The sequence below is a fragment of the Mauremys reevesii genome, linkage group 14, assembly GCF_016161935.1.
Source record: "Mauremys reevesii isolate NIE-2019 linkage group 14, ASM1616193v1, whole genome shotgun sequence".
Classification (NCBI taxonomy): domain Eukaryota; kingdom Metazoa; phylum Chordata; order Testudines; family Geoemydidae; genus Mauremys; species Mauremys reevesii.
The window spans coordinates 20,809,094-20,951,611 of NC_052636.1; the positions used below are offsets into that span (position 1 = coordinate 20,809,094).

Here is a 142,518-nt window from a genome sequence, read left to right on the forward strand (position 1 = left end):
GCTGGGGTTATTTCCTGTTCCACAAAGAGGGGAAGTTCCATTCCCAACTTCTGTGCCTTGAAATTAGGCCCTGACACTACACCCCACATTCAGCATAGTGGTATGATTATGAAATGATTAGGACATAATTATGATGCATTTTGTGCAAGACGCATCATATGTTCAGTGTCTTTGGAAAAGTTAGTATTTGCTGAATATGATTATCCTATTTGTGTGCATGTATCATATTCGTATCTGAAGTTATGGATATTGACTCTGTATCTGTATTTCAAATGTGCTTACTCTGGGTAACACCCACAACGAGCCTTTCAGGTACAACAAAGAAGCCAGAAAGTGTTCATGGCTCATCAACAAAGACAATGGACCGTGGAAGAGCTTAGCCTTCCTGGGAATGTTTCAGCCAGCCTATGAGTCATGGCTACTATGACTCAGCAGACCATGGTAGGGCCTGTGACCAGACCACATGACACTAAACTCCATTTTGGTACCTCTATTTTTCCACAAACTGGACTGGGAACTGAGTTTAGAACAAAGGGTTCCTGCCATATGGAAAAGCTACATAAGGTGGGTGTGACGTCATCTCTTGGCCTCATTCCGCACACAAGAGAACTCCTGGAAACACCTGAGGAACAAAGACTGAACTCGGGGATGTGGTGGTCTCAGGGTAAAGGGATTTCTAGCTTGTATATGGAAACTTGGTGGACTGCTTCTATCGGCAGTCAGGGTGAGAAATTGCTAATTCAAATTCTATCCAGACAGTATGTTAGGCTTGGTTTGAGTTTTTGGTTATTTAAGTAATCTGCTTTGATCTGTTTGCTATCACTTATCGCTGGGAAATTGGCTTTTGTCTTCTATCTCTCCTTGAGTGTCTTAGGTAAAACACTCAGGTAGGTTAGTTGGATGCATAGCGCCACCTGCTGTCGTGTTGTGTGATAACAGGGCCTGGAGAGGCTGGCTGAATCTCCAGCAAAGCCGTGTGAGATGGGCCAGCCCAGCTTCAGGGTTAGAGGGCACAGCGGTTCCCAGAAGCTCCCCAGACTGCACCCCGGGGTGACAACCCATCACATCCTAGAGTACACAAGTCTCAGCACGTTTGTCACATCCTGTCCCCTCCCATTCCATACCCTAGATAGTTCCTGCCTCCCACCCTCCTATACATTTACTGCTTCTCTCCCTCCAAGCAGAACCCACCACCAGCTCCCTGAGAATCCCTTACCTGAGCCAGCTCCATTGCAGCCATTTACTTCTCGCTGGGAGGAGGGGATGATCTGGGGTGAAACGTGGACGTTATTCTGTAACCTGCCAGGGCGAGAAGGGCAATGTGAGAGAATTCAGACAGGGTTTCTGTCCTTTCCACATGTCGATTCCCCAGCATTGTTCCTGCTAATGGACACTCTAGGTTCTGCCACACTGTGAAGCACAGAGTGACCATATCCCAGTACAGGCCTAGCCCCCTCCCACCAGGGTGTGACCCTCTGACACATGGTGAACCCCTCCCAGCAGCAGAGTCTCTCTGTTACACTTACCAAGTTTGTGGGCGATAAGCTGGGAGGGGTTGCAAGTGCTTTGGAGGATAGAATTAAAATTAAAAATTATCTGGACAAACTGGAGAAATGGTCTGAAGTAAATAGGATGAAATTCAATAAGGACAAATCCAAAGTATTCCACTTAGGAAGGAACAATCAGTTGCACACATACAAGACAGGAAATCACGGCCTAGGAAGGAGCACTGCAGAAACGGATCTGGGAGTCACAGTGGATCACAAGCTAAATGAGAGTCAACAATGCTACGCTGTTGCAAAAAAAGCAAGTATAATTCTGAGATGTATTAGCAGGAGTATTGTAAGCTAGACACAAGAAGTAATTCTTCCGCTCCACTCCGCACTGATTAGGCCTCAACTGGAGTAGTGTGTCCAGTTCAAGGTGCCACATTTCAGGAAAGATGTAGACAAATTGGAGAAAGTCCAGAGAAGAGCAACAAAAATGATTAACGGTCTAGAGAACATGACCTATGAGGGAAGACTGAAAAAACTGTTTTTGTTTAGTCTGGAGAAGATATGATCAGCTTTCTAGTACATAAAAGTTCATTTCGAGGAGGAAGGAGAAACATTGTTCTTCTTAACCTCTGAGGACAGGACAAAAAGCAATGGGCTTAAATTGCAGCAAGGAAGGTTTAGGCTGGACGTTAGGAAAAACTCCCTAACTGTCAGAGTGGTTAAGCAGTGGAATAAATTGCCTAGGGAGGTTGTGGAATCTCCATCGTTGGGGATTTTTAAGAGCAGGCTGGACAAACACCTCTCAGGGATGGTCTAGATCAGGGGTGGCCAACATGTGGCTCTTTAGAATTTCATATGCGGCTCCTTGTATAGGCACCAACTCCGGGGTTGGAGCTACAGGCACCAACTTTCCAGTGTGCTGGCTGTGCTCACTACTCAGCTACAGGCCCTGCCTCCACTCCACCCCTTCCCTGAGCCTGCAGAGCCCTTGCTCCATTCCCCACCCCCAAGTGTCTTGCATAGTGTGAACAGCTGATCAGGAGGTGCAAGGAGAGGTGCTGATTATTGTGGCTTCCCATGGGTGGGAGGTGCTGGGAGCAGGGGGTGGGAGCTGACGGGGGGCTGCTGACGTATTACTGTGATTCTTTGGCAATCTACATTGGTAAACTCTGGCTCCTTCTCAGGCTCAGGTTGGCCACTCCTGGTCTAGATAATACTTCGTCCTGCCTTGAGGGCAGGGGACTGGACTAGCTACCTCTCGAGGTCCCTTCCAGTTCTGTGATTCCATGAACCAAAGGCCAGAGACGAGCAGAATCAAAGGAGTCACTCTGGGGATTCGCCCTGTCACTGTCCCCAAGGCAGCTCTCTCAGGTTTACAAAATTGTTGGATGCTCCAGCCTTTATACAGTCTCTCCTGGGAGTGCCCCTTTCATGGGCTGGGACTAGTTTTAGCCTTTGGGAAGCGTGACCCCGGGGGTTCTGAGACTTGGCCTTCTTGCCTCAGCACATCTTGTTCCTTTCTGTGGCTCCCCAGCGAGTCCCAATGAGTAGATACTCCTCAGACAGACAGTGAACATAAGAATGTGTTTAGTGTTTACACTTCATTGAATGCTTGTGAGCTGCTGCTTGGGTTAACATCTGACTAGTTGCATTGTGAGCCTCTGTAAATCACCAGACAGGAGAGAGACTTTACCTGTGCGAAGTGCTGATTGGCAACAGAATGCATTACACCCTGCCTGGCAGGAAAGGTCCATCAACATCAGAGAGACTATTATGGGATGTTAACGAAGACACAAAAAACTGTTGTTGTGCTCTTGACTTCCCATTAGCTGAGTTTCCAGGACAGAGCACATGGTAGGAAGGGGATGAAAAACCCCATGCTAAAGGAACGGATGATCTGTATGTTGCTTGGACTCTGGGGGGCAAAGTTTCTAGGCATAAGCAAGAGATCCCCAGCTGCCTAGCCGGGGTTAGTCCTAACGAATATGCAGAGCTTGCTTATTATAGAAGCTTCTATTACCTTTGAAATCTAAGACTGCAACTCGTCTGCATCTATAGGATTACCTGCTTTAACTTTGTCAACAACTCTTGTTTCCTTTTAAAAAAGTCTTAATACAGGTTATGACAGGACTGGCTACAAGTGTTGTCTTTGTTGGAAGATCTAAGATTCAATTGACCTAAGGAAGTGACTGGTCCTTTGGGCCTGGCAGTAACCTGAACATCGCTGTGACTCGTGGGGTAAGGGAGGGGTTCTCAACCAGGGGTCAGAAAGATATATGGGATCACCCAAGAGGACTGTCTGTGGTTCCATGTTAATGCTGTTACAGAGCCTGAAGTGTTTACACTGGATACTTGGTTGGTGAAATCTCCATACAGACCTCACACCCAATTTGGGGTTTGTTCCTGCTTCTTACCAGTCTGCCCGAGGCTGGTGCTCGTGCTCTCGAGTCACTGAAGACAGCGTTACAGAGAGAGGCTGTGACTTCCCCACGGTCACTAAACAGGTCTGTGACAGAGCCAGGAACAGACCCTGTTAGCTCCAGAGCCCCGTCACCCGCAGCTTGGAAAGGTCCCCACTGTATTAGGCTGCAGGAAGAGGTGTGCAGGGACTGCAGCTGAGCTGCCCTGCCAAGACGGCCTGTGCATCCGTGGACAAACCACCTCGCAGGGGGGTGTCCCCTGGGTCAGGAGAAGTCAGTGTCCAGCCCTGTGGGGCTGCGCTCCTGGCTCATACCTCCAGCACTCACTGCTGCCCCTCCCTTACCAGCTGCACTGTTCAGCCAGCCCCAGGCCTCTGTGAGGTCACCTTCCCCCCGCCCCCTCAAACCTTCAAACTGGGACATGGTGCACCAGTACCAATCAGAGTGCACTAGTGTAAATTTTGTCTACACTAAGGGTTTGCACCAGTGCCTAAAACACCAGGGTGGCAGAGACCTTCAGAAACAGCAGTACGGTGGCACTAGAACCTATTTCTAGCTCGGTCACAGACAGCCTGGGTGACCCTGGACACGTCAATGTTTCTCCTCCCAACTTTAGTCTCTTTACCCAGCTGCCACTCACTGGGGTCTCCTCTCTCTCCAGAGCTGCTCACCACTACAGTCTGTGTGGATGTCCCCAGAGCTAAGGCAGGTCAGCTCTGGAATAGTCGTACAAGGGGGGCTGGGGAGTCTCTTTCCCTGGAAGTTTTTAAGAACAAGTAGGACAAAGCTCTGCCAGAGATAATCTACATATACTTGTCCTGCCTCGGCAGAGAGAGCTGGACTTGATGACATCTTGAGGTCCTATCTAGCCCTACATTTCTAGGATGCGATGCAATATATACATATAAAAACACAACATACAGCTGGAGAAAGCTTCCCCCCGGCCGGGCCCCGGGCTCCCCTCCATCCCAGAGATACACCAGTCTGGGAATGTCTAGGGATACAGATGGTGTATCTCTAACCTGGTCTTAAAGACCTCCAATGAAGGAAATTCCACAGCCTCCCTTGGAAGCCAATGCAAGGCAAACACTGACCAAAACAACACTGTACACACACTCGCTGGGCTTGGGGTTAAGGGGAGAGGCAAGAATTCAAACAATCTGGGTTCAGTTCCCAGTTTTGCCCCAAATTCTCCATGCAAACTTGTTAGACACCGGCGGCTGGCCCGTGCCCGCTGACTTGGGCTCACACGGCTCAGGCTGTGGGGCTGTTTAATTGTGGTGTCCATGTTCCGGCTGGGGCTGCAGCCCAAGGTCTGGCACCCTCCCACCTCGCAGGGTCCTACAGCCTGGCCCCAGCCCGAGCCCAGACACCTACACTGCAATTAAACAGCCCCTTTATCTGAGCCCTGTGAGCCTGAGTCACCTGGCATGGGCCAGCTCGGGGCTTTTAGTGGCAGGGCAGAGATACCCTTGGTGTCTGTTCCGCACCTGTCACAATGGGGACCCTGATCTCGGTGTCTGTGCACAGCCCTGCGCAACAGGGGCCTGACCTCAGTCAGGGACTCTGCAACTCCCAGCATTACAGGATCCCGGATTTTGTTTAGGGCCCCTGCAGCAACTGGCAAAATGTGGGGCCAGGATCTCTGTCAGGGTCTGTGCAGTGCCCAGTACAGTGGTGGGGTGTGATCTTTGTTAGAGTCAATGCAATGCCAGACCCAACGGGGACACAGATCTCAGTTGAGGTCTCTGAAGCGCCCAGCACAATAAAGGCAGTGGTTTGGGTCGCAGTCGTCCGCTGCCTGGCACAAGGGGGGCCGTGATCTCGGTCCAGGTCTCAGTTTTACCGGGCACAACAGTGGGTTCTGATCTCACCTGGGGTCTCTTCAGTGCCTGGCAGAAAAGGGCCCAGATCTCAGTTGGGGTCTCTGCAGCAGGTGGCAGAACAGGGCCACGCTCAATACGATAGGAGCCCTGATCTCAGTCACACACCTGGAGAGAAAAGTGGGAAGATTTTTGAGAATTTGATATTAGTATTTCAGAACTGAGGAGAAAATGGGGCACAAACTAAATATTTGCCAATATAAGGGACAAGCATCAACATGTGGGGAGAGTTTATGTCACCATTCAAGAGAAAAGATGGGAAATGTGAGGGGATTATACAGGAATATTGAATCAACAACAGAATGGGACAGATTCTTCTTGCCTCACACTCACAGGGGACAGGAGTGCGACTGGAGTAAGAAAGTCCCTGGCTGTGGGGAGGGGCTGGCAGTGGGGTCTGGGAATGTGACTAGCAGGTGATGTGGGGGGAGTAGCTGGGACTGGGAAACCTGGGGCTGGGCCGGCTCCATGGGGGACACTTGCTCCTCCCTCCCCTTCCTGGCCCTTCCCAGGCCCCGTTGCCAGCAGAGAGTGGCCCCCCCAGCCCAGCCCAGAGGTGTCCCTGTCTCAGGGCCCCCGCAGCCTCTGCCCATTCACCCTCTGCCCAGCTCAGGAATCCCTCGGGGGGACCATTTCCCACCCGCACAAGGACAAATCCCTGCAGGTGGAAATGGGGGAAACCCCCAAACCTGAGACCTGAACTGGCCATTGGCGAAGGGGAGAGAAAATGGGGCACAATCGGGGGGGGGGGACAGGGAACTTCTCAGGGGTTGGGGGAGGGGGGGTCACCCTGGGCGCTGCTCGTGGCTCTCGGGGGAGAAAGGGGGCAGGACGGGGGAGGAGGGGGGTCCCCACGGGAGGGGGCAGCGGTAAATCCGAGGGGATCTCAGCCCCCCCCTTTCTCTCCCCGCTCCTCGGGGGGGTCACCTGCTCGCCCCCCCGGCCAGGTCTGGGCTGCACCGACATTTCCCGCCCGCCCGCCCCCAGCCCGGTCTCCCCCCCCAGCCCCACGCAGGGACCCCAGGGTTAATGAAGGGCTCTCCCGCCGCGATCTGCGCATGCCCAGAGCTCCAACGGCACCAACCCTTCTCCGGTCCGGGAGAGGCTCCAACGGCCCCGCGCGAGCCAGGCAGAGCCAACGCTCGTTCGCAGCCCGGCTCCGGCTCCGGCTCCGGCTCCCCCGCCGACGTCACTTCCGTTCCAGGGAGAGTCAGGAACTACATCTCCCAGCCTGCCCCGGGGCCGCTTCCGCTCTCTCCGCAGCCCAGGGAAGGGAGGGTTCCAGCAGCTGTTACTGCGCATGCGCCGTGCGAGCCCCGCTGGGGGTGAGAGAACAAAGCTGCCGCTGCCGCCTCCGCCTGAGCCGAGCCGCTGCTGCTCCTCGGGGGGGGGGAGTCTGTGCGGGGCCCAGCCGGGGGGGGGTGTCTCCAGCTGGGCCCCGCCCCCCGGCCAGCCCCGGGCTCTGCCCGCCCCAGCCCCGCCCGGAGCCCCCGGGGAGTGAGAGACCCGGGGGGGGGCGGGCACGTGACTCTGCCCCGGGGAACCCGGGAGAAGCCTCGGAGCCGCCTTGGCCCCAGCGGAGCCGCAGCAGGATCCGCCCCCCCCCCCTCCGCTGGGATGGGGGGGCTCGGCGGGGGGGGCGGAGCTTTCTCCAGCCGGGCCCCGCCCGGGCTCTGCTGAGGCTCCCGGTGACGGAGCCCGGGGGGCGGGGCAGGTCCCGGGCTCTGCGCGGTGCCCCCCCCCCCCATAGCTGCCCCCAGGGGCCCGGAGCTGCTGCCGCGCTGAGGCCGGGAGGATCCTTCCCGCAGCGGGTCTGAGCCGCCCCCCCCCCGGCTCTGCTGTGCCCGGTAACGGGGGGGGGGGGGGGGGAAGCGGGTCCCCCCCCCGGGTGCCCCCATCCCCGCACGGGCGGAGCGGGGCAGCCGCGGGGAGAGACCCCCGGGAACGGGGCGGTGACCCCGGCTCCCAGCCCGGGGCAGGGCGCTAGGGAGAGGGGGGGGGAAGGAGACATTGGAGGGGGGGGGCAGGTTCCCAGATCTCTGCGCCCCCCCCCCGGCACACTCACTGCAGCCTCCCTGCCCAGGGTCACTTCCCTGTGACCGAGGTGAGGGGCAGAGAGAGGAAGAACCAGCCCCGGACTCTCCCTGTTCCCCCTGCGGCAGGAGTGCGCTGCCCTGGGGGCAGGGGCAGGGGGACCCCCCCCCAAGGGGGCTCCTTTGGGTCTGGTCTGGTCCAGGGTTTGGTTCACACCCTGTTGCTGGGAGGGCTTCAAAATGTCTTGGTTGGTTCCTGCTGCTGGGGGAGCACAAGGGGGAAAGGAGGGGCCAGGGGCCGGGTCTGTGCTGCACTGTGGGGACTGAGCATGTTCCCAGCCTGGCAGAATCTACAATCTCTGTCCCCAGGGAAAGGGCCTGGGGGAATCGTGATGTGAAATGAACTGAAGCCTGTTCTGAATCCTCCACAACTGCCCTTCTCACCCTGCCAGGCTGCAGAATGACGCCCACCTCTTGCTCCAGCTCGTCCCAGCCTCCCATGGGACAGGGAAGAGAAATGGCTGTAGTGGAGCCAGCTCAGGTAGGGGTTATTGGGGGGTTGCTGGTGGGTTCCTGCTGGAGGGAGAGGGGCAGGAAATACTGAAGAGGTGGCAACTTCTGGGGAGTTAGGTCTGGAGGGGGGCAGGGAATACCCTGGGTGAGGATAGGATTGGGGACAGAGTGTGACAAACCTGCTGGGACTTGTTAACATGGGCCTAGATCCTCAGAACAAACACTTGGGTGTTGGGGGAGAAAATTCCCTAATTTGTGAAACAGGAAACAGACAAAGCAACTCCCTGGGCAGGGCTGGGAAAACTGACCAGACTTCCAGTGCTGAACCCTCAGCCTGCTAGCCAGGGGCTGGTGTGACATGGAAAGGTGGCACCCAGCAGGGAGGTGTAGGGAAGATGTCCCGGCCCCTCACATCCAGCTGCTGGCACTGGGGAGGGTGTTGGGTTCTCTACCATGGGGCTGTGCCTGGACCCTTCTGGGGGCTCCATCTCCTGTATCAGCCTCTGGCTAGTAGGTCTGTGGTGGATCTGCTGGGAGAGACAAGGGGCTCTCACTTCGTCCCCTCACCCAGATGTCTCCTGGCTGCTCTCAGCAGTGTGGGGATAGGACTCTGCTGATTCTCTCAGAGCTTCCATTTGATTGGCTCCTTTCCTCCCTGAATAGTGGGCTGTGAGTGGGGCAGCAGGTACTGAGTGTTGGATTCTTGCTCTTTCAGGAGTCGGTGACCTTCGAGGAGGTGGCTGTGTATTTCACCAGGGAAGAGGGGGCTCTGCTGGACCCCACTCAGAGAGCCCTCTACAGGGAAGTCATGCAGGAGAACTGTGAGAATGTGACCTCGCTGGGTAAGGGTTCCTGTCCCCTCGGTTTTTAGAAAGAGAAATGCAGAGTTAAGGTTCATTCCACTCCCCTAATGCCACCTCTGCTCTGCCCTGTTTCAGCATCACCCCGACATGCCAGAGACACCCACACTAGCCCTCTCCCCTCCCCTGTTACAGAGCGCTCTGGGAACAGAGCAGTACAGCAGAATGTCTAACATGTTCTTCTCTTTGCTAAGATAATATTCGGGTTCAACTCAATCATAGCAAACAGAAGCTTCCTCCCCCTGGCCTGCTCTCCAGTACTGAACCTCCTGCACCCAGGCCATCTGAGACTTGCACAGTGTTACTACCCCCTTGCCCTCAACCTGAGTTTTCCTTTTGAGTCACTGCCTTCACTTACCCCTCACTAAGCCCCACAGATCACTCGAACATATGCCACCAGGGTGCTGACAACCCCCATGGCAAGAACACACCCTTGGGCACCTTTGCTGACCAAGCCTACAACACTCAGAACGGAAATGAGGCAGAATTGCCCCCCAAGTTTCACATGCACCTCTCTGCATAGCACAGGCACAGCTCTGCCCAGCTGCTGCAACCAATCCCTCCATCAGCCAGTCACAGCTACAGCTGGCCCAGTGCACACAGCTACAGCTGGCCCAGTGCACACAGCTACAGCTGGCCCAGTGCACACAGCTACAGCTGGCCCAGTGCACACAGCTACAGCTGGCCCAGTGCACACAGCTACAGCTGGCCCAGTGCACACAGCTACAGCTGGCCCAGTGCACACAGCTACAGCTGGCCCAGTGCACACAGCTACAGCTGGCCCAGTGCACACAGCTACAGCTGGCCCAGTGCACACAGCTACAGCTGGCCCAGTGCACACAGCTGGAGGCATGCGGATAGGTGCTGAGATTCACACCTGTGAGCACAGCACAGACAATGTCTTAGTCTTAGTCTTTCCTCGGGTCGATTATAGGTTCATAGATTTTAAGGCCAGATGTGACTATTAGGTCGTCTACTCTGACGTCCTTTATACCACAGACCATAGAATTCATCCCGTTATTGCTGCATTGAGCTGAATACCTGAGTCCCTTTGGCAGTTGGTTAACCTTTGCACTGCCCACACAGAACCATTCTCACTGGTTCTGGCCAGCTACAGGGTTAAGGGTTGGGGGAAAGTTTACATTAACTTTTCCTGGTCTGCAGAGGTTTAAGTTTACTCACCGTCCATATGGTGCAAGGCAGGAGACAGCACTGGGCAACCTTAACGCGGCATTAATGTAGCTTATGAGCATTTAGTTTCCTGTTTTAAAAAATGGATGCTTTTGCGCTATAGCTGTGTCTGTAATTGAGCTTTGGCCAGCAGAGCCATGTTGGATGGTGTGCGTATGTGCGCATGTGTGTGGGCACTTTTTCACAGCCTTAAACAATAGAGCTGGACTGGCAAAGCTTTTAAGAGCTACCTAAGACCTACCTAACTAGTTCCTCGACAGACACCTGACACGCCACCTTTAGGTGAACGAATATGCGTCTACCTGGTGGGAATCCAAACCCTGCGCCTGGCACCCCCTTGGGTGGGGCACCCGTACGGCCCCCCCTAAAGGCCGGTCCTGGGTGGGGAGCAGAATTGATCCCCTCCACTGTCCCCTGTGGGGAAGAGTTTGGGGGGGGGGTCAGTCCCTGATTTTTATTTTCTGTCTCTCCAGCACTTACTTGGGTTTGTTCTCTGCCTTTCCATCCCCAATTCTGAGATTTCTCCTCTCTTCTAGCAGGTGATGGGGTGGTGAGGGAGAGCGAGGAGCAGAATCCTCACCAGGAAGATGCTGAGCTCGCCGAAGCGCATGGGGAATTACTGCGAAGAGCCAAAGGGAGTGTGTCCAGCCCCCATGAGCAGGGAAAAGCTGGTGAAAATTACCCCAGACCAGAGAGAGAGCAGGGAAACCACTCAGAGGAGAGAGTGGATGAACCCATTAATTGTCAGGGAACTCATAGGGACCTCAAGGAAACTACGTCCCAGGAGAAAATCCTCACGGAAAAGCGAGAGACTACGTGTAGTGAGTGTGGGAAAAACTTCCATTACCGTTCAGCCCTTATTCGACATGAGATAATCCACACGAAAGAGACACCTTACAAATGCTGTGAGTGTGGGAAAAGCTTCAATCGTACCTCAGCCCTTAGTAGGCATCAGCGAATACACAGAGGAGAAAGACCTTATGAATGCTGTGAGTGCGGGAAAAGCTTCACTCAGAGATATACCCTTAACTCTCATCAGAGAATCCACACAGAAGAGCGACCCTACGAATGCTGCAAGTGCGGGAAAAGCTTCACTCAGAGATCAGCCCTTATCTCTCATCAGACAACGCACACGGGAGAGCGACCCTACGAATGCTGTGAGTGCGGGAAAACTTCACCCAAGCTCAAACCTTACTAGGCATCAGAGGGTCCACACAGGAGAGAGACCTTATGAATGCCGTGAGTGCGGGAAAAGTTTCACTCACGTCTCCGCCCTTATCTCTCACAAGAGAGTCCACACTGTAGTGAGACGCCATGAATTTTGTGAGTGTGTTAAATTCTTCTCTCGGAGCTCACACCTTACTTTGCATCAGAGGTTCCACACAGGAGAGAGACCCTATGAATGCAGTGAGTGCGAGAAAGTTTCACTCACCTCTTCTCTCTTATCTCTCACCAGAGAGTCCACACAGGAGAGAAACCCTATGAATGCAGTGAGTGCGGGAAAAGCTTCTCTCGGAGCTCAACCCTTGTCACACATTACACAGTCCACACTGGAGAGAAACCCTATGAATGCAGTGAGTGCGGGAAAAGCTTCACTCATAGCTCAGGCCTGTCTAAACATCAGAGAATCCGTAAAGGAGATAAGCTTCATAAAAACCTTCTCTAGAGCTGTCAGGAGATTTTTTCTTTAATTCTTTTGACAGTTCCCAGGTAGTGAGTGTTAAGGCTGTTTGCATCTTTTGCACATTGTAGTCCCTCAGCTCCCACACATGAGTTGCCCACTTTTGAAGCTCGCCCGTCTTTGGGGTGGATCCTGTGGTCCTTTGTATCAACTCCATTGTCCTGCGAGTCATGGGAGTGGGTGTCTTTTCTACCAGGAATGTCATCACCCCAGGTGGGGGAGATGGGGGGTGTCTTCAACCAGCTACGTTGAGATAAAATCTACCTGGGTCTCATCACTGTGGTTGCCGTGGAGTTAGCTAGCTTGAGTTCACTTTCCTGATGTAAAAAGAGAACTATTCTTGCAGTGAAGACATGGGCTATGGATAGTCGGTGGAGTTATCTTGCACATTTCCTCCTGTCTGAGCTAACCATCACCACATTTCCTTTTCTAAACAAACCTGGAGATTCACATTTGTACTCCTCCTCCCAGTGCAAAGTTATTGTTAGAGACGTCAAGTTCCTCTTTGAGGAGAGATTGTCTCATTCCCAGTTGTTCTCACATTACTCTGGATTGTGCAGAACAGCAGTTATTTTGTTGAATTTTTTTTTTTCCTCATTTAAAATATATTTAAATATGATGAAGAGCTGGAGCAGTGTCAGGGAAATAAGGGTCATTTTAGGCTCTGTGACACTGGAAGGAGATGGGGCGACTCAGACATTCCATCCTTCCCCATCACCCCAGAACTGTTACCTTGTGCCTGAGCCATGCACAGTTCACCCCTTCGTATTCCTTCGCTTCCCAACGTGTCTGGTGGGGTCATGTTCTTGGCTGTCCATGCTTGGGAATGGTGCTTGTACGTCTTTGATCCTAAATCAGAGTCAGTCTGGCAGGAGATGAAAGTGTCAGACTTGGAAGGGGATTTCAAATGGATCCCAAGCACCGTTCAAATCCCTTTTCCTCAGTGGCAAAGCCGCTTCTGGGAAGGTTGGTTGTTTTTTCTCCCGTTATGAAAGTGCTATAACTCCTGTAAATAACACTAATGAGAGAGGTATCAGAGGGGTAGCCGTGTTAGTCTGAATCTGTAAAAGCAGCAAAGAATCCTGTGGCATCTTGTAGACTATCAGACTTTTGGAGCATGAGCTTTCGTGGGTGAATATCCACTTCGTCGGATGCGTGAGAAAGCGCTGGGAGAAGCAGGTTTCAGTGGATCATGGGAGAATCTCTCATCCTGATTCTGAGACATCAGATGTAACCTAGTCTGGAATTTCACTTTAAATTAAAATGAAAGTGTCTTCTACCTCTCTGTGATATAGGTTTTCTATCTTTCATGAAGGCTCCTTGGTCATATAACTGCATGTTAGTTTTGTTTGACAGAATGCAGCTCAGATTTTTTGGGAAATTTCAGACAAATTACCATTTTTTTACTTCAGGTTAGTTTTCCCCCCATCCCTGCATGATGATATGGAGAAAATTCAAATGAAGTTGAGTCAACAGGCGAGAATAGTCCAAGCTGTTGGACATATTATCAAAGAAACAGTCGTATGTTTAAATCTCCACTCTGAAAAGGTGAACAGCAGCAGACCCCAAATGGGTGCAACTGACCGAAGTAAGTGCACATGGTCGCAGGGTAGTTCAGTTGTTTAAGTCAATATTGTCTCAGACGATCCAGGGATAGAATTCCACAGCAAGTGATTCAGAACTAGGAAAACGCCCAGGTATTTGGTTCCCAAGGTATTTGTGACCCAGTCCCTACAGGAGGTTACTCCTGAAGAGATCTCCTAGCTAATCCCCAAATTTGGGAAATGCTGTCTGGGATGAGGTGTATCAACCCTGACCTGGCACTGCTAGGGTTAACCGCACCCTGTGGGCTGAAGAGGCCACACCCCCTCACCCTCTCTGGGCATGCTCCGACTGGAGACGGAGTATAAACGGGAGCAGCTCAGTCTGGGCAGACTGGGAACAAACCTATGTTGTTGGCACGGGATGGGGGGGGGAGCCCAGGGCTGGGGTCGCAGGGGGCTGTGGGTGGGGGGAAGCCCAGGGCTCGATCAGCAGGAGCATGTGCTGAGGGATACCAGGGCTGAGGTGGGGGCAGCCAAAATATTTTTGCTTGGGGCAACAAAATCCTAGAGCGACCGTGCCTCCACCCACTGTGAGGTAGGTAGGAGCGGATCATTATTATCCCTACTCGAAAGAGGGAGAAGCTAAGGCTGAGAAAGGAGAATTGACTTGTCTGAGGTCGCACACCCAGCCAGTGGCAGAGTTGGGAATAGGACCCAAGAGCTCAGATTTTCAAACTAACCATCGGATCTTGAATTTCAGACATTGAATGATCTGAATAAAGTGCTCTCAGATGAGCTCCAGACCAACAACAGTGCACAGTAATTATTCAGCAAGTATTTGAGGAGAACTGCAATGTTAGAGAGAATCATGAACTGCTCAGAGACCATTAATGTAGAGAAGCAGCAAAATTCATCAAACATAGAACTGGTTCTGACTTATTTCCTTGGTCTTAAAAGAGAACAACAAGGATCTGAGTCTTGTGCCTGTCAATAACCCCCTGCTCAGCCAATCAGGGGTAGAGACTGAGGACGGGAGGCTGAGGGTTCTCACCAGAGAGCCCAAAGGATGGCCTAGGTTACTGGTGGGAATCACTGCCCGAGCGCTATTTCAGCCCCACATTTTTGGGTGGACCTCCCGCAGTGGGAGCTGCAGAGCACTCCCCCGCAACACACACACACACCCCTGGTGTTGGGAGGGGAACAGGTAAAAGGACAAAGGAAGCAAGAGAAAAAGAGGAGGGAGGAAGAGGGGAAGCAAAAAGAACAAACCCCAATGTCCCCAGTGATTCTAAGGAACAAAATCCCAGGTGCAGAATAAAGTTCTGCCTCCTTAAGCTCGTGTCTTCCATGCCTAGAATTCAACTGTCACCAGATGGATCAGACTGAACAGGTTTCAGACCTCGAGGATGCTCTTACCTTCTAAACAGGGACGGCTGTTTTCTAGTAAAATCACTAAAAGGGAAGGAGAAAACTCGAAAGAGGTTCCTCCTGGCGCTCACGTCCGTGAACCCGAATACTCTCTCAGTCCTCAAAGAGAGACCTGGAGAAGGAGACTTGCTGAAGCAAAGCCACAGGGGTCTCTGAGGTTTCCCTGGCCCCTCGCCCCGTCCTGCCTGGCTGATGGCAGCATCTCTCTGTGAAGTCACCACCTCCCCACCACCTTGGACCAATAGTCTGAGGTCCTGCAAAAGGCCTTTGTGATGTCACTGCCGCACCCCTCCCTTGCTGGGCTAATATCCTGCCCCTGGCCAGGCACTTTGGAGGTTTGAGCTACTCCCTGTGGATCACCCCACTCAAGGAGCGTTCGTTCTAGGCAGCAAGCCGGCTAGACAGGGAAACATCAGACGCTGCTCCCAATGCTACACTCAGTTTTTCAGAAATGAGTCGACTTTACGGCCAGAAGAGACAATTAGAGCATCTAATCTGACCCCCTGCATATCACAGGCCTCCTGTATGGCACAATAGCTACTTTGGGGTCAAATACATTCCAGAAAGGCATCTAGTCTTCATGACATGACATCAGGAGATGGAGAAACCACCACTTTCCTTGGTAGCTTGTTCCTGTGGTGAATCATCCTCGCTGTTGAATATTTGTGCCTTAGTTGTAATATGAATTTGTCTCTTTTCATCTTCCAACCATTGGGTCTTGTTATACCTTTCTCTGCTTGATTCAAGAGCCCTTTAATTCCCAAATCTTTTCTCTCCCTGAAGGCACTTCAACACTTCAATGAAGTCACCTTTCAATCTTCTTTTGATAAGTTAAGCAGGTTGAGCTCTTTTAATAGCTCACTAGAAGGCATTTTTCTCCAGCCCTCAGAACCTTTGGTGGCTCTTTGCTGCCCCAGCTCCAGTTTCACAACATCTTTTTCAAATGAGGACACCAAAACTGAAGGCAGTATTCCAGTATCAGTCTCACTGATGCCGTGTCACCTCTTGTGACATTATTGGCATAATCTGTAACTGTACAGATCACCGTTGCGACCACTGTTCTATATTTGCAGCCAATATTGTAGAAAGGTTGTTGTGTAAGGGGTCTATGGAGAGGTTCTGATTGGCTGATTATAATGATGCTATCTCTAGATGTGTATCATTTTTGTAGTTGAAGTTATGAATATTGGCTCTCTGCCGGCTCACCCGCCCCCTTGCCACTGCCCACCCACTCGCCTCCTCAGCCCCCCTCCCTCACCTGCTATTGTGTCCCTGGGGGTTCCCCTCAATTTATCTGAGCCTCTGCTGCCCAACTTCTGACTCCATCTGGATCACCCAGGAGCCTTTCCAAACAGTCCTTCTTTCCCTGCCCCCTAATTCTGCTTTCACACCCTGGGCCCATCTCCTCTCTTCATTCCGCTCTGCCTCCCGCCTCAGGTGATTAGAGATGGAGGCAACTTCAGCCACTGGAGACAGCCCCAGCGAGCGCTGCAGCCCATCCGGGGGGGTGTTTGCAGACACAGGAAGGGAGCAGCTGGGAGCACGGGGTGCTGGGAAGAAGGAAACAGGAGAACAAATCCCTGGGGGTGGGGCAGCTCCTGGGGGCGGGGCTCTGGTACAGCCCGGGGCAGGGCAGCTCCTGGGGCAGGGCTCTGGCACAGCCCAGGGGTGGGGCAGCTCCTGGGGGCGGGGCTCTGGCACAGGCCGGGAGCAGGGCTGCTCCTGGGGGCGGGGTTCTGGCACAGCCCAGGGGTGGGGCAGCTCCTGGGGGCGGGGCTCTGGCACAGCCCGGGGGCGGGGCAGCTCCTGGGGGCGGGGCTCTGGCACAGCCTGGGGGCAGGGCAGCTCCTGGGGGCGGGGCTCTGGCACATTGTGACGCAGGAGCCCGGGCCCAGCAGCTGCTCCCTGGTGGCCACGTGCTGCCAGCAGTGCTGGAGCCGCCCGGGCCGGAGCGGAGCCACTGTTCTCAGCTGCAGCAGGAGCTGCCCCCGGCCCCGCTGGGCTCCCGGTGGGGACCGCGCCGGGGGCCGGGGGCTCCCGTGGGTGCGGCTGGGGGGGGGGGCGGGGAGAGGCCGGAGCTGCAGCCGGGGAAGGGCGGGGGCAGGCGGGGGGTTGATCGGTCTCTGGGCACCAGGGGAGCCCCGGGGCAGAGTGTGTGTGTGAGTGTCCTGGGCCCAGGTGTGCGCATGGGGGGAGCCCCAGCACCCCAATGCCCTGAGCCCCGGCTGGGGAGGCTGCTCCCCCCCCCTCCCGTGGGGGCTCCGGGGGGCAGGGAGGCTGCGGAGGCTGCAGGCGGGTGCTCAGCCCCCCCGGGAATGACCCGCTGCCGGCAGCTTGTGGTGCCTCCTCCGCTGAGCTTTTCCCTGGGGGCGGTGTGACGAGACATTGTGCAACCCTCCCGTTTTGCAACTAGGTGCAGCTTCTGCCGCACAATGTGACCATCTGGGCCCCTGCTCAGGACTTGCTGCCACCTGGTCCATGGGGTTGCGAATCAGGTGGGACAGGGTTTGTGGTCGAAAACACTCACATTCTGCTTCCTCCTGCCTAATGTGCCACATTGACCTATTGCAGGGGTCTGGGGGGTTCTGCATTTTAATTTAATTTTAAATGAAGCTTCTTAAGCATTTTAAAAACCTTATTTATTTTATATACAACAATAATTTAGTTATATATTATAGACTTATAGAAAGAGACCTAAAAATAATAAAATGTATTACTGGCATGCGAAACCTTAAATCAGAGAGACTCGGCACAGCACTTCTGAAAGGTTGCCAAATCCTGATCTTTTGGAAGATTGAGGCATGCTCTTTCACTTTTCTGTGTATGAATACGTGAAAATGGAGGTAAGGTTTGGGGGTACAGAGCACACCCCTAACCCCAAGGTGATAACCAGAGTGGCCATTTTCATTGGTCCGGGGATGGTTGTGCACCTGTCACTGGTCCAGGGATGGTTGCAAATTGGGAGGGATGGGGTTTGTGGTCAAAAACACTCACGATCTGCTTCCTCCTGGCTAATGTGCCAAATTGACCTATTGGATGATTGAGGCATGCTCTTTCACTTTTTTGTGTGTGAATACGTGAAAAGGGAGGTAAGGTTTAGGGGTACAGAGCACTCCCCTGACCCCAAGGTGATAACCAGAGTGGCCCCATTCATTTTTTCCACTGGCTTCCTCCTTGCTTATTTCCAATGACTTGGCTGCCTATGCACCTGTCACTGGTCAAGGTATGGTTATGCACCTGTCACTGGTCCAGGGATGGTTGCAAATCTGGAGGGATGGGGTTTGTGGTTGAAAACACTCACGATCTGCTTCCTCCTGGCTAATGTGCTGGCCTTCTACCTGTACCGAACCAGGCAGTTCAGGAAGTCCTTGCAACTATTCGTTGTGTCGGCCAAGCGGATTAGGGGGCACCCAGTTTCCATCCAGCGCATTTCCTGCTGGATCACCTTGTGCATACGCACGTGTTACGACTTGGCAGGGGTTACCCCACCGCCTATAGTGAAGGTGCATTCTACGAGAGCGCAAGCCTCGTCAGCCGCCTATGTCACCCACATCCCTATCCAGGATATGTAGGGCTGCCACATGGTCATCTGTCCACATTTTTACCTTGCACTATGCAATCGTCTCCCAAGCACAGGATGACGTCGGGTTTGGTAGAGTGGTACTCCGTCCTGATAACCCTTAAACTCCTACCCACCTCCATCAGATATAGCTTGGAGTCACCTACTGTGGAATACACAGGAGCAGTCACTCGAAGAAGAAAGGACAGTTACCTGTTCCGTAACTGGCGTCCTTCGAGATGTGTTGCTCCTGTCTAGTCCACATCCCAGCCTTCTTCCCCTCTGTCGGAGTTGTCTGGCAAGAAGGAACTGAGGGTGGTGGGAGTGCGCAGCTCCCCTTATAGCGCTATAGAGGCGCCTCTCCAGGGGTTGCAGCGGTGCTCCAAAAATTTCCGGCACCAGTGCATGTGGCAAGCACGCACACCTACTGTGGAATAGACCGGAGCAACACATCTCAAAGAACACCAGTTACGGAACAGGTAACTGTCCTTTTTAAAGGATGTCTAGATTTCATTCCTGTAGTAACAGAACTGGTGATAGGAAAGCAGGAAGAGGGAGAGAGGGGTGTGTGTGTGTGTGTACAGCTTAAATTGGTTAAATAGTCTAACTTTCAGTACTCAGTGTTTCAAAAATGTTAGACTGCCAACCTGTGTCATAGCTACTTTAAGGGAAATTACTGCTTTGTCCAACCCTGAAGAGCTATGAGATCTTTGCTCACCAATTCTCATAAAACTTGTATTTGTTATGCCTTTTTGGTGACTTTAGTATTATGATCTATTATAAATAAAGTGCATTTCATTGATTGATTTTAAAATGAAATTAGTAACTGGAAAAAATGGCCAGTATTTTTTTTAAACCTGTGACAATTATAAGCTACTGTATTCTGTCGAATCAAAAGTATATCTAAGTATAATCTAAAGTTCTCCTGCAAAATGCCGGCTGTGCAAATCCTCCTGTGGCTGGATCATTCTTGGGTTTTTATTTTAAGTACAAAATAAATATGTATATAACAAATTTAAACGTATGTAATTAGTAATTTGATATGTTGGGTGGTGCCTCTTTTTATGTGTTTACTCCCGTGATGTTAGAACCTGGCTATGCCACTGCTGTAGAGGGCTCATCACCTAGCAGCTGGGGGCCACCATGTGGCTCAGCAGGGCTGCTGGCCACAGGGCCAATGGGTGTGGGTGGGCTGGGTGGCATCTCGGGAGTCACGTCTCAGGGATCTGCCCCGCTCCCCAGCACTGCTCCAGCTCTGAGCTGTCTCCACTGCCTGGGACCTGTGGGGCTCACCTGCCTCCCCCGGGGGAAGAGCCACCTGGGACTGGTGCAGAGGCTGGGCCAGTCTCAGCCACTCACAGGGACCAGTGGGGGTGGGGGGAGGCTCAGCTGGGTCCTGAGAGAGCCTGGCCCGGGTAGGCTCTGCTCCTGCTCCAGCCTGGCTGCTTCCACCACTCCCAAGGGGCCGGAGTTCTCCTGCCCCAGGACCAGCTCTGGCTGCGCTGCCAGCTCAGCCTGGCAGACACAGTCACCTCCCATCAGGGCCGGCTACTGTGGCGGGGGGTTAGGGTGTGGGAGAGAAGGTCTCTTGTGGGTCTGGGTAGGTGCTGGGCACGGGGTGAGAGATCTGTGTGTGTTGTGGGGTTGTCAGTGGGGAGATCTGTGTGTGTCAGGGCACTGGGAAGTGTGGGGTCTGTGTGGGGCACTGTGCAGTTGTGGCAGTGGGGGCCACAGGGCAGTGATGGGATCTATGGGGACTCTGGCCTGGTCTACACTACGCGGGGTCGAACTAAGGTGCGCGACTTCAGCTATGCGAATAGCGTAGCTGAAGTCGAACTACCTTAGTTCGAATTTCCTACCTGTCCAGACACCGCGGGATCGAACTCTGCGGCTGCCCGGTCGACTCCGCCACCGCCGTTCGCGGTGGTGGAGTTCCAGAGTTGACGGGAGCGCGTTTGGAGTTCGAACTATCGCATCTAGATTAGACGCGATAGTTCGAACTCTGAGAAGTTGAACTCTCCGCGTCGACCCGGCGGGTAAGTATGGACCTACCCTCTGGGTGGGGAGGTGCAGAGCACTGTGCAGTTGTGGGAGGGCTGTGGGGGTCTGCAGCTAGGGGGGCACTGGGCAGTGAGGGGATCTGGGGGGGGTTCTGAGTGGGTGGGGGAGTGATCTGGGAGGTGTCGAAGAAAAACTCAGTTCTCACTTTTATGTTTAGGTGCAGCAAAAACAAATACTTTATTATAATACTCTAGTGAACACAAGAGGGAGAGAGTGTCAGGAACTGGGTTGCCCCTTGTCCTGGACGGATCTCTCTCAATTAGTAAACAATTCATAACAATCTTTATACCTTTCTAGCAGACAATGATTAGCATACTTGGAGACGTTGAAGATAAACATTTGCATTTGTTTATACATAAGCCTATTCGCTATCTTATTTGTCTGCAATACTAGAACAGAAAACAAGACTGCAATTCACAAGGTCGTAACGACTTTTCACACAATTCACTCTGCACCAGATACAGGATAACATCTTAACCTCTGCTAATTAGCTAACATACATTAAGATCCCTTCAAACCTCTATTAATTAATTCTTGGCCTCCACAGAGGGCACTGGCCAGGGGGATTTGTGGGGTCTCTGGATGGTGCGGCGCTGGGCGTAGGGAGCCGGAGGGGTGCTGGGCAGGGGGTTTGTGGGGGTCTCTGGGTGGTGCGGCACTGGGCGTAGGGAGTCGGAGGGGTGCAGGGCAGGGGGGTTTGTGGTCTCTGGGTGGTGCGGCGCTGGGCGTAGGGAGCTGGAGGGGTGCCGGGCAGGGGGTTTGTGGGGGTCGCTGGGTGGTGCGGCGCTGGGCGTAGGGAGTCGGAGGGGTGTCGGGCAGGGGGTGGGTGGGGGTCGCTGGGTGGTGCGGCGCTGGGTGCAGGGAGTCGGAGGGGTGCTGGGCAGGGGGTTTGTGGGGTCGCTGGGTGGTGCGGCGCTGGGTGTAGGGAGTCGGAGGGTGCTGGGCAGGGGGTTTGCGGGGGTCTCTGGGTGGTGCGGCGCTAGACGTAGGGAGTTGGAGGGGTGCCAGGCAGGGGGGTTTGTGGGGGTCTCTGGGTGGTGCGGCGCTGGGCGTAGGGGGTAGCATGGTGCAGCATGGGCCCGCCCCCCAGGGGAAGAAGCACGATGGCAGTGCAGGGCTGGGCTAGACAGGGTGGGTCTGGCAGCTCCCGGTGTGTAAACAGGGCCCTTGTACTGGGCTGGGTGGAGTGGGGCTGTCTCTGCCGTGCCATGACCCATCTCCCATTGCCCCCAGCCAGCCCCTCGCGCTGAGGACTCTGCCCCCCTGCCCCATGTCCACATTTCCCCCATGGGGAGCCACAAATATATTTAGCACCAGGCTCACAAAAGGTTAATCCGGCCCTGTTCTGGGGTGCAGGCTCTGGGAGGGAGTTGGGGGGCGGGAGGGTTGCAGGCTATGGGGAGGTTGAGTGAGGGGTGCAAGCTCTGAGCTGGGGCAGGGGATGGAGGTGCCGGGGGGGTGCGGACACGTGGGCTCGGGAGGGAGTTGGGGGGCGGGAGGGGTGCAGGCTATGGGGAGGTTGAGTGAGGGGGGCAGGCTCTGAGCTGGGGCAGGGGATTGGGGTGCAGGGGCGTAGGGGATACGCGGCCTCGGGGAGGGAGTTGGGGCGGGAGGGTTGCAGGCTATGGGGAGGTTGAGTGAGGGGGCAGGCTCTGAGCTGGGGCAGGAGATTGGGGTGCAGGGGTGCAGACACGCAGGCTCTGGGAGGAGTTGGGGGCGGGAGGGTGGCAGGCTATGGGGAAGTTGAGTGAGGGGTGCAGGCTCTGAGCTGGGGCAGGGGATGGGGAGAGGGGGTGCGGACACGGGCTTGGGGAGGGAGGAGTTGGGGTGCAGGGGTGCAGACACACGGGCTTGGGGAGGAGTTGGGGGCAGGAGGGTTGCAGGCTATGGGGGTTGAGTGAGGGGGCAGGCTCTGAGCTGGGGCAGGGATGGGAGTGCAGGGGGTGCAGACACACGGGCTTGGGGAGGGAGTTGGGGCGGGAGGTTGCAGGCTATGGGGGTTGAGTGAGGCGCAGGCTCTGAGCTGGGGCAGGAGATGGGGTGCAGGGGTGCAGACACGCGGGCTCTGGGAGGAGTTGGGGCGGGGGTTGCAGGCTATGGGGAGGTTGAGTGAGGGTGCAGGCTCTGAGCTGGGGCAGGGATGGGGTACAGGGGGTGCGGACACACGGGCTCAGGGGAGTTGGGGCGGGAGGGTTGCAGGCTATGGGGAGGTTGAGTGAGGGGTGCAGGCTCTGAGCTGGGGCAGGGGATGGAGGTGCAGGGGGTGCGGACACGCGGGCTCGGGAGGGAGTTGGGGCGGGAGGGGTGCACACTATGGGGAGGTTGAGTGAGGAGGGCAGGCTCTGAGCTGGGGCAGGGATGGGGTGCAGGGGTGCAGACACGCGGCTCTGGGACGGAATTGGGGGCGGGAGGGTTGCAGGCTATGGGGAGGTTCAGTGAGGGGCAGGCTCTGACCTGGGGCAGGGGATGGGGTGCAGGGGGTGCGGACACGCGGGCTCTGGGGGAGTTGGGGCGGGAGGGTTGCAGGCTATGGGGAGGTTGAGTGAGGGGTGCAGGCTCTGAGCTGGGGCAGGGGATGGGGTGCAGGGGGTGCGGACACGCGGGCTCTGGGAGGAATTGGGGGCGGGAGGGTTGCAGGCTATGGGGAGGTTGAGGGAGGGGGCAGGCTCTGAGCTGGGGCAGGGATTGGGGTGCAGGGGGTGCAGACACGCGGGCTTGGGGAGCTGGGGGCGGGAGGGTTGCAGGCTATGGGGAGGTTGAGTGAGGGGTGCAGGCTCTGAGCTGGGGCAGGGATGGGGTACAGGGGTGCGCACACACGGGCTCGGGGAGGAGTTCAGGGGCGGAGCGTTGCAGGCTATGGGGAGGTTGAGTGAGGGGGCAGGCTCTGAGCTGGGGCAGGGATGGGGTGCAGGGGTGCGGACACGCGGGCTCGGGAGGAGTTGGGGGTGGGAGGGTTGCAGGCTATGGGGAGGTTGAGTGAGGGGGCAGGCTCTGAGCTGGGGCAGGGATGGGGGTGCAGAGGGGTGTGGACACGCGGGCTCGGGGTTGGGGACAGGAGGGTTGCAGGCTATGGGAAGGTTGAGTGAGGGGGCAGGCTCTGAGCTGGGGCAGGCGATCGGGGTGCAGCGGGGTGCGAACACGCGGGCTCTCGGGAGGAGTTGGGGCGGGAGGTTGCAGGCTATGGGGAGGTTGAGTGAGGGGGCAGGCTCTGAGCTGGGGCAGGGGATGGGGTGCAGGGGTGCGGACACGCGGGCTCGGGAGGGAGTTGGGGCGGGAGGTTGCAGGCTATGGGGAGGTTGAGTGAGGGGGCAGGCTGTGAGCTGGGGCAGGGGATGGGGTGCAGGGGTGCGGACACACGGGCTCGGGAGGAGTTGGGGGCAGGAGGGTTGCAGGCTATGGGGAGGTTGAGTGCGGGGGCAGGCTCTGAGCTGGGGCAGGGATGGGGTGTAGGGGGTGCGGACACACGGGCTTGGGGAGGAGTTGGGGCGGGGTGGCAGGCTATGGGGAGGTTGAGTGAGGGGGCAGGCTCTGAGCTGGGGCAGGGATGGGGTGCAGGGGTGCGGACACGGGCTCTGGGAGGAGGTGGGGGTGGGGGTTGCAGGCTATGGGGAGGTTGAGTGAGAGGTGAAGGCTCTGAGCTGGGGCAGGGGATGGGGTGCAGGGGTGCGGACACGCGGGCTCGGGAGGAGTTGGGGCGGGAGGGTTGCAGGCTATGGGGAGGTTGAGTGAGGGGGCAGGCTCTGAGCTGGGGCAGGGATGGGGTGCAGGGGGTGCGGACATGCGGGCTCGGGAGGGAGTTGGGGCGGGAGGTTGCAGGCTATGGGGAGGTTGAGTGAGGGGTGCAGGCTGTGAGCTGGGGTAGGGGATGGCGGTGCAGGGGGTGCGGACACACGGGCTCGGGAGGAGTTGGGGGCAGGAGGGTTGCAGGCTATGGGGAGGTTGAGTGAGGGGGCAGGCTCTGAGCTGGGGCAGGGGATGGGGTGTAGGGGTGCGGACACGGGCTTGGGGAGGGAGTTGGGGCGGGGTTGCAGGCTATGGGGAGGTTGAGTGAGGGGGCAGGCTCTGAGCTGGGGCAGGGGATGGGGTGCAGGGGGTGCGGACACGCGGGCTCTGGGAGGGAGGTGGGGGTGGGGGTTGCAGGCTATGGGGAGGTTGAGTGAGGGGTGAAGGCTCTGAGCTGGGGCAGGGGATGGGGGTGCAGGGGTGCGGACACGCGGGCTCGGGAGGAGTTGGGGGCGGAGGGTTGCAGGCTGGGGAGGTTGAGTGAGGGGGCAGGCTCTGAGCTGGGGCAGGGATGGAGGGCAGGGGGTGCGGTCACGCGGGCTCTAGGAGGAGTTGGGGGTGGAGGGTTGCAGGCTATGGGGAGGTTGAGTGAGGGTGCAGGCTCTGACCTGGGGCAGGGATGGGGGTGCAGGGGTGCGGACACGGGCTCGGGAGGAGTTGGGGCGGGAGGGTTGCAGGCTATGGGGAGGTTGAGTGAGGTGCAGGCTGTGAGCTGGGGCAGGGGATGGGGTGCAGGGGGTGCGGACACACGGGCTCGGGGAGGGAGTTGGGGGGCAGGAGGGTTGCAGGCTATGGGGAGGTTGAGTGAGGGGGGAAGGCTCTGAGCTGGGGCAGGGGATGGGGGTGTAGGGGTGCGGACACACGGGCTTGGGAGGGAGTTGGGGCGGGGGTGGCAGGCTATGGGGAGGTTGAGTGAGGGGCAGGCTCTGAGCTGGGGCAGGGATGGGGTGCAGGGGGTGCGGACACGCGGGCTCTGGGAGGAGGTGGGGGTGGGGTTGCAGGCTATGGGGAGGTTGAGTGAGGGGTGAAGGCTCTGAGCTGGGGCAGGGATGGGGTGCAGGGGGTGCGGACACGCGGGCTCTGGGAGGAGGTGGGGGTGGGGTTGCAGGCTATGGGGAGGTTGAGTGAGGGGTGAAGGCTCTGAGCTGGGGCAGGGATGGGGTGCAGGGGTGCGGACATGCGGGCTCGGGAGGGAGTTGGGGTGGGAGGGTTGCAGGCTATGGGGAGGTTGAGTGAGGGGCAGGCTGTGAGCTGGGGCAGGGATGGCGGTGCAGGGGGTGCGGACACGGGCTCGGGAGGGAGTTGGGGGCAGGAGGGTTGCAGGCTATGGGGAGGTTGAGTGAGGGGCAGGCTCTGAGCTGGGGCAGGGATGGGGGTGTAGGGGTGCGGACACACGGGCTTGGGGAGGGAGTTGGGGCGGGGTTGCAGGCTATGGGGAGGTTGAGTGAGGGGCAGGCTCTGAGCTGGGGCAGGGATGGGGTGCAGGGGTGCGGACACGCGGGCTCTGGGAGGAGGTGGGAGGTGGGGGTTGCAGGCTATGGGGAGGTTGAGTGAGGGGTGAAGGCTCTGAGCTGGGGCAGGGATGGGGTGCAGGGGTGCGGACACGCGGGCTCGGGAGGGAGTTGGGGGCGGGGGGTTGCAGGCTATGGGGAGGTTGAGTGAGGGGTGCAGGCTCTGACCTGGGGCAGGGGATTGGGGTACAGGAGGGTATGCGGACACGCGGGCTGTGGGAGGGAGTTGGTGGGCGGGAGGGTTGCAGGCTATGGGGAGGTTGAGTGAGGGGGCAGGCTCTGAGCTGGGGCAGGGATGGGGTGCAGGGGTGCAGACACGCGGGCTGGGAGTTGGGGCGGGAGGGTTGCAGGCTATGGGGAGGTTGAGTGAGGGGCAGGCTCTGAGCTGGGGCAGGGGATGGGGTGCAGGGGGTGCAGACACGCGGGCTTGGGGGAAGCTGGAGGGGTGGGAGGGTTGCAGGCTTTGGGGAGGTTGTGTGAGGGGTGCTGGCTCTGAGCTGGGGCCGGGGTTGGGGTGCAGGGGTGCGCACACACGGGCTCGGGAGGAGTTCAGGGGCGGGAGGGTGCAGGCTATGGGGGTTGAGTGAGGGGGCAGGCTCTGAGCTGGGGCAGGGGATGGGGTGCAGGTGGTGTGGACACGCGGGCTCGGGAGGGAGTTGGGGGTGGGAGGGTTGCAGGCTATGGGGAGATTGAGTGAGGGGGCAGGCTCTGAGCTGGGGCAGGGATCGGGGTGCAGGCGGGTGCGGACACGCAGGCTCGGGGGAGTTGGGGCGGGAGGGTTGCAGGCTATGGGGAGGTTGAGTGAGGGGGCAGGCTCTGAGCTGGGGCAGGGATGGGGTTCAGGGGTGCGGACACGCGGGCTCGGGAGGGAGTTGGGGGTGGAGGGTTGCAGGCTATGGGGAGATTGAGTGAGGGGGCAGGCTCTGAGCTGGGGCAGGGGATGGGGTGCAGAGGGGTGCGGACACGCGGGCTCGGGGGCAGTTGGGGGCAGGAGGGTTGCAGGCTATGGGGAGGTTGAGTGAGGGGGCAGGCTCTGAGCTGGGGCAGGGTATGGGGTGCAGGGGGTGCGGACACGGGCTCGGGAGGGAGTTGGGGCGGGAGGGTTGCAGGCTATGGGGAGGGTGAGTGAGGGGGCAGGCTCTGAGCTGGGGCAGGGGATGGGGGTGCAGGGGGTGCGGACACGCGGCTCGGGAGGGAGTTGGGGCGGGAGGGTTGCAGGCTATGGGGAGGTTGAGTGAGGGGTGCAGGCTGTGAGCTGGGGCAGGGATGGGGTGTAGGGGTGCGGACACACGGGCTTGGGGAGGGAGTTCGGGCGGGGGTTGCAGGCTATGGGGAGGTTGAGTGAGGGGCAGGCTCTGAGGTGGGGCAGGGATGGGGTGCAGGGGTGCGGACACGCGGGCTCTGGGAGGGAGGTGGGGTTGCAGGCTATGGGGAGGTTGAGGGAGGGGGGTAGGCTCGGTCCTGGGGCAGGGGATTGGGGTACAGGAGGGGATGCGGCCCCGCGGGCTGTGGGAGGGCGGTGGGGGGCGGGAGGGTTGCAGGCGATGGGGAGGTTGAGTGAGGGGCAGGCTCTGAGGTGGGGCAGGGGATGGGGTGCAGGGGTGCAGACACGCGGGCTGGGGAGTTGGGGCGGGAGGGTTGCAGGCTATGGGGAGGTTGAGTGAGGGGGCAGGCTCTGAGCTGGGGCAGGGGATGGGGTGCAGGGGTGCAGACACGCGGGCTGGGGAGTTGGGGCGGGAGGGTTGCAGGCTATGGGGAGGTTGAGTGAGGGGGCAGGCTCTGAGCTGGGGCAGGGGATGAGGGTGCAGGAGGTGCGCACACCCGGCTCAGGGAGGAGTTGGGGCGGGAGGGTTGCAGGCTATGGGGAGGTTGAGTGAGGGGTGCAGGCTGTGAGCTGGGGCAGGAGATGGGGTGCAGGGGTGCGGACACACGGGCTCGGGAGGAGTTGGGGCGGGGGGGTGCAGGCTATGGGGAGCGTGAGGGAGGGGGGCAGGCTCTGAGCTGGGGCAGGGGATGGGGGTGCAGGGGGGGGCGGACACGCGGGCTGGGGGGGAGTTGGGGGGCAGGGGGGTTGCAGGCTATGGGGAGGTTGAGTGAGGGGGCAGGCGCTGAGCAGGGGCAGGGGATGGGGTGCAGGGGGTGCAGACACGCGGGCTTGGGAGCTGGGGGCGGGAGGGGTGCAGGCTATGGGGAGGTGAGTGAGGGGGCAGGCTCTGAGCTGGGGCAGGGATGGGGTGCAGGGGTGCGGACACGCGGGCTGGGGGAGTTGGGGGCAGGAGGGTGCAGGCTATGGGGAGGGTGAGTGAGGGGGCAGGCTCTGAGCTGGGGCAGGGGATGGGGTGCAGGGGCGGACACGCGGGCTGGGAGTTGGGGTGGGAGGAGTTGCAGGCTATGGGGAGGGTGAGTGAGGGGGCAGGCTCTGAGCTGGGGCAGGGATGGGGTGCAGGGGGCGGACACGCGGGCTGGGAGTTGGCAGCTCGGCGCTGTAGCAGGGAAGGGGCTGCGGGGGTTTCACACGGACACAGACACTTTCCCACAGTCCCAGGGCGGGGGGCAGAGCCGGGGGGGCGGGGGGGTCTGGCCGGTGTGTCCCGCACTCGGGCTCCCGGCCGGAGCAGGGGCCGCCCCGCAGCGCTGGCACAGACCGAGCGGCGCTGCGGGGTCGGGGCTCGGACAGGCGGGGCGGGGCCTGGAGCCCCGGGAACCCGCCCCCCCCCGGGCTGAGACGCGGCAGAACCGAGACAGCCGGTGCCCCCCCGCCCGGCCCCCCCGGATCTGCGCGCGCAGCGGGGGGCTCGGCCCGAGGGGCCCCTGTTCCCCCCCCAAACGGGGGTTTGTCCCGCACCGGGTATGGCAGCGGCTCCCCATTTCCCCCGGCCCTCCCCGCCGCCCCTGCAGCAGCTCCACCCCCTCCCGGCCAGTGAATTTCTGCCCCCCTCAGCCCCTGGCAGCCCCTCCCCCCCGCTGCGATTTGCCCCCCGGGGCTTTTCACCCCCCCGCGGAGCGGGCAGCGAAGCGCCGGGAGCGGTGAGGGCAGAGAGCGGGCAGCGGCCACAGCGGCGGTTACTGCGCAGGCTCCGTTCGGCTGCGCATGCTCAGTGCCGCCCAAGTAGCGAATCCGGAGCGGGGGCTGTTTCTGTCGTTACACCTGCCCCGTCACGTGATTCCTCCCCCCCTCCCCCGCGGGGTGCGTCACTTCCGGCCGCTGCGGGGGGAGGCTCCGGGCGCGCGGCAGAATCGGTAAGAGCCGAGCGGGGCGCGGGGAACAAACACCTGGGCCTGAGACCCCCCCCCCCGCCCTGGGCCGGGGCGGGGCGGGGCGGGGAACCCCCGTGGGGGCTGTGAGTGTGTGTCCGTGTCTCGCACCTGCCCCTCCCCCACTGCCGCCCCTCCCCGGCTCCCCGCGGCCCGTGTGAGGGGGAACCGTCACTGCCCGCGTGCGCGGAGCGTCCCGTAAAATCCCCCGGCACCTCACCACGCCCTGCCCCGCGCTGGGGTTTGTCTCCCCGCTGCCGGGGCGGAGTCTGTGACCCGTTTTCCCCCAACGCTCAGACCCGGATATAAAACATCCCAACCCCGCCCCGTTCTCCCGCCTTCGCTGCTGCTGCCGGACCGGGCCGCGCGCGGGCCCCGACCGGATCGACCCTGTGCCCGGGTCCCCCCCGCGGGACGGGGCCTTGGGGGCCAACGGCGCCGCTTTTCCCCCCGCTCCTCGGTCAGACCCTGGTGGGAACCGCTCAGATCTTATCCCTGATCAACACCTGCCCCGGACGGGGGGGGTTGGTTTTTTCCCTGAATTGCCTGACGTGACGTTCTGTTGTGGTGGGTTTTATTCTGTGTGATTTGAGGAAATCAGTAACTTTTTATTCATGCAAATGACACTCAGCAATAAGAGAACTTTTCTTCTGAAGTATTGTGAGCATCACACACCAGTAACACTCAGAGAGAGGTCAGGAATCAAAGCACCGTAGCCCTGTAGGAAAAAGAATTCTGGAACAGGCACCTTTTATAAGCAAGATACTTTACTTACAATTGGGCTTTAATTTGTGTGGAAAGAAATACTTTACGCAGCACAAAGGAGAGTTACAAAAATGTATTACTCTTCATTGGCTCGACACAATATCCTCCCCAAAATTCACCTCAGGAGTGTTGATTGGAACTCGTGTAGATGAATTAATTTTCTTGTTATCAGTTGCTTACCTTGTGACATGTATTCTCTGCAAATCTCAAAGATTCATATAAAATACCCTAGAAATTTGCCCCACTTTCTCTCAACTTGTCTATTTCTAAGTGACTATGCCCTGAGTTTTTCCTTGTCTCTATTTATAAATTACTAAAAAAAATAAATCTCAGATTTACACCTTTTCTCAGATTCTTGACTATGGATACAAAATGTGTCCTTATGTTGTCCATTTCCTCTTTATTCGTTTATCAAATATTGATGTGAAATGCACTCAGATTTTACCTCATATCAACAACTGATATAAAATCCCTCTGATGTTCCACTTTCCTTTCACTAATTTACAAAAATGGATCCAAAAATCCCTCTGATTTCCACCCTTTCTTTTTCATTTCTGAACACTGATCTCAAATCTCAGGTTTTCCCTCTTTCTATGTCATCATCAAATGTCAATTAAAAATCCTCTCCGGTTTGGGGCTGTTCCCCATGTCTCTAAATCCCAGCAACTTCTTCATTGGAGGGAACCTGTTGCCCTGAGTCATTCTCCATCCTGGTTGTTGCAGGGGGTTAAATTGCCCAGAGATCATCTTTCCCGTCTCCTTTGAGAATCATTTCTTCCTCCTTTATCTCTGTTAAAATGTTTGCCGAAGAAAGAGACCAGACACACGTTTAATACCCATCAAATTCAGAGGCCACCCCATGTTTGGGGATCAGTGGTTCCCAGCTGATAACAGGAGAGTTGGCTGAATCCTTTTCCCCAGCTGGCACGGGATGAGGAGGTCTCTCTGAGTGCAGTGTGGGTCCAGAAGTTTCCCAAATCCCATGACAAATGCTCTTCAGGAGGGGTTGCTTCCTGCAGTGCTAAGATGTAGCCACCTTGGGGTTGGATCCATGGTGGCCATTATTTGCTAGTGACAGGCCATGGAAGTTTCTTACCTTTCTTGCCCTCCAGGCCTTCCATTCTCCTGTTAAAGAAGCATCCCCCAGGGCTCCCTCTGTCTGTGCGACTGGCCAGCAGGAGGCGGTGATAACTTTCTATCCACTTATCAGACACTGTGAGGTAACCCTGTTGCTCTGGGGGCAAGGGGTGTCTGTATGAGGAGATTGCAGCTGGATATGAAGATGCATTGTGGTGGGGGGAGGTGTTTGGGTGGCTGGGCAGGGGGTACCCTAGTCAGGTTGGTGGGTTCTGGAGGTTTGGGGTTTTGAGGGGTTGTTGTGATGTGCCCAGCTCTGAGGCTATGGGTCATGAAGGTGGGTATCGCTGGGGGCCTGTTGGCTTCAGAACAGGGGGAGGGGGGTGTCTCTGGGGAGGCGGGACAGGAAGTTAGAGGGAGCCTGGTGCTGTGCCAGGGGCTCTGTCTGGGCTTCCCCCACAGACTCCTGGGATCGCTGCCGTGCCCAGTGCACAGAGTGTGTGTGGGAGAATCCCCGGCGCTAGGCCAAGGGGTGCCCCTGTAAAGCATCAGGGGATCCCGCAGGGGGGCGGAGGGGGTGCCAGGCAAAGAGCAGGGCAGATCCTGCTGGAGGGCGGGGGTGGGGGGATCCTAGGCAGGCAGTCCCTGGCTGCTGGGGGCTCTTGGTGGGGAGAACCCTTTGGGATTCCCAACCTGACAGTCATGGTCTGGTGGGGCTTCCCTGGCCGGTGGGGCTTTGAGGGGTAGCTGAGGTCCCTGGCTGGTGACTCTGGGGGCTGCGTCCCAGGGAATATCTGCTGGGCCCCTGGCTGTGGGAACTTCTACTAACCATGATCCTTCTCTCTGATCAACTTGGGCCAGAGTCCTGGCTCCAAGCACTGCCGGGCATTCCCCAGTCACAGGCCCTGTCACTGTGATAACTTTCTGTCCACTTATCAGTCACTGTTCGTGTGAAATCACAGATTTTGCTTTTCTCCTCTTTTGAAAACTGCAGGAACTTTTAGTTCCGTTTGGAAAATTTGTGCCCCCCAGTCCTTGTCCTAGATCTGGGGGATGAGGGTGGAGGGAAGGGGGTCAGCACTGCCGCACAATGGTCTCTTCCACAGCGTTCTGGACTCATTCTTTCTGAACTCTGGTTTCATTGAGACCAATGTTAATCCAGAGTCACTGTATGGAAAGACAAGGAGTGACTCCGGATCGACAGTGGGGCAAATGAGATCAGCAATTCTCCCTGTGAGGAGGGGCTCTCATTAGCTGCTCTCCCCAGAGACCTAAAGGAGGGAAGCTGCTCAAACGCTCTGTCCCTCTCTGCTCAGGATACTGGGGTTCAGCTTCCTGGGTCAGACGCTGCAGCCTCCATTGTGATCGGGGAGACCAGGCTTAGCAGCTGCTGTTCCCCCAGCGGGGTTCTGTGCTGGGAAGTGACCTGGATTAAAGCTTCTTCTCTGCCTGGCCCAGGGGATGACTTTCTCCAGCTGGTCCTAGCCCCCTAGGGCAGCCCTGGGCCCTGTTAATACTAAATTCTGAACCAGACATTCCAAGTAACTGAAAGAAACAAAGGGAAAATGCTGGGGTCTGGCCTTAAAATGACTCTACACAAACAGACCCCCCCTCATTTCTCGTCCAATTAACAATTGCAGGAGCAAATCCAGCCATGGGGGAGCAAACTACCCAGGAATGGGACTTTCCTACCAGACGGGCAGGGAGAGGGGAAAAGGAGATAGAAGGAGAAAGAAAGACTGAAAGGGGCTGTGTGAGAGAAGAGTTTGGAGAGAGATTTCCAGATCTCTAATCTGCCCAGACAGATGTATTGCTGCACCCTGGGTAGAGTCACTTTCCTGTGGAAAAGATGAGAATCAGACAGAGGAAAATCCAGTTCCTGAGTCCATATCCCTCCTGCTGGGGTGTGGCTGCCGTGGGGTGAGTGTCTGAGGGGATCCCCCACAGTGACTCCTTTGGTTCTGCTTTTTTCTAGCCTTGTGTTCAGAGACTTTGTTACGGGGTGAGGAGGGAGAAGGGAGGTTAAAAATGTCACTGTGGGCTTAGCCTGGCAGGAGAGGCCAGGTCTACACTGTACAAAGAGATCAAGCCTTTCTCAGCATGGCAGACTCTAGGGTGTCTGTCTGCAGGGAAAGGGCCTGGGGGAATCATGCTGTGAAATGAGTTAAAGCCTGTTCTGAAACCTTCACAACTGCCCTTCTCGCCCTGCCAGGCTGCGGAATAACGTCCATGTTTCGCTCCAGTTCATCCCGTCCTCTCGTTGGACAGGGGAGAGAAATGGCTGCAGAGGAGCCAGTTCAGGTAGGTATTATCAGGGGGTTGCTGGTGGGTTCCTCCAGGGGGGGGAGAGGGACAGCAAATACGTGGGAGATGGGAAGGTTTGCACAGGCTGGTTTGGAGGTTGCAGTCTGGTTTGCAGGAAATGCACAGGGTGGAGACAGGGAGGAGGACAGGGTGTGCTAAACCTGCTGGGGGTTATTTAATAAGTGCCCTAGATTCTAGGAACAGACCTATGAGGTTCGGCAATGGAAATGCTCTAGTTTGTGGAGCAGAAAATAACCCAGCTGCATGGGGCTGGGAAAACTGACCAGACTCCTAGTGCTGGAGCCCGACCTGACTAACCAGCAGCTGCTGTGAGATATGAAGGGGGCACCCACCAGTGAGGCTTAGGGGAGCTTCCCCTCCCTTCACATCCAGCTCTTCAGAATGGGGAGGTTGTTGGGCTTCCTACCAGGGAGGTGTCCCTGGACCCAGCTAGGGGCTCCATCTCCTGAATCAGTCTGTGGCTAGTAGGTGTGTGATGGATCTGCTGGGAGAGAGGAGGGGCTCTCGCTTCATCCCCTCCCCCTGGTGTTTCCTGGATGCTCTGAGCAGGGTGGGGGTGAGACTCTGACTGCAATCCACCCAGAGTTTCTGATTGGCTCCTGTTCCCCATGTATAGGGGGGCTGTGAGTGGGGCAGCAGGTACTGAGTGTTGGACTCTCGCTCTTTCAGGGGCCGGTGACCTTTGAGGAGGTGGCTGTGTATTTCACCAGGGAACAGTGGGCTCTGCTGGACCCCGCTCAGAGAGCCCTCTACAGGGATGTCATGCAGGAGAACTATGAGAATGTGACCTCGCTGGGTAAGGGTTCCTGTCCCCTCTGTTCTTGGGAGGGGAAAAGAAGAGATATGATTCACGCCAGCCCCACAATGCCACCTCTACTCTGTCCTGTTTTAGCATCACCCCAATATGCCAGTGACACACAAGCTACCAGAGACCCTCCCCTGCTGTAGAACACTTTGGGAACAGAGCACAGGAGCCGTATCGCACAGTGTCAAATATCTCCTGTTTGCTCAAGTAAAATTGAGGGTTCGGTGCAGCAGAATCAGCAGAAGCTTCCTACCCCTGAACTCTCAAACCCTGAGCCTTCTCCACCCAGACCACAATAATGCTTAGGGTGTAACAAGCAGGCCCCTGGAGTCAGAGCTGCTGGTCCATGGTCACTTATCACACAGACACTCCGTGCGTCCTAGAATGCTGGCTGGGGGTACCCAGAGAAGGAAGCTCAGTGGCGGATTTAGCGTTAGTGGGGCCCTGTGCTCAACTCCATTTTAGGGGTCCCTCCTTGGGACATGAGAGAATGTTCTTTTTGTTGCTTATTTCCTTCCCACCCCCATTTTTCATTCTTTTTTCCTTCCTCCTCCTCCTCCTATAAGTAATAGGAAATAAATGAAAATAAAGTGAGGTACCTTGATTGTTTTTGTCATCTAACCGATTTTTCCACAGACCACTTGAAAATCGCTGAGAGTCTTGGTGCACCACTTAATGATCTTTCCATATATTGTTTGTGCCGTTAGCTAACTATTTTAAAGTGCTTTGGATAAGAGCCCTTTATTAAAAATTAAAAATGTTGGAGTGCAGGGTCTGGCCAGGAGTTAGGGTGTGGGAGGGCTGAGGTTGGGGTGTGGAGCAGCTCCTGTTTCATGCGAGCAATGCAGGTGGGGATGTGGGGGGGGGCAGGAGTCAGGGTGGGCAGGAGGCTGTGTGGGAGGGGTGCAGGAGTCAGGGCTGGGGGTGCAGGGTCTGGGAGGGAGTTAGGGTGCAGGAGCAGCTGGAGATCGGGGTGCAGGTTCTGGCCAGATTTTAGGATGCAGGAGGGGGCTCAGGGTTGGGGCAGGAGGTTGGGGTGTGAAGTGCTTACCTGGGGCAGCTCACATTTGGTGTGAGGGGTGCAGATGGCAATTAAGAGGGGGGTGTGCAGGAGCTCCCATTTGGTGCTCAGGGTGCGGTTGAGGATGTGGGGGTGCAGGAGTCAGAGCATGGGGTGTGAGGGGTCGGGGTGTGGGAGGGGATGCAGGAGTCAAGTCTCGGGGCTGGGAGGGTGGGCTGGGGTACTGGGGGTGCTCCCAGCCCCCTACCCTGAGTCGCTCAAGCAGGGGCTGCGGGGTATGTGATAGGGGAGTGCTTTGTAAAGCAGTGAGCAAGTGACCAGGGAGCTTTTCAAACAGGGCTGCTAACGGGGAGTTTCGTGAGGGAGTTTGGAAGGGGAGTGGGAAGGGGGCGAGGTACTCTTGCCATTCTTCAAACATTTAAGCTATAATACAAACTTCTTGATTGAAACAAAAACCCTGTTAACCTAGGTAGCTGTAAGAGAGAATGCAGGCAGAAGCCCAGCAGCAGAGTTGGGGCTATCCTGTTTATTGCTCTCAATGTACAGTCAACTTGTGGAACTCCTTACCTGAGGAGGTTGTGAAGGCTAGGACTATAACAATGTTTAAAAGGGGACTGGATAAATTCATGGTGGCTAAGTCCATAAATGGCTATTAGCTAGTATGGGTAAGAATGGTGTCCCTAGCCTCTGTTTGTCAGAGGATGGAGATAGATGGCAGGAGAGAGATCACTTGATCGTTGCCTGTTAGATTCACTCCCTCTGGGGCACCTGGCATTGGCCACTGTCGGTAGACAGATACTGGGCTAGATGGACCTTTGGTCTGACCCGGTACGGCCGTTCTTATGTTCTTATTAATGTAGCATGTATGATTACCTGCCCTGTGGGCGGGTGGCTTACGTGTGCATTCGGTGCAAGGATCTCCTGGCCCGCAGAGACCGCGTGGAGGCTTTGGAAGCCAGGGTGGTGGAACTGGAGACGCTAAGGGAGGCAGAGAAGTATGTTGATGAGGCTTTCCGGGACACTTGTAGATTTCTCCCACCTCTGGTCAGACAGCCACTGCGCTGTTGAGGAGGATGAAAGGCCCAGGGAAGGAGAGCTGTCAATGGGAGCAGAGGGAAACCTTCCCATAGTTGGGACCCTCCTCCCAGATGGTGTTGGGGTAACCTCTTGCACTGCGGTTACCTCTCCGGGGAAGGAACCCCAGGCATTAAGAAAAGGCAGCTGTTAGTAATGGGAGATTTGATCATTAGAAACAAGGATAGCTGGGTTTGTGATGACCGGGAGAACCGTATGGTGACTTGTCTGCCTGGTGCAAAGGTTGCTGATTTCTCGAGGCATCTAGATAGATTTATGTGTAGTGCTGGGGAGGAGCTGGTGGTTGTGGTACGTGTAGGCACCAATGACATAAGGAAGAGTAGGTGAGACATCCTGGAGGCCAAATTGAGTCTGCGAGGAAAGAGACTGAAATCTGGGACCTCTATGGTGGCATTCTCAGAAATGCTTCCAGTTCCATGCACAGGGCCAGGTAGGCAGGCAGAGCTTCAGAGTCTCAATGGGTGGATGAGATGATGGTGTAGAGAGGAGGCCTTTAGATTGATTAGGAACTGGGGAAACTTTGGGGATGGGGGAGCCTATACAGGAAGGATGGGCTCTACCTAAACCAAAGTGGAACCAGACTGCTGGCACTTAACATTAAAAAGGTTACAGAGCAGTTTTTAAACTAAGAGATGGGGGAAAGCCAATGTCTGCAGAGGAGCTCGTGGATCGGACAGAGACTTGTCTTAGGGGAGAGTCTAGTGATAGAGATTTTCTAGTTCTAGTCAGGAAGAGAGGCTGAAAGAGGATAAAGTAGGGGCCAGATCATTCACGCACACAAGAATCTGACACATCAGAAAAGGGCAGACAAATAAACAGTGACAAGTTTTTCAAGTGCTTGTACACAAATGCTAGAAGTCTAAATAATAGGATGGGTGAATTAGAGTGCCTCGTGTTAAAGGAGGATATTGACATAATAGGCATCACAGAAACCTGGTGGAGTGAGGACAATCAATGGGACACAATCATTCCAGGGTACAAAATATATCGGAAGGACAGAGCAGGTCATAAGAACGTCCGTACCGGGTCAGACCAAAGGTCCATCTAGCCCAGTATCTGTCTGCCGATAATGGCCAATGCCAGGTGCCCCAGAGGGAGTGAACCTAACAGGCAATGATCAAGTGATCTTCCTCCTGCCATCCATCTCCATCCTCTGACGAACAGAGGCTAGGGACACCATTCTTACCCATACTAGCTAATAGCCATTTATGGACTTAGCCACCATGACTTTATCCAGTTCCCTTTTAAACATTGTTATAGTCCTAGCCTTCACAACCTCCTCAGGTAAGGAGTTCCACAAGTTGACTGTGCGCTGCGTGAAGAAGAACTTCCTTTTATTTGTTTTAAACCTGCTGCCTGTTAATTTCATATAGTGACCCCTAGTTCTTGTATTATGGGAACAAGTAAATAACTTTTCCTTATCCACTTTCTCAACATCACTCATGATTTTATAGACCTCTATCATATCCCTCCTTAGTCTCCTCTTTTCCAAGCTGAAGAGTCCTAGCTTCTTTAATCTTTCCTCGTATGGGACCCTCTCCAACCCCCTAATCATTTTAGTTGCCCTTTTCTGAACCTTTTCTAGTGCTAGAATATCTTTTTTGAGGTGAGGAGACCACATCTGTACACAGTATTTGAGATGTGGGTGTACCATGGATTTATATAAGGGCAATAATATATTCTCAGTCTTATTCTCTATCTCCTTTTTAATGATTCCTAACATCCTGTTTGCTTTTTTGACCGCCTCTGCACGCTGCGTGGACATCTTCAGAGAACTATCACGATGACTCCAAGATCTTTTTCCTGACTCGTTGTAGCTAACTTAGCCCCCATCATATTGTATGTATAGTTGGGGTTATTTTTTCCAATGTGCATTACTTTACATTTATCCACATTAAATTTCATTTGCCATTTTGTTGCCCAATTGCTTAGTTTTGTGAGATCTTTTTGAAGTTCTTCACAATCTGCTTTGGTCTTAACTATCCTGAGCAGTTTAGAGTCATCTGCAAACTTTGCCACCTCACTGTTTACCCCTTTCTCCAGATCATTTATGAATAAATTGAATAGGATTGGTCCTAGGACTGACCCTTGGGGAACACCCCTCTCCATTCTGGGTATTTACCATTAATTCCTACCCTTTGTTCCCTGTCTTTTAACCAGTTCTCAATCCATGAAAGGACCTTCCCTTTTATCCCATGACAGCTTAATTTACGTAAGAGCCTTGTCAAAGGCTTTCTGGAAATCTAAGTACACTATGTCCACTGGATTCCCCCCATACTCGGGGGGTGGGGAGGGGAGTGGCACTGTATGTTAAAGAAAATGTGAATTCAAATGAAGTAAAAATCTTAAATGAAACCACATGTTCCATAGAATCTCTATGGATAGTAATTCCATGCTCTAATAAGAATATAACAATAGGGCTCTGTTATCGACCACCTGTCAAAGACAGTGATAGTGAGGATGAAATGCGAAGGAGATTAGAGAGGGTATCAAAATAAAGAACTCCATAATAGTGGGAGATTTCAATTATTCCCATATTGACTGGGTACATATCACCTCAGGACAAAATGCAGAGACAAAATTTCTGGATACTTTAAATGACTGTTTCTTGGAGCAGCTGGTACAAGAACCCGCAATGGGAGAAGCAACACTCAATTTAGTCCTGAGTGGAGCGCAGGATCTAGTCCAAGGGCTAACTATAACAGGACCGCTTGGAAATAGTGACCATAATATAACAACATTTAACATTCCTGTGGTGGGAAGAACAGCTCAACACTGGCATTTAATTTCAGGAAGGGGAATTATGCAAAAATGAGGGGGTTAGTTAAACAGAAATTAAAAGGTACAATGACTAGAGTGAAATCCCTGCAAGCTGCATGGACACTTTTCAAAAACACAATATTAGAGGCCCAACTTAAATATATACCCCAAATTAAAACACACAGCAAAAGAACTAAAAAAGAGTCACCGTGGCTTAATGACCATGTAAAAGAAGCAGTGAGAGATAAAAAGTCATCTTTTAAAAAGTGGAAGTCAAATCCTTGTGAGGTACATAGAAAGGAGCATAAACACTACCAAATTAAGTGTAAAAATGTAATAAGAAAAGCCAAAGAGGAGTTTGAAGAAGGGGCTAGCCAAAAACTCAAAGGTAATAACAAAAGCAGGAAGCTGCTAAACAACCAGTGGGGCCACTGGAGGATTGAGATACAAAAGGAGCCCTTAAAGACGATAAAGTCGTTGCGGAGAAACTAAATAGATTCTTTGCTTCAGTCTTCATGGCTGAGGATGTTGGTGAGATTCCCAAACCTTTTGTGGGTGACAAATCTGAGGAACTGCCACAGATTGGACTGTCACTAGAGGAGGTTTTGGAACTACTTGATAAACTTTACTGTAACAAGTCACTGGAACCAGATGGTATTTTCCAAGAGTTCTGGAGGAACTAAAATGTGAAATTGGGGAACTATTAGCTATGGTTTGTAACCTGTCCTTTAAATCGGCTTCTGTACCCAATGACTGGAAGATTGCTAATGTAACGCCAATATTTAAAAAGGGCTCTAGAGGTGATCCTGGCAGTTGCAGACTGGTAAGTCTAACGTCTGTACCAGGAAAATTAGTTGAAACAATAGTAAAGGAATAAAATTGTCAGGCACATAGAAGAACAAAAATTGTTGAGCAAAAGTCAATATGGTTTCTGTAAAGGGAAATCATGTCTTACTAATCTATTAGAGTTCTCTGAAGGTGTCAACAAACATGTGGACAAGGGGGATCCGGTGGACATAGTATTCTTAGATTTCCAGAAAGCCTTTGACAAGGTCCCTCACCAAAGGCTCTTACATAAATTATGTTATCATGGGATAAGAGGGAAGATCTTTTCATGGATTGAGAACTGGTTAAAAGACAGGGAACAAAGGGTAGGAATAAATGGTAAATTTTCAGAATGGAGAGGAGTAACTAGTGGTGTTCCCCAAGGGTCAGTCCTAGGACCAATCCTATTCAACATATTCATAAATGATCTGGAGAAAGGGGTAAACAGTGAGGTGGCAATGTTTGCAGATGATACTTGTGATGATGCGGTTCTGGTGGGACCCAACTGAGAGTGACAAACCGCTTAAAACAGGGCAGTTACAGCCCAAGGCTGGGTTTTTCCACCTCTAAGGCAAACCAAACCAGACAGACAAAAAGGACTTTGGTCTCACCCCACTGGCTAACCACAAGTCACACAAGCAATTTCCTTAGACACTGCAGTCTCCCAGTATCACCACCAGTCCCACTCGTCCTGGGGACGAATGGTTATGAAAACCAACACCCCAATAAAAGAAAAAGGTTCTCTCGATCCCAAAGAATCAAGCCCCAGACCCAGGTCAATATACACATCAGATCTTACCCACAAATCATGCTGTTGCCAATCCTTTAGAATCTAAAGGTTTATTCATAAAAGGAAAAAGATAGAGCTGAGAGCTAGAATTGCTTAAATGGAATCAATGACATGCAGTAATGGCAAAGTTCTTAGTTCAGGCTTGTAGCAGTGATGGAGTAAACTGCAGGTTCAAATCAAGTCTCTGGAGTACATCCTCCTCTGGGATGGGTCAGTCAGTCCTTTGTTCAGAGCTTCAGTTTGTAGCAAAGTTCCTCCAGAGGTAAGAAGCAGGATTGAAAACAAGATGGAGATGAGGCATCAGCCTTTTATAGGCTTTTCCAGGTGTAAGAACACTTCTTTGTTCTTACTCTGGAAAATTACAGCAAAATGGAGTCTGGAGTCACATGGGCAAGTCCCTGCATACTTTGCTGAGTTACAAGGCGTATCTGCCTTCTCTCAATGGGTCAGTTGAATAGCTGATGGTCCTTAATGGGCCATCAAGCAGGCTAGGCAGAGCTAACACCAACTTGTCTGGGATGTCTCCCAGAAGCACAGCATAAGTTGGAAATACAGACAGGATAGAGCCAATACTCATAACTTCAACTACAAAATGATACATACATATAGACACCATAATTATAACCAGCAACCCATAACCTGGTCTTGGACACCTTATATGACCCCCTTTACATAAGATTTGTTGCCACTACAGGACCTTGGTTGCAACCATGTTCTATATGGTCCCAGATTATATCAATAACGTCACAATACTAAACTGCTGAAGATAGTTAGGACCAAAGCAAACTGTGAAGAACTTCAAAAAGATCTCACAAAACTAAGTGACTGGGCAACAAAATGGCAAATGTGTATAAATGTCAAGTAATGCAGATTGGAAAAAATAACCCCAACTATACATACAATATGATGGGGGCAAAATTAGGCTAATCAGGAAAAAGATCTTTTTGTCATTGTGGATAGTTCTCTGAAGACATCCAGCAGTGTGCAGCGGAAGTCAAAAAAGTGAACAGGATGTTAGGAATTATTTAAAAAGGGATAGACGGTAATACAGAGAATATCTTATTGCCCTTGTATAAATCAATGGAAATAACTAATTTAGACCCCATCATTTTCTATGTATATTTGGGATTATGTTTGCCAATGGGCTGCACTATGTGTTATCCTGACATCTAGTACTGCTGAGATCCTGCATTCAGTGATATCCCTGCCCTTCCTGTTCCCGTTCTCCACTGAGCCCCACGCTTATGTTTCCAGCTTCCCCAGGACTCTGTCTCTGGACCCATCTGTCAGCAAGAAGATTTGAGAGAAAGGGAGACTTTGATTTCTGGGACGTGGATTTACTTTCTGTGTGTTTTAGGAGACTCTTTGAAATTGAGTGTCTGTGACATTAAGCACAGTACAATCTGGACTGTTAACAGCTGTGCCCCCTCAGTTCCCCAGGCTGGGTTGCCTTTTACACTGCTCTACTGTGAGAGCAGCCACTCCTGGGCAGTTCACACGCAGTCTCCAGCATGTAACTCGCTCCCAGCTACACAGTATTGAGTGCTGCTAGTCAGTGACTCACAAATTACAGTACCTCACAGGAGAACCCCAGAAAATTCTCTGCTCCCAGACTTCCCCCAGAAATGTGCATCTTGCACTGTCCAGCACTCCTGAACAATGGGAGCTCATATGAAATCTGTTGTTTCATCAGTGGAAAATGACATGCACCAGCCTTCCAAATGGAGTTTCCAACACACTTTAATCCAAACACACTGGTTAGATAAAAAAAGGAAACAAAATTATTAACTACTGAAAAAAAAGATTTGAAGTGACTACAAGTAATGAGGCATAAAAGCCAGAATTGTTTATGAAAGAAATGCAAAGATAAAACACCAACTAATGTTTAACCTAACAAGCTAAAAGGGATTTAAAACAAATGTTTCTCTCACCATGTGCTGAGACAGGCTGGTTTTCCTTTCAGCCAGGACTCCCCCTAACCTGCCCCTGCCGCCCACATTCAGTTCTTCAGGAGTTGTCATGAGCAGAGGGAAAAGGGGGAGAGAGAGAGTCTCATGCATTTTCCTCACCTCTTTTTATAATTCAGTCCTTTGTACTAGAAACCACTTCAGTTCCCAGCTGAGTCGTGTTGACAGGCTGTCATAGGTACGAGCTTCAAGTGTCCCTGTGATGGAACGTAAATGTCATCTTCACACCTTCCCCCTGGTGCAGAATGGCTATTTGACCAGCTGTTTGCCTTGCTGTCTCTGAGGAACTTAGGGTTAGGGTTGCAGCATTTTCAGTAATATCATACCGTAAAATCTCATCACTTTCCATACAATGTTGCTACACAGTTTAACAGGAGGATATTCAGTAGATTATATCTTTTCAAATGGTACCTCACAAGCCCTACAGTGATAAATGAAGGGGAGGGGAGGGATCTCCCTTTTATAAACACCCAGCCAGCCAGTTGGCTGTAAAATCCCTGTTGGTGCGAGTTCTCTGCTTGCTCTACCTCTAAAGGGTTAACAAGCCAACAGGGTTTAAAAAAAAAAAAAGCATTGGGCACCTGACCAAAAGAGCCAATGGAAAGGCTAGAACTTTGTTAAATGGGAAAGTAACTTTCCCTTTGTCTGTTGTTCTCCGGAGAAGGCGACACGGAGTAGCAATGCTGTGTATGGCTTGAAGCGGGTATGAAAATTCATCTTCCATACCTAGAAGAAATGATTTGGATAGGGAATGTTTAGACAGACACAATCAGGTTTATTTTTTATTTTGGCTTTTGGATCTCCTCTATGGTATCCCAGATGCTTTTGTTTGCTTGTAAGCTTTAAGCTGAACCCCCAAGAAAGCTATTTTGGGTGCTTACAAAAATTTTCTTTTAAGATCTAGCAAAAGCCTAAGTTCCAGATGTATTGTTTTCCTTTTCAATTTTACTAAAATTTACCTCTTTTAAGAACAGGATTGGATTTTTGGTGTCCTAAGAGGTTTGTGTGTGTTGTTTGATTAGCTGGTAGCCACAGCTAATTTCCTTTGTTTTCTTTCTCAGCTCTTTCTGGGAGGAGGTGAAAGGGCTTGAGGGTGCCCCAGAGGGAAGAATTCTCAAGTGCTCCTTCCTGGGTCCAAGGGTTTGGGGTTTTTTTGCATTTGGGTGGTGGCAGCATTTACCAAGCCAAGGTCAGAGAAAAGCTGTAACTTTGGGGCTTTAATACAAGTCTAGAGTGGCACAAATTAATTTGTAGAATCCTGTCGGGCCCCCACTTTCTGCGCTTGGAGTGACAGAGTGGGGATTCAGCCCTGACACATACTATGAACAAAATTGATCATAATTTTCTAAAAGAGTGAACATAGGGGAACAGACTAGCACAGTGTCTGTGTGTTCCCAACATATATGTGGGTATTCTAGTCCCTCACAAGCAAGGTGTTCGGCATCTTCAAACACCTGAGGAACCCGTCCTGGGAATTGACTGGTTTATTAAGTGACACTGTATGGAATTGAGAGACACTTTATATTATTATTATTATTTTATTATAAATACTGTGGCAAATTGCCGGTACAGTTATGCTGGGTCTCGCGCTTTCTCTTCTTTGGGGAAGGTTCAGGGTGCCATTGCTTGCCTCTGAATCGATATTTTAATTACCCCACTAGTGTCCTTGAGGAGGGGAGTGGAGAGGGAGGGACCTGGGCCTGCCCTCTAATCCAGGTCCCAGCCCAGGGGCCCTGAGGATAGTGGTGAACCACTTGAACTGATGGTTCCTTCCCCTGGGCTACTTCCCGCTCCTACCCTTCAGCTTGTGGGGGCTTCCTGCCCTCCCTCTGTACAAGCCAGGTGCCCCTTACCTAGGGTCTTGGACGTCTTAGCCCACTGCAGCACTTCTCCAAACTTTCCTCTGCTTCCCTTCAAACTGTTCTCTGCTCCAACACCAATCCCCTCTGCTCCAACTCCTTCCCTGTCTGATTGGAGCAAGGGTCTTTATCAGGTGACTGACTGCAGGTGCTCTAATTGGCTTCAGGTGCTCTAGTTAATCTATAGCAAACTTTCTTCCCTCTACAGGGAATAAGGCTCCCTTCTAACCCTCTCCTGCTGCCCTCTGGCCATGCTGTATCACACTGTGTACTGAGAACTCCAAGGCTTTTCCATGCCATGTGCTGTGAAGCTTGTGTTTGGGACACAGGAATTAGAAGCCACTTGGCAAAAGGAATATAAAGGGCAGCTGCATCATCTCCATTTTGTCTTCAATTCCTCTTCCTACCTCTGGAACAACTTCTCTACAAACTGAAGGCTTGAACAAAGGACTGAATAATGTGGATGTGTACCAGAGAGCCTTTCAAGCCAGAAACTCACCAATACTGCTAAGAACCAGATGTATAGATTTCTGAATGTGTCTGACTGCTTTCCCAGTTAACAACTCCCTTTTTCTTTCTTTCCTTCTTTTATAATAAACCTTTAGTTTAGATGCTTTCTTGCTTATACACCTTTAGTTTAGATGCCAATGATTGGCTAGAATCGTAGTATTTTGAGTAAGATCCAAACCTATACTGACCTGGTAATGTGGCTGACTCTGGGATCAGAAGAACACTTTGTTTATGTGAGCAGAGTTTTTAAATAACCTCTCACTGTGCTGGACCTAGGTGCCGATTAGGAGTCAGAGAACTGGGATGCAATAAAGGGGCCGTGTGATTTCTTTTTTCAGTTTCTCGATAACCAGTGTTGGGGATCAGAAGCACAGTTGGTGACTGGTTGGTGAGTTTAACTTCTGTGATAACCACCAGTTTGGGGAGCCTCTGCTCTCCCTTTTTCAGCCTGCCCTGGTCTTGGCATTTTCAGTGAGGACTAGCCCAGGGACACCGGGTCACACGAAGTATTAAAGTTAAATTAATAGAACGTTTTTTATGAGAAAGTTTTATGAAATCAACGGAACTCCTTTGTTTTCTTTCATCTGAGCAGGGTTTCCATTTTCCAAACCTGATGTGATCTCCCAGCTGGAACAAGGGGAAGAGCCATGGGTCTCAGACCTGCAGGGTTCAGAGGGAAAACAGACCCTGAGATCTCCCTGCAGAGGTGAGGAAACATTAAACCAACTCTGAGTGTGAAAGTGCCTGAAGGAAACATCTGGGATGCCCTACCAAGCCCTTGAGAGGTGTCTCAGTTCATTATTGTTGCCAGCAGGGGTCATATCCTCAGGGTAACTATAGCTCATGGCTTCCCGTAGACCCTAGCAGACACCAGCAGTAGCTTCCTCCCTTCCCCCTGCGTATTTGGATGGGATTTGAAAGCCAAATTGATCCCCTCCTCTCTCCTGTTTTGGGGAAGAGTACGGGGGAGTTCAGTTTGTGATTTTTATTTGACCTCCCTCCAGCACTTAGTTTGTTTTGGCTTTTCACTTTTCATCCCTGTTTGATGTTTCTGTCTTTTTCACAGCAGGTGATGCAATGGCATGTGAGAAAGAGGAGCAGAATTCTCAGCAGAAAAATGTTCAGCAAGTGGATAAGCACAGAGCATTATTGCAAAGATCAAAAAGCCATGTGTCCAGGAGTCATGAGGAGGAAAAATCCTGTGAGATTCAGAACAGACCAGAGAGAGAACAAGGAAACCAGCCGGGGGTGAAAATGGGTAAACGTATTTCCTCTCAGGGAACTCAGAAGGACCTCAAGGAAACCACAACAAAGCAGGAAATCATCATTGGAAAGAGAAAAAATACATGCACAGAGTGTGGAAAAAACTTACGTGACTACTCAGCCCTTCTTAATCATCAGAGAATCCACACAAGGGACAGGCCCTACGAATGCCGTGAGTGTGGGAAAAGCTTCACTCAAAGATCAGTCCTTTCTAGACATCAGAGAATCCACACAGGGGACAGGCCCTATGAATGCTGTGAGTGTGGGAAAAGCTTCACTCACAGATCAGCCCTTTCTGTTCATCAGAGAATCCACACAGGGGAGAGGCCCTACGAATGCCGTGAGTGTGGGAAAACCTTCAATTGCAGATCAGACCTTTCTAAACATCAGATAATCCACACAGGGGACAGGCCCTACGAATGCCGTGAGTGTGGGAAAACCTTCAATCGCAGATCAGACCTTTCTAAACATCAGAGAATCCACACAGGGGACAGGCCCTATGAATGCTGTGAGTGTGGGAAAAACTTCACTAGCAGCTCAGACCTTTCTAAACATCAGAGAATCCACACAGGGGGAAGGCCCTATGAATGTCGTGAGTGTGGGAAAAGCTTCACTCACAGATCAGCCCTTTCTAGACATCGGAGAATCCACACAGGGGACAGGCCCTACAAATGCCGTGAGTGTGGGAAAACCTTCACTCAAAGATCAACCCTTTCTGTTCATCAGAGAATTCACACAGGGGAGAGGCCCTATGAATGCCGTGAGTGTGGGAAAACCTTCACTCGCAGATCAGCCCTTTTTACCCATCAGAGAATCCACACAGGGGAGAGGCTCTATGAATGCCGTGAGTGTGGGAAAAGCTTCACTCACAGATCAAACCTTTCTAGACATCAGAGGAGCCACACAGGGGACAGGCCCTATGAATGCCATGAGTGTGGGAAAAACTTCACTAACAGCTCACACCTTTCTAGACATCAGAGAATCCACACAGGGGAACAGGCCCTACGAATGCCGTGAGTGTGGGAAAACCTTCTCTTGGCACTCAGCCCATATTAGCCATCAGAGAATCTGCAAGGGCAGTGAACACCATAAAAACCTCTACGGCTATCAATTTTTTTTCTTTAATATTTTTTCCTGATTCCCACATAGTAACTTTTTAAATCTGTTTGAACTGTTTGCAGCACTGTTATCCATCAGCTTGGCCAGATGAGTGGCCCATTTATGCCTTTTGTAGTTTGCCTTCTTTTGAGGTGGGCCCATTTGTCCTTTCTATCAACTCAATTATCCCACAAGTAACTGGAGTGTGCCCTTCCTATGAGGAACCAGGGAGCATCACATTTATACCATTGCTCCTATTGCAAAGTGATTGTTAGAGTCGCCAATGATACAGATTGTATCCTTGCCAGTTGTTCTCACGTTGCTCTGGGTTGTGCTGAAGAGCAGTTACATTGGGAATTTTTCATGTTATAGTTAAATAAAGAGGAGCAGGGGAAAAAAGTGTCATTTCAGCCTCTGTGACACTGGAAGGAGATGGGGTGGTTCAGAGATTCCCTCCTTCCCCATCACTCCAGAACTGTTATATTTTGGCTTCTCTGTGCAGAGTTTAATTTCATCACATTCTATCCCTCCACGTCTCAAAATGTCATGTGAGGAAGAGTTCTCAGCTGTCTGCTTGGAGATGATGCTTTGATTTCTTTCCTCCTATATCAGAGTCGCTATGACTGGAGATGAACATGTCAAAGACCTGGAAGGGGAATTTAAATGGATCCCAAACATAGTGTGATTATTTGGCGTTTAAATTCCAGGTTTCATCTATTGGTAAAGCCACTTCTGGCAAGAGGACTATTTTGTCCCCCATTATGGGATGCTGGGATACTTACAATTTTGTAAATAACATAACTGACTATTGGGAGAGTGCTGAGTGAAGCTGCTTTGAATGGATCAGAGGAGAATGTGATGGGAGAATCTCTTGTCCTGATTCTAACTAATCAGATGTAACCTGCTCTGGAATTTCTCTTGATACTTTCATTGCCATGTATTCTGTCTCTCTGTGATGTGGGTTTCTCTCTTTCCTGAAGGCTGTTTGCTCACCCAATTGGATATTAGTTCAGTTCGATGGGGCGTAGCTCAGATTTCTTGGAGAATTGAAGACAAATGACCGATTTCCTAAAGTCCTCATTTGTCACTTCAGCTTTGCTTTTTCCCCACCCCTCCATGATGACACGGAGAAAGTTCAAGTGCAGTTCTGTCAACAGTGGAGAACTTTCCAATTTACTGCACATGCTAACAAAGAAACAGCAGTGATTTAAAATCTCTATTCGGAAATGGTGAACAACAGCAGAAGCCCAACTAACTGAGGGAAGTGCATATGATCACAGTGGAGTTCAATTATTTAAGTCAGTATTTTCTCAGATGATTTGGGGAGAGAATTCCACATTAAGTGATTTTTAACTTGGCAAAATGCCCATGTATTTGGTTCCCGAAGCATTTTTGTAACCCATGCCCCACAGAAGATCTTTCCTATTCGGAATGCTCCCCTTCATGATGCAGATGTTGAGGAAAGAGAAGTGGTATTTTTGTTCAATTTATCCTTAATAGATGCTCAAAATGTGTATAAAATGAAATCAATGTTGGAAATCTAATAGCAGCAGAAAAATATCTCTTTTTAAATAGGAATTCTTGCTCTGGTAACGAAGATTCTGATCCAGGCCTGTATCCAGTCCCTTGCCTGGACCTGTGTCACCAAATTAAAGAAAAGCTGGGCACATTTCCGGAAACCATTGCTTATGACACTGCTGAGATTTTGAGTGGTTTTGTAAAGGATTCTACTTCTGAGAAGTGTCAATTTACCCTAAAAAGGGCAAGGAAACAAAGGGCATCAGGAATGTATGTTTTTTCGGATGAGGCAAGAAAAGGGAGCAGCATTGTCCCCCTTGGGTAGCCCCTGTTCAATTCCAGGTCAGAAAGCAAAACTCTTCTGCAAGAATATCCAAAAAATATTGTGTTTCACTTCACTTCATAAGTACAGTTGTGTGGCAATTAAATGATGACCCTAAAATTTCATAAAAGCAAAGAACGCTGAACAAAAAAGTGTGGGAAGTACGGATGTATCTGAGAAAATGGCTTGGAATGAAGGAAGACAAAACTTGATCGGTCGAGAGAAAAGGCCCTGTTTCCCCCTAGTTTGGAACGTCTCTCACAACTACTGGAATAGAAAAGCTAAACAAATGGTGCTCTATTGTTGCAAAGGAGATTGAAGTGAGGCCATTTTCTCCAGATAAAAGAAAATGGTCATGTCAGAAGTGGGATTTGAAACCACGTCTCTATGCAGAAACCAGAACACCCAAGAGATAGGAAAAAAGAGCCTTAAAACTGGCACTTTGGACCAGTCCACAATCCTAACGCTACAAAGAATGTGACTTATCAACCCTAGTTTTCATTAATATTTGATGACACTCTTTAGGGAGGCCAAGATGGCACATCTCTTTCAACTCCTAGAGACCTTCTCCAGCACAGCTGATTTTTAGGCACACTCACCCGGACCTAAAGTTACACGTTTCCTGGAGTTCCATGAGTTCTGCAGTGTTGGAATCTCCCTGCTCGCATTTTAAGCGAACAAAAGATGGGTGCTGGCATTCTGAGACCCTCAAAATCCTGCCCTGGGGGCCAGACAGTTAAGCAACCAGCATCCACAACCTCTACCATGATAGCATCCTGTCTGGCAACAACTCACTTATCAATAGCTGAGGTCTGAAATCCTCATTTCTTTGTTGTTCTATCACTGTAGTCTCCACTTTCCTATTGCTTGTCTGTATAATCTCTGTCTGGTTCTGTGATTTTCTGTCTGCTGGATAATTAATTTGTTGGGTGTAAAGCAATTAAGGTGGTGGGGTATAACTGGTTAGATAATCATGTTACAATATGTTAGGATTGGTTAGTTACATTTCATTAAAATGATTGGTTAAGGTATAGCTAAGCAGAACTCCAGTTTTACTATATAGTCTGCAGTCAATCAGGAAGTAAGGGGGGGAATGGGATTGGGGGTAGGGGTAGGGGAATTGGAGTTATGTTTTGCTAAGGTGGGGAATAGGAAGAGGGAATGGGAACAGGGACACAGACAAGCCTCTGTGGTGTCAGAGCTGGGAAGGGCGATACCAAGGAAGGAAATTGGAATCATTGCTTGCTGGAAGTTTACCCCAACAAACATTGAATTGTTTGCACCTCTTGAACTGCAGGTATTGCTGCTCTCAGGTCATGCGAGAAGGACCAGGGAATGGGGGCGTGATGGGATAAACCCTCTAAGAAGTACGTCTTTCAGGGTGTGAAAAACCCTGGAATCAGTATAATTAAGCTGATCTAAGCCGTGGTTAAATAGTGCTAAATGAAAGGAAAGATTGTTCTGTCAATGTAGCTATTACAGGGATGGAAAACCCCTCCACTCACTGTAGCAACTGTCTACTCCACAGTGCTGTAGCACTGTCACAGCAGCATTTTAAGTGTAGACAGCCTCAGAGTGAGACCAGGTCTGGCTCTGTGGATGCTCAGGCACTACAACAAGAGCAGTGACAATACATTGATGCTTCCGTAGTTGGCAGGATTCAAACTTGCCTGGGGAGACCCCAATGGATTTTGAGTCCATCGCCTTAACCACTCGGCCACAACTACTTGGTGTATAGGTGCTTCACTACACAATGATTCTGTTCTCACTGAATTGTCACTTCACATTGCTCAGACCAGCTCCCCCAGCACACTCCTGGCTGTGCATTAGTGTAAGTGTGTCCATGGCTGAACAACAAGGGTTTCTGCCCATTTCCCTCCCAGCTGGAACATGATTAGAGTGTGTTTGTGGATAACGACATTGCTATAGATTGTTGTTCATTCCCCACACTGACAATTCAGACCGTCCCGTTCCTATTCGAATCTCCACCAGATCATAGAATCATAGAATTCAAGATCAGAAGGGACCATTATGATCATCTAGTCTGACCTCCTGCAAGATGCAGGCCACATAAGCCGATCCACCCACTCCTTAGCAAGTGACCCCTGCCCCATGCTTCGGAGGAAGGCGAAAAACCTCCAGGGCCATTGCCAATCTTCCCTGGAGGAAAATTCCTTCCCGACCCCAAATATGGCGGTCAGCTGAACCCCGAGCATGCGGGCAAGACTCTCCAGCCAAACCCTCTGGAAAAGGTTATATCATACCAGGCACTTAATTGACCTATTGACTAAGCCCGTTATCCTATCATACCATCCCCTCCCATAAACTTATCTTGCCAATAGCCGGAGTCAGGATTCCTCTAGGGCACTGAAATGTTTCAGGGGGTTGGTGCATGAACTCAGCCTTGCATCCATCCCTGATGTTTCATGGACTAACAACAGCAGCGTAAAGAAAGAGCTGATCCAATATCTCACTGTCAGAGGTGAAGGTGGCCTCATCCTGTCTGCATGGCCATTGCAGGAGAGAAGGTGTCAATGGAATCGAATGCCCTGGCTCAGACAAGAGACACAGGGAGGTTTTGCTGTTCATGGATCTGTGCAAGGGAAATTGTGTCTCTGTGTGAAATTGAGGAGGGAAATGAAACGTCCACATGGTGGCCCAATGCCCTAAGGAATGTGGGCGATGGACTCTGGCTGGGAAATGATTTCACAGGATCAGTGTATTGCCCTGATTAAAAGCTATGGCTAAAAGGCAGCCACTGTTGTTAGTACCTGAACTTGGGTAGGGACGCCCGAGTGCGTATCAAGTCCATTGCCGTAACCAGGGTAGTCGATTATTTTATCAAGATTCAAATTTCTTGGTCAAAGTATAGTCAATGTATAGACGCCAGAGAAAATAATACACTGATAAGAAGAAGAATATAGAAATATTTTGCAGTCACTATGGGTATAACTATGATAATTGTTTTGTGTTTCACTCTTTATTATGGCACCACCTTCCTTGCCTTTAGTCTTCTAGTTTACCAAGGGTAAAACTAAACATCTCTTCAGGTACCAGGGAGTGTTTGTGTTCATTCCTGCTAGCTACACAGGTATTTGATGTAGCTGCTTTCAATCCTCCGGCTCTGCCGGGATAAGTAACATTTCAGGCTGTCACTGAACTGAAGGAGGGAGATCATTTTTTGACAGGTTACGCCTCCTCTTAAAGGTGTTTGTCTGGCAGCCTTGGTTCCCAGGTCTCTCCTGAGGGAAGAAAGTTTCTGTGCAAAATACCAAACCTTTTAACAGAGCGGAGGGAAAGGGAACGGCCACATGATGAGGCCAATATGTACCACAACATGATTCTTTTATGTGGGATGACTCTGAACACTGACTGATCTGCACTCTCTTGTGTTTGAAGAGATGTTTAGTTTTGCACTTGGGAACCTATAAGGCTGAAGCAATGTTATGGATAGTGACACTGCGATTTAAGGGTGATTTAAGGTTGTAAAATTGTTAAAAACACTGAGCTTAAACTTGAACTGCCTGTTATTAAAGGCTGGTTTCCCCACGTCGGTTCCATAAGCTCTGCTAGAAAGGCCCTGGGTTCTCTCCTGCCTCGGTGGGAACTCGAGGGAATCGTCCCCTGCTGCCCTTAGCTCCAGGCTGATTTTTCTGTGGAGGGGGCGTGGAATTGAGTTGTTTGCTGTTGAGAAGGGAGCCAGGCCAGTTCTCAGGGAACAAGAACTCCCAGAATCTGCCCAGCCCAGCCCAGGCTGCTGCCCTGTCCCAGCCTCTGTTCCCCTGGGGGCCCTGCGTGTTTGACTCTAGAGCAGGCCGGGAGCAGCAGCTGAGGCAGAGGACACCTGGGCTGGGCAGATAGGAGGGAGTTTAGCAAGTGGAACTGGTAAAACCGCAGTGAAGTATTACCTTGGACTCGGCATTTCTCCATTGGTCTGTCTGCTTTGGGGCAGGGACAATGACATGTCCTGCTGCATTCGTCATTTCAAAGGGTGGTTTAGGATTTTCATTCTCAGACACGGTGCACAAAGCAGGACTCAACCCAGGGTGCAAACGAAATGAGCCACTCAGGTTCTGGCAGCCACAATGAGCCTTTGGTGCGAGAGCTCAGACCTGCCCCTGTCCCAGAGGGTGGGGGGGTGTCTACAAGGGGCTTGGACCACTGATCTGTCAGTGCCTAACTCCCAAACTTTCAGTAACTCTATCATCAGTGCCTGTGAGTGTAATTTAAACCATGAGAAAAACCACACTAGGCTAGACCGAAGGCCCATCTAGCTCTGAATCTTGTCCTCTGACAGTAGCCAATAGCAGGTGCCCCCAAAGCCACCACTGGGAGTGGAACCCAGGCTCACCTGTTTACAAGGCAGGTGCTTTAGCCAGCTAAACCATGGGGCCTGGCTGGGTGTAAGATTTAGTGTCTGCCCACACCTGACTCCCTGCCATCTCCACCAGGCCCTGACAAGCTTTCCTGATGTTTTCCTTGCAAGCTGTGTGTGTGATTGAATCTTTGGCCAGGTCTGCACTACAAAGTTGTTTCAGCAGAAATATATTGCTCAGGTGTGTGAAGAACACACAACGCTCCCTCGGTCGGCAGCTTGGTGTGGCTGGTGTACACACTGCAATGCCACGTCTGGCGACAAAACTGCCCTGTTTTGGTGACAAAATAAAACCACTTTGATGAGAGGCCTAGAGCTTTTTGCAGCAAACTTACAGTGACAGAGTGCCAGTGTAAATGCTGCTGGTCATTAAATCACCATAACTGGCCTCCGCCAGTATCCCACAATACCCGCCGTGAACTCACCTGCCCTGCATTCCTGCTATAGAGGCTGGGCCCCTCCCCTTTCCTAGCTCCAGGAAGTTCTGACAGCTGAGCCTGCTGCTCTGCTCCGGCAGCCAGGAGCAAATCACGGCCGTGCAATGCTGCTCTCCGGCCCTGCGAACACAGAGCAGGGGGTGGGAACTTCCATACATGGGGGGGGGCACCGGCATCCGAACTGTGACACCCCATGACCCCCCTTCCCTCGAGGAGGCTCTTACCTTCTAAACAGGGACAGCTGTTTTCTAGTAAAATCACTAAAAGGGAAGGAGAAAACTCGAAAGAGGTTCCTCCTGGCGCTCACGTCCATGAACCTGAATACTCCCTCAGTCCTCAAAGAGAGACCTGGAGAAGGAGACTTGCTGCAGCAAAGCCACAGGGGTCTCTGAGGTTTCCCTGGCCCCTCGCCCCTGTCCTGCCTGGCTGATGTCAGCATCTCTCTGTGAGGTCACCACCTCCCCCCAACACCTTTGACCAATAGTCTGAGGTCTTGCAAAAGGCCTTTGTGATGTCACTGCCACACCCCTCCCTTGCTGGGCTAATGTCCTGCCTCTGGCCAGGCACTTTGCAGGTTTGAGCTACTCCCTGTGGATCACCCCACTCAAGGAGCGTTCGTTCTAGGCAGCAAGCCAGCTAGACAGGAAAACATCAGACGCTGCTCCCAATGCTACACTCAGTTTTTCAGAAATTAGTCGACTTTATGGCCAGAAGAGACCATTAGAGCATCTAATCTGACCCCCTGCATATCACAGGCCTCCTGTAGAACACAAGAGCTACTTTGGGGGCAAAGACATTCCAGAAAGGCATCTTGTCTTCATGAAATGACATCAGGAGATGGAGAATCCACCACTTTCCTTGGTAGCTTGTTCCTGTGGTGAATCATCCTCGCTGTTGAATATTTGTGCCTTAATTGTAATATGAATTTGTCTCTTTTCACCTTCCAGCCATTGGGTCTTGTTATTCCTTTCTCTGCTATTTTAAAGAGTCCTTTAATATCCAATCTTTTCTCTCCATTAAGGCACTTCAACGAAGTCACCTTTCAATCTTCTTTTGATCAGCTAAACAGGTTGAGCTCTTTCAGTAGCTCACTAGAAGGCATTTTGCTCCAGACCTCACAACATTTGTTGGTTCTTTCTGCCCCAGCTCCTATTTCACAACATCTTTTTCAAATGAGGACACCAAAGCTGAAGGCAGTATTCCAGTATCAGTCTCACTGATGCCGTGTCACCTCCTGTGACGTTATTGACATAATCTGTAACTGTATAGATCACCATTGCGACCACTGTTCTATATTTGCAGCCAATATTATAGAAAGGTGTCGTGCAAGGGGCCTATGGAGAGGTTCTGACTGGTTGATTATAGTGATTCTATCTCTAGATGTGTATCATTTTTTTTAGTTGACATTATGAATATTGGCTCTATGCTGCCTGTATTTCAATCTTGTGCTCTGCTTCCGGTGTCAGTTCTGTCTAGCCTGCTTGATGGCCCATTAAGGACCATCAGCTGTACAATCGCCCCATTGAGAGAAGGGAGATATGTCTTGTGACTCAGCAAGGTAGCAGGGACCTGCCTATGGACAGAACTCTAAGGTTTTTCTACGCCACGTCCTGGATAGAGTGTCCTTGGGACAAAGAAAGCAAAGACCACATGGCAAGAGACTATAAAAGGCTGATGTCTCGTCTCCATCTTGTCTTCAATCCTGATTCATACCTCTGGAGGGACTTTGCTACAAACTGAAGCTCTGTACAAAGGACTGAATGACCCATCCCAGCTTTGAATAGACTCCAGAGACTTGATTTGAAGGTGCAGTTTATTCCATCACTGTTACAAGCCTGAACCAAGAACTTTGCCATTACTGTATGTGAAGGGTTCAAATCCATGTGCATTTCATATAACAACCTGGTCTATGGATTGTGCCAGCTCTTTTCCAGACCCAAAATCCGGAGTATGGTCAAGGACCAGAGGCCTAGCAAATAGTGACCAGCTAAGAGAAAGCTGGGGTAAACAGAAAGCCTTGCTTGCTAAGATAGGCCTGGTCAGCAAATTGCCAGGTGTTGGAGCTTAGAACTAAATGATTGTGTGTTATTCAGAATTGCAGACTGAACAAAGAATCCCTATTGTGTTTGTTTCTTCTCTAGGGAGACATTCTTCCCACAGATCCAACCTTGAGTTTATGAAAAGTTGGCACGTCAGTATAAGATATGGCATCCTTCCACCTCCCTTCCAAGGGACCAATGCCTGCCTTAAGACACACAGAAAATCTTTATTGCCATATACTTTCACTCTCTTTGCTTTAACCCCTAGGAATGTACCTGTTGGACAATCAAAGGAGTTGCTCCATTCCTATGGATCCCAAATCAGAATTCAACATATATATTTTATACTAATAACATTTTATCAAAGTATGAATGAAATGTTAACTTGCTAACTTGAGACCATGGGTGGAGACATTATCTAATCTGTTAATCATTGGCTAATGTGCTTATCCTGTCTTGCAAAACGTGTCCCGGGGTGTAGAACTGCCTAGCCCGTCACTTTCCCCCGCCCGTGGAAATAGAATTAATATTCTATTGTAATTAATTAATTAACAGTGTCTCTGAGCCTAATAATCCCACTCCGCCAGCACTGTGTGTAATAAAGTCCTATTCTTGACCTCTACGGTGGAGATTTATGTCCTTCACAGACACCTGCTGAATAAAGAGGAGATTCAGCATCCAGCTTGGCTGAATGCGTCTCCTCTCCCCACAGCTTGGTGATCTTTTGAGGAAATGGAGAAGACTGCCTTTGCCTAGCTGTACATCGCTTGCAAAAGAAACAGGTCTTTTTGGTGACAAGTGTTGAAAGGAGCCATTAGACAAATGTGGAGACAGGAAAAATGTCCCCCAATTGAACTGGCATCTGTGGATGCTGAAGCCACAACACAGAGCGCTAAACACTATATGAGAATGGGTGGTGTCAGAAGAGTCTCTACCAAAGCCTTTCCCACCAGCAGGGGCCTCTCTGTGCACAGAACTCCTGGTAGCGTGATGGCTGCAGGCAGTGGAGAACTCCATTTTGGCATCTCTTTTGTGGTGAACATCTGCAGTGACTGTTTAAAGGTCTCTAGATAGTGGTCTTTGTGAAGAGCTGGCTGAAGAACCTTCCTACTAACCAGGAGAGCCTGGCTTGGCCTGGCAGTTCTTCCTTGCCGAACCTAGGGTGTCTGTTGGGTCCTTTTTGTATCTCTTTTCAGAAAAGAAAAGATCTGTCAGCAGAATCCTTCTAAGTGCTTGTTCAAGACAGAGAGAGCCTTCCTTGCGGCTAAGTCTTGGTGCCATGGGGCATGCCTCACTGCTGCACCTCCTGCTGACCATCCTAGCAATTAGCTCTGGTTCACCGGTGCGCCTTCATCTAGTAGCGTCTGGCCACCATCGGTTCTATCATTAGGACCCATGTTGCTCTCAGGACTTCAGTGTCCTCTTACGGACACAGCCCTCTGGCTGTGCCCCACTCAGTTCTCTCCCCCCTGCTGGGTGGGGGGGGGATGTCCTCTACCCAGACACTTGCCTCAGTGGCCGGCTGCAGTCCAGGGTGTAGCCACCTGTGTCAGTGGCTACTGAGGCAAAAGGTGTGAACCTCCAACCCTGCCATCTGTTTCCCTGGACCATTTCCCAACAGACCTAGAACCTTCCTCCACCTTTGTATAGGGCCTTAGTCTGGCAATAGTCAACCAGGAGGTCACTCATGTACCCCTTACCCCAGCATTACTCTGATCATGGTGCCCTCCCTGCTCCTGCTCCTGCCTTCCTTCATAGCAGCCAACCCTCCCTCCTCACTCTCCAAGGACTGACTAACTCTTGCTGTGCTGAGCAGCTCTTTATATATGGGCTGCTCCAGCAAGCCTTCTCCTGATTGGCTCTCCCAATAAGCCCTTTCTTGATAGGCTGGGTTCTGCACAGCCTCTTCAAGGCTGCCTTAATCTTTCTCCTGCTTGTTTCAGGCAGACAGCCCACCACACATGGAAAGTGGCAAATGAGAAGTCTGGAGCTGAAGGAAAGGTTACCATGACTCAGAACTGAGCCGAGGTTGCTGCGACTGAAACACAGATCACTAACCATTATCTGATCACAGTGACTGGTGGGAGAGGCACATCTTAGAAGCCCTCTGTCTACTCAGCTGTGGCTTTCTGTGCACAGAGAGCCAGACACCTCAAGGTCTGCAAGTCTTGAGGGAAATGGGGAACGTCTGTACTTTCAAATTTGCAGGTGTTGACTTGAACCATCAAATGAAACAGTTGCAAATACTTTCTTCAGGCAGGTACCATGGCTTAGCTGGCTAAAGCACCTGTCTAGTAAACAGGAGATCCTGGGTTCAACTCCCAGTGGTGCCTTGGTGTATGGCTTTTGTCTCCTCTGCTCACATTTTCCTGCGTCTTCCTAGGAAACAGAAGAGGCCTCCCTTGGTATCCAAGTCATTGCTTGCTAAGGAAAAGGCTTCTTTGGAGAGAAGCATTGGAAACAATCAAATCACAAATCTGGAGTTGATGAAAACACTGCTATGACTGGCATTGGCATGGCGGTTGCTTCGACTGCAATTGCTGCAACACGAGAGCCTGCGCCACACATCCTTGTGATTCCCTGGAGATGTTCACACACAGATGTCATGTCACCTTCCTTTTGATTGTCATTGATGAAAAATGGAGCGGTTGGGAGAAAAGTCCCAGAGAGTCGCACCGTGGCTAAGCTGGGTGACTCACCTGCCAGGGAAAGTGGAGTTAGGGATGCAGCTCCCAGTAGTGCCTTAACAAATATGTCTGCTCTTCCCACCTTTTGGTGAATCTTTTGCGGAAACAGAGAAGACTGCCTCTGCCTTGCAATGCAAATGCTTGCAAAAGAAACCAGTTGTTTTTTCTGACAAGTGTCAGAAGGAGGCACATAAGAAATGTGGAGACAAGGAAAAGGTCATCGTAACTCCACTTGCATCCATGGCTCTTGAGGCCAGAACGCAGAGCACTAAGCACTGTACGACCACAGCAAAATCTAAACTTTACACCTTATTACACTAGGCAGTAGTTAGGTCAAGCAATTTTCTCATCCTACTGGATGTTACCCTCCTTAATACATAGAATTCCCCCTAAAACCTGGATTACTGTCCTCAGATGACCTTCATTTTCTCAGGATTCCTGCTGCTTCCAGCATAGGTGGGGGAGGAGAAAGGCAAAAACATGATGCCACAGTCTCCTATTTTATATCCTTAGTTCAAGTGTCTAGAAGACACTTGCCCAGACGTGTGCGGGTGGGCTCTGCTGAGTCACTAGGTTGGGGAATCCTCCTGGTGTGGTCTTGTGCAACTGAGTCATAGACTTGAGCGGTCCCCACAGTGTTGTGTTTGGGCATCTGTCACTGAATTGGAAATCCCTTAATTACAATTCCTCTGCTGATTCATGGCTGTTGAACACCCTCCTCGGCAGGGGTCATTAGCAAAATTATAGCCTATTTCAGTAACAACCATACAGCAAAATGCATAACTTCACACACCCTCATGCTATACATATTTGGACAGAATAACCGATTTCAGCAGATCATGACTTTTCATATGATAACTTACATGGAATGGTTGGTAGGACATATCACAGCCATATATGAATGATGACTATGTGAGCTACAGGGAGCTATTTTGAAGTACATCATGTCACAAAAGCCGCTAGAGACTGGCCTTTGGGAAGAGCTGGCTGAAGAGCCTTCTGAGTAACTGAGAGATCCAGGCTTGGCCCTGCCAGTTTGTGCTTGCGAATTAAACTTGTCCGTTGGGCTCCCTTTTTTGTGTCTCTTTCACAGAAACAGAGCAGAAGTTCTTGGCCAATCCTTGAAAGTGCTTGTTCAAGACACAGAGAGCCTCTGTGCTGGGGCAGGGGTAGGGGTGCAGGAGGTGGTCGGGGGTGGAGGTGCTTACCTCGGGCAGCACAGCTCCCAAAGTGACTGGCACACACTCCCCTCCGGCAGTGGCTCCTAGGCAGTAGGATACGGGGGCGGGTCAGCTGTGGCATTTGCATTCAGGGCTGCAGGGATATGCCGGCCACTTCCAGGAGCAGTGTGGCAGGGAGGGAGGGGGCAGAGTGGGCAGGGAGCCGCCTTAGCGCTGCCGGCACATCTCCGTGTGTCACTTGGGGAGGCATCAGGTCTCTGTGGGCTGCCTGGGGCAGGGGCAGTGGCCGAGGGGGCTCGGGCCACCCCTTTGCCTCCTCTCTCCAGCCTCCCAGCCCATCTTGCCGGCCGACAGGGATTTTAGGGTGCAGCAGTGCAGGGAGCAGGAAGGGTGAACCACAGCGGCTGCCTCCCCCACATGCAGGAAAATGGCTTGATCTGCTGGCCCCACGGACTAAGTCACCAGGCCTCCAGCTTGCCCCATTCGACCCAATGGGTTGATCTTGGGGCCAGAATTATTTGCAGTCGGGATTTCCCCCAACAGTGCCCCACAGGGGTCCAGGGTCAGCTCCAGCACAGACCACACAGGAAGGCTTAATGCTCGAGCTGCAGTGCATGCTGGGCAGGCTCTAGGCCGGGCTCCCCAGGGCAGGAGAGAAGAAGAAGACTGGGCCCCTGGAGGGGCAGGCTGGGGCTCCCTGGATCCCATTTGCTCACAGCCAGTGCCCTGCCCCCACTCCCATGTCATCAATGGCTCCCCCAGATCAGCCAGAATGGAGCAGCAGTTTTCACTCCACCAAGTCCACTTATGGCTTACAGGCAACTCCCAAACCCACCATGTCGGCCAGAAAGGAGCCCACTCAGCCTCGCCATTGCTGCTTTTCCTTCCCCCCAGAACCCCGCTTCTCCTGGGCTGCAAGGAGCCATCCCTGGGAAGCCAAGAGGCAGGCACAGGATTCTGCCTCCCAGCAGCCAACCGCCCCTCCCCCGGCTTTGCAGAACGAATGGTGATGCTCTACTAACCCCACTTAGCCGCACTGAGGCGCTTAGCTTCTGCCCTGCCTTCCTCAGCTCGACTTTCCTCTTTTCCCCCATTCCTGCCTCACTTCCTCCTTTGGCAAGTCACGCAGAGGAGGCCAGCAGGAAGAGCCGGCCTCCACCGGCCAACCTCCCAGGGCAGAGGAGGCCAAGACACAAGCCTCCAAAAGGTAACACGCCGCACTCCTCTAGGTTCTCCAGCCTGACGCCAAGGTGCTTTCTCCACTGCTGTCAGCACCCTCTGTCATGCGGGGGTTGGAGTTATCCCAGGGACAGGCCAATAGGAGAAGGAGGAGGCCTTCCTGAACAGCAAGGGGATCTGGCAAAAGGAAGCCAGCATGTTTCTGTCTGGTTTTGAACCAGGGACCTTTTGCGTGTTAGGCAAACGTGATAACCACTACATTACAGAAACTCCATCCGCTTGGTTCTTGCTCAACCTAGCACAGACCGATGGACAAACCTGGAGAAAGTGGTGGCAGCCCTTCAATGGGCCAGCTGGCAGAGCAGAGGACTGGAGCGGGCACTCAGGAAGTCGTCCTTACGTCGCCCTTGTGACTCCAGCTTGAGGGAGAGCTTCTTTTTCTTCCCCTTGCTGACAAAGAGCAAGAGAAGAATGAAAGGTCAGGTGGGCCAACTCGGTGCAGAAGCCCATGCTGCCTTTTCCTGCTGCATAGCCTGAAATGAGGGACTCGTGGCAGTTAAAGGAACTGCTGCACTTTCAGAAAACATCCCACCCGTGCACAAAGGGGGATAGAAGAGCCTGTTAGTCTAGCACACTCCCAACTGAACTACTTCAGCAGCTGCTCGGTTTCTTTTTGGCCTCCTGCTTTTCTGTCTGGGATGTTGTTGTCAGCTGTGGCACAGAAAAAGGACGTCATTGCGAGCGGCCCATGAAGACAAGATTCACTTTTGCCTTCCTTGCTTGGCTTTACTTGCTTCCTCGCCCTATTCCTGCCTTAGTTCCTGGGTTACCTGAAGGCGACGGGGGGCCAGCAGTACCAGGAGGAAGTTGGGCAGCTAGACCCTGGTGGCAAAAGTCCTGCCGCCACTTGCCACCCCACTCTCTTCTCCCAGCGTCACATATTGGCCACCAGGGACTTGGTGCCCAGCAGCGCAACGGAAGGCAGTGGACAGAGCCACCCTCGCCTTGAAGCTCCGGCTCATTAAACCACATCTTCAGTCGCTGATGGCCAATGAGAGACCAACATCGCTTGCTATTTTAGCACTTGGAAATGCCATTGGTCAGTCACTGGATCTCTGTAATGCTGTTACAGAACAAATGAACATAGAATCTCAGTGTGACATACTATACCTTTGGGGGAGCGGCTGTAACCCCCATAATCCTCATTTTCATATCATCGTGATCTTACATATAGAGCATGACTTGTAAGGTATCAGGGAAAGGATATGATCTGCTGAAAGTCACTTCTCTACCCATAGATGTAGACCCCTCATGCATATGAAGTTATGAGAATTGTGCAGTGTGGTTGACACTGTGCTGCAAGGTGGGGGAGTCAGCCAAATATTAGCTCCCCAGTGGCAACAGCAAGGAAAGTAACCAACACCCAGACAGGGTGTCAAACAACCCATCAACAGCCATTGTCCAGCAAGGGAGCTACAATGCAACGACTCACCTGCATGAGAACACTGCATGAGGAATTGCTCAGACTTGCTTGGAGAGACGCAGTAATGCTCACCTGACTCTGAAGGAGGGGGGAGCAAAGCCATGAGGGAGGAAAGGACATGATAAAAGGAGAGACATTTGCCATGCTTTATCTCTCTCTGTCAACTACATCTACAGACACCCCCACACCAAGCAACTGAAGCGCTGATGAAAGGGGAGAGTCTGGCTGAAAAGCCACCAGCCAGCCTGTGGTGAGAAGCATCTAAGTTTGTAAGGGTACTGAAAGGGTTAAGATCAGCTTAGAATTAAAAGCAATGAGGAGTCCGGTGGCACCTTAAGGACTAACAGATTTATTTGGGCATAAGCGTTCGTGGGTAAAAAGCCCACTTCTTCAGATGCATGGAGTGAAAATTGCAGATAGAGGCATAAATATAGATTGGAACACGAAGTGACGGGAGTTACCGTACAAGGGGAGAACCAGTGTTGAAGGCTAATTCAGTCAGGGTGGATGTGGTCCTCTCCCCATAATTGATGGGGAGGTGTCAATACCAAGAGAGGGAAAATTGCTTTTGTCGTGAGCCAGCTACTCCCAGTCCTTATTGAAGCTCAAATTAATGGAGTTAAGTTTGCAAATCAATTGTAACTCTGCAATTTCTCTTTGAAGTCTGTTTTTGAAGGTTTTTTGAATGGCTACTTTGAATTATTGGGTGTGAATGTGTAAAGGTGCTATTGACTATACAAGGTCCATATGGTCTTGTGATTTGGATCCCTGGTTTTCACCCAGGCAGCCTGGGTTCCATTCCCATTGTGGGAACAATGCAGAGCTTTTGCTCAGAGGGGAGGCAGGAAATGAAAGGAATGGGAAGGGATCCTGCCAGCAGGGGAGTTGGACAGTGTTGGGAGGGGACCCCAGAAGTGGGGGTGGGGCAGTGGTCTGGGGGGAGATGAGGGAAGGATCCCAGCTCTGTGGGAAGTTGACATTCTGGAGAGCACAGGCCTGGCATTGTTGGGAATGGAATGTGAAATGCTGAGATTGTTTAGGCTTCTGGGACGAGCCGATTACGCTGGGAACTGTGTGTAAAGGGTGGCCTTGAGCGGCCAGCTAATTGTAAATAGGATGATAAGTTAAACAGGTGTTAGGATGATAATTACCCTATGGGGTTACAGCTGCAACTGTGTAAATTTAATTAACCAATTAGCAATTGTTTGATTGCTTGCTATAATGGTATATAAGAGCATGCTGGAAATGAATAAAGAACTCTCTCTGCTTTGATCACATGGGTTGTCAGACTCTGTCCATGCTCTCTTGCGATGCAACAAATGGTGACCCCGATGTGATTCGTATCGAATGAGGATAGTGTTGGTGGCCTGAACTGAAAAGAAGAAAGGGAGGCGCACCTGAGCTCAGTGTCGAGCGGCTAGGAGCCGCAGGGCGTCCGAAAAGAGGGGCGCACCTGAGCTCAGTGTTGAGCGGCGGCCGCAGGGCGTCCGAAAAGAAGGGCGCACCTGAGTCTCAGTGTCGAGCGGCTAGGAGCCGCAGGGCGTCCGAAAAGAGGGGCGCACCTGAGCTCAGTGTCGAGCGGCAAGCCGCAGGGCGTCTGAAAAGGGAGGCACACCCCAGCCCAGAGGTGAGCAGCTAACATGGGAACCGCTGCATCAGCGGAAGAAAGGACGGTGCATGAATATTTGATGCGCATCGCGGAGCGGCAGGGAGAGAAGCTCCCCTCTAATACGTTATCCCGTCTGCTGCGGTGGGGACGGAGAAGGGGACTTTCTGTTCAACCAAGTACAATTTTTGATAAAACTGTTTGGGAGCGGCTAGGCTCCGAGCTTTGGAAGTCGGTGGCTCAGGGCGATAAGGAGGCCTTCTCCCTGAGTCCAGTATGGAATAAGGCGAAGGAGATAGTAGAAACTCTCGCGGCCGAGGCAGGAGTGCAGGCGGCCCTTTCTGAGCTTTGCCGCCCAATGCCCGGAATGCCTTCTGTGTTGCCGGTTGGAGCCAGAGAGTTTTTCGGTGGTGAGGACACGGTGATACCTTTGGCTTCCGACCCCTTCCCCATGGATGATGTTGCCCCTGCTACGGCCCCACTACCCTCCAATGTGGCTATCGGCCCCGACATGATTGATCCTGCTACGGTCCCGTTACCCCCCGATACGCCCGAGCCTATGGAGACAGCCTTGCCGTATGCACCCCCTCCAAAGCCATGCCGTGTCCACGGGGCCTGGGGTGCCACGATTGCGGGGGGACAGAGGAGGCTCGGGTGGAACATGTGCCATCGAACCCATATCCCGATTTGACTACGTTTACTCAGTCTGATGCCTTCTATAAGGAGATGGAGCGCCAGGGTCGACAGCTGCAGCATATATGTGACAAGTTGGACCAATTGGAAGGTTTTCCACCTGGATCATCGCGATCGCATCTTCACAAGTGCTTTCATTCGACTCGCCCCCCCGCCCCGCCTGGCCCCGGGGACCCTCCAACTGGGGACCCTCCGGATCCGGTACAGCGCTGGCATGGGGTTTTAAGAGAAGCCATCCTCGAAGGTCTAACACCTGAGGCCTTTCCGGTGATTACACCAGACCCTCAACACCCTAATCATAGACGGTGGGCCCCTTTGGACTGGAAGTTGATCCGTGAGGCACAGAAATCGATCATGGCTTATGGACTAGATAATCCGTATGTACAGTCTATCATTGAACAGGTATTTGCTGGCCAAGCACTGTGTCCGTACGATGCGATTAAGCTAGCTGACATGCTTCTTACACCTACACAGAAACTGTTGTGGAAAGATGATTGGGCTAAGAGAGTTGACTTGGCTCTTGTTCGCAATTTGGATTTACCGGATGGTGATCCTCGGCGCGTGGCCACTGCTGATATGTTTTTGGGAGCCGGTCGCTTTGTTGACCCGCATTTGCAAGCTCGCCTTGAACCCCGGATCCTGCAGCAATCACAGGAACTAGCCTTGGCTGCCTTTAAAGCGGTGCCCCAGATGGGGAAGCCGACCCCTCCCTATGCTAAAATTATGCAAGGCCCATCGGAACCGTATTCCACCTTTTTGGATCGCCTTCGAGAGGCTATTGATAGATCTCCTAATCTGACACCAGAGGCCAGAACTGCAGTTGGACTTGATCTTGCAACCCAGAATGCAAATCCCACTTGCCGCCGTATATTAGCCACCTTGCCCAAGACTGCGACCCTGATGGAAATGATTGAGGCATGTGGTAGGGCCGCTATGCTTGAGGAGACGGATAAGGCGGCAATTCATGCTAAGGCACAGGCCTCTGCACTGGCCGTGGCGTTACAACCCCTGCTTGGGCGACAGCGGGGGGCTAGAAGACCGACCCGGCCAGCCGGCCCCTGTTTTGGTTGCGGAAAACCTGGGCATTTCCGGCGGGACTTCCCTATGCAAAATGGGCAGCGGGCCTCTGATGTGTTACCTGAAGCTGCAACTGGCGCTTGCACATGATGTGATAAGTTTGGACATCGCGCCGCCGACTGTTGGGCGCGTTACAAGAAGGATGGAACACCGCTGCCGGGAAACGGATCACGGAGCGCCCCTCGGAGGAGCGCGACGACACAAGTGCCTCCACCCGCCAACCCGGCTGCCTGGAACACCTCACCGGAGCAACCCGTGGCAGTGCCGGAGTGGATTTGGCCACAGCGACAGATGTAGTTTTAGAGACTGACGAGGTTCAAGTTCTTCCTTCCAACACCGATGGTCCATTAGGATTTGGCCTGAGTGCCCTTTTGATTGGCCGTTCGTCAACATCGAAACAAGGTATTTTTGTTTTGCCTGGCCTTATTGATGCCGACTATACGGGGAATATTGGGATAATGTCCCCCTGTGACTATAACTGCTGGTACACGTCTTGCTCAATTAATACCTTTCAAGGGATGTGTGCCCCGATCGACCCCGATTGACCGTGGGTCTGGAGGGTTTGGATCCACTGGCCCTCCCCAAACTGCCTTTGCTATGGACATCACTTTGCGCAAGCCCACCCGAACCGCTCGGCTTCAGGGATCCGATGGGCGGCAGATCACTCAGGAAGCTTTTATTGGGGATGCAATGCAGAGTGGGGTAACTGAGGCACCTGTGACGACAGAGGTAGAAGATACTGTGTTTACCTTGGAATCAGCGCCCACTGAAGCGGTTGCAGCTGAGGCCCCCATGCAGAATGATGTAGGAGATGCGCCATCTAACCTAGTATCAGAATGCCCGGGGCAGTTGTACATGGGGCCCCTCTACAGAGCGACATGTGTCCTCAAGAACTGCCTGTGTGTGGAAAGGGAGACGAAGAGGAGCAAGAGAATTTAGCTGTGCAGCTGGCAGATACTGGCTCACCCATTTTTAGTACTGAAAGCTCTGGGGCTCAAAAAACATTTGTGCCTGTTACAACTGCAGCAATTGAAGAACAAATCATTGCAGAAACTGTAACATCTATGGAAACCTCAGCTGAAACTTTAAAGCCTTTAGAAGCAGTGCCTGGAAAACTATTTCCTGAACTAGTCCAAGATATTACCACTGCTCATTCGGGATTTGAGGCTGCAAACAGTAGGACTGAAGAAACTGCAACAGTGTCAGTATTAGAGATGACTGCTGCAATGGTGGATGGAATGACTGAGAAAGCAACAAGATGTACACACCCTGAGACCCTGGAGGACAACTGTTTGTTAGCTGTGCCAGGATCCTTTTTGTTTGATCCTCCCTGAATGATTTAATTGATTGAGATAATTTTTGCTTTGCCTGAATGTATAGGATGATGTCCTGATAATTTCCCCCGTAGAACTTGAACCACGATGGTGGTGGAACAGAAGAAAAAACACTCACATCATTGATATTGCCAATGTCTAGAAATTCCTGACTAAAAGGGCATTGAGAACTGACCCTGGTAAAGAAGCAAAGAATTGCACACTGGCAGGAAAAAATTTTGGACTCCTGCTAAAAACTGTGGTATTGATTGGATTTTGGGGTTTATTTTACAGGCTGCACCCTGTGTTGTGGAATTTTTTTTAGCATGTATTGCCCTCCCTAATTGGATTGTAAATGATATTACCCCCCCCATTACTAACCCCTGTTTTTTAGAGCCTAATTGTTTTTTGTTTTTAAAGTTTGAGAAAACTCAGCCAAAAGGTTTGTTGAGTATTCTCAAAGGGGGGGAGGAGTTTATGGTGTTATTTAGGCATAAATCTAGGTAATTTGGGAGAATGGCTTTGAATTTATGTGACCCAAAATACCTTTATGTAAAGTGCTTTTGTTAGCCTTTAGTTGTTCACAGAAGATACCAGAAGGGTAGGGGCTAGTTAAGAAGTACACCCTCCTAGCTAAATTGATAGTGGGATAAGTTGGTGTCCATAAAAGGAACGGTTTAGCAAGAGGAAACATGGATCGGGCCCAGGCAGGCACGCAATAGATAGAGAACTTGAAGAGGAAAAAAGGATCGGGCCCAGGCGGCGGGCAACAGACAACAAGCTTGGAATACTGGTTGATAACCTTGAGGGTGTAGTTGATAGAAAAGGTAATTAACTACTAGCGAGTAATGTTAGGCAGAGTACAAAGTTAACTCTGTGGTTGCTGGAGGGAATAGCAGTTGAATTTTGTAAAGATGCTAAAGAGAAAAGTTTTTGGTGTTTTTGAAATGTTTGTAAATAAATTTAGGCAAAGAAATTAGTTTGCAATTGTTTGGTCATAAATAATTTTGTTGCATTAGTTGAAGATTGTATATTGTGTTATGTTATTGTAATTGTATTAGGCTAAGGGTATATAAGTGGTGATTTTTGGGGGGGGGGGTTTAAAAGTAGAAGTTAATAGTAAGAACCCTTAAGCTGTGAATAGCTTTGAATTCAGAAGTAAGTCAGGATGCAATTGTATTACTGTAAATGATTTAATTGATGATGTAATTTTTCTTTTTTTTGCCTGATGGTACTAAGGGTATTTGTATATTGTATGTAATGATTGCTTGCCCAGTAGGGGTAGTTTTGTTTTGTTTTTTAGATATTAAGAAAATTGGTGTTAGCTGCATAGCATTTTATGTACCATGCATTTATTTATGGAGTTCAATTTATGTTATGTGTCTTATGTTTTGTTTTGTGGTGTTTGTTTGTTTTTCTGGCCAGAATTGTCTTTTGCGTTTTATGTGGTTTATGTTGTGTTTTTTCTAGGACCCCCCCTCCCTCAGTGTCAGTTTGATCGCCTGACATCTGAGGGATGATTTGGTAATAGAAGTTTGCCACAAGTTGGTGTGCTATAGAGAAGGGGGGAATCCTGTAGAATTTACACCATTTATTTGTTGTGCTTTGGTTTTGTTTGGTGTTGTTGGGGTTATGTTAAGAATTGCATGGTTATATAGGTTGGCTTTATAAAGTTTTAATTTTGGCTTGTGATAGATTGTGGTGTTATGCTGTTATAAGTTGGAAATGTTTTGCTTATGTTTTTATTCCTTTTTTCTTTCCCTCCTTTTTGATTTTGGGTAGAGGGGGGAGGTGTTGGGAATGGAATGTGAAATGTTGAGATTGTTTAGGCTTCTGGGACGAGCCGATTACGCTGGGAATTGTGTGTAAAGGGCTGGCCTTGAGCGGCCAGCTAATTGTAAATAGGATGATAAGTCAAACAGGTGTTAGGATGATAATTACGCTATGGGGTTACAGCTGCGGCTGTGTTAATTTTGTTAACCAATTAGCAACTGCTTGCTTGCCTGCTTCAAGAGTATAAAGATGTATGCTGGAGAGAAATAAATGACTTTGCTGCCAATCAAACTGACTGAAGAGCTTTGTTCATATACGCCTGCGATGCAACAGGCTCTGGCTGGGGCTGGGAATGATGGGTTTGGGGTGTGGGAGAGGCTCAGTGCTAGAGCACAGGGTAGGGGTGTGGGGGGTGAGGGCTCTGTCTGAGGCTGGGGGGTTTGGGGTGTTGGAGAGGCTCAGGGCTGGGGCAGAGGGTTAGGGTGCAGGGGGATGAGGGCTGTGTCTGGGATGGGGATAAAGTGTTTGGGGTGTGGGAGGGCTCAGGACTAGGGCAGAGGGTTGGGGTGCAGGGGTGTGTGAGGGCTCTATCTGGGGCTGGAGATGAGGGGTTTGTGGTGTTGGAGGGGGCTCAGGGCTGGGGCAGAAGGTTGGGGTGTGCGGGGGGATGAGGACTCTGGCTGGGACTGGGGATGGGAGGTGTGGGGTGTGGGAGGAGCTCAGGGCTGGGGCAGAGGGGTGGGGTGGGGGCGGGGGCATGAAGGCTCTGGCTGGGACTGGGGATGGGAGGTTTGGGGTGTGGGAGGGCTCAGGGCTCGGGCAGAGGGTTGAGGATGTGGTGGTGGGGTGAAAGCTCTGACTGGGGTGTGGGCTCTGGGGTGGGGCTGGGCTGGGGATGAGTTTGGGGTGCAGGCAGGCTGCTCCGGGACAAGGGCCAGAAAGGAGGACTCCCCCCAGCCCTTTCCCTGCTGGCAGCAGCAAGCTTTGGGGGAGGAACCCCTCATTCCCCCCCCCCAGCAGCAGCAGCACACTCACTCCCACCACTGTCACTGCAGGTGCTCCTAGGGCCCTTCTCAGGTCCAGGAATCTCCCTCGCCTCCCCCATTATGGGTGCCGAGGGGTGCTGCATGCACCTCCTCCCCTGCTGTTGCCCCTGACTGTAGCCTCACTGGGGGTGGGGATGGGGCTGTCTCCTTGCCCAGCTTGGGGCAGGAGTGGTGACTGTGGGGGGGGGGCTGTGATGGTGGAGGGTCCCACTGGAAAAGGGAAGGGTCTGAGGTGGAAGGGCAGGCTCAGAGTCAGTCTGCCCTGGCAGTGAGTTGGGAAGGGGGGGCACTAGGACCCTGTGGCAGCAGTTGCTGCAGGGAGGCAGCATGGAGCTGTGTGGAAGAGGCAGGATGCTCTGCTCCTCCGGGGCCCAGGGACATGCATGGGGCCAGCAAGGGGTCCGGGGACACTCGGGAAGCACGGGGTGGCAGGTGGGGCCAGAGGGGAGACCCAGCCCCAAACTTTGGTGGAGCTGGGCCCCAGGGCTCTGAATATTGCTGGTGCCCGGGCACCACGTGGGTATATAACTCGCCGTCCATGTGTGTTTCATTCCTTATGTCCTAGTCCCATCATGTGGCCATTTCCTTTTCTTCCTTTCTGTTAAAAACTTTGGTGTTTTGCACAGAAACATTATTTCCCCAGGAGAGACCCAGGAGTGGGGGCTGCATTCCTGTGCCAAACAGTCACTGGAAGGGGGCAGACAAAGGCCTTTAGGACGAGGCATCCATCACTGTCAAAAGATCATCTCCCTCCTGCAGGTCACTGGCAGCCTGAATTTGTTCCTTATCCTCCCAGAGTCTGGGGGCTGGAATCAGCACTACCCAGCCCCTCCGTATGTAGCAGGAACAAACACAAACCTGGTCTTTAAAACAAGCTGTCCCCTTCCTTCTCGGGAAGATTTTTCTGTGATTGAAGTTGAGCTTCAGTTCCCCTCTCCTAGGGGCAGGGCAGGTGTGGGGCCAGCTCCCAGTGAGATCTGTTTTCACCTTTGCCCCCTTTCAGTCAATCTGGGATGGTAACTCTGCTCCCAGCTGTCAGGCAGCTTCCAGCCCAACCACCCTGCTCACTAACTCTGTGGTCATGTGTTACTCCCTCTGCCAGCACACAGAGCTTGCAGGAAAACTACTCCTGCCAGATGCATTGGTGGTATAGTGGTGTGTGTCGGTGCCTTCCAAGCAATTCATCTGGGTTTGATTCCCAGCCAATGCAATAATGGCTTTTCTCTTTTGCTGTTTCCTCATCTGGAAGTGGTTTAATATCAGTCACATTGTGTTACAATCACATTATTTATAGAATGAGAGAATAAATGTGTTGAAATCCAGCAGGTCATTCAGGATGGAGGCACACAAGGGGCTGGAATGTATCATCTGAGAAAGACAGAACACTTGGAAACCTGCATCTCCCATCCCCTGGCCTTGCGTGTTATGATTCCAGCTGCGTGAGCTGTTTGTAGGATGTTCCGGCATGATGGGGACATGAAGTTTTGAGTCAGTTTTTGCTCCTGCAGATTCCTTTGCTGTTACAATTATAATGACATGAACAAAAGGGAGGCACAATAAACCCCCAAATTGCAATACAGGTGGGGAAAGGGAAGATCACGGTTAAGCCAAACACGTCAAAATAAAAATTAATACAAAAATGGGGAGGGGGGAAGAGATCAGGTATGTGGAGATCCCCTTGATATTTCAACGCACATTGTTAGAATCAAAGTTCAGATTTGACACTGGAAAACCTGCAGCTACCCAGCTCTGTGAACACCTGTGATGAGCCTGATGGAGTTGGGACACCTGTTCTGCTTCAATCATTTATTTTCTCTCTTTCTTCTCCCCCCAATTCCTCGTCTCCAATGTCTCTGCCTTTCTCCTCTTGCTCCTTCTCTCCTGCCCTTTCCCAGGAACTCACACTCTACAGCATTTAGGAAAAGCCAGAGCTCCCATGTTCTGCACATGAGCCTGTGTCAGAGGACGTGGGACCCCGGTCAGAACCAGTCACCAGATCAATATGACCCTTTATGGGCGACTTCTCTGCCTGCTCTGCAATTTACATACCCCCCCCCCCACTGAAGGGGGTGGGTACAGCTCTGACTGAGAGGCCCCACAGGAGAAACTTCAGCCCCAAAGACAAATTTGTGTGAAATGCTGAGAAGTGAAGAGCCCCCCAAATCCCCAGAACTCTAGTGCCACCCCCATGGCACCAGCACAGGGAACCCAGTGAGATGGGGTTACAGAATACAAGGGGGAGGAAGCAGGGGAGAGAGGTGACAGAGACTCTCTCTCTTTCCTTTTCTCTTCACTTTCTGTTCTTCTCTTTCCTTCCAGGAGCTGCAGTCACAGCAGGGAGGGGTTTGTCTCTTTATTAGGGATCCCTCTGTGTCACGGAGGCTGCACAAGTCATAGATTCTGTGGCTTCTGCAGTGGCCACTGTGGCTGACTCCATGGCTGCCCCAGCAGCTGGCCTGGGGGCAGCTTGAGCAGTGGTTCCAAGGGTGGCAGGAGCAGCCACAGCTCAGTGGCTCCTGGCACCTGTCCCGAGGTGGCTGGAGCAGGGCTGGCCTCTGGGGCTCCCCTCACCTGGCAGCATTTGGAGTGGCCGTGGGTCCCCGGGGCTTCTCCCCCAGTACATGGTGCCACAGGCCCCCTGGACTCCCTGCGCCCACAGCTGGTGCCACGGACCCCCTGGGCCTCCCTCCCCACGATTCAATGAGGGGTATTTATGGTATAAGTCATGGCCGGGTCACGGGCAATGAGCTTTTGGGTTTTGCCCGTGATCTGCCCATGACATTTACTAAAAATACCTGTGATTAAATCTTCACCTTCCTCATTATCGATCAAATAAATCGAAACGCCTCCACCTGCAAGTGGATTTAGCCCAGGACCCTCAGAGTCAGCAGCTGTTACGCCCCCACTGAGCTCTCTGGTCAGGTGTCCTAGCGCTGGAAGCCTCCTTTTTAGATCCTAAAATAGCGTTTTTGCACCAGGGGGGGCTGAAATTTTGGACCGGACATTGTAGCTCCACCGTTATTTTACTGAATTGCTTCAAAACAGCAAGTCAAGAAAGTCTCCTAAGTGCCAGGCTCTCTGCCATGGAAACAGCTGCCCCTGCTCTGCAGGAGTCTGTGCGTTCCACACAGCAACGTACACACCTGCTCCGCACTGAAGGGGGGTCAGACAGTGACAGGGTTGGTAACACAAATACTTCAGACTATTAACTCCAGGTCCCTTCCTTTCTTTAACCCAGGATGTGCCAGTCAACTGGTAACCATGGTGTTATCTTCACCTTAAAATACCTCTCCGTACATTTTCAGTGAGCCCTCCACCCCGTGCCCTCCCTGCAGCCAGACCCTGTCTCCAGCCAGCCCCGCACACCCCGGCTCCAGCCAACCCCTGCTGCACCCCCCTGCCCTGCCTCCAGCCAGTCCCGCACCCCCTGCCCTGCCTGCAGCCAGCTCTGCAACCCTGCCCTGCCCGCAGCGAGCCCCGCACCCCATGCCCTGCCTGCAGCCAGCCCCTGTCTGCAGCAAGCCCTCATGCCCCGGCTCCAGCCAACCCCTGCTGCACCCCCCTGCCCTGCCTCCAGCCAGACCCTGTCTCCCGCCCGCCCCGCACGCCCTGGCTCCAGCCCACCCCCGCCTGCCCCCCCCTGCCCTGCCTCCAGCCAGCCTTGCACCCCATGCCCTGCCTGCAGCCAGCCACTGTCTGCAGCCAGCCCATCACCCCCTGCCCTGCCTGCAGCCAGCCCCTGTCTCCAGCCAGCCCCGCACGCCCTGGCTCCAGCCAACCCCTGCTACACCCCCCCTGCCCTGCCTCCAGCCAGCCTTGCACCCCCTGCCCTGCCCGCAGCCAGCCCGTCTGCAGCCAGCTCTGCACCCCCTGCCCTGCCCGCAGCCAGCCCCTCTCTGCAGCCAGCCCCGCACCCCCTGCCCTGTCTGCAGCCAGCCCCTGTCTGCAGCCAGCCCCTCACCCCCTGCCCTGCCCGCAGCCAGCCCCTCTCTGCAGCCAGCCCCACACCCCTGCCCTGCCCGCAGCCAGCCCCTGTCTGCAGCCAGCCCTGCACCCCCGGCCCTGTCTGCAGCCAGCCCCTCTCTGCAGCCAGCCCTGCACCCTCTGCCCTGCCCCCACCAGCTGCGTCCTCCCTGCCCTGCCTGCAGCCAGCCCCTGCCACACCCCCTGCCCTGTCTCCAGCTAACTCCTGCTGCAACCCCCTGTGGCCCCGCCCAAAGCCAGCCAGCCCCCACACACCCCCAGCCGTGCACACCCTGCCCTGTCTCCAGCCAACTCCTGCCGCACCCCCCCGCCTGAAGCCATCCAGTCACACACTCCTCTGTCTCCAGCCCTGCCAACCCCTGATGCACCCCCCTGCATCCCTGCCTGAAGCCAGCCAGCCTGCCCCACACACCCCTGTCTCCAGCCAGCCCGGCACCCCTGGCCCAGCCTGCAGCCAGACCCTACCTCCAATCAGCCCCTGCCCTGCCTCCAGCCAGCCCCATGTCCACTGGTGCCCTGCAGTTCCCAGGGCAGTAACCCTGCACACCTGCTTCAATGAGGGGGGCAGGGAGCAGCTGGGACCCCACATGCGCACACCCTAGGGTGACCAGACAGCAAGTGTGAAAAATCGGGACAGGGAGTGGGGGGTAATAGGATCCTAGATAAGAAAAAGACCCCAAAATTGGGACTGTCCCTATAAAATTGGGACATCTGGTCACCCTAGCCCACCCCCAGGACTCCTGGGTTCCATTGCTGGGTTTCCTATCGGTTCCACTGCTGGTTGTTTTCCTTTTCCTGGGGGACTCTGGGCAAGTTGCTCCCCCTGCTCCCCTCTAGGGCTCCATCCCCAGCAGGCAAATGGGGATTTCGTACCTTCCTGCTATTGGAAAGTGCTGGGAGAATCCCCCAGCCAAAGCTGCTCTGACAGCGCTAAGCAGCATCTGACCATTCAAGGTCGGAGCGCACTGCCCAGGAGGAGGAGTGTCTGGTTCTGGGATTTCACTTCAGCCCAGTCTAGAGAGAGGGGCCCAGCCATGGGGTTTGGCTCAAGAGGACCAAGTCTCCAATTTGTTAAAGGCGTTTTGAATTCCAGTCCTGAGCTCCAAAGTGCTTGGTGTCAGTTGCACATTTTAGAACGATACTCTCCACTCCATTTTCCAAATCATACTGTTTACCCACCTCCACTAGGCCCAGAACCCTGCCAAAGAAGGAAAGAGGATTGGTTTGGGATGATTTGTTCTTGACAAATCCATTCTCACTTGTCCTAAGAATCAAATTATCCTGTAGGTGCTGCTGACAAACTGAGTGTTTAAGAATGTATTCCAGGATCTCTCCAGCTATGGAAGTGAGGCTGGCTAGTCTGTAAGGCCCAGGGGTCTCTTTGTTCCCCTTTCAAAGATAGGTCCTGTCTTGTTCATGGATGGGAAGATGTTCTTTTTCAGGGATCTCATACGAGAACTGGGGCACAACACCTGGTTTGTTAAGGCCACAAAAATGGAGGCAGGAACCTCTTCTCTCTTGCTGGCAAAGAACCCCAGGTACCTAAAAGACAGAGACTCACATCCCTGAATGGGCTTTAGAAAAGGCAGTGGTTAAAAAGTTTGGCCCCGACCATTTCTTGTTTCCACAGACTAGACATTTTAGCAAACTTTAGAATTCCTTGGTGCTAAACACCGTGAAACTCCCCTTTCTCCTTCACAGAGGGCTTTATCGCCCCTTATTTCACTCAGGCTCATGACTGCTCAGAGTTCGAGAACTGTCCCTGTTCCCATTGGGCAGATGGGGAGGAGCCTGAGGTACAGAGAAGGGAAGTGACCTGTCACCAGATGGATCAGACTGAACAGGTTTCAGACCTCGAGGAGGCTCTTACCTTCTAAACAGGGACAGCTGTTTTCTAGTAAAATCACTAAAAGGGAAGGAGAAAACTCGAAAGAGGTTCCTCCTGGCACTCACGTCCGTGAACCCGAATACTCTCTCAGTCCTCAAAGAGAGACCTGGAGAAGGAGACTTGCTGAAGCAAAGCCACAGGGGTCTCTGAGGTTTCCCTGGCCCCTCGCCCCTGTCCTGCCTGGCTGATGTCAGCATCTCTCTGTGAGGTCACCACCTCCCTATCACCTTGGACCAATAGTCTGAGGTCCTGCAAAAGGCCATTGTGATGTCACTGCCACACCCCTCCCTTGCTGGGCCAATGTCCTGCCCCTGGCCAGGCACTTTGCAGGTTTGAGCTACTCCCTGTGGATCACCCCACTCAAGGAGCGTTCGTTCTAGGCAGCAAGCCGGCTAGACAGGAAAACATCAGACGCTGCTCCCAATGCTACACTCGTTTTTTCAGAAATTAGTCGACTTTATGGCCAGAAGAGACCATTAGAGCATCTAATCTGACCCCCTGCATATCACAGGCCTCCTGTATGACACAATAGCTATTTTTGGGGCAAACACATTCCAGAAAGGCATCTAGTCTTCATGAAATGACATCAAGAGATGGAGAATCCATCACTTTCCTTGGTAGCTTGTTCCTGTGGTGAATCATCCTGACTGTTGAATATTTGTGCCTTAGTTGTAATATGAATTTGTCTCTTTTCATCTTCCAGCCATTGGGTCTTGTTATGCCTTTCTCTGCTCGATTAAAGAGCCCTTTAATACCCAATCTTTTCTCTCCATTAAGGCACTTCAACACTTCAGTGAAGTCACCTTTCAATCTTCCTTTAATAAGCTAAGCAGGTTGAGCTCTTTCAATAGCTCACTAGAAGGCATTTTCTCCAGCCCTCAGAACATTTGGTGGCTCTTTGCTGCCCCAAACTCTAATTTCAAAACATCTTTTTCAAAGGAGGACACCAAAAATGGAGGCTATTCCAGTATCAGTCTCACTGATGCCTTGTCACCTCCTGTGACGTTATTGACATAATCTGTAACCGTATAAGCAGCAAAGAATCCTGTGGCACCTTATAGACTAACAGACGTTTTGCAGCATGAGCTTTCGTGGGTGAATACCCACTTCTTCGGATGAAAGCTCATGCTGCAAAACGTCTGTTAGTCTATAAGGTGCCACAGGATTCTTTGCTGCTTCTACAGAACCAGACTAACACGGCTACCCCTCTGATACTTGTAACCATATAGATCACCGTTGCGACCGCTGTTCTATTTGTAGCCAATATTGTAGAAAGGTTGTAGCGTAAGGGGTCTATGGAAAGGTTCTGATTGGCTCATTATAATTATGCTATTTCTAGATGTGTATCATTTTTATAGTTGACTTCATGAATTCCTGCTCAATTCCCCACTGGCTGGAGCATGGCTAGAGTGTGTCTGTGGTTAATGATGTTGCTGTAGATTGTTCGTTTCCTGCCTTGGCAATTCAGACAGTCCCTTTTCCCAGCATATCTCCAGCACATCATTAGTTCCAATAACAGGGGCAGCTTTTCTCTGGGGCACTGAAATTTTTTGGGGAGTTGGTGGCTCCTTTCTTTCCTCCCCTGGAGTAAACTCAGCTTTTTATTCCATGGTTCATGTTTTATGGAATAACAACATCAGCATGAAGAAAGAGGAGAGGGAATATCTCACTGCCAGGGCTGAAGGTGGCCATGTCCCCTCTGTTTGACCGTTGCCATTGCAGGAGAGAAGGTGTCAATACAATTGAATGCCCTGGCTCAGACAAGAGACACAGGGAGGTTTTGCTGTTCATGGATCCATGCAAAGGAAATTGTGTCTCTGTGTGAAACTGAGAAGGGAAATGAAATGGCCACAGGGTGGCGCAATGCCCTAAGCTAAGGCAGGAGGGTGAAGGATTCGGGCTGAGGAATGACTGAAGTGGACTCACCTGGGATTGAAATGACATTTGTTTGTGTCAGGCAGTGAGAAATTGACATTAATTCAGATGCGGGGTTGAGGCTTCTTTAGCTCCTTGTAAAACTTGAACTTGATTTCCCAGAAGGGAGAAAGGGAAAGTCTGGGGCGGCCTTGAGTCCCTGGCTGGGTCTCCTGGGCAGTGGCAAACATCCCTTGTTTGGCCCTGCCAAAGGGATCGTGGAGGCTGAGACGCCCCTTGGCTTGGATCAAAGGGGGAGTTGGATGGAATTTATCACACAACCCTCCCTGCTCCCCAGAGCCCCACGGGGAGAAGCTAGAGAAGGGGGAGTCATTCCTCCCCTGCGCTCCCAGAAGAGCTGCTAGCAGGGCCGCCCAGAGGCGGGGGCAAGGGGGGCAATTTGCCCCAGGCCCTGGGTCTTGCAGGGGCCCCCACAAGCAGGAGCGTAGCTAGGAGGGAGCAGGGGGGGCTGCTGCTCCCCCACTGAGCACATTCCCCCAAAGTGGCGCCTTAGTAGGAATTTGGAATAAGGTGGAAAGATCTGGAATTCCCCCCCCCACACACACACCTCCTGGGGTGGCAGGGGGTGCAGGTGGAGGGGCAGAGCCCAGGGCTGGGGTGGCGGGGGGTGTCGGTGGGGGAGCAGTAAGGGGAAAGGGCGGAGCCAAGAGCTGGGGCAGCATGGGGTATGTGGGGGGCAGAGCCCAGGGCTGGGGTGGCAGGGGGGTGCGGATGGGGAGCCCAGGGCTTGGGTGGGTGCAGCCAAAACATTTTTTGCTTGGGACGGCAAAAAACCTAGAGCCGGCCCTGCCTCCACGCACCATGAGGTAGGTAGGAGCAGATCATTATTATCCCTACTTGAAAGAGGGAGAAGCTGAGGCTGAGAAAGGAGAATTGACTTGTCTGAGGTCACACAGCCAGTCAGTGGCAGAGTTGGGAATAGGACCCAAGAGCCCTGATTTTCAAACTAACCATCGGATCTTGAATTTCAGACATTGAATGACCTGAATAAAATGCTCTCAGATGAGCTCCAGACCAACAACAGTGACAGTAATTATTCAGCAAGTATTTGAGGAGAACTGCAATGTTAGAGAGAATCGTGAACTGCTCAGAGACCATTAATGCAGAGAAGCAGAGAAGCAGCAAAATTCGTCAAACATAGAACTGGTTCTAACTTATTTCCTTGGTCTTTAAAGAGAACAACAAGGACCTGAGTCTCCTCCCTGTCAATAACCCCCTGCTCAGCCAATCAGGGTAGAGACTGAGGACGGGAGGCTGAGGGTTCTCACCAGAGAGCCCAAAGGATGGCCCAGGTCATTGGTGGGGATCAAATAAAATTCAGAATAAAATTCTGCCTCCTTAAGCTCGTGTTTTCCATGCCTAGAATTCAACTCTCACCAGATGGATCAGACTGAACAGGTTTTACACCTCCAGGAGGCTCTTACCTTCTAAACAGGGACGGCTGTTTTCTAGTAAAATCACTAAGAGGGAAGGAGAAAACTCAAAAGAGGTTCCTCCTGGCGCTCACGTCCGTGAACCCGAATACTCTCTCAGTCCTCAAAGAGAGACCTGGAGAAGGAGACTTGCTGAAGCAAAGCCACAGGGGTCTCTGAGGTTTCCCTGGCCCCTCGCCCCTGTCCTGCCTGGCTGATGTCAGCATCTCTCTGTGAGGTCACCAGCTCCCCACCAATAGTTTGAGGTCCTGCAAAAAACCTTTGTGATGTCACTGCCACAGCCCTCCCTTGCTGGCCTAATGTCCTGCCCCAGGCCAGGCACTTTGGAGGTTTGAGCTACTCCCTGTGGATCACCCCACTCAAGGAGCGTTCGTTCTAGGCAGCAAGCCAGCTAGACAGGAAAACATCAGACGCTGCTCCCAATGCTACACTCAGTTTTTCAGAAATTAGTCGACTTTATGGCCAGAAGAGACCATTAGAGCATCTAATCTGACCCCCTGCACAGGCCTCCTGTATGACACAATAGCAGGTGAGGGAGGAGGGCTGAGGAGGCGAGTGGGTGGGCAGTGGCGAGGGGGCGGGTGAGCCAGCAGAGAGCCAATATTCATAACTTCAACTACAAAAATGAAACACATCTAGAGATAGCATCATTATAATCAGCCAATCAGAACCTCTCCATAGACCCCTTACACGACAACCTTTCTACAATACTGGCTACAAATACAGAACAGTTGTCACAACGGTGATCTATACAGTTACAGATTATGTCAATAACATCACAGGAGGTGACACGGCATCAGTGAGACTGATACTGGAATACTGCCTCCAGTTTTGGTGTCCTCATTTGAAAAAGATGTTGTGAAATTGGAGCTGGGGCAGCAAAGAGCCACCAAAGGTTCTGAGGGCTGGAGAAAAATGCCTTCTAGTGAGCTATTGAAAGAGCTCAACCTGTTTAGCTTATCAAAAGAAGATTGAAAGGTGACTTCATTGAAGTGTTGAAGTGCCTTCAGGGAGAGAAAAGATTTGGGAATTAAAGGGCTCTTGAATCAAGCAGAGAAAGGTATAACAAGACCCAATGGCTGGAAGATGAAAAGAGGCAAATTCATATTACAACAAAGGCACAAATATTCAACAGCGAGGATGATTCACCACAGGAACAAGCTACCAAGGAAAATGGCGGATTCTCCATCTCTTGATGTCATTTCATCTAGACTAAATGCCTTTCTGGAATGTATTTGCCCCCAAAGTAGCTCTTGTGTCCTACAGGAGGCCTGTGACATGCAGGGGGTCAGATTAGATGCTCTAATGGTCTCTTCTGGCCATAAAGTCGACTAATTTCTGAAAAACTGAGTGTAGCATTGGGAGCAGCGTCTGCTGTTTCCCTGTCTAGCCGGCTTGCTGCCTAGAACGAACGCTCCTTGAGTGGGGTGATCCCCAGGGAGTAGCTCAAACCTCCAAAGTGCCTGGCCAGGGGCAGGACATTAGCCCAGCAAGGGAGGGTGTGGCAGTGACATCACAAAGGCCTTTGCAGGACCTCAGCCTATTGGTCCAAGGTGGTGGGAGGTGGTGACCTCACAGAGAGATGCTGACATCAGCCAGGCAGGACAGGGGCGAGGGGCCAGGGAAACCTCAGAGACCCCTGTGGCTTTGCTCCAGCAACTCTCCTTCTCCAGGTCTCTCTCTGAGGACTGAGAGAGTATTCGGGTTCACGGACGTGAGCACCAGGAGGAACCTCTTTCGAGTTTTCTCCTTCCCTTTTAGTGATTTTACTAGAAAACAGCCGTCCCTGTTTAGAAGGTAAGAGCCTCCTGGAGGTTTGAAACCTGTTCAGTCTGATCCATCTGGGGACAGTTGAATTCTAGGCATGGAAAACACGAGGTTAAGGAGGCAGAATTTTATTCTGCACCTGTGATTTTGTCTCTTAGAATCACTGGGGACATAAGGGTTTGTCCTTTTTGTTTCACCTCTTGCTCCATCCACTGTCTGATCCCTCTTTTCTCTTCGTCACTTGCTTCCTTTGTCCTTTCTCCTGTTCCCCTCCCAAAATCAGGTTTTTTTCTCCTGCTGATAACAGCTCACGTTAACTGATCACTCTCGTTGTAGTGTGTATGGCAACACCCATTTTTTTCACGTTCCCTGTGTGTATATATATCTTCCTACTGAATTTTTAACTGCATGCATCCGATGAAGTGAGTTTTAGCCCACAAAAGCTTTTGCTCAAATACATTTGTTAGTCTCTAAGGTGCCACATGTTCTCTTTGTTCTTTTTGCAGATAAATTAATGGAGGTTAAGTCCATTAATGGATATTAGCCAGGATGGGTAAGGAATGGTGTCCCTAGCCTCTGTTTGTCAGAGAGTGGAGATGGATGGCAGGAGAGAGATCACTTGATCATTTCCGGTTAGGTTCACTCCCTCTTGGGCACCTGGCATTGGTCACTGTTGACAGATAGGATATGGGGTTGGATGGACCTTTGGTCTTACCCAGTATGGCCATTCTTATGTTCTTATGAAGGGAAGGGCACAGCCCCATCACAGAGTTTCTGTAGTGTAGTGGTTATCACGTTTGCCTAACATGCAAAAGGTCCCTGGTTCAAAGCCAGACAAAAACATGATGGCTTCCTTTTCTCAGCTCCTAGTGGCCTGTCCCTGCTGTTGTAGGAACAGCAGTGGTTTCTATGCTCAATAGGTCTGTTATACTTCCCCTCCCCCTCACTTTTGTCTCCTCTCCCTCTCTGAATGCCTGTGAAGTGGCTTTCCCCCTCCTCCTCCCGCTCCCTCCTGGAATGCTTGTGGGATGAATAGGCTGGTTGAAGATCAGAAGAGCTTCCAGGTAGACAAGGTGTCTGGGACTCTCATTAGGCAGCACTCACACACCCAGAGCATGGACCCTGCATGGACACTGGCTGAGGTGGAGTGTGACCCGCCAGATGCAGCCAAGTCATCTCCAGTCGCAGGCCATGAGGAGCAGGTCCTTAAAAGGGGAAGGGGCCATGTGCTCAGCTGTGCTTTCACAATGCTGCCTAATGAGAGTCCCAGACACCTTGTCTATCTAGGAGCTCTTCTGATCTTCCAGCTGTTCAACCAGCCCCTTCATCCCACAAGCATTGCAGGAGGGAGGGAAGGGGGAAAGCCACTTCACGGGCATTCAGAGAGGGAGAGGAGACAAGCGGGGGATGGGGGGAGTGTAACAGACCTTTTGGGCATACAGGTTATATGCAGCACACAGATCACTGCTGCTCCTACAACAGGGTAAGTTCTCAAGCAGCATGTTTCTTACTTTGCCCATCTGCCAATTTTGATGATTATCGATGGAAATATTTTGCCATTGGGTTGTGTGTTTACACAGAAGTTGACATTTACCAACAAATATGTAATTCTTCCAGTCCTGCCTAGTCTGCAGTTGATGGGTTTAGAGGGACACATTCACTCTTCCAGGTCCCCAGGCCAGGCCTGTGCTCTCAACTTCCCACACTGCTGGGATCCTTCCCTGGTCTCCCCTCAGACCTCTGCCCCCGACCCCACTTCTGGGATCCCCTCCCCACACTGTCTAACTCCCCTGCTGGCAGGATCCCTTCCTGTTCCTTTCATTTCCTGTCTCCACTCTGGGCAAAAGCTCTGCACTGTTCCCACACCAGAAGTTGAACCCAGGCCCCATGGATGAAAACCAGGAATCCTGACCACTAGCCCATATGGGACTATTGGTGCATCTGATGAAGTGGGGATTCACCCACGAAAGCTCCTGCTCCAATACGTCTGTTAGTCTATAAGGTGCCACAGGACTCTTTGCTGCTGTTATTACTACAACTCTCTAAGCCAACCCCTCATCAGAGCAGTAGGGACTAGCGTGACCAGATGTCCCGATATTTGGGCCTTTTTCTTATATAGGCTCCTATTACCCCCACTCCCTGTCCCGATTGTTCACATTTGCTGTCTGGTCACCCTAGCAGGGGCTGCACACAGGGCTGCATTAACCCTTCAGGTGCTGAGGTTTCCCTCACTCCATCCCCAGTGCCTGTGATCAGGAAACAGACATTAGGGCTCCCAGGTGCTGCACAGACCATGATTGAGATCGGGACTCCATATTGCGCTAGGTGCTGTACAATCCCTGGCCAACACTGGGACACCCAGGGGGTTCCCCTCAATTTATCTGAGCCTCTGCTGCCCAACTTCTTCTGACTCCATCTGGATCACCCAGGAGCGGTGACAGGGTTTCCTTTCCACCTTTCCAAACAGTCCTTCTTTCCCTGCCCCCTAATTCTGCTTTCACACCCTGGGCTCATCTCCTCCCTTCGTTCCCTCTACCCCCGCCCCAGGTGATTAGAGATGGAGGCAATTTCAGCCACTGGAGACAGCCCCAGCGGCGCTGCAGCCCGCCCGGGTGCGGGGGCTGTTTGCAGACACAGGAAGGGAGCAGCTGGGAGCGGTGGGTGCTGGGAAGAAGGAGGCGGGAGAACAAATCCCAGCGGTGGCGGGCAGCTCCTGGGGGCGGGGCTCTGGCAGCCCAGGGGCGGGGCAGCTCGGGGGGGCGGGGCTCTGGCAAACCCCCGGGGCGGGGCAGCACCTGGGGGCGGGGCTCTGGCACAGGCCAGGGGCGGGGCAGCTCCTGGGGGCGGGGCTCTGGCACAGCCCGGGGGTGTGGCAGCTCCTGGGGGCGGGGCTCTGGCAGCCCGGGGGCAGGGCAGCTCCTGGGGCGGGGCTCTGGCACAGGCCAGGGGCGGGGCAGCTCCTGGGGCGGGGCTCTGGCACAGGCTGGGGCAGGGCAGCTCCTGGGGCGGGGCTCTGGCACAGCCCGGGGTGTGGCAGCTCCTGGGGCGGGGCTCTGGCACAGCCCGGGGGCGGGGCAGCTCCTGGGGGCGGGGCTCTGGCACATTGTGACGCAGGAGCCCGGGCCCAGCAGCTGCTCCCTGGTGGCCACGTGCTGCCAGCAGCGCTGGAGCCGCCCGGGCCGGAGCGGAGCCGCTGTTCTCAGCTGCAGCAGGAGCTGCCCCCGGCCCCTCTGGGCTCCAGGTGGGGACTGAGCCTGGGGCTCCCCTGGGTGCGGCTGGCGGGGCGGGAGGGGAGAGGCCGGAGCTGCAGGCGGGGATGGGCGGGGGGCAGGCGGGGGGTTGATCGGTCTCTGGGCACCAGGGGAGCCCCGGGGCAGAGTGTGTGTGTGAGTGTCCCGGGCCCAGGCGTGCGCAGGGGGGGAGCCCCGGCACCCCAATGCCCTGAGCCCGGCTGGGGAGGCTGCTCCCCCCCTCCCGTGGGGGCTCCGGGGGGGGGAGGCTGCGGCGGCTGCAGGCGGGTGCTCGGCCCCCCGGGACTGACCCGCTGCCGGCAGCTTGTGGCGCCGCCTCCGCGGAGCTTTTCCCCGGGGGCGGCCTGGGCGCGGCTGCGATCAGCTGTTTGCTGGGCAGGCTCCGCTCCGCTGCTCCCCTGCTCCTGGGGCTGGGTGAGCCCCCAACAGCCCCAGGGGTCGGTGGGGCGGGGCCAGCAGCAGCAGAGCCCCGGTCCCCTGGGGCTGCCCGCCCCGCTCGGGCTGGGGCTCTGCCAGGGCCCCACGTGAATCGCTGCCCCCGGCCCGCCTGGCTCGGCTCCGGCCACAGCCGCGGCGGGGGCCCCGGGGCCCCCCGCTGGGCGGGGGGGGGGGCTGGAGGGGGTTGGGGGGAGGAGAAGCACCCTATACCGGCTGGGGGGGGGGGGGAAGGGGAGCCGAGCTGGGGCAGGGAGGAGCAGCACCAAGCTGGGTTGGGAGGTGGGGAGAAGCCCAGACCCCAGCAGGAGCTGCAGTGGGGAGGAGGGGAGAGGAGCCGCCCTGGGGCAGGAGGAGAACCCGGACCCTGGCAGAAGATGTGGGGCTGAAGTCCCGGCTCCCACCAGCCACCTTAGTGGCAGAAGTTGAAAGGCTGAATCCCTGACCCCCACTCTGTGTGGAGCTGGCCTGAGCCCCTCTCGCTCCCATCCCCCCTGTGGAGCTGGCTCCCGCTCTCCGGCTGTGGAGAAATTCAGCCCACATCTCCCCATGTTGGTATCTCCATTCCCCCCCCCCCCATCACCCATCCATGGATGGATTTAGCCCAGGAGGCAGGGTCAGTGTTGGCCCCATTGGGCAGGTGGGATCTAGGGCAGAAAGAGGTGAAGTGAGTTTCCCAAGGCTAAACAGGGAGTCTGTGGCAGAGCAGAGACTCAAACCCAGAACACCTGAGCCTGAGTCCTGTGCCTTAACCACTAGGCAACCTTCCCACCGAAGGAGAGGGAACCTCCTCCGCCACTTTGAGTGTGTGGGTGGGAGCAGCCACTAGACAGAGCTGCCAGGAGGTGGGGAGGGGGGTTGGATAGTTGGGGGGGTGATTAGAGGGTGGGGGTCTCTGGAGGGGGCAGTCAGGGGACAAGGAGCGGGGGGGTTGCATGGGTTGAGTGTTCGGGGGGTGCCTGTTTGGGGGTGGAGCGGGCTCAGGGCAGGCAGGGAGCAGAGGGAGCTGGATGGGTCGGGAGTTCTGGGGGTCCTGTCAGGGGGCGGTGTTACCAGATTTGCCCATTACTTGGGGGTACGCTCATTTATTTGGGTTACTTTTCTGGGGAGGGGATTCTGTGATTCTATCAATGTGCTGTTTGTCTCACGTGTGTTTTCATACGGAGCTCTGCTCCTCCCTTCTGCACGTCCCCTCCCAATGGAGCTCTGCTCCTCCCTTCTGCTCGTCCCCTCCCAATGGAGCTCTCCTGCAGGACCTCGGTTCCCTAGGGCTGGGTTTTTCCAGCCCCAAAACCGGATCAGCCCCCACCCATCCACCTGCCCCTACAGTAACAGAGCAAGTCTGAGCGGACCCGGGTCAATCAGCACTGCCACGCTGACCCCGTATCTGCCCCTGGACTCACTGGGCTGGATGAAGCAGCACTTTCAAGCTGTTACCCATATGTGTCCCAGATTCAGCACGGCCCTGTCCCCACTCTCACATCACAATTGTACTGGCAGGAACCTCCTTGATGAGCAAACCCCACAGGATTCTGGGCGCTGCAGGGATGTGTAGCTTAGGTAAGAGACGTGTTGCTGCAGAGTGACTGGGGGAAGCTAAAAACACAAAAGAGTGAGGTTCAGCAAGAGAGAGAGAAGCAGCCAGCTGAACCATGCAGGTTATGTATTGAATACTGGTGATCACTGCACAAGGAGCCTAAACCAACCTAACATCCACTATTAAAGGTTAATAGCTACGGTAGAAAGGAAAACAGAGCAAGAGAGAGAAAGTGGGGGGGTCTCAGCCACTCCATGAGGCTTGAACTGGTCAGGGTTCCCAGGTGATGCTGGTAGCTCAGGATCCTGAGGGCTGGAGACAGGCAGAGCCCCCAGCACGATCAGTCAGGAGAAGATGGAGTCCCAGTGGAACTGATGCCTAGTTTGAATCTAAGCATCAGCACCCTGACTGGAGGGTGAGTGGGGATTTTTGTAGAGAAAATACAATGGTTCAAGGGAGAACAATGCATTTGTTTATAGGCAAGGCTGATAACTCAAGGGTTTTCTGTAGACTAGACAATAGGAGCTGATCACTCTTGGCTATGGGTGGTGTTTTCTTCTAGGCAGCTCACAATGCAACTAGGCGGCTTCACTATTTGGACATCAGTTAAGGATCCATTGCTACAATTGGTCTGATAATTGCTTAGCTGGGTGTGGGCAGGGGTAGGTTCATTAGCATCTGGAGCAGAGATTCCCACGATGCAGTGCTTCCCTGCTTTTTCTGGTCCCAGAATTCAGTGTGGTTCTCTGCTCTCCATTCTGTATGTAAATAGAGATGGCTTCCTGTCCCATCTTTCATGCAGATGAGGCTAGGGGAGTCGTCTCCGCTCTCCATTCTGTATGCTAATGGAGATGTCTTAATCTTGTCACCCTTGTCAGGAGGGGTCTAGGTGTGTCTCCCAACGCGCTTCACTACTCTCTGCAAGTGTTTTTCTCTGATGGGTTTTGGTTTAAGCAGAGGCTGGGGGGTGTCTTTCATGAGTCAGGCTGGATACTGCACCCTGCTTCCCCAAGAACACAGAGGTGTCTGGGATCAGCGGGGAGCAGTTGGATAGGCGTGGGAGTCCCGGGGGTCTGTCTGGGGGTGGGGGGGTGGATAAGGGTCAGGGGACAGGTGGGGAGTAGGGTCCTAGGGAGGCAGTTACAGTGGGGGTCTCAGGAGGGCAGTCAGGGGACAAGGAGCAGGGGGTTGGGGTTCTGAGGGGGCAGCCAGGGGCAGGAAGTGGGAGGCAGTGGTGGGGGGGGGGCTTGGGGGGGGCTCCCTGGGTGCGCACCCTAATGAAATGTGCTGTGCACGCCTATGGTCACGGGGGTGAGCTTCTCACATCCTATTCCTGTTTGTGCCGTTTCTTTCCGTCTCAAAACCTGAGAACAATTCTCTCTAGTTCTTCCCTTCTCTCTCCCCTCCCACATGTGGCTAGAAAATCCAAGGAGATTCCCTCGTTTTCCCTAAAATTATTGACTCTTTAGTCTTTCATTTTGCCCTATTTTCTCTGTAATTCTTCAGTTCTCCTCAGCTTTGGGATGTAGACCCAGCCCGTTTATCTGCAGCAATTTGTCCTTGGGTGGGTGGGAATTTGCTGTCCTGTGTCACTCCCAGCGTGGGTGGGGTTAGTAGGTGCTGGCTGGGGAGCCCGCAGACACGGCTGCCTCTGGGGAGATGGGGCCGGTCTCTGCCAGCGACAGGACATGGCTGCACAGGAGGGGAAGGGAGGAGCCAGTGTCCCTATGGAGCCGGCCCAGCCCCTTTGGTTCTGCTCCTTTCCAGCATTTTGTTCAGAGACTTTATTACTGGGAGGCTGAAAAATCTCCCTGTGGGCTTAGCCTGGCAGGAGGGCCAGGTCTCCTGCAATAAAGAGATGGAGCATGTTCCCAGCATGGCAGAACCTAGGCTGTGTCTCTGCAGGGAAAGATCCTGGGGAATCGTGATGTGACATGAACTAAAGCCTGTTCTGAAACCCCACAACTGCCCTTCTCGCCCTGCCAGGCTGCAGGATGTCGTCCATGTTTCGCTCCAGTTCATCCCATCCTCCCATGGGACAGGGAAGGGAAATGGCTGCAGTGGCGCCAGCTCAGGTAGGGGTTATTGGGGGTTCCTGCTGGGTTCCTGCTGGAGGAAGGGACAGCAAATACACCGGAGGAGGGAGGTTTGGGCAGTCTGGTTTGGAGGTTGGAGTAGCCAAAACATTCACGGGGGGGGAGAATGGGAAGAGGCCAGGGTGTAGCAAACCTGCTGGGACTTGTTTAATATGTGGCTTCCATTCTAGGAACAGACCCACGAGGTAAGCGGGTGGAAATGCTCTAATTTGTGGAACAGGAAACAACCCCCCTAGGTGGAGCTAGGAAAATGGGCCAGACTCCCAGGGCTGGAGCCCGACCTGATTAACCAGCGGCTGCTGTGAGATGTGAGGGGCACCCACCAGGGAGGCTGGGGGGGGGGAGGTTCTTAACCTTTTTCTTTCTAAGGCCCCCAACGTGCTATAAAAACTCCATGGCCCTGCATGTGCCTGGTTCTCTGCATATAAAAGCCAGGGCTGGCGTTAGGGGGCGGCAGCCAGGGCAGTTGCCTGGGGCCCCATGTGACAGGCCCCCCCACAAAGCTAATTGTTCAAGCTTTGGCTTCAGCCCCTGGTGGCAGGGCTCATGGCCCCAGGCTTCAGCCCCAGGCAGGGAGGTTTGGGCTTTCTGCCCTGGGCCCAAGCGAGTCTGACACGGGCCCTGCTTGGAGGCCCCCCTGAAACCTGCTCGCAGCCCCCCAGAGCCCCAGGGACCCCTAGCTGAGAACCGCGGCCTTAGGGGATGTGCCCCTCCCCCATACCCAGCTCCAGGGCTGGCCTTAGAGAAAATGGGGCCCTGGGTGAACTTGTATTTTGGTGCCCCCCATCCCCCCTGGCCCTCACGGGCTCCCCACCATCACGTTGTGGGTGTTACCCAGAGTAAGCACATTTGAAATACAGATACAAAGTCAATATCCATAACTTCAGATTCGAACTTGATGCTTGCACACAAATAGGACAATCATATTCAGCAAATCATAACTTTTCCAGTGACACCACACATGATGCATCTTGTACAAAATACATCATAATTATGTCCTAATCATATTATAACCGTACCACTATGATGAATATGGGGGTGTAGTGTCAGGTAGGGCCTAATTTCAAGGCACAGGAGTTGGGAATGGAACTTCCCCTCTTTGTGGAACAGGAAATAACCCTCCAGCCAGGGCTGGGACAACTTCCCAGACTCCCAGTGATGGAGCCTGAATCTACTGGCACTTCATTAGTTACCCCCAACCCCAATCATTGTGGTACTGCAAACTTTATCAGTGATGATTTTATACTCTCTTCTAGCTCATGGATAAGAATGTTAAATAGCACAGGGCCAAGAACCAGTCCCTGCGGGAACCTGCTAGAAAGAAATCCACTCGACCCTGGTTCCCCATTTACTATCACAGTTTTTAATCTATTTAATGCATGCCGTGTTTATTTTGTATCAGTCTAGTTTTTTTAGTAAAAATATTGTGCTGATCAAGTCATATCCCTTACAGAAGTTTAGGTAAATTACATCAATACTATTAGCTGCAACCAAACTTTTGATCTCCTCCAGTAAGGATATCCCGTTAGTTTGATAGGCTCTATTTTCTCTAAACCTTTGTTAGTGGGCACTAATCATATTACCCTTCTTTGATTCTTTATTAATGAATGAAATCCAGTATTGGCTGCTCCATTATCTTCACGAGTATAGATGTCAGACTTCAGGTCTTTTAGAAAGTCTTGGATACAAGTTATCCGGACCGCTGATTTAAACATGTCTGACTTTTAATAGCTGCTGTTTAATGTCCTCATGACTTCTTGTCGGAATGGAAAGAGTGTCGTCGTCAACATCTTATGATAGGAGTACATGATCTGTTTTCTCCAAATCCAGGAGAGAAATATTTATTGAGGACTTTTACCTCTTCTGCATTATTTTTGATAATTCTGCCATTTCTATCTAGTAAAGTTTGCACTTAATATACTTTTAAAAACTTCCTTCTTATTGTCATTGATTGGTCATTGATTTCTGATAGCTTTCTTTACCAGTTCTCTACAATTCTAACTTTCTAACTTCTGTTCTTTACTATTGACTTCTCCTTTCTTCCATATATTTTATTTGGAGAGTGTTGGGATTCCTACCAGGGAGACACCAGTAGGGTCCAGAGACAGACCCATCTCCTATATCAAACTCTGGCTAGTAGGTATGTGATAAATGTGAAGACCCTGCCTCTGTCTGTCAGCTGGGAGACACAAAGGTTCTCTCTTTCTACCCTCTGATGCCGCCTGGCTGCTCTAAGCTAGGTGAGGTGGGACTCTGTTAACATGTGCCTCACGGAGCTTCCCTTTACCTGGTGCTGCTGTTCCGTGAATAGTGGGGCTGTGAGTGGGGCAGCAGGTACTGAGTGTTGGACTCTTGCTCTTTCAGGGGCTGGTGACCTTCGAGGAAGTGGCTGTGTATTTCACCAGGGAAGAGTGGGCTCTGCTGGACCCCACTCAGAGAGCCCTCTACTGGGATGTCATGCAGCAGAACTATGAGAATGTGACCTTGCTGGGTAAGCAGTCCTGTCCCCTCTGTTCTTGGAAGGGGAAATGAAGAGTGAAGTTCATGCCACCCCCACAATGCCATCTGTACTCTATCCTGTTGCAGCATCACCCCAATATGCCAGTGACACACACACACTACCAGAGACCCTCCCCTGCTGCAGAACACTTTGGGAACAGAGCACAGGAGCAGTATCACACAGTCTCAAATATCTCCTCTTTACTCAAGTAAAACTGGGGGTTAGGTCCAGCATAACAAACAGAAGCTTCCCCCGGCTTTCTCTCAAACCCTGAGCCTTCTCTACCCAAACCAGAATGTGCTTGGGGTTTAACAAGCAGGCGGCTGGAGTCAGAGCTGCCAGTCCAGGGTTACTTATCACACAGACACTCGGTGCGTCCTTGAATGCTGGCTGGGGGTATCCAGACAGGGGAGCTCCAGCAGCAGAACACTGAATCTCACCCAGGATTACAGATGACACAACTCCTCACTGCTCTGGATTGCACCCCAGCATGTGAAAATGGCCTAGGTTGGTAGTGACATTTCTTGAGACATGCAGAGTCTTGCTCCCATGTCACCAGGTGTAATAACAATAAGAGGAAAGGCCTAATATGGAAAACTGATTGTTCAGCTCGCTTTTGACCTGCATCACATCTTGCAATATATTCCAAATAAGGAAATTAATGTGCGACGTATGTGTGGTTGTTTGGGGTTTTAAGCTTTAAAAGGCTTGTGTGATTTTTAGCTCAGGGGGACAGTATTCCAATAGCTGTCGCCCCCTGTGCACTAACCAAGAAAAGAGCCTCAGGCTGAGCTGGTTCAAAATCAATCGTGTGGTCGTTTTCCACAACAGCTTCAAGAGGTCCCTGTGATGGAATGTAAATGTCTTCTTCACACCTTCCCCCTCCAGGAGAATGGCTGTTTGACCAGCTGTTTGCCTTGCTGTCTCTGAGGAACTGCTCTGTGGGTGTTCCCCAGAATTGTAACTTTTTCAGTAATCTCATACAGTAAAATCTCATAACTTTACATACAGTGTTACTACACATTTTAACAGGAGGATAATATTCAGAAGATTATGCGTTTTCAAATGATACCTCACAAGCCATACTGTGTACAAAATTGATCATAATTTTCTAGAAGAGTGAACACAGGGGTATAGACTGACAGTGTCTGTGTGTGTGTTCCCAGCAGATATGTTGGTATTTCAATCCTTCATAAGCACAGTGTTTGGCGTCTTCAAGGACCTGGGGAACTGGTCCTGGGAATTCACTGGTTTACCAAGTGTGACACTGTATGGAATTGTGAGACACTTTGGTATTAATAATAAAATAATATAATCTGATAAATTTGCAATGAATCATGCTAGATATGCCATACCAAGTGTCAGTGAAAATGTTATGATTTGCCAAGTATGATAATATTGTTTCTATGTTTGTATCACCTTTGTATTGTGAGTTATAGGTGTGTAGAGTATATCTGTATTTCCAGACTTGTGCAGTATTTCTGGGTGACACCCCCAGACAAATTGGCATCAACACTGCCTAGCCTGTTTGATGGCCCATTCAGGGTCATCAGCTATACAATGAGCCCATGGAAAGGACCAAGGGGATACACCTATTGAGTCAGCAAGACATGCCGTGGTATGCCTGTGTAATGAGAACTCCAAGGCTTTTCCTTGCCACGTGCTGTGAAGCTTGTGTTTGGGACACAGGAAGTACAGGCCACATGGCAAAAGGAATGTAAAGGGCAGCTGCATCATCTCCATTTGTCTTCAATCCCCCTTCCTACCTCTGGAGCAACTTCTCTACAAACTGAACCCTGGAACAAAGGACTGAATGACCATCCAAGCTGTGGATGTGATCCAGACAGACTTTCAAGCCAGCAACTCACCAATACTCCTAAGAACCTGATATATCCATTTTGGAATGTATCTGACTGCTTTCCCATTTAACTTCTTTCTGTCTTTCCTTCGTTTATACCTGTAGTTTAGATGCTAAAGGATTGTCTGGAAGGATGGAATTTTGGGTAATATCCAAACCTATACTGACCTGGTGATGTGGCTGACCCTCTGGGGTCAGAGGAACACTTTGTTTATGTGAGCAGAGTTTTTAAATAACCTCTCACTGTACTGGACGTAGGTGCTGATTAGGAGTCAGAGAACTGGGATGCAATAAAGGGGGCCGTGTGATTTCTCTTTTCAGCTTCTCGATAACCCGCGTGGGTGATCAGAGGCACAGTTGGTGACTGGTCGGTGAGTTTAACTTCAATGTTAACCAGCAATTTTGGGAGCATCTGCTCTCCCTTTTTCAGCCTGCCCTAACTTTGGCATTTTCAGTGAGAACTGCCCCTGGCCCACCAAGTCACACTAAGCACTGAAGTTAAATGAATAGAATGTTTTTTTTATGCCCAAGTCTTATGAAATCAACTGAACTCCTTTGTTTTCTTTCATCTGAGCAGGGTTTCTAGTTTTCCAGCGTGATGTGATCTCCCAGCAGGAACAAGGGGAAGAGCCATGGGTCCCAGACCTCCAGGGTTCAGAGGAAAGAGAGATCCTGAGAGCTGCCTGCACAGGTGAGGAAACATTAAACCACCTCAGAATCTGTAAGTGCCTGAAGGAAACATCTGGGATGCCCAACAAAGCCCTTGGGGAGGTCTCTCGGTTCATTATTGTCCCTAGCAGGGGTCATATCCTCAGGGTAAATATAGTATCAGAGGGGTAGCCGTGTTAGTCTGGATCTGTAAAAGCAACAAAGAATCCTGTGGCACCTTATAGACTAACAGACGTTCTGCAGCATGAGCTTTCGTGGGTGAATACCCACTTCTTCAGATGCAAGGGTAAATATAGTTCATGGCTTCCTATAGATCCTAGCAGACACCAGGCAGTAGCTTCCTCCCTTCCCCCTGCGTATTTGGTGGAGTCTGAATTCATCCCCCTCCTCTCTCCTATTTGGGGGAAGAGTTTGGGGGAGTTCAGCTCCTGATTTTTATTTGACCTGTCTTCAGCACTTGTTTTGTTTGGTCTTCCCCTTTCCATCCCTGTCTGAGGTTTCTGTCTCTATCACAGCAGGTTATGCAATGGCATGTGAGAAAGAGGAGCAGAATTCTCAGCCTGAAAATGTTGAGCCAGTGGGTAAAAACAGAGCATTATTGCAAAGATGGAAAAGGAATGTGTCCAGGAGTCATGAGCAGGGAAAATCCTGGGAGATTCAGCACAGACCAAAAACAGATCAAGAAAACCAGCCAGGGAAGAAAGTGGATAAATTTATTTCCTGTTGGGGAACTCAGAAGGTCCTCATGGAAACCACAACACAGCAGGATATCCTCAGGCGAAAGAGAAAAAATAGATGCACTGAGTGTGGAAAAACCTTCTCTTGCAGCTCAGCCCTTTCTGCACATCAGAGAATCCACACAGGGGACAGGCCCTATGAATGCCGTGATTGTGGGAAATGCTTCACTAGCAGCTCAAACCTTTCTAAACATCAGAGAATCCACACAGGGGAGAGGCCCTTTGAATGCCGTGAGTGTGGGAAAACCTTCACTAGCAGCTCAGACCTCTCTAAACATCAGAGAATCCACACAGGGGAGAGGCCCTACGAATGCCGTGAGTGTGGGAAATGCTTCACTAGCAGCTCAAACCTTTCTCAACATCAGAGAATCCACAGAGGGGAGAGGCCCTATGAATGCCGTGAGTGTGGGAAATGCTTCACTAACAGCTCAAACCTTTCTCAACATCAGAGAATCCACACAGGGGAGAGGCTCTATGAATGCAATGAGTGTGGGAAAAGCTTCACTCAAAGATCAGACCTTTCTAAACATCAGAGAATCCACACAGGGGAGAGGCCCTTTGAATGCCATGAGTGTGGGAAATGCTTCACTAGCAGCTCAGCCCTTTCTAGACATCAGAGAATCCACACAGGGGACAGGCCCTATGAATGCACTGAGTGTGGGAAAACCTTCAATCGCAGTTCGCACCTTATTAGGCATCAAACAATCCAGGGAGGAGAGAGGCCCTATGAATGCTGTGAGTGTGGAAAATGCTTCACTAGCAGCTGAAACCTTAGATTTAATTTACCCTGGTTCCTCAACTGTTGCTACAGCTCTAGTACCCATCAATCCAAAGACTGAGAGAAATGGAGAGTTCCAACCATTGTCCTTTTAGTATCTTATTGTTCCTCTCTCTGTTTTTTGTGCTGGCCTTTCTATTCTATCATTTTCTGCCTTTGTTTAGTTGGTAACAGTTGGTTTCCATCACTCACGTTTGTGTGTTTAAATCTCTATCCATTGTTAAATAAATTTTTTGCTTGTTTGATAACTGTACTCAGGTGCTGTGTGAGATACAGTAGCAATGGTCCACAGTAAAACTAGTAACCTGGGATACTTGGGGAAGAGAGGATCTGGGATTTCACCGAGTATATGGTGATCTGGGCTGGACCCCAGAGGGGGACACATTGAAGGAACTCAAGGGTTAAGGTGGCTGCTGTAACTCAGAGGAGGGTCCTTGAGTTCCAGCAGGCTGGTGAGTTTGGTCACTAACATCCAGCTGCCAAATGCAAAACTCCCTCTTCCTTGTGGCAGGTGGCAACAAGGAGACTCACAGTCCTCAACACCCTGAGAAGGGTCAGTGTGTCTCTATGTTGATCCACCTGTCAAATTCACACAGGGAAAGCTCCCGATAGCACAAAACTCTGCCCTATGAAATCATGGAACATGTGCTCTTTGCTCTGTGAAAGCATGTAAAGAATCCAAGCGCTGGAGGACAGGGTTTGGGTCCAGAGTGCCCTAGACAAATTGGAGGATTGGGCCAAAAGAAATCTGAGGAGGTTCAACAAGGAGAAGTGCAGAGTCCTGCATTTAGGACGGAAGAATCCTATGCACTGCCACAGACTGGGGACTGACTGAGTGAGGGGGGTTTGATAGCAGCCTTCAACTACCTGAAAGAGCAGCAGTATGGGCTTTCTCCTTGCCACTTTACTGGGCTGGGCAGGCATCCTGGAGGCCTTTCTAGAAGAGCATTGGGAACTGAGTTAGAAAAACCAATGTGAAAACCAGAACCTCAGGTTTAGACTCATTCATTTATAATATTAAATCTTCAATTCTAGTGTCACAGTCAATACAATTGCTTCAGCCTGATAGTTGCCCAAAGGGAAACTTAACGTCTCTCCAAGGGGAGTGGCGAGAAAACACTTTTCAGAGTCTAAGAGAGACAAGGCGGGTGAGGGTAAGAGCTTGCAGAGGACCAACCTCTGTTGGTGAAAGAGACAAGCTGTGGAGCTAACCCAGCACCCTTCTTCAGTTCTGTGTAGCCTGGAAGTTCGTCTCTTCCATAACCAGCAGTTAGAACATAAGAACAGCTACACTGAGTCAGACCAGTTCATCTAGCCCACTCTCCCGAAAGTGGCCAATGCCCGGCACCCCAGAGGACCCCTGGGTTCAACATGGATACAACACCACCACAAACAAGGTTAAAAGTCAATGCACAGGGGAGAAGCATCTTGTGTTTCATTCCTTATGTCCTAGTCCCATCATGTGGCCATTTCCTTTTCTTCCTTTCTGTTAAAAGCTTTGGTGTTTTGCACAGAAACATTATTTCCCCAGGAGAGACCCAGGAGTGGGGGCTGCATTCCTGTACCAAACAGTCACTGGAAGGGGGCAGACAAAGGCCTTTAGGACGAGGCGTCCGTCACTGTCAAAAGATCATCTCCCTCCTGCAGGTCACTGGCAGCCTGAATTTGTTCCTTATCCTCCCAGAGTCTGGGGGCTGGAATCAGCACTACCCAGCCCCTCCGTTTGTAGCAGGAACAAACACAAACCTGGTCTTTAAAACAAGCTGTTCCCTTCCTTCTCAGGGAAGATTTTTCTGTGATTGAAGTTGAGCTTCAGTTCCCCTCTCCTAGGGGTGGGGCTGGTGTGGGGCCAGCTCCCAGTGAGATCTGTTTTCACCTTTGCCCCCTTTCAGTCACTCTGGGATGGTAACTCTGCTCCCAGCTGTCAGGCAGCTTCCAGCCCATCCACCCTGCTCACTAACTCTGTGGTCATGTGTCACTCCCTCTGCCAGCACAGAGAGCCTGCAGGAAAGCTACTCCTGCCAGCTGCATTGGTGGTATAGTGGTGTGCATGGGTGCTTCCTAAGCAATTCATCTGGGTTTGATTCCCAGTCAATGCAATAATGGCTTTTCTCTTCTGTTGTTTCCTCATCTGGAAGTGGTACAATTTCAGTCACATTGTGTTACAATCACATTATCTATAGAATGAAATAATAAATGTGTCAAAGTCCAGCAGGTCATACAGGATGGAGGCACACAAGGGGCTGGAATGTGTCATCTGAGAAAGACAGAACACTTGGAAACCTGCATCTCCCATCCCCTGGCCTTGCGTGTTATGATTCCAGCTGCGTGAGCTGTTTGTAGGATGTTCCGGTATGATGGGGAAATGAAGTTTTGAGTCAGTTTTTGCTCCTGCAGATTCCTTTGCTGTTACAATTATAATGACATGAACAAAAGGGAGGCAAAATAAACATTAAACCCCAAATTGCAATACAGGTGGGGAAAGAGACGATCACGGTTAAGCCAAACACGTCAAAATAAAAATTAATACAAAAAAGGGGAGGGGGGGAAGAGATCAGGTATGTGGAGATCCCCTTGATATTTCAACACACATTGTTAGAATCAAAGTTCAGACTTGACACTGGAAAACCTGCAGCTACCCAGCTCTGTGAACACCCGTGATGAGCAAGATGGAGTTGGGACACCTGTTCTGCTTCGATCATTTATTTTCTCTCTTTCTTCTCCCCCCAATTCCTCGTCTCCAATGTCTCTGCCTTTCTCCTCTTGCTCCCTCTCCCCTGCCCTTTCCCAGGAACTCACAGTCTACAGCATTTAGGAAAAGCCAGAGCTCCCATGTTCTGCACATGAGCCTGTGTCAGAGGACGTGTGACCCAGGTCCGAACCAGTCACCAGAACAATATGACCCTTTATGGGTGACTTCTCTGCCTGCTCTGCAATTTACACCCCCCCCCCCCACTGAAGGGGGTGGGGTACAGCTCTGACTGAGAGGCCTAACAGGAGAAATTTCAGCCCAAAGACAAATTTGTGTGAAATGCTGAGAAGTGAAGAGCCCCTTCCTCCCCCAAAGCCCCAGAACTCTAGTGTCACCCCATGGCACCAGCACAGGGAACCCAGTGAGATGGGGTTACAGAATACAAGGGGAGGGAGCAGGGAGAGAGGTGACAGGGACTCTCTCTTTCCTTCTCTCTTCACTTTCTGTTCTCTTTCCTTCCAGGAACTGCAGTCACAGCAGGGAGGGGTTTGTCTCTTTATTAGGGATCCCTCTGTGTCACAGAGGCTGCAAATGTCATAGATTCTGTGACTTCTGCAGTGGCCACTGCGGCTGACTCCGTGGCTGCCCCAGCAGCTGGCCTGGGGGCAGCCTGAGCAGTGGTTCCAAGGGTGGCAGCAGCAGCCACAGCTCAGTGGCTCCTGGCACCTGTCCTGAGGTGGCCGGAGCAGGGCTGGCCCTGGGGCTCCCCTCACCTGGCAGCATCTGGAGTGGCAGTGGGTCCCCGGGGCTTCTCCCCCAATACATGGTGCCACGGGCCCCCTGGACTCCCTGCGCCCACAGCTGGTGCCACGGACCCCCTGGGCCTCCCTCCCCAAGATTCAATGAGGGGTATTTATGGTATAAGTCATGGCCGTGTCATGGGCAATGAGCTTTTGGTTTTTGCCTGTGATCTGTCCATGACATTTATTAAAAAAACCTGGGATTAAATCTTCGCCTTCCTCATTATCGATCAAATAAATCGAAATGCCTCCACCTGCAAATGGATTTAGCCCAGGACCCTGAGGCCTGGTCTACACTAGGGGCGGGGGGGCTCGATCTAAGGTACGCAACTTCAGCTACGTGAATAGCGTAGCTGAAGTCGAAGTACCTTCGTTCGAATTACTTACCCGACCTCACGGTGCGGGATCGACATCCACGGCTCCCCCGTCGACTCCGCTACTGCCACTCGCGCCGATGGAGTTCCAGAGTCGACGGGAGCACATTCGGGGTTCGATATTTCACGTCTAGATGAGATGCGATATATCGAACTCCGAAGTCGATTGCTACCCGCCGATCCGGCTGGTAGTCTGGACGTACCATCAGAGTCAGCAGCTGTTATGCCCCCACTGAGCTCTCTGGTCAGGTGTCCTAGCGCTGGAAGCCTCCTGTTTAGATCCTAAAATAGTGTTTTTGCACTGGGGGGCGGGGCTGAAATTTTGGACCAGACATTGTAGCTCCACCGTTATTTTATTGAATTGCTTCAAAACACAAGTCAGGAAAGTCTCCTAAGTGCCAGGCTCTCTGCCATGGAAACAGCTGCCCCTGCTCTGCAGGAGTCTGTGCGTTCCACACAGCAACGCACACACCTGCTCCGCACTGAAGGGGGGGTCAGACAGCGACAGGGTTGGTAACACAAATACTTCAGACTATTAACTCCAGGTCCCTTCCTTTCTTTAACCCAGGATGTGCCAGTCACCTGGTAACCATGGTGTTATCTTCACCTTAAAATACCTCTCAGGACATTTTCTGCGTGACCTCCACCCCCTGCCCTCCCTGCAGCCAGCCCCTGTCTCCAGCCAGCCCTGCACCCTATGCCCTGCCCGCACCCCCTGCCCTGCCCGCAGCCAGCCCCTGTCTGCAGCCAGCCCTGCACCCCCTGCCCTGCCTGCAGCCAGCCCGACTGCAGCCAGCCCCGCACCCCCTGCCCTGCCCGCAGCCAGCCCTGTCTGCAGCCAGCCCCGCACCCCCTGCCCTGCCCTGCCCGCAGCCAGCCCCTGTCTGCAGCCAGCCCCGCACCCCCGGCCCTGCCAGCAGCCAGCCCCTGGCTCCAGCCAGCCCCGCAAGCCCTGGCTCCAGCCCCCCCCAGCAGCACCCCTGCGCTGCCTCCAGCCAGCCCCGCATCCCATGCCCTGCCTGCAGCCAGCCCCTGCTGCACCCCTGCGCTGCCTCCAGCCAGCCCCACGCCCCCTGCCCTGCTCACAGCCAGCTCCTGCCACACACCCTGCCCTGTCTCCAGCTAGCTCCTGCCGCACCCCCCTGTGGCCCCACCCAAAGCCAGCCAGCCCCCACACACCCCCAGCCGTGCACACCCTGCCCTGTCTCCAGCCAACTCCTGCCGCACCCCCCTGCCTGAAGCCAGCCAGTCTGCCCCACACACCCCTGTCTCCAGCCAGCCCCACACCCCTTGCCCTGCCTGCAGTCAGCCAGCCCCCCACACCCCTGTCTCCAGCCAGCCCCGCACCCCTTGCCCTGCCTGCAGCCAGACCCTACCTCCAGTCAGCCCCTGCCCTGCCTCCAGCCAGCCCCATGGCCACTGGTGCCCTGCAGTTCCCAGGGCAGTAACCCTGCACACCTGCTTCAATGAGGGGGGCAGGGAGCAGCTAGGACCCCACATGTGCACACCCTAGGGTGACCAGACAGCAAGTGTGAAAAATCGGGACAGGGTAATAGGATCCTAGATAAGAAAAAGACCACAGGGGTCTCTGAGGTTTCCCTGGCCCCTCGCCCCTGTCCTGCCTGGCTGATGTCAGTATCTCTCTGTGAGGTCACCACCTCCCCACCACCTCGGATCAATAGGCTGAGGTCCTGCAAAAGGCCTTTGTGATGTCACTGCCACACCCCTCCGTTGCTGCGCCAATGTCCTGCCCCTGGCCAGGCACTTTGGAGGTTTGAGCTACTCCCTGGGGATCACCCCACTCAAGGAGCGTTCGTTCTAGGCAGCAAGCCGGCTAGACAGGGAAACATCAGACGCTGCTCCCAATGCTACACTCAGTTTTTCAGAAATGAGTCGACTTTATGACCAGAAGACACCATTTGAGCATCTAATCTGACCCCCTGCATATCACAGGCCTCCTGTATGACACAAGAGCTACTTTTGGGGCAAACACATTCCAGAAAGGCATCTAGTCTTCATTAAATGACTTCAGGAGATGGAGAATCCACCACTTTCCTTTGTAGCTTGTTCCTGTGGTGAATCATCCTCGCTGTTGAATATTTGTGCCTTATTTGTAATATGAATTTGTCTCTTTTCACCTTCCAGCCATTGGGTCTTGTTATGCCTTTCTCTGCTCGATTCAAGAGCCCTTTAATACCCAATCCTTTCTCTCCATTAAGGCACTTCAACACTTCAATGAAGTCACCTTTCAATCTTCTTTTGATCAGCTAAACAGGTTGAGCTTGTTCAATAGCTCACTAGAAGGCATTTTTCTCCAGCCCTCAGAACATTTGGTGGCTCTTTGCTGCCCCACCTCCAATTTCACAACATCTTTTTCAAATGAGGACACCAAAACTTGAGGCAGTATTCCAGTATCAGTCTCACTGATGCCGTGTCGTCTCCTGTGATGTTATTGACATAATCTGTAACTGTATAGATCACCATTGCGACCACTGTTCTATATTTGCAGCCAATATTGTAGAAAGGTTGTCGTAAGGGGTCTATGGAGAGGTTCTGACTGGCTGATTATAATTATGCTATTTCTAGATGTGTATCATTTTTATAGTTGACGTTATGAATTCCTGCCCATTTCCCCACTGGCTGGAGCATGGCTAGAGTGTGTCTGTGGTTAATGGTGTTGCTGTAGATTGTTCGTTTCCTGCCTTGGCAATTCAGACAGTCCCTTTTCCCAACATATCTCCAGCACATCATTAGTTCTAATAACAGGGGCAGCTTTTCTCTGGGGCACTGAGATTTTCTGGGGAGTTGGTGGCTCCTTTCTTTCCTCCTGGAGTAAACTCACCTTTTATTCCATGGTTCATGCTTTATAGAATAACAACATCAGCATGAAGAAAGAGGAAAGTGAATATCTCACTGCCAGGGCTGAAGGTGGCCACGTCCTCTGTTTGACCGTTGCCATTGCAGGAGAGACGGTGTCAATACAATCGAATGCCCTGGCTCAGACTAGTGACACAGGGAGGTTTTGCTGTTCATGGATCCATGCAAAGGAAATTGTGTCTCTGTGTGAAACTGAGGAGGGACATGAAACGCCCACAGGGTGGCGAAATGCCCTAAGCTAAGGCAGGAGGGGGAAGGAATGGGGCTGAGGAATGACTGACGTGGACTCACCTGGGATTGAAATGACATTTGTTTGTGTCGGGAGTGAGAAATTACACATTAATTCAGATGCAGGGTTGAGGCTTCTTTAGCTGCTTGTCGAACTTGAACTTGATTTCCCAGAAGGGAGAAAGGGAAAGTCTGGGGAAGCCTTGAGTCCCTGGCTGGGTCTCCTGGGCAGTGGAAAACATCCCTTGTTTGGCCCTGCCAAGGGGATCGCGGAGGCTCAGACGTCCCTCGGCTTGGATCAAAGGGGGAGTTGGATGGAATTTATCACCCAACCCTCCCTGCTCCCCAGAGCCCCACGGGGAGAAGCTAGAGAAGGGGGGAGTCATTCCTTCCCTGCGCTCCCAGAAGAGCTGCTAGCAGGGCCGCCCAGAGGCGGGGGCAAGTGGGGCAATTTGCCCCAGGCCCTGGGTCTTGCAGGGGCCCCCACAAGCAGGAGCGTAGCTGGGGGGAGCAGGGGGGGCTGCCGCTCCCCCACTGAGCACATTCCCCCAAAGTGGCGCCTTAGGAGGAATTTGGAAGAAGGTGGAAAGATCTGGAATTTCCCTCCCCCCACACCTCCTGAGGTGGCAGGGGGTGCAGGTGGAGGGGGCAGAGCCCAGGTCTGGGGTGGCAGGGAGGTGCAGTGGGGAGCCCAGGGATGGGGTGGGGGCAGCCAAAATTTTTTTTGCTTGGGACGGCAAAAAACCTAGAACCGGCCCTGCCTCCATCCACCGTGAGGTAGGTAGGAGCAGATCATTATTATACCTACTTGAAAAGGGAGAAGCTAAGGCTGAGAAAGGAGAATTGACTTGTCTGAGGTCACACAACCAGTCAGTGGCAGAGTTAGGAATAGGACCCAAGAGCCCTGATTTTCAAACTAACCATCGGATCTTGAATTTCAGACACTGAATGACCTGAATAAAATGCTCTCAGATGAGCTCCAGACCAACAACAGTGACAGTAATTATTCAGCAAGAATTTGAGGAGAATCATGTTAGAGAGAATTATAAACTGCTCAGAGACCATTAATGCAGAGAAGCAGCAAAATTCGTCAAACATAGAACTGGTTCTGACTTATTTCCTTGGTCTTGAAAGAGAACAAGGACCTGAGTCTCCTCCCTGTCAATAACCCCCTGCTCAGCCAATCAGGGGTAGAGACTGAGGACGGGAGGCTGAGGGTTCTCACCAGAGAGCCCAAAGGATGGCCCAGGTCACTGGTGGGGATCAAATAAAATTCTGCCTCCTTAAGCTCGTGTTTTCCATGCCTAGAATTCAACTGTCACCAGATGGATCAGACTGAACAGGTTTCAAACCTCATGGAGACTCTTACCTTCTAAACAGGGACTGCTGTTTTCTAGTAAAATCACTAAAAGGGAAAGAGAAAACTCAAAAGAGGTTCCTCCTGGCTTTCACGTCCGTGAACCCGAATACTCTCTCAGTCCTCAAAGAGAGACCTGGAGAAGGAGACTTGCTGAAGCAAAGCCACAGGGGTCTCTGAGGTTTCCCTGGCCCCTCACCCCTGTCCTGCCTGGCTGATGTCAGCATCTCTCTGTGAGGTCACCACCTCCCCACCAATAGTTTGTGGTCCTGCAAAAAACCTTTATGATGTGACTGCCACACCCCTCCCTTGCTGGCCTAATGTCCTGCCCCTGGCCAGGCACTTTGGAGGTTTGAGCTACTCCCTGTGGATCACCCCACTCAAGGAGCGTTTGTTCTAGGCAGCAAGCCGGCTAGACAGGGAAACAGCAGACGCTGCTCCCAATGCTACACTCAGTTTTTCAGAAATTAGTCGACTTTACGGCCAGAAGAAACCATTAGAGCATCTAATCTGACCCCCTGCACAGGCCTCCTGTATGACACAATAGCAGGTGAGGGAGGGGGGCTGAGGAGGCGAGTGGGTGGGCAGTGGCGAGGGCGGTGAGCCGGCAGAAAGCCAATATTCATAACTTCAACTACAAAAATGAAACACATCTAGAGATGGCATCATTATAATCAGCCAATCAGAACCTCTCCATAGACCCCTTACACGACAACCTTTCTACAATACTGGCTACAAATATAGAACAGTTGTCACAACGGTGATCTATACAGATACAGATTATGTCAATAACGTCACAGGAGGTGACACGGCATCAGTGAGACTGATACTGGAATACTGCCTCCAGGTTTGGTGTCCTCGTTTGAAAAAGATGTTGTGAAATTGGAGCTGGGGCAGCAAAGAGCCACCAAAGGTTCTGAGGGCGGGAGAAAACTGCCTTCTAGTGAGCTATTGAAAGAGCTCAACCTGATTAGCTGATCAAAAGAAGATTGAAAGGTGACTTCATTGAAGTGTTGAAGTGCTTCAGGGAGAGAAAAGATTTGGGAATTAAAGGGCTCTTGAATCAAGCAGAGAAAGGTATAACAAGACCCAATGGCTGGAAGGTGAAAAGAGACAAATTCATATTACAACAAAGGCACAAATATTCAACAGCAAGGATGATTCACCACAGGAACAAGCTACCAAGGAAAATGGTGGATTCTCCATCTCTTGATGACATTTCATCTAGACTAAATGCCTTTCTGGAATGTATTTGCCCCCAAAGTAGCTATTGTGCCATACAGGAGGCCTGTGATATGCAGGGGGTCAGATTAGATGCTCTAATGGTCTCTTCTGGCCATAAAGTCGACTAATTTCTGGCAAACTGAGTGTAGCATTGGGAGCAGCATCTGATGTTTCCCTATCTAGCCGGCTTGCTGCCTAGAACGAACGCTCCTTGAGTGGGGTGATCCACAGGGAGTAGCTCAAACCTGCAAAGTGCCTGGCCAGGGGCAGGACATTAGCCCAGCAAGGGAGGGGTGTGGCAGTGACATCACAAAGGCCTTTTGCAGGACCTCAGACTATTGGTCCAAGGTGGTGGGGAGGTGGTGACCTCACAGAGAGATGCTGACATCAGCCAGGCAGGACAGGGGCGAGGGGCCAGGGAAACCTCAGAGACCCTGTGGCTTTGCTCCAGCAAGTCTCCTTCTCCAGGTCTCTCTTTGAGGACTGAGAGAGTATTCGGGTTCACGGACGTGAGCGCCAGGAGGAACCTCTTTCGAGTTTTCTCCTTCCGTTTTAGTGATTTTACTAGAAAACAGCCGTCCCTGTTTAGAAGGTAAGAGCCTCCTGGAGGTTTGAAACCTGTTCAGTCTGATCCATCTGGTGACAGTTGAATTCTAGGCATGGAAAACACGAGCTTAAGGAGGCAGAATTTTATTCTGCACCTGTGATTTTGTCTCTTAGAATCACTGGGGACATTAGGGTTTGTCCTTTTTGTTTCACCTCTTGCTCCATCCACTTTCTGATCCCTCTTTTCTCTTCGTGTCTTCCTTCCTTTGTCCTTTCTCCTGTTCCTCCCAAAATCAGGTTTTTTCTCCTGCTGATAACAGCTCACGTTAACTGATCACTCTCGTTATGGTGTGTATGGCAACACCCATTTTTTCACGTTCTCTGTGTATATATATATATCTTCCTACTGAATTTTTAACTGCATGCATCCGATGAAGTGAGTTTTAGCCCACAAAAGCTTATGCTCAAATACATTTGTTAGTCTCTAAGGTGCCACATGTTCTCTTTGTTCTTTTTGCAGATAAATTAATGGAGGTTAAGTCCATTAATAGATATTAGCCAGGATGGGTAAGGAATGGTGTCCCTAGCCTCTGTTTGTCAGAGAGTGCAGATGGATGGCAGGAGAGAGATCACTTGATCATTTCCGGTTAGGTTCACTCCCTCTAGGGCACCTGGCATTGGCCATTGTTGGCAGATAGGATATAGGGTTGGATGGACCTTTGGTCTGACCCACTATGGCCATTCTTATGTTCTTATGAAGGGAAGGGCACAGAGTTTTTGTAGTGTAGTGGTTATCACGTTTGCCTAACATGCAAAAGGTCCCTGGTTCAAAGCCAGGCAGAAACAGGATGGCTTCCTTTTCTCAGCTCCTAGTGGCCTGTCCCTGCTGTTGTAGGAACAGCAGTGATTTCTATGCTCAAAATGTCTGTTATACTTCCTTTCCCTCTCTGAATGCCTGTGAAGTGGCTTTCCCCTCCTCCTCCCGCTCTCCTGCAATGCTTGGGGATGAATGGGCTGGTTGAAGATCAGAAGAGCTTCCAGGTAGACAAGGTGTCTGGGACTCTCATTAGGCAGCGCTCACACACCCAGAGCAGGGACCCTGCATGGACACTGGCTGAGGTGGAGTGTGACCCACCGGATGCAGCCAAGTCATCTCTAGTCGCAGGCCATGAGGTTCAGGTCCTTAAAAGGGGAAGGGGCCCTGTGCTCAGCTGTGCTTTCACAATGCTGCCTAATGAGAGCCCCAGACACCTTGTCTATCTAGGAGCTCTTCTGATCTTCCAGCTGTTCAACCAGCCCCTTCATCCCACAAGCATGGCAGGAGGGAGGAGGGGAAAGCCACTTCACCGGCATTCAGAGAGGGAGAGGAGATGGGGCGGGGGGAGTGTAACCGACCTTCTGGGCATACAGGTTATATGGAGCACACAGATCACTGCTGCTCCTACAACAGGGTAAGTCCTCAAGCAGCATGTTTCTTACTTTGCCCATCTGCCAATTTTGATGATTATCGATGGAAATATTTTGCCATTGGGTTGTGCGTTTACACAGAAATTGACATTTACCAACAAATATGTAATTCTTCCAGTCCTGCCTAGTCTGCAGTTGATGGGTTTAGAGGGACACATTCACTCTTCCAGGTCCCCAGGCCAGGCCTGTGCTCTCAACTTCCCACACTGCTGGGATCCTTCCCTGGTCTCCCCTCAGACCTCTGCCCCCGACCCCACTTCTGGGATCCCCTCCTCACACTGTCTAACTCCCCTGCTGGCAGGATCCCTTCCTGTTCCTTTCATTTCCTGTCTCCACTCTGGGCAAAAGCTCTGCACTGTTCCCACACCAGAAGTTGAACCCAGGCCCCATGGATGAAAACCAGGAATCCTGACCACTAGCCCATATGGGACTATTGGTGCATCTGATGAAGTGGGGATTCACCCACGAAAGCTCCTGCTCCAATACGTCTGTTAGTCTATAAGGTGCCACAGGACTCTTTGCTGCTGTTATTACTACAACTCTCTAAGCCAACCCCTCATCAGAGCAGTAGGGACTAGCGTGACCAGATGTCCCGATATTTGGGCCTTTTTCTTATATAGGCTCCTATTACCCCACTCCCTGTCCCGATTGTTCACATTTGCTGTCTGGTCACCCTAGCAGGGGCTGCACACAGGGCTGCATTAACCCTTCAGGTGCTGAGGTTTCCCTCACTCCATCCCCAGTGCCTGTGATCAGGAAACAGACATTAGGGCTCCCAGGTGCTGCACAGACCATGATTGAGATCAGGACTCCATATTGCGCTAGGTGCTGTACAATCCCTGGCCAACACTGGGACACCCAGGGGGTTCCCCTCAATTTATCTGAGCCTCTGCTGCCCAACTTCTTCTGACTCCATCTGGATCACCCAGGAGCGGTGACAGGGTTTCCTTTCCACCTTTCCAAACAGTCCTTCTTTCCCTGCCCCCTAATTCTGCTTTCACACCCTGGGCTCATCTCCTCCCTTCGTTCCCTCTACCCCCGCCCCAGGTGATTAGAGATGGAGGCAATTTCAGCCACTGGAGACAGCCCCAGCGAGCGCTGCAGCCCGCCCCGGGTGCGGGGGGCGGGTGGGGTGTTTGCAGACACAGGAAGGGAGCAGCTGGGAGCAGTGGGTGCTGGGAAGAAGGAGGCGGGAGAACAAATCCCAGCAGTGGGGGGCAGCTCCTGGGGGCGGGGCTCTGGTACAGCCCAGGGGCGGGGCAGCTCGTGGGGGCGGGGCTCTGGCACAGGCCGGGGGCGGGGCAGCTCCTGGGGCGGGGCTCTGGCACAGGCCGGGGCGGGGCAGCTCCTGGGGCGGGGCTCTGGCACAGGCCGGGGCAGGGCAGCTCCTGGGGCGGGGCTCTGGCACAGGCCGGGGCGGGGCAGCTCCTGGGGCGGGGCTCTGGCACAGCCCGGGGTGGGGCAGCTCCTGGGGCGGGGCTCTGGCACAGCCCGGGGCGGGTCAGCTCCTGGGGCGGGGCTCTGGCACAGCCCGGGGCGGGCAGCTCCTGGGGCGGGGCTCTGGTACAGCCCAGGGGCGGGGCAGCTCCTGGGGCGGGGCTCTGGCACAGGCCAGGGCGGGCAGCTCCTGGGGGCGGGGCTCTGGCACATTGTGACGCAGGAGCCCGGGCTCAGCAGCTGCTCCTGGTGGCCACGTGCTGCCAGCAGCGCTGGAGCCGCCCGGGCCGGAGCGGAGCTGTTCTCAGCTGCAGCAGGAGCTGCCCCGCCCCGCTGGGCTCCAGGTGGGGACAGAGCCTGGGGCCCGGGGCCCCTGGGTGCGGCTGGCGGGGCGGGAGGAGAGGCCGGAGCTGCAGGCGGGGGTTGATCGGTCTCTGGGCACCAGGGGAGCCCCGGGGCAGAGTGTGTGTGTGAGTGTCCCGGGCCCAGGCGTGCGCAGGGGGGGAGCCCCGGCACCCCAATGCCCTGAGCCCCGGCTGGGGAGGCTGTTCCCCCCCTCCCGTGGGGGCTCCGGGCGGGGGGGGAGGCTGCGGCGGCTGCAGGCGGGTGCTCGGCCCCCCGGCACTGACCCGCTGCCGGCAGCTTGTGGCGCCTCCTCCGCTGAGCTTTTCCCCGGGGGCGGCCTGGGCGCAGCTGCGATCAGCTGTTTGCTGGGCAGGCTCCGCTCCGCTGCTCCCCCCCCCCGCTCCTGGGGGGCTGAGTGAGCCCCCCCAAACAGCCCCAGGGGTTGGTGGGGGGGGCGGGGCCAGCAGCAGCAGCAGAGCCCCCCCGCTCCCGCCCCGGCCCGCTCGGGCTGGGGGCTCTGCTAGGGCCCCCGCGTGCATCGCTGCTCCCTGCCCGCCAGGCTCGGCTCCGGCCACAGCAGCGGCGGGTGCCCCGGGGAAGAAGCTTCAGATACCGGCAGAAGCCGCGGGGCGGGGCGGGGGAGTGGATCCGCGCTGGGGTGGGGGGAGGAGAAGCCCCGGACTGGGCTGGACCCACGCTGGGGTTGGGGTGGGGAGGACAAGCCCCGGGCCCCTGCAGGAGCTGGGAGGGGGCGGGGAGAGAAGCCCCGCTGGGTTGGGAGGCGGGAGCAGGGGGGAAGCCCAGACCCCAGCAGGAGTTGCGCTGGGCGGGGGGTGGGGGGGAGAGAGGAGCCACCCTGGGGCAGAGGGGAGAACCCCGGACCCTGGCAGAAGATGTGGGGCTGAAGTCCCTGGCTCGGGAGCCCCAGCCACTTTAGTGGCAGAAGTTGCAGGGCTGAAGCCCTGACCCCCCCCCCTCTGTGTGGAGCTGGCCTGAGCCCCTCTCGCCCCATCCCCCCTGTGGAGCTGGCTCTCACTCTCCGGCTGTGGAGAAATTCAGCCCCAATCTCCCCATGTTGGTATCTCCATTTCCCCCCCCCCCTCCCCATCACCCAGCCATGGATGGATTTAGCCCTGGAGGCAGGGTCAGTGTTGGCCCCATTGGGGAGGTGGGAGCTAGGGCTCAATGAGGTGAAGTGACTTTCCCAAGGCTAAGCAGGAGTCTGTGGCAGAGCAGAGACTCAAACCCAGAACACCTGAGCCTGAGTCCAGTGCCTTAACCACTAGGCAACCTTCCCCCCGAAGGAGAGGGAACCTCCTCTGCCACTTTGAGTGTGTGGGTGGGAGCAGCCACTAGACAGAGCTGCCAGGAGGTGGGGAGGGGGGTTGGATAGTTGGGGGGGGGCTCTGGAGGGGGCGGTTAGGACAAGGAGTGGGGGGGTTGCATGGGTTGAGGGTTCGAGGGGTGCCTGTTGGGGGGTGGAGCGGGGTCAGGGCAGGCAGGGAGCAGAGGGAGCTGGATGGGTCGGGAGTTCTGGGGGTCCTGTCAGGGGGCGGTGTTACCAGATTTGCCCATTACTTGGGGGTACGCTCATTTATTCGGGTTACTTTTCTGGGGAGGGGATTCTGTGATTCTATCAATGTGCTGCTTGTCTCACGTGTGTTTTCATACGGAGCTCTGCTCCTCCCTTCTGCACGTCCCCTCCCAATGGAGCTCTGCTCCTCCCTTCTGCACGTCCCCTCCCAATGGAGCTCTCCTGCAGGACCTCGGTTCCCTAGGGCTGGGTTTTTCCAGCCCCAAAACCGGATGAGCCCCCACCCACCCACCCGCCCCTACGGTAACAGAGCAAGTCTGAGCGGACCGGGTCAATCAGCACTGCCACGCTGACCCCGTATCTGCCCCTGGACTCACTGGGCTGGATGAAGCAGCACTTTCAAGCTGTTACCCATATGTGTCCCAGATTCAGCACGGCCCTATCCCCACCTTCACATCACAATTGTACTGGCAGGAACCTCCTTGATGAGCAAACCCCACAGGATTCTGGGCGCTGCAGGGATCTGTAGCTTAGGTAAGAGACGCGTTGCTGCAGAGTGACTGGGGGAAGCTAAAACACAAAAGAGTGAGGTTCAGCAAGAGAGAGAGAAGCAGCCAGCTGAACCATGCAGGTTATGTATTGAATACTGGTGATCACTGCACAAGGAGCCTAAACCAACCTAACATCCACTATTAAAGGTTAATAGCTACGGTAGAAAGGAAAACAGAGAGAAAGTGGGGGGGGTGTCTCTCCCACTCCATGAGGCTTGAACTGGTCGGGGTTCCCAGGTGATGCTGGTAGCTCAGGGTCTTGAGGGCTGGAGACAGGCAGAGCCCCCAGCACGATCAGCCAGGAGAAGATGGAGTCCCAGTGGAACTGATGCCTAGTTTGAATCTAAGCATCAGCACCCTGACTGGAGGGTGAGTGGGGATTTTTGTAGAGAAAATACAGTGGTTCAAGGGAGAACAATGCATTTGTTTATAGGTAAGGCTGATAACTCAAGGGTTTTCTGTAGACTAGACAATAGGAGCTGATCACTCTTGGCTATGGGTGGTGTTTTCTTCCAGGGAGCTCACAATGCAACTAGGCAGCTTCACTATTTGGACATCAATTAAGGATCCATTGCGATAATTGGTCTGATAATTGCTGAGCTGGGTGTGGGCAGGTGTAGGTTCATTAGCATCTGGAGCAGAGATTCCCATGATGCAGTGCTTCCCTGCTTTTTCTGGTCCCAGAATTCAGTGTGGTTCTCTGCTCTCCATTCTGTATGTAAATTGAGATGGCTTCCTGTCCCATCTTTCATGCAGATGAGGCTAGGGGAGTCGTCTCCGCTCTCCATTCTGTATGCTAATGGAGATGTCTTAATCTTGTCACCCTTGTCAGGAGGGGTCTAGGTGTGTCTCCCAACGCCCTTCACTGCTCTCTGCAAGTGTTTTTCTCTGATGGGTTTTGGTTTAAGCAGAGGCTGGGGGGTGTCTTTCATAAGTCAGGCTGGATACTGCACCCTGCTTCCCCAAGAACACAGAGGTGTCTGGGATCAGCGGGGAGCGGTTGGATGGGGCGTGGGAGTCCCCGGGGTCTGTCTGGGGCAGGGGTGGATAAGGGTCAGGGGGACAGGTAGGGGGTTGGGTCCTAGGGAGGCAGTTACAGTGGGGGTCCCAGGAGGAGGCAGTCAGGGGCCCAGGAGCAGGGGGGGTGGGGGGGTCTGAGGGGGGCAGGAAGGGGAAGGCAGTGGATGGGGTGGGGCTAGGGTGGACACCCTAATGAAATGTGCTGCACACGCCTATGGTCACGGGGGTGAGCCACTCGCATTCTTTTCCTGTTTGTGCCGTTTCTTTCCATCTCAAAACCTGAGAACAATTCTCTCTAGTTCTTCCCCTTCTCTCTCCCCTCCCCACATGTGGCTAGAAATTCCAAGGAGATTCCCTCATTTTCCCTAAAATTATTGACTCTCTAGTCTCTCATTTTGCCCTATTTTCTCTGTAATTCTTCAGTTCTCCTCAGCTTTGGGATGTGAACCCAGCCCGTTTATCTGCAGCAATTTGTCCTTGGGTAGGTGGAATTTGCTGTCCTGTGTCACTCCCCCAGCGTGGGTGGGGGTTAGTAGGTGCTGGCTGGGGGAGCCCGCAGACACGGCTGCCTCTGGGGGGGAGATGGGGGGGCCGATCTCTGCCAGCGACAGGACATGGCTGCACAGGAGGGGAAGGGAGGAGCCAGTGTCCCTATGGGGCCTGTCCAGCCCCTTTGGTTCTGCTCCTTTCCAGCATTTTGTTCAGAGACTTTTTTACTGGGGAGGCTGAAAAATCTCCCTGTGGGCTTAACCTGGCAGGAGGGGCCAGGTCTCCCCTGCAATAAAGAGATGGAGCATTTCCCAGCATGGCAGAGCCTAGGCTGTGTCTCTGCAGGGAAAGATCCTGGGGGAATTGTGATGTGACATGGGCAGTTGCAGAGGTTTCAGAACAGTTCTTCTCGCCCTGCCAGGCTGCAGGATGTCGTCCATGTTTCACTCCAGCTCGTCCCATGCTCCCATGGGACAGGGAAGGGAAATGGCTGCAAAGGAGCCAGCTCAGGTAGGGGTTATGGGGGGGTTGCTGGTGGGTTCCTGCTGGAGGGGAGGGACAGCAAACACACAGGAGGAGGGAGGTTTGGGCAGTCTGGTTTGGGGGTTGGAGTTTGCCAAAAAAATCACGGGGGGAGAATGGGAGGAGGCCAGGGTGTAGCAAACCTGTTGGGACTTGTTCAATATGCAGCTTCCATTCTAGGAACAGACCCACGGGGTTAGAGGGTGGAAATGCTCTAATTTGTGGAACAGGAAACAACCCCCCTCGGTGGGGCTAGGAAAACGGACCAGACTCCCAGGGCTGGAGCCTGACCTGATTAACCAGCCGCTGCTGTGAGATGTGAGGGGGCACCCACCAGGGAGGCTTGGGGGGGGGGTTCTTAACCTTTTTCTTTCTAAGGCCCCCAACGTGCTATAAAAACTCCACTGCCCTGCATGTGCCTGGTTCTCTGCATATAAAAGCCAGGGCTGGCGTTAGGGGGCGGCAACCAGGGCAGTTGCCTGGGGCCCCATGTGACAGGCCCCCCCTGCAAAGCTAATTGCTCAAGCTTTGGCTTCAGCCCCTGGTGGCAGGGCTCATGGCCCCAGGCTTCAGCCCCAGGCTGGGAGGTTTGGGCTTTCTGCCCTGGGCCTAAGCGAGTCTGACACGGGCCCTGCTTGGAGGCCCCCCTGAAACCTGCTCGCAGCCCCCCAGAGGCCCAGGGACCCCTAGCTGAGAACCACGGCCTTAGGGGATGTGCCCCTCCCCCACACCCAGCTCCAGGGCTGGCCTTAGAGAAAATGGGGCCTTGGGTGAACTTGTATTTTGGTGCCCCCCATCCCCCCTGGCCCCCACGGGCTCCCCACCATCATGTCCAGACCCCGATGCCTCCCTCTAGGGCTTAGTTTGTATTGAAAGAGGCGCCAGAGCTCAGCCCCGGCTCAAATTCAGCACTGGCAGGGCGGCCTCACAGCAGCGGCTGCTGGCCGAGCGCCCAGCTCTGAAGGCCATGCCACCGCCAGCAGCAGCAGAAGTGAGGTGGCCTGGTGTGTGGTGTATTGTGCAGCCTTTTATTTTATGTAAAGTGCAGTTTGTAATGTGGCATTTCACCCCCGCGGGGTCGGCTCTGGTGGCGACAGTTTCAAGCTTAACAGAGTGAAAGTCGCCTCTGCTACTTGCTTCAAACGTACAGTCTCTAGGAACACACAAAGACCAAGGGAAGTGACCACACAGACATTCACAAGCACAAGGTCTAGTCGGTTTTACAAGTTTTACCAGGGACCACTTCAGATTTTGGGGCGGGGGCAACTTTAACTGTGATTCCAGGGGCTACTGAGGCACCTGAAAACTGTAGGGTTTTTTGCAGAAAATAACTTAGAAATTCACTGACGAGCACTCTATCTAATTGCTATATAAAGACAGATAAATATTTACTGACTCCAATTACAGCCACATATTAAATGTAAAATTAAATTTAGAACAATCAGGAGATAATACAGCAAGATATTCCCTATCCCAAGCCTTGAGGTATCCGTTCTGGAGCTTTGACGCAGGTATCAGAAACACAAGTTTGATACTTTGCACCCTCTCTTTCGTAGAGATAAATAAATATAGAGAAAGGAAGCAGATTTTACTTAACACTCTGTGTTACTGCCATTATCTCCTCTATTTTAGTCAATTGTTTTTCACTCCACTGACAACGTATTTACTTACTTTTATATACGGTTCTGGCCTCCCGGTTCTGGCCTCCCTCCCTTTCCCCAGCCAGCTCCAAACTGAAACCCCTCCTCCAGCCATCTCCTCCAGCCACACCTCCCGGCTCCTCCTCCAGCCTTTGTCCACTTTCCTCGGGCAGAAGGTGTCACCTGGCCCCATCCCCCTCCTGGGCTCAGGTTACATGCTCAGCTATCGCCCCTCAAGTGAAGTCACACCCTGATATCCCATCCCCAATGCAGACAGTCCCAGTAAAACTCTCCTGCAACATCCCCAGCTCAATCCTCCCCACTCCCTCCTTTGTCACAGACTAAAAATACAATCTGAAGATAAGTGATCTTCATCTGCACAGTGTCTGAAGTTTTGAGTTTAGCTAATTTTTTCAAACGAGCCCTGCTCAGGTAAATACATGCAACATGTACAGTCTGTTATTTGCTAGTACCATTTAAATAACGAATGACAAAGCACAATACGGCAATAACAGTAATAATGATAATTACTCCAGCCAGGACAGGTGAGGCATTTTAGAACTCGTTACTCAAAGAACTGAATTTAAGCATAAGACAGAAATAAAATGATGAAATGCACAGACCAGTTAAAAAGCTAAACTACCAGCACTGTCATCCTGACCGAATGTGAAGAATAAAATTACAGAGACTACATGTACTTTGCGCATTTTGACAGGAAGTAAAAGGAAGTAATAACGGTAACTGACGTGTCTGTTGTGGGGTGTGTGTGGGGGGGGGAGTGTGAGACACACCCGCTGTCACTTCCAGCCCAGCGGCACTCACTAGTCCGAAGGCTCGTTCACACGGCAGCAGGGGCCAGCAGCTCCCACTCCTGACCCAGAGGCAGCAGCACAGAATCTTGTCCCCCCAGCTCAGCTCAGCAGAGACTGGGCACAGAGGCAGGAGGGTGGGGCCACCCCGACATCAGCAACCCCCCCCCCCCGCCCCCGCACAGCACAGGAGGCTCCTGGGAGCAGCTTGGTCGGGGCAGCTCCAAGTGGGGGGGGGGCAGGGCTGCAGGAAGAGCTGCAGGGGCAGGCAGCTGAAGAGAAGTGTGGGGAGGAGAGACAGGACACCCCTGCTGGAGGAACCCCCTCAGCAAGGCCCCCCTGGACCACCATGTCGTCTGCCCCCCACTGAGTCTGGCCCCGTCCAGCTCTTCACAATGAGAACAGCGCTGGGCTCCCTGCCAGCGAGCTCTCCCTGCACCCTGCCAGGGCCTCCATCTCCTGTGTCCGTCTGTGGCTAGTGGGGGGTGGTGCATCTGCTGGGAGAGACAAGGGGCTCTCGCTTCGTACCTCACCCTGGCGTTTACTGGATGCTCTGAGCAGGGGTGGCACTAGGATTTCCGCCGCCCCACGCAGGGCGGCGCGCCGCGGGGGGTGCTCTGGCGGTCGCCGGTCCCGCAGCGCTGGTGGACCTCTCGCAGACGTGCCTGCGGAGGGGCTGCTGGTCCCGCGGCACGCCTGCGGGAGGTCTGCTGGAGCCGCCTGCCGCGGGACGCCGCCCCAAGCGCGCGTTTGGCGCGCTGGGGTCTGGAGCCGGCCCTGGCTTTGAGCGGGGTGTGGGGGGGACTCTGACTGTGAGCCACCCAGAGCTTCCATTTGATCGGCTCCTCTCCCCCGTGAGTGTGGGGCTGTGAGTGGGGCAGCAGGTACCGAGTGTTGGGCTCTTGCTCTTTCAGGGGCCGGTGACCTTCGAGGAGGTGGCTGTGCATTTCACCAGGGGAGAGGGGGCTCTGCTGGACCCCACTCAGAGAGCCCTCTACAGGGATGTCATGCAGGAGAACTATGAGACGGTGACCTCGCTGGGTAAGGAGTCCTGTCCCCTGGGTTATTAGAAGCTGTGGGGTCTCTAAAGAACCTGAGTAGTAGTAACTTTGTACCTTCATTTGTCATAAAAGTTTTGACAAGTTTCCTTGCCCCCTGTTTTTTGCCTCATCTCCCACCCACTAGAATAATTTTTAGACATTTGTCATCAGTCATTTTAAAATTGCATTTAATGTGTCCTTATTGGCTACATTAATAACTGTAGGTTTTTCCTCATTTTAAGAGGAAAATACGCCTCCTGTAGAATTCTAAATTGAGTAAATAGGTGTGTGACTAATGTGTGGCTTGTGTGACAGTCAGATGAGCTCCTCTTTTGATAGAAGAGAGTATAATGTTGTCATTCAGGAGCCCAAAGGTGAAAGGAGAACAGAGCCATGTGAGAGGAGGAGAAGGGGGGGGAGTAGATAATTCTGGGGTGCCAGGACATGGGGCGGGTGTGTGCAGGGTTAGAGTTAAGATGGAGAAAGGAGGGATGAGGTTGTGAGAGACGAGGAGGGAACAGAAGATGCTCCCAAGGTGCCGGGAGGTGATGCCAGCTGAGAGTAAAGGGAAGAAGGGGAGGGGAGTGTGGAGGAAGGGCACTCAGAAAGTGGGTTGGGTGGGTCAGTGGGAGAGAGGAGAGGTTTGGGGATCCAGAGCTGTGGGGGATCCCAGACCTTTAACCCCAAATCCCTACCCAAGCCTTGTTCTAGAGCCTAAACTCCAGTTTTCTTTCTGATCTGTTTCCCTTATATATATGTTTTCCCCAAATATTATTTTAACTCTTGACCTCCCTCTGCCACTCATTACCCCCCTCCCTGTATAACCTCCCAATCTCTATGCACAGAGACCCCGGCCACCGATCCTGAGTCCTTGCTGCATCCTCCCTCCTATAGCAGGGCCCCTACCCAGGCACAGATGGGCACTTTGTTGATGATGTTACAGGGTGGTGGTGTAGCCTGTGCAGTTTTTACACCTATAAGATGACGTATTGGGGTACAACTCGCCCTTGTACAGGGCTACTCAACGTTAATTGAGAAGATGAAATTTGGTGAAACACACAGAAACTTGATTGAATGGAGACAGTTATAACTGAAATCATAGGCAAGGATCAATCTACATAATGTACCCATCGCTGAATTGCCGCCGATCCACGGGACCGGCGGACCTCCCGCAGGCAAGCCGCCGAAGGCAGCCTGACTGCCGCCCTCACAGGGACTATCAGGGCGGCCCCCGCAGCTTGCCATCCCGGGCACGTGCTTGGATAGGGACTCACATGCCTCTCCTTTTTCACCAGGGTTTGAGGATTGTAGCTTGTCCTCCACTGTGTTCACTGGACTAATGTCCAGTTCCTGTGCGTTGCTTTCTCTCCAGGGGCTGTGAGCAGTGTGTGTGTGTGTGTGTGTGAGAGAGAGGTGGGAATTTTGGTGATACTTGTATGATGCCAATACACACCTCAGTTTCCTGCTGTGGTTGGTATTGCTATGATTCTAAAGAGCAGGAGACATGAGGTGTTTTGTCACGTAGCTGTCATGGGGTGATATGAATGGGTCATTAAGGACAGGCTGGGACCAACCTACATCAGTGGAATACCCGACAGAGACAAGGGAATGATTGTCACCTGTCCATGGGAGGATCTCTGCTTGGCTGAGTGAAGCACACATGGACTTGTTACATTATTGGGAGCAGGAATAACTGGGCTCGCAGACGCAGGGAGCTCTACCGGAGCAAAGACAAATGGACAGGTGCAGTTAAAGGAAACCAAAGCATTTTCTACAGCAGCCTGGCTCAAGGGCATTGGCCAGTGTGGACTATATTGTCTTCTTCGCTTCCCTGTGCTAATTTAAGGACTTTCCAGTGCTGTGTTTCGGTTCACTAATGAACCCTGCTATGTTTTAACAGTCTGCCCAGTGCCACAGCAAAAACTTGCTCTGTGCATTGACTGAGGAACAGTCTCTGAACAGGAGTGTCGTTCAGCTGGACCTGCTGGCAGAGCTCACAGGTTGAAGTAGGAGTGTTGAAGCCAGAGGACTATTTAAATGCCCAGGCATTGCACAGATCCCATGGATCCATGACATTGCCAGTGTGCCTAATGGGGAAAGGATATAAAACAAGACAAGGAACTAAATGCATATTTTGCATGGTCCCCTCATCAGTGCTCATGGGAATCCCTGATCATTTCCAACGTGTATTAAAACCTTCCTTAAAGGCTCACCTCTTAGTTATCAGGTCATGTCAGTTATGTTAGAGGCCTCCCGCTTCCCTGGTTCTTGTCACGCAGACAGCAAGCAGCAAAAGACCCGAAGTCCGAAGCGCAGACAATGCCATGTTTATTGGGGTTAGTTTCTAAGCAAGCATATTCCGAAGCCCTTCACACCAGTCGGGCTTATCTCTATACTCCCATGGAATCTGTTCCCCAGTGTTTCCTTCCCAGCTCTGATGCGGCAGAGCCTTGCCTGTGTTCCTGTTCCACATTCCCCCCTGTTAACAAACATGATTCCAATTTCCCTTCCCTCTCCTGTTTATTGAGTAATAGTCTCAGCTATACGTTAACCAATCATTGTACTGAAATTTAATGAACCAATTCTAACAGATTGTAATATAATTCTCTAACCAATTATATCCCACTACCCTAATTAACTTACACCTAGCAAAATTAATTATACAGCAGAGAGAAACACTTAGAGAACCAGACAGATTAACAATGGAAAATTGTGGGACATAAAGAAAAAGCAATACAGAAAAGAGTTTCACAACCGCAACTATTGATACGTGATTTCTTGCCAGACAGGCTGCTGTCAAACTAAGTTTTCTTTAACCATCTTAAGATCTGTTTCTTTATCTGGTGGTGATGGGCGCTATCAGGACAGGATCGACTTCCTAACAGCCCAATAGCACCTTATTTCAGTGTGACTGGTTTGGGATGTGAGGATGTGACCCTTCGCTTCCCAGCTTATGGCTGCCCCTACTGCTTAGCCAAAGGCCTTAGCCTAAGAACAAGGCCTCAGACTATCCTAGTGAGAGAAGGCCCATTCACAGGCAGACTGTGATTTTGATTCTTTGTTTTTATACCCCTGTAACTAGCTAAGTGATAAAAATACACCTAAGTTCTTAAAGTCTAGGCTTTACAGACAGGTCTGAATTTCTCTATTCTAACCCATTCTGTGTCTGTCTTGTGTATTTAGATTGTAAATTCTTCAGGGCATGGGCCATCTACTGTTCTGTGTTTGTACTTTGCCTAGCACAATGGGGACTCACTGTTAGTTCGTTCTTAGGCACTAAGGTAATGAATATGATTAACAACTCTCCTGCCACTTTGAGCCAAGGAAGCTGGCCTTGGGATGTTACTGCTTAAAAATGAGCCGGGGGTAAAACCATGGAATATTCTTTGTGACAAGTATCCCACAAATTCCACTGACTTCCCTTATTTTCTTTGCCTGCAGTAGGGCTTCCAGATTCCAAACCTGATGTGATCTCCCGGCTGGAACGAGAGGAAGAGCCGTGGGTCCCAGATCTCCAGGTCGCTGAGAAAGAAGTGCTCCTGAGAGCTGCCTGCACAGGTAGGGAATTGGGATTCCCTCAAAAACTGTCTGTGATTTCAGGAAACATTTGGGATGCCCTACAAAGACCCTATGAGCCCTCCAAGTTCAGGATTGTTCCCTGCAGATGTGACTCATGGCTTCCCACCTATGCTCTGACAAGTGGCAGCAGGTCCCTGCCCAATGTAGCTTTCACCTGAGTGTTCTGGTGAAAATCAGCACCTGATAGGTTTGATCTCTCCCACACACATTTTGGTTTGTTCATCCCTTTTACCATTCCTCTCTCTGAGTTTTCCTTTCTCTCCGGTGCAGGTAGTGACCTATGTCTGCATTGGCTCGGTCTCCCATCAGGTGATAGGATGGTGAGTCAGAATGAGGAGCAGAAACCCAAGCAGGAAGATGCTGAGCAAGTAGAACCACATGGAACGCTGTCAGGAAGATCCAAAGGGAATGTTTCCGGGAGTTGTGCACTCCCAGAAAAAGAAACAGCCTGTGAGACTCAGCAGAGGTCAGAAGAAAACTTAAGTAGCCACTCAGATCTTATTCCACACGAGAGAATCAACTTGGAACAGACACGCTACACATGCCATGAGTGTGGGAAAAGCTTCAATGGGAGCTCAGACCTTGTCACTCATCAGAGAATGCACAGAGGAGAGAGACCCTACATGTGCTCCGAGTGCAGGAAAAGCTTCAGTCAGAGCTCTACCCTTATCACACACTGGAGAACCCACACTGGAGAGAAACCCTACATGTGCTCTGAGTGCGGGAAATGTTTCAATCAAAGCTCTGCCCTTGTCACACATCGAAGAATCCACACAGGTGAGAAACCTTATGGATGTTCTGAGTGTGGGAAATACTTCCTTGATAGTTCAACCCTCATCTCACATCAGCGAATTCACACAAGAGAGAGACCCTACACGTGCTCTGAGTGCGGGAAAAGCTTCACTGATAGTTCAGCCCTCATATCACATCAGAGAATCCACACAGGGGAGATGCCCTATACATGCTCAGAGTGCGGGAAACGCTTCAATTGGAGCTCACACCTTATCACACACAGGAGAATCCACACATGTGAGAAACCTTTTGGATGCTCTGAGTGCGGGAAAAGCTTCAATTGGCGCTCACTCCTTATCAGGCATCAGAAAATCCACGTAAGAGAGAACTGTAATAAATGCCTTGACTAGGGCTGAGCAAAGATTTTTTTTTTTTTAAATCACATTTGCTAATTCCCCCATAGTGATGTTTGCACCATCTTCACCGTAGTAGCTCAGCTCTCCCAGATGGGTTGCCTGCTTCTGCCTTTTCCAGCTCACCCTTCTTTGGGGTCAGTCCTGTGATCTTTTCTATTGAGCCATAGGATGTATGTCATAGAACCATAGAATATCAGGGTTGGAAGGGACCTCAGGAGGTATCTAGTCCATTCCCCTGCTGAAAGCAGGACCAACCCCAACTAAATCAACCCAGCCAGGCTTTGTCAAGCCAGGCCTTAAAAATCTCTCAGGATGGAGATTCCACCACCTCCCTAGGTAACCCATTCCAGTGCTTCACCACCACCTTAGCAAAATTAGTTTCCTAATATCCAAGCTAGATGGCTCCCACTGCAACTTGAGACCATTGCTCCTTGTTCTGTCATCTGCTACCACTGAGAACAGCCAAGCTCCATCAGCTCCAGGTGGGAGAGAGGTTTGATTCCCAACAAGCTACACTGAGGCAAAAACTACCTGTGCCTGGCATCCACTAGGACTGTACATGGCGTTGACTGCTCAAGTTAGTGATCTTGGTGTAAAAGACAATTATAGTTGTAGAGCAGATGCAGTCCAGGTGCAGTGGCTGCCATTAGCTTTCCCCTTGTCCTAACCTAAACTGCATCACTTTTCCTAGTCTAAACAAACCCTGAGCATCACGGTTATACTGTTCCCCCTTTTCACAGCAATTGTTAGTCATCGAGTTCCCCCTTTGGGAACAAATTGTTTCATTTCCCCGTTGCTCTGATATTGGTTCAGGTTGTGCTGGAGAGCAGATATTTTTACTACCATTTTCCTCACTTAAACTATATTGAACTATAACAAAGAGCAGGAACAGGGCAGGGATAGGGGAAAATGTCATTTCACACCTTATCTCCTATTGTTACAGAGGAAGTCAGAGGGATTCCGTTATTCCCCATCACCATCCCAATCCCCCTGTTGTGCAGTTGGTTAGGTCAATCTTTTTTCCTAAAGGGCTGGGAAGATGATACCCTAGTAAATGACTTGGAACTAAGCAAAATACCCATGCATTGGGCTCCCAAAGCCGTTGTGGCCCAGGCCCTATCGCTCCTGAAGATATCTCCTTCCTAATCAGGTGCATGTTGGGAAATGCAATCCCTTTCTAGGTAGAGATGGGGAAAAATGGAGGTGACATTTCTGTTCAGCTCACCCCTGGGAGATGCTGCAAATGTGTAGAAGTTGAAACCCATGTTGAATGTGATATATCTGCAGAAAGATACCTATTTTTAATAGAGACCTGACATTTGGTATCTTACAGGGATTCTAAGCCGCACCTGAATTTAGTTCCTAATTTAAATCTGTGCCACCAGATTAAAGAAATAAAAGGGCACAGTAGGGGGAGTTGTACCTCACTGTCGCTACTGATCTGTTGTGTGGTTGGTGAAGAATTCTACACCAGAGATGTGTAAAATTACTCCAAGTAAGGTCAAAGATTTGACGAGCTCAGGTAGAAATTGCAGGTAGTGATGGTTGATTTTCACCCCAGATATGGAAGCTATGGTGTTTTTAGAATCCTGCTCCCTAGTTAAGTGGTATTGATCACATTCCTAAAGGATGCCATGATTAAACTGGGCACAACTGTCTTTTACCATCTGGCTCCAAAGTTATATGAAGCACAGAGAGAAACAGCTGATTCCTTCAGAGCCATTCCGTGCCTGCGGATCCCAATCTGGCTGCCTTGTTGGACAAGGAGCACTTCCTTACTGGCCAAACAATGGTAGCCAATGAGGGAATGTATCAGATGCGAAGTTCAGACTGAAGGATACTTGAATGCTGAGTCCAGAGTCTGTGGTTTGGTCTCTTAGGGCAGGTCTATGCTACCCACCAGATCAGCGGGTAGCGATCGATCTATTGGGGGTGTTGATTTATCGCATCTAGTCTAGACATGATAAATCAATCCCTGAGCGCTCTCCCGTCGACTCTGGTACTCCAGCACCGCGAGAGGCGCAAGCGGAGTCGACAGGGGAGCAGCAGCAGTCGACTCAGCGCTGTGAAGATGCCGAGGTAAGTCGACCTACATACGTCGACTTCAGCTCTGCTATTCCCATAGCTGAAGTTTGTGTATCTTAGATCGAGCCCCCCTCCTAGTGTAGACCTGTCGTTAGTTTTGCTCTTGAGTCTAATGCATTTGTATCGCCTCTCTGCCTCCTGCTTCTTTGAAAAATTAGGAAGTGTGAAAATAGAGCACAGTTGGTTCTAATTCCTCAGCATCTTCCTGCTGGGGTTTCCCCTCCTCATTCTCACTCATGGTCCCATCACCCGATGGGAGACAGAGAGAATGAGACATAGGTCACGCCCTGCACTTGAGAGAGAGGAAATCTATGCCAGTACCTGGTTTCTAAACTGCAGCTACAGTTCCTACTCCGGGCGAATCCAAAGCCCGAGAGGTGCAGAGATCCAACCCCTTATTATTTTAGAAACGCTTTGTTCCCTTTTCTATTTTTTGTCTGTTTCTTTTTATGAAGTTGGAGAACTCCCGGCCTTTCTATTTGATTGGGGTATAACAGTGCGCCTCAGTGAGGGTGTGAACACCTCTGAAATCTACAAGGGGAAGATGCTAGGAAGAATAGTTCCCCAAATCTTAATAGCCTTAAAACCCTGCCCTATGAAATGACAGAATGCATGCGCCTCACCTATGCAAGCATCACAAGGAATTGAGCGGTCAGATACGTATTGTTCAGCGAGAGCTGTTTGAATTCTTTTACTAATGTCTCTCTAAGGTCTGTATGTGTTCTGGGCCGAGAGGGCAAGGAGAAGTATTAGCTACAGAATAGTGAAATCTAAGGAGAAAACTGTAATTAGCATTGAGGTTGTGGGCTAAATGTCAGCAATAATTAGGTTTCGGCATTGAAATATTCAGCTGGGTAAATCTGGGTTGCAGGGCCTGGGTGAAAAATCTCTGGGGTTTCGGCATCACTAAATGTGCACCTGCCTCCTTGGGTTGCTCTTTCAGGATTTATAGGGGGTTGGTTTTTCTGCTGTATTAATCGGATGGTTGGACTAAATTGACTACTTGATTCCAGCGCAGTATCCTTGTTAACTCATTGATTTCCTGATTTGACCTGAACTTTATCACTGTGTTGTTTAACCCTTAGCTGAGTGGTGTCTATAGTCATTTAGCCTTAGTGACGTGCGCTCCTGGGATTATTTGTTCATGTTAATAAAACCTGTAACTGGGAAATTGAGTCATTTCTTTCAATAAGCAACCGGGGCTGGAACTTTTCTTTGTCTATTTCCCTTTAATTCAATCTCCATTTTCTTCATTTCACACTGTTCTAAGTTAAGGAACGTGGAGCAACAAAAACTGACACAGACCTGTTGCTGCCCCATTCTGTGCCCATCCAGCAGGAGCAGAGAACAAACCCCTCCTGGAGCCGGGATTGTCACACTGGACTGGAAATACAGACGCGTGTTCCCAAGCTTTGCTGTCTTTCTCCAATCATGGCATAAGGGTGATACCCACACCTGCTTGTAATCACGCCTGGCAGGAAGGAGATCCCTATGTGCATTGCCTTGGGAGCAGGGGGATCTGGGAGACACTGGGGGCTATTTACCCAGAGCTCAGGAGCAATCTACTCAGGGGTGATGCAGTAGAAAAGAGCTGGGTGCTGCTTTCCTCACTTATTTCTCCTTATCCCCTTTCAATCTCTCCTCTTTCCCTTTCTTCCTCTTCCCCCACCCTCTGGCAGGGAGACGTGGTCACTTCCCTGCTCCCAGGGGCGCTCATTCTCCTGTAGCTGGATTGGCCCCTGCGAGCGCTAATAGGAGCGAGAGCCTGGGTGCGGGTCAGTCCCTGCAGCGGCTCTGGGACACACAGGGGCAGGAGGAGGAGCAGAGAGGGGGCTAGTTCCCACCTCAGACAGTCCCTGGCCCGGTGAGTGCGGCAGCTGCAGCCTGGGTTGGGCTTGAAGGAGCCAGAAAGGGGCTGGAGCAGTGGGGGGCTGGTAGGAAGGAAGCAGGAAAAACAAGATAAAGAGCCGTGGGGCAGCTCCTGGTGGCCGGGCTTTGGAAGGTACCAGACACTGCTGCTGCTGCCTCCAGTGTGCGCTGGGAGCCGGGGCTGAGCTCCGGGCTGCTGCGGCGCCAGAGGGGCTGGGCCAGGGACAGACTTTCACTGAAGCACTTTCTGTGCCCATCCGAGGTGGGGCAGCCCTGGGTGGGCAGAAGAGAGACTCCACACACAGGTCCCAGAAGCTGAGGGTCTTGCAGCCCCTGGGGATCTGCCCTTGGGTGGGGTCTGGACAGCGATGGAGCCCCTGCCTCATGCTGCCTCAGGTGTAGTGTGAGAAACTGCTGTGTGTAGGAATTTGCTACTTATGGTGCACTGAGCATGCTCACATGAACTGAGCATGCTCAGTAAATCTGCTGAAGCCACTTCCCTTCACCCTGCCCTTTCTCAGAATCAGATTCTGCAGATTGCTAATTACAGAGTGTCATAAACGTATAGCTACAGGTAGCATAAAATACCCTGTAAAGGGTTAAAAAGCTCAGATAACCTGGTTGGCACAGTGTTGCGTTGCATGCGGGCCGGATAAAGCACAACAACCAATATGATTGCAAGCTGAATCATTTATTATTTACAATGCATCATATTATATAAGCTTCTCCATATTAGCAAACGTCAGACACACCAACATTACATTGCTGCTGATTGGTTCTTTGTCTGATACACACACTTTTCACATGCATGGCCCTTTGCTTACTGGTTTCCCATTTCCCATGCAACTTATCTGATCCCAATTAGGCCACCTGGCATTTGCCTCGCTCTGGCAGTTCCCTACTTTCTCATAACAACTTTATCTAACTCCTCTATTCTTGTTGTCCTGCTGCTGTAACTTTCCACCAAGGCAGCATAGGGATGATGTAACCCGACATCTCCCCCTCTATTCTTAAAAAAAAAAGAAAAACATCCAATAAACCTCTTCAAACTTCATTGCAAAGGGCGTACAAAACAGGAAAATCACTTCATCAATTAAATCATTTACAATAATACAATTGCATCCTAGCTTACTTCTAAATTCAAAGCTATACACAGCTTAAGGGTTCTTGCTATTAACTTCTGCTTTTAAACACTAAAAAAAAAATCACCACTTATATGCCCTTAAGCCTAATACAATTACAATTACATAGCACTATATACATTCTTCAACTAATACAGCAAAATTATTTATAACCAAACAATTACAAACTAATATCTTTACCTAAATTTATTACAAACATTTAAAAACACCAAAAACTTTACTCTTTAGCATCTTTACAAAATTCAACTGCTGTTCCCTCTAGCAACCACAGAGTTAACTTTTTACTCTGCCTAACATTACTTGCTTGTAATTAATTACCTTTTCTATCAACTACACCCTCAAGGTTATCAACCAGTTTTCCAAGCTTGTTGTCTATTGCCCGCCGCCTGGGCCCGATCCTTTTTTTTCTCTTGCTAAACCGTTCTTTACATGAACACCAACTTATTTCACTATCAATTTAGCTAGGAGGGTGTACTTCTTAACTAGCCCCCACCCTTCTAATCTCTACTGCAAGCAATTATCTATACTTTCCCACCGTGGGGGCTACATTTTATGCATATAACTTTAATTACAACATCTGCTTTCAACCTATCTATTTTAATATAGGCTACATCTAGTATCAAGCAATCTACAACAACCAATAATCAGCACATAACACAAAATTAACAAAATCTAATAAGGCTAACAAAAGCACTTTACATAAAAGTACTTTGGATCACATAAATTCAAAGCCATTCTCCCAAATTACCTAAATTTATGCCTAATAACACCATAAACTCCCCCCCCCCCCTTGAGAATACTCAACAAACCTTTTGGCTGAGTTTTCTCAAACTTCAAAAACAAAAAACAATTAAACTCTAAAAAACCGGGGTTAGTAATGGGGGGGGGGGGTAATATCATTACAATCCAATTAGGGAGGGCAATATATGCTAAAAATTTTATCCAAAACACAGGGCGCAGCCTGTAGAATAAATCCCAAAATCCAATCAATACCACATTTTTCAGCAGGAGTCCCAAATTTCTTCCTGCCAGTGTACAATTCTTTATTTCTTCACCAGGGTCAGTTCTCAATGTCTTTTTAGTCAGGAATTTCTGGACTTTGGCAATATCAACAACGTGAGTGTTTTTTCTTCTTTTCCACCACCGTCGTGGTTCAGCTTCTACGGGGGAAATAATCAGGACGTGGGGGCTGCAGCGGACAAGGGAAAGATTAGCCAGCACGTTACCTTGTCCTTTTTTCCTGCTATTTAAAAGCACAATGGAACTAAAAAATAATTAGGCCAATCATCAGTAGAAAAATTCTCCTGATGTGAAGGGGTCTTTTGCAATAAAATCATGGGTCCCAGCAGTCAGTCTCCTGGTTGCAAAAATGGCAGGGCTGCTAGGATCTTTGGGCAGCTCTTCCATACCTGTAAAAGGAGACAGCTAACACAGTCCGTTAGTGCCTGGCAGGATTTTACAGCTCTCATTAGCTTTTTTGGGCCCAGTCAAGCTCTCTTTAGTCTGGGCTGTTTGCCAAGTCTTAGTGTCCTTGACTGGGGCGAGAAAAGAATGAGCTTTTCTTCGATTAAATCATCCTGTTCCTTTTCTTTCCCTGCTTGGCTTCTTTTAAACTGTAAATCCTGTGTCAGAACACCCAGCTGTTGCTGCTCATACCGGAGAAGCATACCGGTTTTCCCGGCACTGTCCCCGCCTCAGACCAGCCAGCGTGGGACGCCTTCTCCGGGCTGCGGCCAAAACAACTTACTTGCTTGTAGGTCCGAATGACCTCCGGGGCCACGGCATGAGCCTCTGCCTGCGCCGTGCACTCCAAAGTTTTCCCGTCCAGGGCTCGCTTCCAGCGGAGCACCTCCTCGTCCTGTGCCCGAAGGCCGGTCAGGAGGAGCCTCCCCAACTCCCCCTCTCTTCTTAATGAGTAAATCAGTGCAGCAGGGGAAATCTTTTCCCCCTGTCGGTTCATAATGTGCAAATAAAGCTTCTGTGTTATCTTTTCTTCAGCTGATACAGCGGTACTCACGTTAGCTGCTCTGCCCTTCTCCACCGCAGCTTATAGCCGCCGCTTTCCTCCGCGACTTATAGCCGCCGCTAGACACTGAACTCAGGTGCGCCTCCTTTTCGGACGCCCTGCGGCTCCTAGCCGCTCGACACTGAGCTCAGGTGCGCCTCCTTTTCTTCCTGCCTCTGGGCTCAGACTCCTGGCCGTTCGCCTCTGGGCTCAGGGCTTCTCCGCCTGGGTCAGGCCACCGACACTTTCATTCGATCCGAATCACGTCGGGGTCACCATTTGTTGCGTTGCAGGCGGGCTGGATAAAGCACAACAACCAATATGATTGCAAGCTGAATCATTTATTATTTACAATGCATCATATTATATAAGCTTCTCCATATTAGCAAACGTCAGACACACCAACATTACATTGCTGCTGATTGGTTCTTTGTCTGATACACACACTTTTCACATGCATGGCCCTTTGCTTACTGGTTTTCCATTTCCCATGCAACTTATCTGATCCCAATTAGGCCACCTGGCATTTGCCTCGCTCTGGCAGTTCCCTACTTTCTCATAACAACTTTATCTAACTCCTCTATTCTTGTTGTCCTGCTGCTGTAACTTTCCACCAAGGCAGCATAGGGATGATGTAACCCGACAGCACAGGACCAAAAGGGAAGAAAATACTTTCAAATCTGTGGGGGAAGGTTTTTGTTCTCGTGTTCCTTTGTTCTCCCCGGGTCAGCGAGGAACCAGGGCAAGGAAAATACATCTCCCTAAGCACATGGCATAGAAAAACCTTAGAGTTCTGTCCATAGGCAGGTCCTTGCATAGCTTGCTGAGTCACAAGGTGTATCTGCCTTTTCTCAGTGAGTCGATTGTATAGCTGATGGTCCGTAATGGGCCATGAAACAGGCTAGGCAGAACTGACACCAACTTGTCTGGCTGGGGTGTTCCCTGGAAGCAGAGCACAAGTTTGATATACGGGCAGCAGAGAGCCAATATTCATAACATCAACTACAAAAACGATACACAGAGATAGCATCATTATAATCAGCCAATCAGAACCTCTCCAGAGACCCCTTACACAACAGCCTTTCTACAATATTGGCTGCGAATATAGAACAGTGGTCGCAACGGTGATCTATACAGTTACAGATTATGTCAATGTCACAGGAGGTGACACGGCATCAATGAAATTGGAGCTGGGGCAGCAAAGAGCCACCAGATGTTCTGAGGGCTGCAGAAAAATGCCTTCTAGTGAGCTATTGAAAGAGCTCAACCTGTTTAGCTGATCAAAAGAAGATTGAAAGGTGACTTCATTGAAGTACTGAAGTGCCTTAATGGAGAGAAAGGATTGGGTATTAAAGGGCTCTTGAATGGAGCAGAGAAAGGCCTAACAAGACTCAATGGCTGGAAGGTGAAAAGAGACACATTCATATCACAACTAAGGCACAAATATTCAACAGCGAGGATGATTCACCACAGGAACAAGTTACCAAGTAAGTGATGGATTCTCCATCTCTTGATGTCATTTCATGAAGACAAGATGCCTTTCTGGAATGTGTTTGCCCCAAAAGTTGCTATGGTGTCCTACAGGAGGCCTGTGATACACAGGGGGTCAGATTAGATGCTCTAATGGTCTCTTCTGGCCATAAAGTCGACTAATTTCTGAAAAACTGAGTGTAGCATTGGGAGCAGCGTCTGATGTTTTCCTGTCTAGCCGGCTTGCTGCCTAGAACGAACGCTCCTTGAGTGGGGTGATCCACAGGGAGTAGCTCAAACCTCCACAGTGCCCGGCCAGGGGCAGGACATTGGCACAGTGAGGGAGGGGTGTGGCAGTGACATCACAAAGGCCTTTTGCAGGACCTCAGACTATTGGTCAAAGGTGGTGGGGAGGTGGTGACCTCACAGAGAGATGCTGACATCAGCCAGGCAGGACCGGGGCGAGGGGCCAGGGAAACCTCAGAGACCCCGGTGGCTTTGCTTCAGAAAGTCTCCTTCTCCAGGTCTCTCTTTGAGGACTGAGAGAGTATTTGGGTTCACGGACGTGAGCGCCAGGAGGAACCTCTTTCGAGTTTTTTCCTTCCCTTTTCGTGATTTTACTAGAAAACAGCCGTCCCTGTTTAGAAGGTAAGAGCCTCCTGGAGGTTTGAAACCTGTTCAGTCTGATCCATCTGGTGAGAGTTGAATTCTAGGCATGTAAAACATGAGCTTAAAGAGGCAGAATTTTATTGCGCACCTGGGATTTTGTCCCTTAGAATCACTAGGGACATTGGTGTTTATCCTTTTTGTTTCACCTTTTCCTCCATCCCTCCCTCCCTCTTTTCTCTTCTTCTCTTGTTTATTTTGTTCTTTCTCCTGTTCTCCTCCCAACACCAGGAGGGAGGGGTGTGTGTGTGTGTGTGTGTGTGTGTGTGTGTTGTGGGGGAGGGCTCTACAGCTCCCACTGTGGGAGGTTCACCCAAAAATGTGGGGCTGAAATAGTGCTCAGGCCATCAGGGCCGGATTAACCTTCTGTGGGTCCTGGTACCAAACATATTTGTAGGCCCCTATGTGGTCACTGTGGGCTCCGAGTATGGGCCTGGTGGGGCAGAGCCATTGGTGCCATAGCATACCCGGTACTGAACCTCAGAGACATTTTTCATTTTGATCACACACCTCTCCATGACTGTACGCATTGCCATACACAGCTCCCTCAGTCCCCGGGTTTTCTCATTGAGCTGTACACCCATGTGGGTTTACCAGTGTCCACAGTGAGCAGAACTTTCATAGTGATCAAGGAAACTCCCCACAGATTTATCTCCTTCCTCATTCAGACCTTCTCTAGCCATGTCTCCAGTACCCCCCATGTCACCAGTCACGGCATGTGGTCCTAGTCTCAGCTCAGAGTTCTAAAGCCAGCAGACACCTGATCAGTTCTGACAGATCCCTCCCTCAGCCCCCATCCTGCCATGTGAGCCAGCCACCTGCAAACACCATCTCCCCAAGGTCAGGACTTAGCCCTTGGGAATCTGAAGCCACCAGCCTCTCTCCCTCTGCTCCCATCTACATGCTAGTCTGCTACCTGGTCACCACCACCTCTCCCCACGCTTGTTTCCTTTCCACTTTGGACATGCTCCCACCCAGCTGGAAGCTCCCTCTGCCAGCCTGACCTGCTCCCTCTTTCCCTGCTCCCCCTGACATTCCTGTCCTACTGGTGACCTCTGTTCCTTGAGGTGAACTCCAGTGTCTTTAGCTGCTCTAGCTTAATGGCCCCAGGAGTCACAGAGCCACCTGCAGCTTCTCTGGCTACAGCCAGGGGCCAGTTCCCAGAGGCCAGCCTTAGCCAGCTGCAGCTACTAGCCGCAGGAGGGGTGGCAATGCCAAGGCTGAGCGTGCTTGAACCTTGCAACGGCTGCACTAGGGACTCTAAATCCTCAGCCCTGGCCCTAGGCAGCTGCAGACTCTGGAGTCAGGCACTTCCCTCCTCTAGGCCATGGCTTTAAATACCTGCGATTCCCATCACCTGCAGCAGAGGCCACCAATTCCCACGCCCCCCTCAGCCAGCACCTAGTCGTGCAGAAAGTGCAGCCTGAGTGATTGTGGAGGCTGGGTGCCAGGAGGTTCCCGTCCCTGGGCAGCAGCCCTGCAACAAGCGCAGAGTTGGAACATTAGCTGTTACTGACAAGGTTTGTCTGTGTTCCTTTTTTGTATCTCATTGTTAGGTGTGAGAAGTATAAACTGTTCAATAGGTTTAATTAGTTGGTTAATAAGATGTTTATGAGGTAAATCACTGGCTTTACAATAAGATCCAATCTGGAGCATATGAACTATTGACCCCTGGACTCCATCTCTGAGAGGGGACTTGTTTACCATCAGGGGACAGGCTCAAACCAGTCCAAACCGTTTTTTCCCGCCAAAACCAGCCCTCAGCGTTCCATCTCCTCAGCACTTTTCCCGCCACAGAAGTGATATAAGGACGTGCTCAGCGCCTGCGCGGGGCCGCCCCCCCCCCAGCGACGGCCCGTCCACGGTCGGGTCTTCCCAGCGCTCCCGAGCCGGAGAGCGACGAACCCCCTCGGTCCCGCCATGAGACTGAGGAACAGGAGGCCTGTCACCCCCATTCCTGCCGTCCTGCATCCCTGGTGTCCAGCCTCCCACGGAGCCCCCAGGGAGTGAGAGACCCCGGGGGGGGGGCACTGGGGCTGGGCAGGAACGTGACTCTGCCCCGGGGAACCTGGGCGAAGCCTCAGAGCTGCCACAGCCCCAGGGGGAGTTGGGGGGCAGAGTCTGGGGCCTGGCGGGGTCCCCTGTGGTGTGGGGAGATGGGGGTGTCAGGCAGGAGGAGAAGCTGGAGTTGGGGAAGGTCAGTGGACGCGGGGTTGAACGGTTTGAACTGTCTCTGGGCAGCCAGGAAATTCCCGGGAGTGGCGGGTGGGTGAAGGGGTGAGGGGGGTTAATTGGATCCTGTCCCTGTTTGTGCCACTTGCCTCTCGCCCCCGATACAAATTCTCTCTAGTTCTGCCCCTTTTCTCGCTCAGTGTCTCACACGGGCTATAAAATCTGGGGCGATTTCCCCCCCATCCCCTCCAATGATCAGCTCTCCCGTCTCCCCCGATTTCCCCCGTTCTCCCCATGAGTCTCAAACGTCAGTTTAAAATCTTCTCTAGTGAGGGGCATTTTCCCACCCATTTGATCTGCAGCGATTTGTCCTTGTGTAGGTGGGAAATTGTTGCCCTGAGTCATTCCCCAGCACGTGGCTGCCCCTGGAGTGGGGGTGGGATGGCTCAGTGGTTGGAGCACTGGCCTGCTAAACCCAGGGCTGGGAGCTGACTCCTTGCGGGGGCCATTTGGGGATTTAGTTGGGGATTGGTCCTGCTTTGAGCAGGGGGTTGGACTAGATACCTCCTGAGGTCCCTTCCAGCCCTGATCTTCTATGAGATGCCGGGTCTCTGCCAGGGCAGGGAAGGGAGGCGCACGTGTCCCCCATGGGGACTGCCCAGACCCCCGTTTCCCAATCCCAGTTGTTGCCCCCTAACTACCAGCACAGTTGCCCCCAACCATCAGTTGCCAGTCACCCGCCCATCCCCCACTGCTGCCCCTTTCCCTCATCCAGGGACCTTCCAGCTCCCCCTCCCTTGCCCTTTTAATCAGCTCCTCAAAGGGCTCCCTGCTGCCCATGGCAATGGTGGGGGTGGGGGATCCATTACTTTGTGTTTATGTATTGGACAGTCGTATAAAATCCAGTCCAACAGTCCCCCTTTTCCACTAGTTCGTTAACAACAATATAAAATCCCCTCAGATCTTGGTGTTTTTCTCTCATGTTATCAAATACGCAGTTTGTGACACATTTTCCTTGCAAATCTCAAAGGTTCATAAAATAACCTAAATGTTTGCCCCACTTCTCTCTAGTTGTCTATTTCTAATTGAATATGCCCTGAGATTTCCCCCTGTCTCTCTAATTATAAAATACCAAGAAAATCTCAGATTTACACCTTTTCTCAGATTCTTGAACCTGGATATAAAATGTTTGCAAATGTTGCCCATTTCCTCTTTATTCATTTATCAAATATTGATGTGAAACACTCATATTTTACCTCCTATCAACAACTGATATAAAATCCCTCTGATTTTCCACTTTCCTCTCTCTAATTTGCAAAATGGATCCAAAATCTCTCAGATTGGGAACTCTTTCATTTCTGAACGTTGCTCTCAAAGCTCAGGTTTTGCCTCTTTCTGTGTCATTATCAAATGTCAGTTAAAAATCCTATCGGGTTTGGGGCTGTTCCCCGTGTTTCTAAATCCCAGAAACTTCTTCCTTCGAGGGAACCTGTTGCCCTGAGTTCTTCTCCATCCTGGAGGTCGCAGGGGGTGAAATTGCCCAGAGATCATCTTTCCCGTCTCCTTTGTGAATCATTTGGTCCCTCCTTTACCTCTGTTAAAATGTTTGCCAAAGAAAGAGACCAGCCAGATATTTAATACCCATCAAATCCCCCTGTTTGGGGGGTCAGTGGTTCCCAACCAGTTACAGAAGAGTTGGCTGGACCCTTTTCTCCAGCTGGCACGGGATGATGAGGTCACTCTGAGTGCAGTGTGAGTTGAGAAGTATCCCAAACCCCATGGCAAATGGCCTTGGTGAGGGGTTGCTTCCCGCAGTGCTAAGATGCAGCCACCTCTGGGGTGGATCCATGGTGGCCATTATTTGGTAGTGACAGGCCATGGACATTTCTTATCTATTTTGTCCCTCCAGGCCTTCCATACTCCAGTTCAAAAGGCATCCCCCAGGGCTCCCTCTGCCTGTGTGACTGGCCAGCAGGGGGCGGTGGTCACTTTCTATCCACTTCTCAGGCACTGTGAGGTAACAGTGTTGCTGGGGGGGTGGGGGTGGAGCTGTGGAGGGAGATAGCAGCTGAAGGGGGATTGTGGTGGGGGGAGGCCTCTGGGTGGCTGGGCAGGGGGTACCCTAGTGAGGTTGGTGGGTACTGGAGATTTGGGGTTTCAGAGGGTGGTTGTGATGTTCCCAGCCCTGAGGCTGTGGGTCCTGGAGGTGGGTATCGCTGGGGGCTGCAGAACAGCCGGGGTGGGCGTCTCTTGGGGAGCTGGGACAGGGGGTTAGAGGGAGCCTGGTGCTGAGCCACGGGCTCTGTCTGGGCTTCCCCCGCAGACTCCTGGGATCGCTGCCCTGCCCAGTGCACAGAGTCTGTGTGGGAGAATCCCCGGCGCTAGGCCAGGGGGTGCCCCTGTAAAGCATCAGGGGATCCCGCAGGGGGGAGGAGGGGGTGCCAGGCAAAAGGCAGGGCAGATCCTGCTGGAGGGCAGGGGCGGAGGGTGTCCTAGGCAGGCAGTGAGGAACTGAGTTCCCAGTGGGGGTCCCTTTGGGGGGGTCTCTGGCTGTTGGGGTCTCTTGGGGGTAGGGGGAAAACACTTTGGGACTCCCAACCTGGCAATGAAGATCTGGTGGGGGTTCTCTGGCCGGTGGGGTGAGGGGAGGGAGAAGGGAGGTTAAAAGTGTGTCTGGGCTTAGCCTGGCAGCAGGGGCCAGATCTACATTGTAATAAACAGATTGAGCATTTCCCAGCATGGCATAATCTAGGGTGTCTGTCTGCAGGGAAAAGGCCTGGGGGAATTCTGATGTGAAATTAACTAAAACCGGTTCTGAAACACCCACAACTGCCCGTCTCCCCCAGACAGGCTGCAGAATGGCGTCCATGTTTTGCTCCAGCGCATCCCAGCCTGGCGTGGGACAGGGAAGAGAAATGGCTGCAGTGGAGCCAACTCAGGTAGAGATTATCAGGGGGTTGCAGGTGGGTTCCTGCTGGAGGAGAGGGAGAGCAAATACACCGGTGATGGGAAGGTTTGCACAGTCTGGTTTGGAGGTTGGAGCGGGGCAGGAGATGCACAGGGTGGAGAAAGGAGGAGGCCAGGGTGTGGCAAACCTGCTGGGAGTTATTTAATAAGTGGCCTAGATTCTAGGTACAGACCCAGGAAGTTCGGAGGTGGAAATGTCCTAATTTGTGAAGAAAGAAAATAGCCCACCTACATGGAGCTAGTCAAACTGACCAGACTCCCAGACTCCCAGTGCTGGAGCCTGACCTCACTAACCAGCGGCTGCTGTGAGATATGAAGGGGGCACCCATGAGTCAGGCTTATTGGAGCTGCCTCTCCCTTCATATCCCGCTCCTCACAATGAGGAGGTTATTGGGCTTCCTACCAGGGAGCTCTCCCTGGACCCTGCTAGGGGCTCCATCTCCTGTATCGGTCGGTGGCCAGTAGGGGTGTGATGGATCTGCTGGGAGAGACAAGGGGCTCTCTCTTCGTCCCCTCACCCTGGTATTTGCTGGATACGCTGAGCGGGGTGGGGGTGGGACTCTGTTGACTGCGATCCACCCAGAGCTTCCATTTGATTGGCTCCTCTCTGCCACAAATAGTGGGGCTGTGAGTGGGGAAAGAGGTCCTGAGTGTTGGACTCTTGCTCTTTCAGGGGCCGGTGACCTTCGAGGAGGTGGCTGTGCATTTCACCAGGGAAGAGTGGGCTCTGCTGGACCCCGCTCAGAGAGTCCTCTACTGGGATGTCATGCAGGAGAACTATGAGACTGTGACCTCGCTGGGTAAGGGTTCCTGTCCCCTCGGATCTTGGAAGGGGAAATGAAGAGAAAAGGTTCATGCCAGCCCCACAATGCCACCTCTACTCTGTCCTGTTTCAGCATCACCCCAATATGCCAGTGACACACACACACTACCAGAGACCCTCCCCTGCTGCAGAACACTTTGGAAACAGAGCACAGGAGCCGTATCGCACAGTGTCAAATAGCTCCTGTTTACTCAAGTGAAACTGGGGGTTAGGTCTGGCATAACTGTTCCATACCCCTAATCATTTTTGATGCCCTTTTCTGAACCTTTTCCAATTCCAATATATCTTTTTTTGAGATGGGGCGACAACATCTGCATGCAGTATTCAAGATGTGGGTCTATCATGGATTTATTTGCTGTTTTTACAATTATGATATATGATATATTCTGTCGTATCTATCCCTTTCTTAATTATTTCCAACATTGCTTGCATCATATTTTGCAATATATTCCAAATAAGGTAATTAACGTGCAACATATGTGTCATTGTTTGGGGTTTTAAGCTTTAAAAGGCTTGTGTGATTTTTAGCTCAGGGGGACAGTATTCCAATAGCTGTCGCCCCCTGCGCACTTTTAACCAAGAAAAGAGCTTCAGGCTGAGCTGATTCAAAATCAAACGTGTGGTTGTTTTCCACAACAGCTTCAAGAGGTCCCTGTGATGGAATGTAAATGTCTTCTTCACACCTTCCCCTGCAGGAGAATGGCTGTTTGACCAGCTGTTTGCCTTGATGTCTCTGAGGAACTGGTCTGTGGGTGTTCCCCAGAATTGTAACATTTTCAGTAATCTCATACTGTAAAATCTCATAACTTTACATACAGTGTTACTACACATTTTAACAGGAGGATAATATTCAGTAGATTATGCGTTTTCAAATGATACCTCACAAGCCATACTGTGTACAAAATTGATCATAATTTTCTAGAAGAGTGAACACAGGGGTATAGACAGACACAGTGTCTGTGTGTGTGTTCCCAGCAGATATGTGGGTATTTCAATCCCTTATAAGGATAGTGTTCGGCATCTTCAAGGCCCTGGGGAACTGGTCCTGGGAATTCACTGGTTTACCAAGTGTGACACTGTATGGAATTGTGAGACACTTTGGTATTAATAATAAAATAATAATGAATCGTGCTAGATATGCCATGTAAGGTGTCAGTAAAAATGTTATCATTTGCCAAGTATGATAATATTATTTCTATGTTTGTATCACCTTTGTATTGTGAGTTATAGATATGTAGGGTATATCTGTATTTCCAGACTTGTGCAGTGTTTCTGGGTGACACCCCCAGACATATTCGGATCAACACTGTCTAGCCTGTTTGATGGCCCATTGACGATCATCAGCTGTACAATGAGCCCATGGAAAGGGCCAAGGGGATACACCTATTGAGTCAGCAAGACATGCCGGGGTATGCCTGTCTACTGAGAACTCCAAGGCTTTTCCATGCCATGTGCTGTGAATCTTGTGTTTGGGACACAGGAAGTACAGGCCACATGGCAAAAGGAATATAAAGGGCAGCTGCATCATCTCCATTTTGTCTTCAATCCCCCTTCCTACCTCTGGAGCAACTTCTCTACAAACTGAAGCCTTGAACAAAGGACTGAATGACCCATCCAAACTGTGGATGTGTTCCAGACGTACTTTCAAGCCAGCAACTCACCAATACTGCTAAGAACCTGATATATCCATTATGGAATATATCTGACTGAGTTCCCATTTAACTTCTTTCTGTCTTTCTTTCATTTAAACCTTTAGTTTAGATGCTAAAGGATTGGCTGGAAGGATGGAATTTTGGGTAATATCCAAACCTATACTGACCTGGTGATGTGGCTGACCCTTTGGGGTCAGAGGAACACTTTGTTTATGTGAGCAGAGTTTTTAAATAACCTCTCACTGTACTGGACCTAGCTGCTGATTAGGAGCCAGAGAACTGGGATGGAATAAAGGGGGCTGTGTGATTTCTTTTTTCAGCTTCTCGATTACCCGTGTGGGGGATCAGAAGCACAATTTGTGACTGGTCGGTGAGTTTAACTTCAGTGTTAACCAGCAGTTTTGGGAGCATCTGCTCTCCCTTTTTCAGCCTGCCCTGATCTTGGCATTTTCAGTGAGAACTGCCCCTGGGGCTGTGAATCTTGTGTTTGGAACACAGGAAGTACAGGCCACATGGTCACACTAAGCATTGAGGTTAAATGAATAGAATGTTTTTTTTATGACCAAGTCTTATGAAATCAACTGAACTCCTTTGTTTTCTTTCATCTGAGCAGGGTTTCTAGTTTTCCAGCATGATGTGATCTCCCAGCTGGAACAAGGGGAAGAGCCATGGGTCCCAGACCTCCAGGGTTCAGAGGAAAGAGAGATCCTGAGATCTCCCTGCACAGGTGAGGAAACATTAAACCACCTCAGAATCTGTAAGTGCCTGAAGGAAACATCTGGAATGCCCAACAAAGCCCTTGGGGAGGTCTCTCAGTTCATTATTGTCCCTTGCAGGGGTCATATCCTCAGGGTAAATATAGTTCATGGCTTCCTATAGATCCTAGCAGACACCAGGCAGTAGCTTCCTCCCTTCCCGCTGCGTATTTGGATGGGATGTGAAGGCTGAATTCATCCCCCTCCTCTCTCCTATTTGGGGGAAGAGTTTGGGGGAGTTCAGCTCCTGATTTTTATTTGACCTGTCTTCAGCACTTGTTTTTGTTTGGTCTTCCCCTTTCCATCCCTGTTTGAGGTTTCTGTCTCTATCACAGCAGGTGATGCAATGGCATGTGAGAAAGAGGAGCAGAATTCTCAGCCTGAAAATGTTGAGCCAGTGGGTAAAAACAGAGCATTATCTCAAAGATCGAAAAGGAATGTGTCCAGGAGTCCTGAGCAGGGAAAATCCTGGGAGATTCAGCACAGACCAAAAACAGATCAAGGAAACCAGCCAGGGAAGAAAGTGGATACATTTATTTCCTGTTGGGGAACTCAGAAGCTCCTCATGGAAACCACAACACAGCAGGATATCCTCAGGCGAAAGAGAAAAAATACATGCACTGAGTGTGGGAAATGCTTCACTAGCAGCTCAGCCCTTTCTGTACATCAGAGAATCCACACAGGGGACAGACCCTATGAATGCACTGAGTGCAGGAAAACCTTCAATCGCAGTTCGCACCTTATTAGGCATCAAACAATCCATGAGGAGAGAGGCCCTATGAATGCAGTGATTGTGGGAAATGCTTCACTAGCAGCTCAAACCTTAGATTTAATTTACCCTGGTTCCTCAACTGTTGCTACAGCTCTACTACCCATCAGTCCAAAGACTGAGAGAAATGGAGAGTTCCAACCATTGTCCTTTTAGTATCTTATTGTTCCTCTCTCTGTTTTTTGTGCTGGCCTTTCTATTCTGTCATTTTCTGCCTTTGTTTAGTTGGTAACAGTTGGTTTCCATCACTCACGTTTGTTTGTTTAAATCTCTATCCGTTGTTAAATAATTTTTTTGCTTGTTCGATAACTGTACTCAGGTGCTGTGTGAGATACAGTAGCAATGGTCCACAGTAAAACTAGTAACCTGGGATACTTGGGGAAGAGAGGATCTGGGATTTCACCAAGTATCTGGTGATCCAGGCTGGACCCCAGAGGGGGACACATTGAAGGAACTCAAGGGTTAAGGTGGCTGCTGTAGCTCAGAGGAGGGTCCTTGAGTTCCAGCAGGCTGGTGAGTTTGGTCACTAACATCCAGCTGCCAAATGCAAAACTCCCTCTTCTTTGTGGCAGGTGGCAACAAGGAGACTCACAGTCCTCAGCACCCTGAGAAGGGTCACAGTGTGTCTCTGTGTTGATCCACCTGTCAAATTCACACAGGGAAAGCTCCCGATAGCACAAAACTCTGCCCTATGAAATCATGGAACATGTGCTCTTTGCTCTGTGAAAGCATGTAAAGAATCCAAGTGCTGGAGGACAGGGTTTGGGTCCAGAGTGACCTAGACAAATTGGAGGATTGGGCCAAAAGGAATCTGAGGAGGTTCAACAAGGAGAAGTGCAGAGTCCTCAGGTTTAGACTCATTTATTTATAATATTAAATCTTCAATTCTAGTGTCACAGTCAATACAGTCAATTTCTTCAGCCTGATAGTTGCCCAAAGAGAAACTTAACTTCTCTCCAAAGGGAGTGGAGAGAAAACACTTTTCAGAGTCCAAGAGAGACAAGGTGGTGAGGGTAAGAGGACCAACCTCTGTTGGTGAAAGAGACAAGCTGTGGAGCTAACCCCACACACTTCTTCAGTTCTGTGTAGCCTGGAAGGGCGTCTCTTCCATAATCAGCAGTTAGAACATAAGAACAGCCACACTGAGTCGGACCAGTTCATCTAGCCCACTCTCCCGAAAGTGGCCAATGCCCGGCGCCCCAGAGGACCCCTGGGACCAACATAGATCCACCACCACCACAAACAAGGTTAAAAGTCAATGCACATGGAGAAGGATCTTGTGTTTCATTCCTTATGTCCTAGTCTCATCATGTGGCCATTTCCTTTTCTTCCTTTCTGTTAAAAGCTTTGGTGTTTTGCACAGAAACATTATTTCCCCAGGAGAGACCCAGGAGTGGGGGCTGCATTCCTGTGCCAAACAGTCACTGGAAGGTGGCAGACAAAGGTCTTTAGGACGAGGCATCCGTCACTGTCAAAAGATCATCTCCCTCCTGCAGGTCACTGGCAGCTTGAATTTGTTCCTTATCCTCCCAGAGTCTGGGGGCTGGAATCAGCACTACCCAGCCCCTCCATATGTAGCAGGAACAAACACAAACCTGGTCTTTAAAACAAACTGTCCCCTTCCTTCTCAGGGAAGATTTTTCTGTGATTGAAGTTGAGCTTCAGTTCCCCTCTCCTAGGGGCGGGGCAGGTGTGGGGCCAGCTCCCAGTGAGATCTGTTTTCACCATTGCCCCCTTTCAGTCACTCTGGGATGGTAACTCTGCTCCCAGCTTTCAGGCAGCTTCCAGACCATCCACCCTGCTCACTAACTCCATGGTCATGTGTCACCCCCTTTGCCAGCGCACAGAACCTGCAGGAAAGCTACTCCTGCCAGACGCATTGGTGGTATAGTCGTGTGCGTAGGTGTTTTCCAAGCAATTCATCTGGGTTTGATTCCCAGCCAATGCAATAATGGCTTTTCTCTTCTGTTGTTTCCTCATCTGGAAGTGGTTTAATTTCACTCACATTGTGTTACAATCACATTATCTATAGAATGAAACAATAAATGTGTCGAAGTCCAGCAGGTCATACAGGATGGAGGCACACAAGGGGCTGGAATGTATCATCTGAGAAAGACAGAACCCTTGGAAACCTGCATCTCCCATCCCCTGGTCTTGCGTGTTATGATTCCAGCTGCGTGAGCTGTTTGTAGGATGTTCCGGCATGATGGGGAAATGAAGTTTTGAGTCAGTTTTTGCTCCTGCAGATTCCTTTGCTGTTATAATTATAATGACATGAACAACAGGGAGGCAAAATAAACATAACCCCCAAATTGCAATACAGGTGGGGAAAGAGACGATCACGGTTAAGCCAAACACATCAAAATAAAAATTAATACTAAAAAAGGGAAAGGGGGAAGAGATCAGGTATTTGGAGATCCCCTTGATATTTCAATGCACATTGTTAGAATCAAAGTTCAGACTTGACACTGGAAAACTACCTGTCTCTCTGAACACCTGGAGAAAGGGGTAAACAGTGAGGTGGCAAAGTTTGCAGATGACACTAAACTACTCAAGATAGTTAAGACCAAAGCAGATTGTGAAGAACTTCAAAAAGATCTCACAAAACTAAGTGATTGGGCAACAAAATGGCAAATGAAATTTAATGTGGATAAATGTAAAGTAATGCACATTGGAAAAAATAACCCCAACTATACATACAACATGATGGGGGCTAATTTAGCTACAACGAGTCAGGAAAAAGATCTTGGAGTATTCGTGGATAGTTCTCTGAAGATGTCCACGCAGTGTGCAGAGGCGGTCAAAAAAGCAAACAGGATGTTAGGAATAATTAAAAAGGGGATAGAGAATAAGACTGAGAATATATTGTTGCCCTTATATAAATCCATGGTACGCCCACATCTCGAATACTGTGTACAGATGTGGTCTCCTCACCTCAAAAAAGATATTCTAGCACTAGAAAAGGTTCAGAAAAGAGCAACTAAAATGATTAGGGGTTTAGAGAGGGTCCCATATGAGGAAAGATTAAAGAGGCTAGGACTCTTCAGTTTGGAAAAGAGGAGACTAAGGGGGGACATGATAGAGGTATATAAAATCATGAGTGATGTTGAGAAAGTGGATAAGGAAAAGTTATTTACTTATTCCCATAATACAAGAACTAGGGGTCACCAAATGAAATTAATAGGCAGCAGGTTTAAAACAAATAAAAGGAAGTTCTTCTTCACGCAGCGCACAGTCAACTTGTGGAACTCCTTACCTGAGGAGGTTGTGAAGGCTAGGACTATAACAATGTTTAAAAGGGGACTGGATAAATTCATGGTGGCTAAGTCCATAAATGGCTATTAGCCAGGATGGGTAAGAATGGTGTCCCTAGCCTCTGTTCGTCAGAGGATGGAGATGGATGGCAGGAGAGAGATCACTTGATCATTGCCTGTTAGGTTCACTCCCTCAGGGGCACCTGGCATTGGCCACTGTCGGTAGACAGATACT

At 51.8% G+C, this 142,518-nt stretch overlaps 1 protein-coding gene and 3 non-coding genes across 4 annotated transcripts; 3 read left to right on the forward strand and 1 right to left on the reverse strand.

Annotated features, from left to right (window-relative positions):
* Positions 1–423: 423 nt before the first annotated feature.
* LOC120381555 (zinc finger protein 850-like) lies at positions 424–120,444 on the forward strand (the record flags this gene model as incomplete). The annotated part of the gene is made up of 8 exons (XM_039499727.1): positions 424–441; positions 11,352–11,569; positions 11,736–11,771; positions 11,855–12,003; positions 46,402–47,253; positions 94,306–94,875; positions 101,367–101,372; positions 120,086–120,444. Coding segments are annotated over exons 1-8 (2,208 nt in total), but the record flags the coding sequence as incomplete, so codon positions are not given.
* TRNAL-CAA lies at positions 50,864–50,945 on the reverse strand. The gene has a single exon. It is a non-coding gene; the product is annotated as a tRNA-Leu (tRNA).
* On the forward strand, positions 58,329–58,402 carry TRNAT-AGU. Its single transcript has one exon. It is a non-coding gene; the product is annotated as a tRNA-Thr (tRNA).
* On the forward strand, positions 105,847–105,919 carry TRNAV-AAC. The gene has a single exon. It is a non-coding gene; the product is annotated as a tRNA-Val (tRNA).
* Positions 120,445–142,518: the final 22,074 nt, after the last annotated feature.